The sequence below is a fragment of the Mixophyes fleayi genome, chromosome 1 (assembly GCF_038048845.1).
Source record: "Mixophyes fleayi isolate aMixFle1 chromosome 1, aMixFle1.hap1, whole genome shotgun sequence".
NCBI classification, from domain to species: domain Eukaryota; kingdom Metazoa; phylum Chordata; class Amphibia; order Anura; family Limnodynastidae; genus Mixophyes; species Mixophyes fleayi.
The window spans coordinates 35773411-35898947 of NC_134402.1; the positions used below are offsets into that span (position 1 = coordinate 35773411).

General features: G+C 40.6%; 1 protein-coding gene across 1 annotated transcript; it reads right to left on the bottom strand.

The window, feature by feature from the left end:
- Positions 1-17839: 17839 nt before the first annotated feature.
- CPZ (carboxypeptidase Z) lies at positions 17840-99465 on the bottom strand. Its single transcript, XM_075194366.1, has 11 exons — positions 98914-99465; positions 87969-87998; positions 80800-81174; positions 76992-77207; positions 74003-74199; positions 70024-70185; positions 41411-41569; positions 38058-38193; positions 32176-32315; positions 22676-22775; positions 17840-18978 (listed from the first exon to the last, which is right to left on the bottom strand). Exons 1-11 carry the CDS (start codon positions 99023-99025, stop codon positions 18626-18628), a joined length of 1980 nt encoding a protein of 659 aa, XP_075050467.1. The 5' UTR covers positions 99026-99465; the 3' UTR covers positions 17840-18625.
- Positions 99466-125537: the final 26072 nt, after the last annotated feature.

Consider the following 125537-nt stretch of genomic DNA (forward strand, 5'->3'; position numbering starts at 1 on the left):
ATCGAGGATAAGGTCACCTCTAAAAAAGAGATGGGTTTTCAAAGAGCATCTAAAGATTTGAAGGCCATGGGAAAGTTTGATTGAGCATGGTAGGGAATTCCATAAGTGGGGATCAGCACAGGAGATGTCTTGAAGGCGGGAGAGGCGGTTATCAGAGACGAGACAAGGTGCAGGTCAGAGGTAATACCGCTGACAACCTGTTTGAAACACTAAGTGATGTCATTGCAACATGGCTTATTCTGCTTGGACTCTCCTGAGGATATGTGATTTCTGATAACGCCACCAATATTGTTAGAGCATTATAGCACATTTCCTGTGTTGCTCACACAATCAACTTGGTGGTACAGAACTTTTAAAAAAAATGACAATGACATGCAGGAGATGCTGTCTGTGTACCGAAATATTTAGAGTCATTTTCGGGATTCTGCAACAGCATGTAGGAGAATGCAGCAGCTGCAAGAAGAATAGACTTTAGGGCGGATGTACTTTAGTCCAGTGGAGATTACTTTTCGTGTTGTGCAAGGTGCTGAAACCACTCGAAGTAGTCACCTGTGAAGAGAGTGCAGACACTGTTAGCTTGAGTCAAGGGTTTCTCCTAATTAGAATTTTTGAAAAGTAGCAAGAGAAATTGAAGGAGGAAATGAAACAAAGCAATTCCGCTAATTATGTTGGTCTTGTAGATTAAGTACTTTAGTCGGTTCGCCAGGATCCAAGAGTTATCAACATCTTGAAATCGGATCATTACATTTTGGCAACTGTGATCCTAGCTTTAAGAGCTGTCTTTTATTTCTTTCCAACTGACCCAGATCTCAAGAGATGCAATGAGTTCCTGATCAGCAAGTTGACAGTTCAAGTGGCACACGACACAATGAAGTCTCCTTCTTCAGTTTCTTTGTAAATTGCTGCTAGGAAAAAACTTAGCCCAGTGGTGATGCAGATAAGTCTGTTCTAAAAGAATTGCCCAAAAATTGTGACAGCTCTTTCGCAAAATTAACTACAAATTCCATGAGGAAGGCCATTACCGGCACAAACTTCGGTGATGGTGGATTCCTGCGGGGATGAATTAATATTGTTTGAGTATGATGTAAACGCTGATTAGGGTGAAAATGATGACAGTGTAGATTGCAGTTGCTGAGATCTAGCTGAGAGAAGCAAGCTAGCTGATGCTGGTATGCTTGGTAATATTTTGGGTAGAATGGCATGTTGGCAATTTTATGGTTTTTTTTTTCTTTACAAAGGTACAAGCTTTTATTTACATTTTTGTTTCCCTGACTTAAAACCACTATGTTCTTGAACATAGACTTTAGCACATGAGGTAGAGGGATTAGTATCATCAGGACTGAGACTGGAGAGTGACAAGAACAATGCCTTCCCTCCTGTTTCTGTATGCACAGTAGAATTGCACTGGAGACTTTTAAGAACACTTACAGCCCTATTATTACAATTTCTGTTTCAGCACTGAACCCTGCCACCTCTCCTGTTGCTGAGTGAGCTATGGTACAGTAAAAAGTAACTGCAGATTTAGACCAAGACTGCCAGCCCTATTATTTCTATTTCAGCAATGACAATAAGCAATGGAGCAATGGAGCAATGGAGCGCTCCTCTTTGTGTGTAACCTATATAACACCACACAATTTGACTGCAAATTCAGAAGACCAAGCCTGCCAGCCCTAGTATTTCTATTTCAGCAATGACAATTAGCGATGGAACTTTCCTCTTTGTGTGTTACCTATATAATACCGTAAATTTTGACTGCAAATTCAGAAGACCAAGCCTGCCAGCTCTAGTATTTCTATTTCAGCAATGACAATTAGCAATGGAGCAAAGGAGCTATCCTTTTTGTGTGTAACCTATATAACACCATACAATTTGACTGCAAATTAAGAAGACCAAGCCTGCCAGCACTAGTTTTTCTATTTCAGCAATGACAATTAGCAATGGAGCTCTCCTCTTTGTGTGTTACCTATATAACACAGTACAATGTGACTGCAGATTTAAACCAAGACTGCCAACCCAATTATTTGTATTTCAGCAATGACAATTAGCAATGGAGCTCTCCTCTTTGTGTGTTATCTATATAACACAGTACAATGTGACTGCAGATTTAGAAGACCACGCCTGCCAGACCTATTAATTCTATTTCAGCAATGTCAATTAGTAATGGAGTAATGGAGCTCTCCTGAATGTAACTGGAGACTTTGAAGAACACCGCTATCCCTCCTCTTTCTTTCCTACCTATGAAACTGCCCAACTGCTCTAGAGACTGCCAAGAACTGTGCTACCCTTTCTGTGTCCCTCTGTGAAATGGAGGGTGGTACTTATAGAATCCAAAACTCGCGAGATCCGATGACGTAACGATGAAGTTTTGCCTCATTTTCAAATTAGAGGGCGGCTCGTTACTCGGATCTGCCAAATTTGGCTGTGTTCGGTTCCCGCGGAACTGAGCCTGAGCATCTCTAGTACAGATAGATGTATTGATAGCTGTGAGATAGAAAGAAAGATGTATAGATAGATACATAGAAATGAGATAGATAGATAGATAGATAGATAGATAGATAGATATGACATAGAAATATAGATGTATAGATAGATAGATAGGAGATACATAGATAGAAGTACAGATAGGTGTATTGATAGATATGAGATGGAAAGATAGATGTGTAAATAGATACATAGAAATGAGATAGATAGATAGATAGATAAATATGACAAAGATAGATAGATAGATATGAGATAGATAGATAGATAAATATGACATAGATAGATAGATAGATAGATAGGAGGTGGTAATCGTAAAAATTATTACCACAACCCCGACAATTCCAACAAAGAAACACTGATTAGCCAAAAAAACTACATCATTATACACAGACTTCCCTACAAAGCAACGCTGCAGATTTCCGAGGGGTGGATGATGCTGACCGCAACTAATTCCGACAAGAGACCTCTCCGGCACTTGACTTCCGTGTTACTGAACACTGCAACCTAGGTGTCGTAACCCTGCAGGTCACTTAACCTGCGGGGTCCTGACACTGCCGCTTTAAATGAACTGTTACCTAGGTCGCAGTGTTCAGTGACACGGAAATCAAGTGCCGGAGAGGTCTCTCATCGGAATTAGTTGCGGTCAACATCATCCACCCTCGGAAATCTGCAGCGTTGCTTTGTAGGTAAGTCTGTGTATATTGATGTAGTTTTTTGGGGTAATCTGTTTTTCTTGGTAAATATCGTTGTTGTCGGGGTTGTGGTACTCGAAAAATCATACCTAACCCATAGATAGATAGATATTATATAGATAGATAGATAGATAGACAGATCATTTTGATTTAGAGAGCATTAAATAATATAAATTATTCTAGATAGTAATGCTGATTTTACATATATATTTTTCAACTTGCACAGTTGAAGAGACTGTGAAATGTGGTCCATTTAAACAAAGTCATTTTGATGAATTATTAACAAAGCATTAAAGGTACTATTTATATAGCCAATGTAAGACGTTTTAAATATAGCACACAAGCTGTTTGAAAGTCTTTAGCCTTAATTTAAAAAGGAAAGCATTTAGAGATAAGGTGACTATCCAAGCATGCATAACTCTCAAATTGCCATGGCTGAGCCATAAGAGTGCGGATGGTGTCTCACTTATAGCAAACGTTATAATTACCTGTAACCTAGTTTGTAAAACGACATATATCAGAGTTTCAACACTCACTTAATCTAGTCAAATTCTTTTGCAGTTTAGAGAGCATGCTGTCTTGCAGTGACAGTCAGTTTTATAGTACGAATCAATTTGTCTCCACTGACGGAAAATAATTGCAAAGCAAACAAATTATCTATGCTACGTTGAATTCTATTCACTCCAGGGATTTCGAGCGTAAAGCTTTAAAAGATTTTTTATTCCTTCCACAAATCATGACCTCTTTTGCAAACAGTAAAAGAGTGAGGACGCCAAGAAATGTTTTGGAGGGTTGACGAATCTATTTTTGGAGAGAAAAAAAACAAAAACAAACACAAATGACGATGTGAGTTTATTCCAAAATTGGAAAATTTATTGAATTGATTATGTTATTTAATATTCAGCCTTTTAAATTTGGCTTTATAAATGTAATAAATATTTGTTGTTGTTTTTTTTTTCTTTTTGTGCTGTGCCACTAAATAAATAAAAACTAAAATGACCAGAATTATTTTTCAAGAAATGATAAATATTCAACATTCACTAAAATTCAGATTGACAACTAGTTGGGTTATACCATTTTTTTTTTTGCTGTTTTGTCAAATTAGCCCAAATTCTCATATGTCCATATGTAATGTATTATTTAGATGTTTCATGTAGAAATTAGAGCCTTTGCTTCAGATTCTCTCGTCAGACTGGATGGCTCAGTGGACTAGCTATTAGCATTGCGACTTAGAACTGACTTACCTGAGGAAAGCATGGACCTCTCATCGGCAAAATGTTTCATGCTGAAAAATGGGGTCACTTATGTTAAGCAGGAATTAGTAGACAAACTTTTGTATTTCTCAGGACTTAATTCCATTGGAATGGATAAACCTCTATATTGAACTGCAATGTCTACCAGTCACTTTAACAATATGGGTGCAGATCAGGCCTTCGAGAAGTTTCCATATAAAGAGTAAGTTAGAAATAGGATGTCACGTTAAAGAAGAAGATGGATTGTGACAGGATGGACCGCCTATGCCACCCTGTCTGTTGTTGCTGGGAACCGGCTGGGCTTACTTTGCCACTGTTCCTTTCGTTATTTCGAATACGCCTGCTGCAGTGGGAGGGGCCTGCTGCCACCACTGAGCTCCTTCTATGGCACTCAGAACCACGTTCCTTCTGGGTCACTGACACTGCTAGCGTGTCTCCTTGCTCGGGTACCTGGCTGGTAACTCCGGACCTCTTACTATGGATCCGGGTTGCTGTGAATGGATCCCCCATGGCCTATCACACTAACCAGGGCTGCTGGGTAGCGCAGAGCGTTGGCACTGGAATAGCCTGGGTCCAAACCGCAGAGACAGCCGGAGAACGGATTAGATTTTAGGGTCTAATCTGTAGTTCACAGGAAAACAGCAATATTGAAGATGATTCCAAGCAGGTCTTTGGAGCAAGATGTTTATTGCTCACACACACTGGTGGAAGGTTCCAGTGTGATCAGGTCAGATGACAGTTCAGAAGAACACTTACATGCTCACAGAGCTCATCTTTTATACAGTTCAGAAATAGTCTATTTTTAGAAACAGGATATACTCTATTCACACAGAAACAGAAATTTACATGCATTTCAAGGCTAACAAACTTTACACTTAGCTATGAAATTCACTCTAGCAAAGGCCACAGTAACGACCCCCTGATGAGGTCTTTGGCCAGAGCAGGCATGACACTTCATCACAAAACTTCGTTAGCACTTTCTGCTATCAGACTTCCTTGCACATGTCCTAATTGCAGGTTTCCACAAGCAACCTTACAAATCCTAAACAAGGTCACTTCCATACTAAATACATCCCAATACACACCAGACCTCCATCCACAAAGGCCTATTGTATCAGTTATATGCATCATAAATAGGCATATCCTTTAGCAAGGTTAAACATAGACAAATTTTTCTACCCTGGTCTCAGAGATAACGCCTTCCTATCTTACACTAAACAAGAATAAGTGCAAATGCAATTACATAAATAAGTGCCGTGCGCTATTCGCTTTAAATACATTTTTTACCCAAAGTTATTTAATAGTGATCCAGTCACATGGATCAATAGATTTTTTTCTAGAGTAGAACAAATCAAAGGAAAAAAAGAAGATTTCTGAAGTAAACTGGATGAAATTGGATCAAGATAGATAGAGGGGAAAATAAGCAACATGTTATGAACTTAGAATAGCCCTTATCCAAGATGGCTGGAACCGTCTCATGAAGATTCTGTGGTACCCCAAAGCCCTGTTGAACAGCACAGAGGAGTGCATAAACGCTTTTAAAATGCAGGGCTACAAGGGCTTAATTGTGCTCCTGAAAACTTGTGCCCTGGAGTGATTAACAGGAGGAGGATGAAGGCCCTGATTGGCTGGGGGAGCAACAGGAAGAGGTTGTGCAGGAAGAAGGAGAGAGAGAGAGCAGCATGGTAGAAGGAACAAGGGGGCGGATGTGCAGCCGAGCAGAGAGAAAATAAGCTGCTGCCAGAACTGTGACATTGCCAGCAAAGCGGACGGAGAACAGCTGGGAACACGCAGCGGGGCGCCAAAGACAATCTCCACTAACTGCAGAACCGTCTCCAGGTAAAACCCTAGCCTGCAGTGTATTGCACACACCCCAGTGTCAGAGGGAAGAGTGATGAGAGAATCTATCCAAAACTGACATTGCATTCTTGTACAAGGAAGGATTCTGAGAGCTTTTCCCCCAGATCATACCTATACACAGGCTGCAGGGAACAATTAAGACGGTCGTTTCAGCTATATCCTGTGTGTGTGTGTGTGTGTGTGTGTGTGCTGATATCTGGACATTATACCCTGCTGCAGAGCAGATGTGCTGATATTCATTGACTGTTGAGAGAACAGCGCCATCTTGTGGCTGAATGAGCAACAGCCCTGCTTTCTACCCTTGATGGAAACCTCTGCAGGACATTGGAACACTACCCATATTCCTGTGCACAGGTCAGCCCAGGACTGAGTGGAAAATATGGTAACGTTACCGGGGATAATATTGGTGCACCAAATGTTTTAGATGATGTTAATGTTATGTGATTTACCTAAGAATTGATTTATTATTATTGAAGGTGTGACATTCAGTGTTAGTGGTACCGCTGCAATTCAAGTTAACTCAGCAGTAGATGCTAAAAGTGGGGTGCCTGACCCATAGGGAATAGCACGGTACCCCAAACACCTGAATAAGAAGTAGTCCTAGTAGTGACCGTAAGAGTCTTGATGGGTTATTATTGATGGTTATTGCATCATCACCAGTCAGATATTGTTAACGTGAAAGTAGTAACTGTGATTACCAGTGTGCCTTATTAGACAATGTGTATTGAAGATGTTATCGTTATTCTGCCTTATACTCACCAGGTGTATGTTATATGTTAAATGCTATTGTGCTCTATGCTGATCAGATGCATTATTTTGTTATTACTATTGAGCTGAAGGGGTCAGTGGCGCGGTGGCTTACCAAAACTATCCTTACTGCATTCTCAATAAAATCAAGTTGTTTGACCAATCTTTGTCCCTTTCATCAAAGTATTTATCTCCTGACCACCGGATATCCAAAAGAGAAAAGAACCTGACTCGTATCTGGGAGACAAGGTAAGGGAAGGATTTCCCATCAGTACTCGACCACCACAATTTCATCTCGGATCTCATTTCCTGTTTGGGCCTATAAAAGTCACTTCCTGTTTTGAAGCCTTTGCTTGAGTATTGTGGTTGAATCTGAACCAGATTCTTCCACAGAACCTTGCTCCCTCTTGTGATTTGGATTGCAAGTGTTATATACTTCTGTCAGACCTTTATCTGCCTTGGGACTACTGACTTCACTTGTTGGAAACTTTAGATTTGTATATCAAAATTAATCCTGTTTACTTTAAAATTACCTGGCTATTGGATTCCATCTGTGATACCAGAGATGTGACACAACCACTGTATCCTTTGCCACATGGTCAAATGGGGAGAGGTGGTACAGAAGAGTAGAAATTGTGATAAAATGTCCTGATGATAGTATTGGTCTTGTCCTTTAACATCACAAGCTGTGACATCAAAATTTCATGGACAGAGTAAGTGTCATGGACAGAGGGATCAGTGGATAGTGTCTGAACTCGTCACATTTGTAGTACTGATGTAGTCACTAACTGGTATTGAAATAACTAGACTGAGAGGCGCAGAGTCTAACGCACCCCCGGTATTCACCAGCGACCCCCCAAGACAGTATGGACTTGGCTGTGTGAGGTGCACAGGTCGCGGTTCTCCCAGCTAGTCACCAGTGTAATGGAGTGTACACAGGATGGCAGAACTACCGAGTATAAGACAGCAGAGGAGAGGTATGAGAGGGAATCCCAGAAGAATGGTCAGAGTAAGCAGAGGATCAGGAACTGGTGGGCAGAGAGGTGCCGTATCACAAAGCCAAATGGGTGGTCAAGAAACAAGCCAGAGGTCAGAATTGCATAGCAGCAAACAAGAACAATGAGTAGGACACTGGAACGCTGGAGACTGGTGAACCAATACTCTGGCAAGGTGCCAGTGAAAGTAAGGTCACTAAATAGGAGGAAGAGTGCCCTGATAGGAGGTGATGATTTAGGCGATCAGAGCACAGCTGACCATCGACAGAGCCATGGAGAAAGCGTTCCACTGCCTAGCAACAGGACATGGCTGAAATGCGCTTGCGCGCATTAGGGAGGCCGGTATCCAGAAGAGAGACAAGCAGGGGGCCGTTCCCCTGCACCTAGGAGCAGTGTGGGTACAGTGCCTGACAGAACTAAGGAGCACTGCAAGATGCTAAAAAGACATTTAGGATTAGAGGACAATGAGGAGATTAGAAATGCTTTTGCAAATGATGTAGGTGTAAAATAATATTAAATACGGAATCTACTAACAATTTTGGAGACAGCAGGGCATGCCACAAAGTGGGACGTGCTCCGGTTTGCGTAATGTGCCATGGGTGAAATCACACATATCCAAACTTGCATGATTCTGGTACTTCTGACTGCCTGTACCTGGAGAGGGAATGGAGGAGGGAAGCGACATACAGTAAAGGTTTGTTTTATGCAAATGTGGCTCATGCAGACTTGCAGAAACAAGCATACTACAGGGCAGGTGCAAATACTCGCTGATGTTGACATCATGTCTTAAGCCAGGAGCAACCTGATCTAGTGCAATTGTAAGTGCTGGAGTATATAGTGTTGAAGTCAGGTTAGTACACGCTATAAGAAGAAAGGAATATGGAGTGCTTTAGTGGTTTCTAACAGTAAAGTTACTGTGTACATGAAACTCCCCTCCTGGTCATGTGATTTTTGCGGTCATTTACTTGGGAACTATGTTATGATGTGGCACCCGTTCACTGTTGCCCTCCTTTTCTGCTCCGGCTATGGCGCAGGTGTGGCATCAAGTGTTTAAACACAATATACATGGAGTGGTCACTAGAGAACTAAGTCAACTAAATGTTGGACACCAGACCATTTCATAGCAAAAATAAACCGTTTTAATTTACAAATGCCATTTCCTCCTGCACATATCATAACAACTGCAATGTATAGGTCACAAATGCCAAACTCCTCTTGCACAGATCATAGTGGTTAAATACACAACTTCTCCAAATGCCTCCAGCACGTAAACTTCAGCAGATGTTATATTCTCTAATTCTCCATTACTCCAGCAGCACACATCTTGCTTACGTCCATTAAATATAATTACACAGAATACCCTGGATTGCTGGACACAGTAGTAACATCACTCTCTAGCAATGCTGGGCTCCCAGGTGTCAGCACACATTGGGCATACTTCAGATGTTCATGCTCATGCTCCAACATGGATTAACTGATATCCCACTATCCAGGGATTCTCCTTTCCTTGGTGTAACCCATCGCTCACAGGTGCTACTGGCCAACCTGCACTTGCAATTGTCATCACAATATCCAGGGACCCTTCCATGGTTAGGAACCATGCTACAGTACTGTTCAGTTCAGGGACATTACATACTCAGGCAGACATCTTAAACATCACAATAGCCAGGGACTCTGCCTCACCTGAGTTACAGTTTGAAAGCAGAGGACTCCATCTACTTCTCCCTGTGGAGACTCCTTTCATCCAGAGTAACCGGCTGCCTAGTTGCACTGACCTCACTTCCAGGCACAGTCATCCAAAGCCTCTCTAACCCTTTGCTGCTGGGACTCTCCCCCCTATTGTTCACTCTCGGGCCAGGTGCACCTCTCATGCAATTCTACATAATCTCATGCTATTCCTTGCACTGGCACCCGTCTGGGTCACCCCTGAAGCTAGGGACACCACTACTGCTTCTGAACCCATGGGGCTTTTATTCACTTGGGGCTCCTTTTGCACTTTCCCTCTCTGGGGACTATTAAACGGTGCCCTTGCAGAACCCTCTGCGCCAACCCCCCCTTCCCCCGAAATGGACCCAAGAACAACCTCTGCCTCCCGGGGTCCCAGCTTTAAAAATGGCTGCTCATTCTTGTGACCTCCTTATCTCTGGTGTGCCATTGGCTGTGCCCCCACCGATGGCGCGCTCGACTCTCTGTCCTTGGACATCCCTCCGGAGACCATGCCTACTGTCACCATGGCCAGGGTGTCACATACACCTAGTTTAGAAAATTGACCATTTCATGTCAGAGGGGATGCATTTCTTCCAAGAACTACATAGATTTCTGAAGATGTGACTTTTACACACTAGTGTTCAATAGATTTGTGGGTTGCTTTAAGCAATGCCAAATGCAACTTAAAGCATTATCTTCTTTTTTCAGGATACATTATACGTAATGTGCCCTGAACAAATTCACGGATTTTGCCCCAACAATTAAAAATATTGTCTTAATGTAAAATATTTAATTACTGCCTGACAGCAGAATGTTATATATTAATAATGTAGCTTTAAGTATCACTTACATTAGAATATTTGTATTTGCAATTTTCTATTTGTGAAGGGCAGATGATAATTACCCCAGTCAATAGGCAATTTGATGATCTTGGACTTACATCTGGATATGAGGAAAACCTGAATAATCAAGGATTGTTTCATCATAGTAGCTTACCATCTGAAACATAATAGGAAAGTATAATATTTGGCATTAGTTGGGAGAACTGAAATATTTGCCATGAGTAGAAGTTGCTTATTTGAATATAAGCCCTGCCAACTGTCTGAAGATCTCTCCTTGTTGATTTAGTGAGGCTGTCTCTATAGCGCTATACATGCTGAAAATCCTATCCTGCACTGATGAGAACTAACAAGGGTGAAACTGTCATCAAGTAATTCTGTGTCAACACAAGCCAGAGTAATGCTGTAAGAATCCATTTGTTAAAGCATTGAATCAAAGCGCTAGCATGTAAATGGCATTTCCCAGAAGTCCATTTTCCTGAATAGGAATGTCTTGTTTGAACATTGTCCCAATGGAGCAGCTTGCAGATCTCTCTCTCTCTCTTCTGATTGTTAGAGCGATGCTAAATGGGATAAATACTCTAATTGCTGTATGGCAGCAGAAATAAATAATTACCTCTTAATGGAAAAATAAAATACTTTTCCAACCGGACTGAATAAATTAAGCCTTTTAGGAAAAATAGCACCTATTTAAAAATATATTTAATTATCTTTAGTATTATTAACAAGGTACATCTGAACGATTATTTGATTAACATGTCTTTATATATCTACTTATTGTACATAGTTTTTATTTTAGAAACTAAAAATGCTGCATTTATATAAACAAAAAGGTGCTGTATTCTCTTCCAGCATAAACAGTAATCTGGCAGATGTACAATAACCCAAATGTATGTACCCTAAAAGAGGGAGCAGGATTATTATTGAAGGATAAGTTCACCTTTGTCTCTTTAATTTTTACAGTCATTTTTGCAAACATAACTAGAGACGGGTGAATCAGTTCAGCTCAGATTCATAGATTTGTAAAATAACTGGCAAATCAGGACAAATTCATCCGAAATGTCCCCCCTGGAAAGTCAACTCAATTACAGAGAATGGAAAAAAAAGTCACATGTCTATAGACTTTAAATGGAGCTCACAGCCCCTCTGAAACATATTCTTCCTGAATTATTCTAGGGGAGCAGTCAGAGAATGTATTTGTGATATGTTATACGTGTATTTGATAATCAATGATTAACAGTGTCTGGCACAAGACTATTCTATCTCCATCTTTAATTCTGTTCTGTGCATACTTGATACATCGCAGCATTTTGTATTTTACGTCCTACTTAGTTAGCCCTACCGTGACTCACATTGTTTTAGAGTGCAGCATATTTATGAAGGTTTTTTTGCCATTATAAAAAAAATGGCCATATCTTCATCCCCACCTTTATTCATTGAGTACTGAAAAATCTAAAATCCACTGTTTTTGTACTTGTCACTATCCATATATATGTGTGCAAATACAGAGGAAATATATTGTAACGCACCAACTGGCCACACATTGTGATAAGCCACAAAATTAAGATCAATGAATTGACTGTATTGACTTCTATTTTAAAAAAAATCCCTAAAGTAAATGTGATAAAGCAGTGGTTTTTTAGGTGTGAGTAAAACATATGAAATTGCTAGTCAGAGCCTAAAGCTAGTATATGCACATAGAGCTAGATATAGTCAGATGCATCTTACACTGATATGGTAAGTGTGAATTGCATCCCGTAATTTAACCAGGATTCCAAGTTGCACGGATGTTTAGATCTGTGTGACTTAGAATACTATGCAAACTGCACAAACACACCTGATCTGCCTTATGGGCCGGTGTGCATGATACACTTAATTGTATCAGCCAGAGCGGCCCTGAAAAGCAGATGTATGAATAAATATATTAATGTAAAAAAAAATTGTGCTTCTCCCCCAAATAACACAAGGCTTGGCAAAGCTGTTTGGGAAGGGGGTGCACACGTTTGTACTCTCAAAGGCTTCAAGCGTGCCTTTAAGACTCATTTCTTTATTCATGTCTATCAGTCCTCCTCCTAACTCCCTTGTCCCAGCTCTCTCCCCCAGTTAGTACCACCCTATTCGTGTCTCCTCCTTTCTTTTAGGATGTAACCTCTCAGGAGCAGGGTTCTCTTTCCTTGAGTACTCCTTCTACTATTCCATCACCCCCTGTATCTCTTGGCCTGCTTCCCTAGCCCTGTTTTCTTAAGCTTCGGCCTACTTCTCGCTGATTTCTACCATCACTTTCACTCATTGTCCCAGAAATAATTTGATTTGCATTACCATGTTATCTGTGTGTGTGTATATATATTTTTGTTCTTAAATTTTTGTTCTTTCTGTATCATGTTGTGTCATGGGTCACTGTTTTCTGTATATGTCATGTACGACGCTGCGGACCCTTTGTGGAGCCTTATAAATTAAAGATAATAATAATAATAATAATAATAATAATAATAAATGCAATGCAGATACAGCACCACATAGATGATAGGGTACCCAACTCCCTCCAGTGTCGTGATGTCACAACCCTCTCAGTGGAGAAACCAGTTAGGCAAAGAAGAAAAGAAAAATCGGTGGACAAGTGGGAAAGAAAAATAAAGAAGAACAGAAAGTAATTACTTATAAAATGTGTCTAGAGAAAAGGTGGGTGTTAGAGGGAGCTGGAGAGAACAAGGAGGAGGGAATCAGGGAGCTGCAGGTTGGATAGAAGAGGGGGATTTTCTTTGTCGGCCATAAACATATGCCTACTGAAAAACATAATAATGAAATATAACTATAAAAAATAAATCAGTAATATATTCAAAAGTAGATGATGACTTTATTACCAATAATAGTCTATTAAACTTCGGGGAAATTTGTAAGCTATTTAATTTTGGGGCTTGTGGGGAAATTAGCCTCTACAAGCCGTGTTATTAAATGTCAGGGCGGGTGGGAGTTTGGGTGGGATATGTCTATTTATTAAATCGATATGTTATTAATTTGCTGCTGGTACTGCTGCAGGCAGGGGGAATATGTTGGTTTATTAAATGAGAATGACATTAATATAATGTTAAGGGGGTGGGTGGAAATAGGTCTGCATAGTGAATGAGAATGCTATTTAATGTTGGGGTTGGTTGGGCATATTTTTTTTAAACAATAACAACACTAAGTTAATGTTGTGCTGATTAGGGAAAGGAGGCCTAATTATCAAATATGGGTGGTATTAATTTAATGTTAGGGCTGTATGGGGCGGAAAATTGGCATCTTTATTAAATGTGAGAGCTATCAATTAAATTGCTGATTGGATGGAAGGAGGCCTGGATATTAAATTAAAAAGCTACTAATTTAATTTCTGGCTGGTTGAGGGTAATGGAGACCTAGATTGTTGACTCATTGCTCAACATTCCAGAGGTGAATAGTAACTATCTCTTTTCCAAAGAGAACACCTGCATTCTTGGATCCAGACAAGCAACAAGAGAGCTTAAGACACCAGCAGCAGCACCAGGCAGTCAAAACTACAATAGTAGGTAGGAGATTACAGCACAGGGTTAAAGAATGGTCCATACCATAGGGTGGCTATGCCTCCCTGGCGGTGTCCCACCCCTGAGAGGCAGCATTTACTTCCACCAAGATGGGTCAAATATCAAGTTACAGCTCTGGCTCAGACAACTCCAAATTATGAAGTACACTATATAGGAAAGAAGCAATGCTAGTGCCAAGGGGAATGAAGCAAAAGTAATGATTGTGTATACTCATATAACTTATTTATAACTAAAATAAATAATTGGTGGCAAGATTGTTTTCAGTTGAGTGTCATGCAAACCAATCTGTGCTTTCAGTCTGATCACATAACTTCACCAAGTAAAATTATATTTATATATATCCACCTATACATAACATATTTTAATTTTCACTTGTCAATGTAGGTTGAAAATATGTGTTGCATTGCAAGATACAGTAATGATTACACCTAGATCAGTGGTCAGGGAACAGGGGTAAATTACCCCAAATGGGGTAAAAATGAAATTCCTGGGGGTAATGCTGCCGATTCACATGCTGTCAGTTGGATTGCAGACCCCTTTAAATGTGAAATTGCTGTTGTACCAGAAGAGCCTCAAGGGTTGGCAGAGGCACTTCTTGAGCTTCGATGCAATAATGAAGCACGTATTGCATTTGAAAACAAAGCAGATCTGTCATATTTTTGGATGTCAACAGCTGCAAAGGCATCAAAACTGCACATGAGGAGGCAGTCAAAAAGTTGCTGCCTTTTGCAACAACCTACCTTTGCGAACAAGGATTTTCCACTCTAACGAACATAAAAACAAAGCAGAGAAATCGATTGGATGCTGAAGACTGTATCCAAATTGCTCTGACATCAAAGTGCCCCAATATTGATGCTCTCGTATCAAAAACAAAGCAACATCATTTCTCCAAAACCTGAAGTTTTGAAGTTGAAGCTTTCAAAGAAATTTTGAATATATTCAATAAAATTTGGAATTCCAATCATTAATAATATATGATTTCTTAACTTAACTTGCCTCCTCTCTGCTCCGTCTGTTCCCCTCCACTCACTGACACTGTCGGGCCGTGATGATGATGTCACGGCCCGACAGTCAGTGACTGGAGGGGAGGAGACGGAGCAGAGAGGCGGCGGTGGTGATGATCAATAGTCCCTCCCCCCCTCCCTGTGGATGTATCTGAAGCTGTGCGGCGGCCGTGAAAGGTATGGTCAGCGGTCGCCGCACAGTTTTAAAGAAATTTTTAATCTGTGGCGCCCTCCAGAGCCCGGCGCCCTAGGCAAGTGCCTAACCTTGCCTAATGGGAGCGCCGGGCCTGGATCTGCAGACACTTATTGATACTTTAGTCGGCCATAGATTATTAATTTGTAAGCGTGTTTTAACAATATATAGATTTTTTTTCAAACTTATGATGAATTTTGTTACTGCATTAGCTTTATTAGATTATAGGTGTATAATCGAATAAAGCAGTAACATCTTATAACTTATATGTAAAGGTTATTAAAGATTAAATGAGGCTTCTTAGCATTTGCATTTGTAACATGTAAAATTAAATGTTTATTACATGATGGAAAGTGAAACGTAATTGAGGTGTGCCTGTGGTAATGTGGACGGCTCTGCTACTCATTCAGATCCGACTCTAAATAGGGATGGAAATACACATTTATTTTCAAGCGCAAGGTTTGCTTTTTTGCATTCCAATCTGAATCAGGCTCTGTATTTCTTAATTATTCACAATATTTCCCTGTCTGTGGTTATTCCTTCCTCTGATTTTAGAGAGTCCAACAAAAGTCCATCCACAGGTTCTTTTCCATCCCCAACACCATTCTATCATGGTCAGCATCTGCGTCAATGCTTTCATAAAAGGACAAGTGAAGTATTGCCATGCAACCTTTAAATAAATAGACCTACCCCCAGCCCACCAACATGCATTGCCATTAAATAGTATTCACATTTAATAAATACACCTACTATCCCCACCCCAATACCCATGACATTAAATAATTAGTGTTTACATTTAATAACTAGACAACCCCAATAGCCCAACATCAAATTGAGGGCATCCACATTTACTAAATAAACATATTTCTTTCCTAAACAGCCCTGACATTAAATTAATAACATTCATGCTTAATAATTATACCTATTTCTCCCGATACTGCTCCGGCTTTAAATAATTAGTATTCACATTTGCTAAATATCCCTCCTCCTCCCCAAACTCAGCCCACATTCAATTCATAACCCCAAAACCATGTGGTCAATAAATACATATTGCCATCACCCCACTTTAAATAGTCACTACTATGACCCCACTATTAAATTAATAACAGCCTCCATTTCCTTTACAGTAAGAGCCTTACCAGGGTTGTTTAAACTGCAGTTGACTTTTGCAATACAAGTCCCACCAACTACACTGTCCGTCTTATGAAGAGAGAGCCTAAGGCAATTTATCCATGTTCCAACTTTGTGTAAAACTGGCCACGCTTGAATCATTATTGTCTGTGAATAACATTTTGATCACAGAACTAATAGTCCAACAACTTATTTCAGTACACGCAAGATGATCACCTAAATTACTAATCCGATAGCGGATAACAAACATTTCAAACTGACCTATCACTTTTCTACATCATTTAGTTACATACACCCACATAATTAACAAAATCCCAAACCATTAGGATAGATACAAAAAGCATCTGCTACCCACTTGCTTTACCTAAGTAGGGTATAAGGCAGTGCCTGTGCTGTGATAGAGGCAGACTCTTCTGTCTGCCTCTCTTGTTTCCTGGTAGTGGGAGGACAGGCAGTTCATGTGGGATAGGAAGTCAGCATAGGAGGGGCAAAAATATGCTTTAGAGAAGTAATGTAATGGAGTAGGAATGGATCTACATAACCGTCCCTCTGCAGATACCGCCGTATCTGTGCAGTGGCTTTTCCTAAGTGGTGTGACTGCGAGCCACCGTATCTCTGGATAAATGTTAAAAAATATGAAAGGATCGGGGCAGACAAATCACGACAGGCCCCCTGCTCTGTCCGGGCCCCTTATACCTGCACCCCCCTGTACCACCCCTAATAATGGCCCTGATGCCACCCCACAGGTTAGTATCGGTGTTCCCACTTCACCAGCAGCACCTTGGCTAGCACTAGGTTGGACTCAAGTGGGATCAGGATAGGGTGCCCACATTAAGGAATAAATCAAATTATTATTTAGCATTTTTGCTTCCTGCTTTAGAATATCTCTTAATAGTAAGTTTGACTGTTTTTTCTTACATACACCACTGACTTATGAGCCATTAGTAGATGCTGCATTTGATTTTTACCACCTCTGTTTATAAAATATTACCCTACATGCAGCAGTGAGGTGTGATAGCAGTTCTTACTACTTGTTAGTAAGCGCATAAACTCCTCCTATGGAGCAAATGGCTAGAATGACAAATAGGTTTTTTTAATCCACTGTCTGAAATATTAATGAATAAAGGTCCATGAACATTTGCATTAAAATAGGTTTCACTGATTACAAAATTTTCAGTGTACCATATATGTTTTATCTCAATCTGGATTTGCTCAATTGCAGTTTTTCAGCAAAGAGTTGGTTCACTTTATTTCAAATATGTTGTTATTTGGTCTCACTCATAACTGTACCAACCACCCATTGACTAGTTACTTAGATTTGTTGCTTCAATTCTGTTCATGTTAGACCACCTACAGAAAAAACACCAACTGCAGTGAACATTTCAAAAGCAACACAGTCAAAATGTATTTTTAATTTAATCTACATTTGGACAGTAATAAGACACGATACAATATATTTAAAAAGTGGGGGAAAAATGTATAAATGTTAAAATTTATTTGAAGTTTAAGGAGTAGATTTATCGGATCCTCTAAAAAGAAAATATAGAGGTATTGTTCACAACAACCAATCAGATTCTAGCTATAATTTATCTAGTACATTCTAAATAAATGATAGCTAGAATCTGATTGGGTGACATGGGCAACACCTCTACTTTTCCTTTTTAGAAGGCTTGATAAATCTCCCCCTAAGTATTTTGAGCTACTAAAATAGCTACTATAAATAGCTAATACATTTCAATTTTTATGAGCCTATAAAAGAATTTATTAAGAACTGTAGCCTTAATCGGAAACAAAATCTGATCAAACACTCTAATTTTTTTATATAGTATAAATAGTCACAAAATATGTTATAAACGTGTGCTCACAAATTCTACATTCGATTAATTTATTTACTCTTTTGTATTATGTGTATTTTGAATGTATTGTATTTTGTGTTCATTACCATAAAAATATACACATTTTTTTTTACAAAGATTTTGAAAAACCCCAAAAAACTGCACACAGGCAAAAAAAACATATTATTGTTAATGAAAACATGATAGCAATTAAGATTCGCTAAAAGTTGTGTAATGTTATACTATGAAAACTAAACAGACACTAATATTAAGGAAAGATAATGATTGTGCCCGTGTTACAGTTCAATAACACAATAATTCATTATTACATTCAGTTGTTTTTAAGTAACCATGATGGTCTATTATGACCTAGAATACTGAAATATGACCACCACCAAGGCTTTGCTCTATCTTGAGAGTCTTCACCCAGGTCGCTTTGCCCGTGCTGGGCATGAGGGTTGAAAGAGTCCAGTGGGTCAAACCGTTCGTAAATGTCTTCTGGAATAACTTTATCAAACTTGCGGCCTTTCATGTCAACACGGTGCAAGACGAAGTCAACCCGTCCCGCCTTAGTCATTTTAGCTGGTAGAGTAATTTTTTTGGTAACCTTAGAGTAGCCGAAAGCCTCCGCAGAGACCACGTAGACACCTGGTATCAACAGTCGCCAGTAATCGCCATCTTCACCTTTAAAGGAAAAAAAAAAAAAAACACAAAAGAAAAATTCGTTGACAAAGAAGAAATAATCAATAACTTGACAATATTGCTATAAATAAATGATGAAATGGCATCTAGAAAAGCACTCCCGGAGGAGGTTAGGTAACAATTGTAGGGCAGAAAATTCACAGCTCATACAAAATGCACGCATGAAGACAAATTGGGGATGTTTATGAAAACAGCATTACGGTAATAACAAAGACGTTTTAGCAATTAAATAAATAAATAACAATAATAATAAGAGCCTGCACATGTAATATTTATTCGACACGAGGGATCGCCTACTTATTCTCCAAGGGACCCTGTTGGTAGATACTTTACCTCTCAACTGCACTTATTTTTTATAATGTCACACTTTTTATGTCAGTAACCCTTTCAGTGCGTATCAGCCATGTCTATCCCACACTTAGTGCGCCATCACTATAGATAATAATTTGGACTTGCTCTCATAGCGTTCATAAGGACAAATGATTTTTCAACCACTCCTCCGTCCCAGTTTAAAATCGTCAGTAATCAGTCTATGGGAGATTTGAAAAGGTTTGGATGACATCACATTTTAGGAGAAGGTGATATGCGCTATATTAAACTGTAGTTTGCAAACTGCCAACCAAATTCCCCCTTCCCTGTAAGACAGCACAGGGCTTTTAAAAGCTTTTATGGCTCAATTACAGTCAAATATCAGCTTTATCCTAGGCAGGTAGGGAATCAAAGAAACACAACTGAATTTGAGCAATATCAGTTTATTTTAATCACAAGTTGTAAATATATAATTGTCTTAAAAGGTCTCTGGGCCTGATTCATTAAGGATCTTAAATGAAGAGGATTCTTATTTCAGTCTCCTGGACAAAAACCATGTTACGTTGCAAGGTGTGCAAATGAGTGTTCTGTTTTGCACATAAGTTAAATACTGACTGTTTTTTCATGTAGCACACAAAATATCAACTTTAAATTTCAGTGTACAAATAAGCTATCAAGTATTTGTGTGTACTACATGAAAAAACAGTCAGTATTTAACTTATGTGCAAAACAAAACACTCATTTGCACCCCTTGCATTGTAACATGGCTTTGTCCAGGAGACTGAAATAAGAATCCTCTTCATTTAAGATCCTTAATGAATCAGGCCCCGAGTTTGTTTGCTATCGAATGGATTATTATTTCCATGCAACACATTTGCTATATTCTTAGTAAATTATTATTTATGCTCCTCATTGTGTAGTCAGCTCTTTAATAATGATCAGTATAAAATCCCAGTACAGAAGCAATAGAAATTTGGTTTGCAGAGTTCATAGGCAACAAGTGAGTTTGGATTAGTTTTGTCACAGGACATAATGTGAAGCGTACAACAAAATAGTTGTCATATAACAATGTTAATGACACAAGTGAAAAGAGGACCTGCCCGGTGCAATCTATGGAAATTGTCAGGACAAAATATCAAGAATGGTAAGGAGACAAATATCAGTAGAGAAGAATAGGCATTCTTTCAAATGTGTCCAACGCTCAGAAAAAATCACTATGATCTGTAAACGTTTCAAATGAATTAATTTGAGTTACAGAGACGTAAGATCAGAACGTGTGTCAATAAATTAACTCTGAAATATTTATTTGCAAGATTGGTTAAAAAAACATCAAAACAAATACTTTAAAGTATTGCAGAAGCCACTTTAGTGGTATTTTGCTAAAGGCAAGAAGCAACACGTGGACTCACTTGACTTTGACTATTTGTACTAAAAAAAAAATCCCCCACACAGGTGTCACATGATAAATCATGACAAATCATTTGACACGAGTGTCAATTGATTTATTTGGAACAAATAGCTGTGAGTGAAGGACAACACGTCGAGAAATAAGCAAATAGGTGTGAAAACACACCTGGAAACAAGTGTGCCTTTTGTACTGAAAATATGAAAACATTTCTGAAAGTGGAAAGAAGATCGCGGTGTTTCCCTAAAGAACCAATTAGATATTTGCTTTAATGTTCTAAAGTGCTCCAGGAAAATTACTGCGAGCAACAAACCATTTGTTGTATCAAATGTCATAAAAGTTCCGCACCCTGTTGTTATAAAAACACACAGGACCTAATTTACGAAGCGCACTGGATCCGCAGCTCACGGCGCCTTGGTTTTGCACCATTGTGCGGAGATAATCTGCCGGAATACATTGAGGTGCTCCCTTACTCTCTGTGTGAAGGTCACATCATAGTATAATCTCCTACCAACACCTTTCATTCAATTAAACTTTTCAGTTTCTCCTAAAATACTTCTTGGATCAGCCTTATTTATGTGTTAAACGAATCATAAAGGAACATCAGGAAATCATGATTACGTGCCACATTTATAAGTTTTAAGCTTCTTTTTTTATACATTGACCAAAGAACATCTAGAAATCCACTTTCCTGCAGGATGTAACTGGAAGGTGCAAAAATGTCCACAAAATTAAGTCTCATTCTCAACCTCTTATGCATATCATGCATATGCCATGCAAGCTCTTATTCATTTCACGGCATGCAGCTCCACAGTAAACTATTTTAATGTACTAAAATAACCTCTTCCGCTGGTGACACACCACACATTAAACTATTTCCTGAAAACGTAGCCAGTTACCCCAAAAGCGTACTGATGTGATACACCTAAGGAGCAAAAAAGCACAAAACACTATACAACTGATCACAACTGACTGTTTATTTTTAAGGAAGAATGACACTCAAAATTAAAATTTCACTGGAGCTGAAGGAGTTAACATAGAAAAAAAAGCATAGCTGAAATGTGCCGTTAAAATGATCTGCTGCTACATTGGTGCTGTCCATCGGTTCCATGTCGCACACCTCTTAAAGCCAGACCATTCATCAGGCAACCGAAGTTAATGCCTAGAGCCATTTGGCCTCCGAGAGGCCCAGAGTGCCCTAACCCATGGTTTTTTTTTGTTTTTTTTTTATAAATGTGGGTGCTCAGCCTTTCCTATTGATGTTGATGATGCGCCTCCCTGTAAACTTTCCATTTATGTGATTGGGCACTGACACCTATTTATTGGAGTGGTAAAAGGAGAGAGCTGTGCAATGAGGGGCTATGGGAGCTGTCGGGAACCCTAGTAGGTCTGGTGAAGGTTGAACACAAGGTAATCATGTGGTTAATTTTCATATTAATTCCTTCAACTCCACCTAAAACAGAATGCTTGATGGTAGTCAGGGGTAGGCTGGGCAGGGGGGCATCTGCACCCCAGGCCGGTCCAAAATGTGGACTACCTTGGGGTGGGTCATCTCAGGCTTCTGAGTCGAGTCTTGCCCCCCAAGCTAAAATTTGCCAGCCCTCCCCTGATTGTAGCAATATGTAATTAACCCTTAATGACTGGAATCCTTTGTAGTTTTGTGACAAAGGCAGATTTTAGCATTTTTGCTATGAGTCGGTTAATTGACATTAAATTGTTTTAAGTTTGTAATTAAAATAAATTTTATATTGTTCCTTTTGTGAGAGATTTGGATTTCTTTTGGTAGTTGTTTCTAAATACAAAAAAAAATTATTTTATATGTTAGACATATAAAAGCCAAACCGAATAAATAAATCAACTTTTTCATCATTATTTTCAAACAAATATTATTTACATCCTTATTATTCATTACCATGTATTTGATCAACATGAAATTGATAACCTATAGATAATGGACCATATTACCTGTAGTTATGTCATGGCGAATTCCTTTCACTACGATACGAGCATTTTTTATTGGATTGTCATATTCATCCTTTACAATGCCCTTAATGCCACGATGCACCTAGGAGTAGAAATGAAAAAGTTGTTTTTTAAGCAACATATAATTTATCAGTTTATAATTTGTTACATAATGGTCATCATTTCATTAAAATTTCTATTCACACTTTGTAAGACAGATTATAGAATTCATGTATCTTTAACTAAACCCTCATCTTGGTTATGTGACTTAAGCCTCAAGCAATCCTATTATATTAAATAGACACTAATTTATACAGCATTAAAGCGCAAGAAAATTATGAGAATTGCACCCACCATACAGAACAAGATAGTGGCACTGGGCCAATATTTAAAGAGGGGAACAATCAAAAACATTTCCAAGGACAAAAACTATAGAGGAAAACCTTGAAAATTTGAGTTGATTAGTTTTTTGTTTTTTTTGCAGCATTGCACGTAATAAAAATGTGCATATTTTTTATTTTTTTATTTGAAAGCAAACAGAATTTGATCAGTGTTATACCGCTTTCATACTGCCGCCCCAGCAATATCCCGGGTTTTTCAAGCCGGGTTTTTGCCGGGGCTCGGAGCGTCCCAGCTCAGAAACACCATTCATACTGCACCTCGGACCCGGGAATTTCCCGGGTTGACCCCATTCATACTGCACAAGTCTGTGCCCTGGCAATTTGTGGGAGTCATCACCAGAGCAGTTTTCATTGGCTGAAAAATGGTGATGTCATTGAAAGGTGACTGGTTTTTTTTCTTCCACGGGCTCCCACCGATGACATCATCCTCCAGAGACAGGCAGACAGCCAATCAGCTTGTTTTCTGTGCAACCCGGGTTGAAAAACCCGGGTTGCACCATTCATAGTGCAGGCAACCCGGGTTGAAGACCCGGGTTTTTAGACCCGGGATTTTTGACTTGTACCATTCATACTGCACCAAGACCCGGGTCGTTTGAGCTCGCCCCGGCAAAAACCCGGGATTTTGGTGCAGTATGAATGGGGTATTATTAAGTATAGGAACCAGCTGAGGATTCCACGGTAATCAAGAAACTGCCCACCACTCCCTCCACTAAACCATTTATTTCAATGCTTGTTTGTCAAGCTCGTTGGCTTACTAAATTTACCCCTCACATTTAAAATTACACACTCAAATACAAAGCAATTAAATTACTATAAATGTATAATACTTTTTCCCCAACTGATTAAAAAATGATTACCCACCATAAGTTCAATAGATACTCCTGTCCTCAGTAATTACTTAGTCTAAAACAGCCTCTCCCTCCTACATAATTTTAAAACCGTTGGTCAATGCCAATCTTAACTTCTATCATGTAGAGATGTTTGAATTTAGAAAATTAGAAAATTGGACAGAATATCTCACACTTTAGATTGACCAAAAAACTTGAGGTAAATTCAAGCAATGCAAACTGGTTCGACAATGTTTCACGCCTGTTCACATGTAATTGAGCTGCTTCCCAAATGATCGTGCCAGTTCACACATGATTGGCAAAACTTGAACGTGAACTTCACACAGCAATGTTCACTCTTCAGATTTTTTTTTTAAATGAAGCCATCACCATCATCATCAGCTATTTATATAGCGCCGCTGATTCCGCAGCGCTGTACAGAGAACTCACTCGCATCAGTCCCTGCTCAATCGGAGCTTACAGTCTAAATTTTCTATCATACACACAGAAAGAGAGAGACTAGAGTCAATTTTGATAGCAGCCAAATAACCTACCAGTATGTTTTTTGAATGTGGGAGGAAACTGGAGCACACGGAGGAAACCCACACAAACACAGGGAGAACATACAAACCCCACACAGATAAGGCCATGGTTGGGAATCAAACTGATGACACCAGTGCTGCAAATGGTGAACTGCAAATTGCAAAATTGAATTGGCATATATTGAAGATTGTACCACAAACTTATTCAAAACCCTTGAACTAGTGAAACTATAATCAAATTTCAAACAGGTTCTACATTTTTAATCATCTCTACAACCATGCAGAATTTGCAACCTAGGGATGCCGTGAAAAATAAAATATAAAATAGCATATATCTAATGAAAATCTGAGTATTGTAACTTTTAGTAACATGTGAACATCAAAATGTTTTCTTTCTTTTTCAATTTACACAGACTATATTCTCATGGGGCCTGATCAGGGCCGGATTAACCATAGGGCTAACTGGGCTACAGCCCAGGGGCCTCGGGCATCCAGGGGGCCCTTGAAAGTGCTCAGCAGCAGTATTGATCAGTCGGGGGTGGGGGCGCCCCCAGCCCGATCAGTGCTGCTGAGCACATTCACTGCAGTACTTCCCCGGCGCGCTGTAGTCTCCTTACTGAGGAGATCTCGTGAGTCTCACTCTCACCAAATCTCCTCAGTAAAGAGCGAACAGCGCGCCGGGGAAGGAGGTAAGTGCCGGGGGGTGGGGGGGGAGTTGGACGGCTCGGCTCACCGAGGGGGGCCTCACGGGGGAATGGAGGGCTCCTTAGCCCAGGGGCCTCCATTCCCTTAATCCGGCCCTGGGCCTGATTCATTAAGGATCTTAAATGAAGAGGATCCTTATTTCAGTCTCCTGGACAAAACCATGTTACATTGCAAGGGGTGCAAATTAGTATTCTGTTTTGCACATAAGTTAAATACTGACTGTTTTTTCATGTAGCACACAAATACTTGATAGCTTATTTGTACACTGAAATTTAAAGTTGATATTTGTGTGCTACATGAAAAAACAGTCAGTATTTAACTTATGTGCAAAACAGAACACTCATTTGCACCCCTTGCAATGTAACATGGTTTTGTCCAGGAGACTGAAATAAGGATCCTCTTCATTTAAGATCCTTAATGAACCAGGCCCATTGTCCCTTGCCATTTGTGGGGCTAGTCTAAGAATAGCAGCATGTTAGTTTAGTATAGAGGTTTTTTTGAGACTTTTTTTTAGTCGTGGGGGCAATGTTTTTATTATCTGCAGACAGGGAGGGGCTAAATATTAAGATGTGTCATTAAAGTTTGTACATAGCCAAGTGTTCTCTTAGTATATAACAAAGAACCCTAAGGCAGGTTTTTATTCAGAGAACATCATTTTAAAATGAAAACTAATTTATTTCATTGAGACAATCTGTCTGGAAAATAAAATTTTAATTTCCACCAGCTCCTTCGTCTACCCGGATTGTATTGATTTCTGTCAAATCTCAAACACTTTATTTAAGTACTGCACTTTTCTAAACAACCTGTTATAAAGATGTAAAATAATTATATAAAAAACGTTTCATACAGCTTCAAGATAATTGATCCACCAGATATCTCCCATCTCTGTAAGAGGATCTGGTGTATATCCATGCACAATATTTCTCGATTGGCTTTGACAATTTTTACCAATAGCCGAAGTAATTCACTAAACATTATCACAATGTTTTATCAGAGTTCTGTGTTTGCTCTCTGCTTTATAAAGGCTAGACTGGGTCTGTGTCTCCATTTCTGAAATCTTCCATCTTGAAAGCTTTAATGTGTAATGTGTATGGATTTTATTCTGTTTTATTGTACTCACCAAGAACAATTTTCACCAGAGAGCTGTAAAGTGGAATGAGCTTGGTGGTCTGAACTGCAGTACTTAAGTTCTAATAAAAGTCACCACAAGAAACATTAATGTCCTGCACAGAAAGCCTTCAATACTCCAGCGAGGCCAAGAACAGCATCAATATATTCACTGTTAGTTAAAGAAACGTGAAAACATAAAAAGTAAACTCCAGTCTGTCACTATAAACTAATCTTTCCATTCTTGTCTGATAATCAGCTATAAAAGTTATGTTTCTTCATATTCAAATTGTATTATTTTTTTTTTCAAACTACATTTATTTAAAGGTTAACACTTTTTATTTTTAAAACTGCAGCTCGTTTGTAAATAAATGCAGTTCTTTATCTCTACTGTTTAAAATATTAAAATAAAATAATGGGGCTAATATGTTTCATGGTTTTAATCTCCAGAGGTTGTTTACTTTTCTGACTCATCATTTTATTTTGTGGTGTTATAGAAAGGATAATAAATAGACTTAACAACACCATTTTCTTGTTTCCAAAATGATATGGGCAGCACGGTGGCTCAGTGGTTAGCACTTCTGCTTGACAGCACTGGGGTCCTGAGTTCGATTCCCGACCATGGCCTTATCTGTGAGGAGTTTGTATGTTCTCGACGTGTTTGCGTGGGTTTCCTCCGGGTGCTCCAAAAACATACTGGTAGGTAATTGGCTGCTAACAAATTGACCCTAGTCTGTGTCTTTGTGTTTCTATATTAGGGAATTTAGACTGTAAGCTCCAACAGCACAGGGACTGATGTGAGTGAGCTCTCTGTACAGCGCTGCTGAATTAGTGGCGCTATATAAGTAAATAGTGATGATGATTCTCTCGTGTCCAAAATCACCATTCTGTGGTGCACCAAATTGTTTTGCATCTGTAATCCGCTAACATTTGTAATGCATCTGAAATTTACTAACACTTATCTTGATAGTTAGCTATGAACTTCTAAGATGGGTGAGAATGTAAGACAGACATAAGAATGTCTCTGAAAATAAAATATACGTGTTAAAAGAAATGGAACTTGGCAATGCGGAACCAACAATAATTCTAAGAGATTAAAACAAAACGTAAGTAAGATAAGTTGGATAACTGTATCTTCAGCAAATTCAAATAGAAACTTAATAATATGTATGAAAGGTAGTAATTAGCAACAGGTTTAACTGCATCTGGTCTTTCCCTTCCATACTTCATTTGCTGCATTCCTCTCTTCCCAATGAGTGCAGATCTGCAGGGTACCAACCACTTCCTACACTCATATGTGTAAAATAATTATGTATAACAGCTTCAGTTCCAGAATGTGAATGCACCAGGTCTATACATGCTCGCTGGACCCCAAATTTTAGGGAGGGGTGGGGCAAGATCCTATAGCCAGGTAGGATCTTCTCACCTGTCAGTGTATTAATTCCTTCCTTTGACTGGTAGATCGGATGAAGGGATTAAATAATACACAGCAGAGTTTACCTAGAGTACATTCAATACATGTCACTGTCAGAGACGGTTTAATGAAGATGCAAAAGGGGCATTTACCTTTTGACTTCCAACAGTCTTCATAACTACATAAAACAAAACTGCAGGTATATCATGACTACTCCTAAAGAATTATACTTCTTACCAGCAGGGGCGCCAAGAGAAATTTCTGGCCCCCGGTATAGCAACTTCTAAGGGTCTGTTTCATAGCCACCAAAGGTGGTGGGGACACACAAGGTGGTGGCTCCTCCCACTGCACAGGCCTGGCCCCCTCGGAACTTTGTACCTGCTCCTCCCCCCTCTATCAGGGCCCCTGCTTAGCAGCCTTCAGGATAGCAGCTATGACAAAGTTAAACACTATTTGCATACATGGTAAATTACAATCCAGTTGAATTTATTTATATATACCATTTCACAATGAAATATATACATGTGGGCACTGGGATTTTTTTTATTTTTAAGACAAATACCTAAATGTGAGTTATTAATATACTATATTATTTGCTACAGTTGTTGCCTATATTTCTTTATGTAAAAGCTATCAATTACACTTGCCTGCAGGTAAAAAGCTTTAAATCATATGCTGTCAATCTTGCTTCCTCAGTACATCCATCCTCCCTTCCTCTAATAAGGAAATATTAAGCTTTCTTTCGGATAACATATTTGTGCTAAACCTGATTCTGCACCAAATATGCACGTGAGGGGAAATGCAAATCCACCTAGCAACGCTGATATCTTACTTGTGACCAGCTATGATCTATTCCCCATGTGCTGTGCAGATTTTCAAAAACAGTTCCCCTAGAGTAACAACTCCAGTTACAATAATATGAAACATCACTTAACCTTTAACACCCTAACAAGAGATTTATAATAGATATAACATCCCTAGTAGCAGTTAATACTTACAGAATTAAATATGGTCGGTGGATCTGGGACAATAGTCCGTCATAATCATAAAACCTCAAACCATGTCTAGACTTAGTGGAGGCAGCAAGAGGAATTAATAAAGATGTAACCCAATCCAAGGACATCTCTGCTTACAATTACTTCATTGAGGTGTTTACATTAGTTTCACGCTAGTTATAAAAATGTAATAACTTGCTACATTAAAGGGGGGAAAAAAAAAAAACGTCTGCTTCAGGCCCCAAGCTCATCGTTCTCTATATAAGTGGAGGAAAGCTCAATGTTTTTATTGTCTATGGATTTGTGGATTACATGAAATATACATATAACATTCACGAATAATAGATTCAAATAGCTCAGGAAATTGGTAAAGCTTGTCTGTTTCTCTGCAACTGCAGGGAACCACATGAAACCTAAAATGTTGGATAACTATGAATAGAGATGAGTGAAACCGATTCGGGTTGCAGGAAGATTTGCAATTTTGGCAATATTTAAATTGTTTGGCAAATTCATCCATGCATGCTTTATTTCTGTTTTAAATAAAAAAAACATTGTTTTAAAAAAACAAATAATACATCTACCACGTAAACTACGTGTTTTTTTGGTTTAAGTAGAGATTCCAGCAAATCGACGATATTCGACGACTTTGCCGACATAATTTAAAACCGGCAATGTGTTTATATGACAGAATTCTTTTTCATAATCAACCACTACCAATGGGTAAATAAAAATGCACAAATAAAAAATATAATTATATCGATAAATTGTTTATTTTAAAAACTGTGGTGGTTATTTATTCTTTAAAATGCAAATGTGCAGCAAGTCTTATACAAGTCTTATACAGGGTTATTGCTAATACCACCCTTTTTGGGGCGGAGCCATGCTACAGGCTCCTCCCATAACACAGTAATAGAATAGACCTTTGCGTTATGCTAATGTGAAGTGGTGAGTGCGCTACAAACACAGCGTTCCTCCACCGAATAAAACTAGTCATTGTTGACGCTGGGTGGAATTTGGGGGGAGTCATCAAGGCCTACACTCCTGGGAGTCCTGGAGCGACCTCAGAAATTCAGGGCAATGCCGGACGTTTCGGGAGAGATGGCAAGTATTGGCTGTAGACTGGTTAATAAAAAAAAATAAAAAAATACAGTTCTCCTCGGTCCAGCCTCCAGAAACGAGGTGCTCAGAAACTCCCAATCTGACATTTGCTTTTATTAACTAACTTGTACTAGATCATTGAAAGCTAATAGCTGATTGATTGGCAAGAGTTACAGCTTGTTTACACCTTTGTTAGTATTGTGTTATTTGTTTCATAGAACTTTTCTTGCTAAATAAGAGCATTGTCATGTTTGAGATATTCCATGTTAACTTCCTAATAGTCATTTACAGAGCTGCAAAAATTAACCCCATGGCACAAATTACATTTTTTTTTCCAATTATGCAACTAATTTACACAATTGGGTTTATATATATTTAAGAAAAGAATATTTGGCTCAAAATCTGATAACTTTGGGTGAAAGCAAGAGTTTGCTCCCGATGGGAGGAAATGGATAAATTGGGGTATTCCTTGATAAACGCTAGAAAAAGGACAGTAATGTGCCTCATATTGCAGTTTTATCCAGCTAGAACATTACGTATTGTGGAATGAGATATTTAAAGGAACTTCAGGCTGTAGAGAGTTTCCTACTTTAGTGAGTGGTCATGGGGGCTTTTTCGCACACAAATTGACGTGATCATTATGTGACATATAAACTGAAGACAGCCTCGATGCCCCTAACTCTTTCTGACATTTTGCCCCTCTTGATAGCCACCATTTTTTATATTCTCACACTGTGTCAGTTTAAATCTTACTCCAGCCAATCAAATATGATTTTTATTATTTTGGGACTGACAGCACTTAATTTTTTAATAATATTAAGGTTTGTTAGTAATACAGTTGAGTAAATACCTTTTCTGGGCATGACCCAGACAGACAATAAGCTAAAAAGCTAAATTTTGTTAGGATTTTTGCTTTCACTAATATAATTCAAACCGCAAGCAAGTATACTACAGATTATAACTGATAAATATACCAGTAGGGGGGCTGTACACTGTGAATTTCCACCCAAATTGAGTTTTGAGTTTGTTTTTGAGAGCAGAGGGACAGCCTCAGGGGGAGAGGGGGTGGCAGGGGCCCTGGGGCCTGATTCATTAAGGATCTTAACTTAAGAAACTTCTTATTTCAGTCTCCTGGACAAAACCATTGTTACAATGCAAGGGGTGCAAATTGGTTTTCTGTTTTGCACATAAGTTAAATACTGACTGTTTTTTCATGTAGCACACAAATATCAGCTTTAAATTTCAGTGTACAAATAAGCTATTACGTATTTGTGTGCTACATGAAAAAACAGTCAGTATTTAACTTATGTGCAAAACAGAATACTAATTTGCACCCCTTGCATTGTAACATGTGTTTGTCCAGGAGACTGAAATAAGAAGTTTCTTAAGTTAAGATTCTTAATTAATCAAGCCCCTGGTGAGGATACAGAGACCTGACATTGACAAGCCACCCTCACCTCTGAGCCCCATGGACAGCACACCCATCTCTAGAAGCAAGGTAACTAATTCTCATGTTAATAAATGAACAAATGCAAGGTATAACTTCCGACTATTCCAATTTCAGCAGGACAATCCCGATTTTATGCCTCTCTCCCGCTGACATGTTTGTTCTGTGGGTGGGAATGTCGGGGAAAGGGATGTATATAATGGGCTGCCTGGTAATTTAAAGCACTAGACAGCTCTCTACATGCATGGCCATGTCCCCACCGCAAAGAGGACACGCCCCATTTCCCCATGACCACACCCCTGCCCCGCTGGTGAGGACACACCTGTTGGGAGGTATGACAAGGCAATGGGGTTATCTGTGAAGATTGACTTGTATCCATAAATTTTGCTAAACATTTCCAGAAAATAAAGAAAAACAGGTTACTGACAGGGTGAACGCTTCATTTACATTCTGTTATGTTATGGGAACCTTTATATACATATTTATAAATGATGCAAGATGTTCCCTTATGAGATCAGCTTGCCCGTTTAGGGGCCGTTTAATAAATTAGTATGTTAAAGAAACGAAAAAAGTGAAAATATGTGACGGCCCCTTCCTGACAAGTGATGGTTTTTTGGAAAAAGATGAAAAAGAATCCCCATCGGTGCAGAGGAATGTAAGATTGGCAGTATCCAAGCTGAGGAAAAGAATAATGACACAGGTTATATCTGGAATTTGTTTCCCTCAAACGTTTTTTTTTTCTCTTTTTTTTTTGCTCTGTACAGGTTTTAGTTACTTCGCCTGCCCTAAAACACCGCCTCATGACTCAGACATCAATGAGGAGCGCAGTCAAGTGAACGGAGCAAGCTGGGCCTACCACGGCATCTCTCCTCCTGCCCCCACCTATTCCTATTCACTAAGAGTGAGACTTGACATAGGAGTGAAATATCGTGTCATAGTTCTGCATTGCTAAATCTGTGCACTGTACCATTTCAATTAGGCTCAGCAGAGCTTCTTTATTGTCCTGCCAGGCAGAATACAGCTCGTCCTCAGTCGGGAACTTCTCACATCCCAGCTCCAGGGTAAGTTCAAGACAATTTGTGTGGAGATAACTGAAATCGGACATTCCTAAAAGAGAATGTTATGACATGAAACCAGTATTGACGTACAGACCGTTTGTATCCATGAAATATGCAATAAAACTTGACTAGGCAATTGTTATACAGTACTATGGTTTCACAAGCTTGGTCCCAATAAAACCAGAATTCAACATTATTCATTTTCTGAATATCCAGGTGGGTTAGTGTTTAGCCCCTTGATGCCCAGAGAGCTTTTGCCCCTACATTACCAGTTCTTTTTTCAAGTCATGGGGCCTGATTCATTAAGGATCTTAACTTGAGAAGCTTCTTATTTAAGTCTCCTGGACAAAACCATGTTACAATGCAAGGGGTGCAAATTAGTATTCTATTTTGCACATAAGTTAAATACTGACTGTTTTTTTCATGTATCACACAAATATCAACTTTAAATTTCAGTGTACAAATAAGCTATCAAGTATTTGTGTGCTACATGAAAAAACAGGCAGTATTCAACTTATGTGCAAAACAGAATGCAGAATTGCACCCCTTGCATTGTAATATGGTCCAGGAGACTGAAATAAGAAGTTTCTCAAGTTAAGATCCTTAATGAATCAGGCCCATGGTGATGTATTATATTCCTTTTGAATATTTTTTTCATTTATTCGTTGAAACATTTTATATTTATATAGACTTTAATTATATTTATTTATGGGGCTTGCTCTGCTCATGTAAGCCAACACTATCAGCTAACAAGAGACAAAACAGCTAACCCTAAGGCTTTGCAGTACACTGGAGAGCGAAAAGTCTATCACTGAGAGACAAAAAGCTACAGAGATGACAACTGCAGCGGTACAATGTAAGGGACATTTATTCTGATGCTAAAACTGAGTTTATGTCTAAAATTTACTGATAGAGAAAACAGCTCTGCTCTTCCTAAATATATTAATAAATACATATAGCTATATGTTTTATGCAAATTAGCAAACTACTAATTAACATGTATCTGCTCAAATGTAGATTCTTATTTTTAGAAAACTTGTATAGAGGGGGGGGGGGGGGGGGAGTGGCTCAATTTCCTCTAAATGCAAAATGTTGGCTCTGAGAGGCTTTCATAGGCTAAGCATCTAGGGCCTGATTCATTAAGGATCTTAAATGAAGAGGATTCTTATTTCAGTCTCCTGGACTAAACCATGTTACATTGCAAGGGGTGCAAATTAGTTTTCTGTTTTGCACATAAGTTAAATATTGGCTGATTTTTCATGTAGCACACAAATACTTGATAGCTTATTTGTACACTGAAATTTAAAGTTGATATTTGTGTGCTACATGAAAAAACAGTCAGTATTTAATTTATGTGCAAAACAGAGAACTAATTTGCACCCCTTGCAATGTAACATGGTTTTGTGAAATAAGAATCCTCTTCATTTAAGATCCTTAATGAATCAGGCCCCTAGCGTTCATATACCTAAGATACCATCATCATCATCAACATTTATTTATATAGCGCCAGCAGATTCCGTAGTGCTTCACAATTGGGAACAAACGGTAATAAAACAATACTGGGTAATACATACAGAGTGGTAAGAGGACCCTGGCAGCTAGCTTACAAAAATAGATCTGAAGGGTAAGCTAGATGGGTAGGAAGGTGCCTTAAAATGCCTGTGTACAATTATTATTGTTGTTAAATATTATTCTCACATCAAACTAGACAACAAACTAAATAAAAAAGCATATGACATACTACATGATATGGAGATGATGAAAATAAATCTGCAGTAAATGTATTAACACCAGTAGTAAGACTGTTTAAAAACACTTCAATATGAGAAGAGAATGCCCAATAGTACTAAACTGGAAATTGGAAGACAACAGATAATAATTGCTGTAAGAGGTCAATAGTGATATGAACTAACAGACTAATATAATATACAAAAGTGTAGCAAGAAATTAAGTTATACAAGTAAAGACCTACTAACCAGAGTTTATTAGTAAAGTGTACGGCTCTATAAAATAGTAAAAACAAGTAATTAAGGTATACAAGTACAGACCTAACAATGAGAGTTCAATTAGTGCACAGTGATAACAAATAAGCACATGTGGCGGGGAATTCAATTCCCCACAGAATAACGCCACACTAAGTGTATTACCGTTAATACGGTAATTTTAACAAAGATTAAAAAAACGGCGCTGAAATTACAGCATTAACAGTAATTATGCGCACTATTACCGTAATAACGGTAATAGTGCACAAGCCGTGTTATATTTTACAGTAATGCGTCCAATTAAATTACCACCCCCCCAACCAAAAAGTGTTTGTGTAATCACCTGAAAGGAATAACACTACCTGCAGCATGTCCTGGCATTCTACGCCGCGGCTAAAGCAGTTTGAAGCTGTCACAAATGGAATGCTGGAACACGGTAAGTTCAAGTTCTATCAGGCTATTATGCGGGTATTGCTAATCAGTGGTAAGAGTGGGCTGGTATATGTTTGTATGCCATACCGACACTTCACCTACTGCTTTGATTGCAAAACTATCAAATTTCATTTACTTACATTCCCATTACATTTTCCATACCACAATTTCTAAATTTCCACCTCAATCACGGATACTTACCACAACATTTTTTTATTCGCGACAGGTTCAATGCGATGAAGAGGAGCTAGATACAGGGTTGTGGGATTTAACTAGTTTTTATTTGGCTACATAGCTGCCCATAACTTGTTTATGGATATATGTAACAAAGATTACATTTCAGCATTAATTTATAGTTCATCACATGTACAGTCATGCTCAAAAGTTTTGAGAATAACACAAGTATTGGTTTTCACACAGTTTGCTGCTTCAATGTTTTTAGTCCTTTTTGTCAGATGTTGCTGTGGTATACTGAAGTAAAATTACAAGCATTTCATAAGTGTCAAAGAGTTTTATTGACAATTACATTTAGTTTATGCAAAGAGTCAATATTTGCAGTGTTGACCCTTCTTTTTGTAGACCTCTGCAATTCGCCCTGGAATGCTGTCAATCAAATTCTGGGCCACATGCTGACTGATGGCCGCCCATTCTTCCCTAATCAATGCTTGGAGTTTGTCAGAATTTGTGAGTTTTTGTTTGTCCACCCGCCTCTTGAGGATTCACCACAAGTTCTCAATGGGATTAAAGTCTGGGGAGTTTACTGGCCATGGACCCAAAATTTAGATGTTTTAATCCCAGAGCCACTTAGTTATCACTTTTGCCTTATGGCAAGGTGCTCCATCATGCTGAAAAGGGCATTGTTCGTAACCAAACTGTTCTTGGATGGTTGGGAGAAGTTGCTCTTGGAGGATGTTTTGTTACCATTCTTTATTCATGGCTGTGTTCTTAGGCAAAATTGTGAGTGAGCCCAGTCCCTTGGCTGAGAATGAACCCCACACATGAATGGTCTCAGGATGCTTTACTGTTGGCATGACACAGGACTGATGGTAGCGCTCACATTTCCTTCTCCAGACAAGCATTTTCCAGATGCCACAAACAATCTGAAAGGGGATTCATCAGAGAAAATGACTTTACCTCAGTCCTCAGCAGTCCAATCCCTGTACCTTTTGCAGAATATCAGTCTGTCCCTGATGGTTTTCCAGGAGAGAAGTGGCTTCTTTGCTGGCCTTCTGGACACCAGGCCATCCTCCAAAAGTCTTTGCCTCACTGTGCGTGCAGATGCACTCCCATCTGCCTGCTGCAATTCCTGAGCAAGATCTGCACTGGTGGTGCCCCGATCCCGCAGCTGAATCAACTATAGGAGACGGTCCTGGCACGGACGTTCTTGGGTGCCTTGAAGCCTTCTTCACAATTATTGAACCTCTCTCCTTGAAGTTCTTGATGATCTGATAAATGGTTGACTTACGTGCAATATTACTAACAGCAATATCCTTGCCTGTGAAGCCCTTTTGTGCAAAGCAATGATGACTGCACGTATTTCATTGCAGCTAACCATGGTTAACAGAGGAAGAACAATGATTTCAAGCACCACCCTCCTTTTAAAGCTTCCAGTTTGTTATTCTAACTCAATCAGCATGACAGAGTTATCTCCAGCCTTGTCCTCATCAACACTTTCACCTGTGTTAATGAGAGAATCACTGACCTAATATGGCAGGGCTGAAATGCAGTGGAAATGTTGTTTTTGGGATAAAGTTCATTGTCATGGCAATGAGGGACTTTGAAATGAATTGCAATTCATCTGATCACTCTTCATGACATTCTGGAGTATATGCAAATTGCCATCATAAAAACTGAGGCAGCAAACTTTGTGAAAAATAATTTTTGTGTCATTCTCAAAACTTTTGGCCATGAATGTAAAGAGCAAATGCATCTGTGATGTGTAACTTGAATAAAACAAACAAAAACTGATGGCAGTAATCAGAATGTTGTACTCATATCAATTGATAATCCAAATTAATTTTAGGGCTGGAGATACTAAACACATGGCAAAATTAAATACTCAGTGCAAGTACAGAATTAATCATTTAAAATATATATAAATAATATAAAACGATTCTTAATGCTAACTACACCTGTAATTTAAAATACTGACAAAACCGTAAGTGAAGCTCCTGTTTCTGTATCATAATTGACAACTTTAGGGTTGTTGAAAGATTGGAAGCATTTTGTCGCAGGGGACGAAACCAAAATGATGCGTTTCGCACTGGCACAAATGCACCTGCTGGTACGTGTAGTCCCACAAGAGCGTCCACTATATTTAGAGATTGCTATACTGGTACCCACCGGCCAGGGATACCAGAAGGGTCCAGTGCTATTCGGCACGGAGCTAGTACTGTCTACGTAGTGGGCTGAACCACGTGCGGATTAGGAGATTACAAACCACAACACTTCTGACGTTGTTTGAGTTTTCGGTCTTCAAACCACAGTAGTTTTGATCTGTAATCCGCATTCAAGGTGTGTCGTTTTGCAAAACGCATACAATGCCACACTTTCTCCCCCAAAGCCTCATATATCCAACTTCTTCATTCAACTAGGCAGTTGCTGGTGTCTGACTTTATAACAGACAACAGCAACTGCCTGGTCATAAATCTAAAGACAGGTATTGTTTAATTATAGGCGCTAACAGCAAACTATAATGTCAATTCTTTTTCATTTGTAATATTAAACCATGACCAATATAACAACAAAAAATATATTATTTTGCTGTAATAAGTATATTGTTAGTTTTCTGGTTTTGTCTTAATTTAAAGATAATTTCACTTGCAGAACTACTTACATTGCCGATGCACTTAGTGACGCTATTTCCATTCTACTAAGTTGAGAGGCTGCATTCTTACAAAGATTGATTCATTGATTCATAGAATGTCTGCCTCCAATGTATGGTGTGCACTTCAAGCAGTGGAAATGCATTTAAAGCATGTTTGTTTTTACTTTGTATTGATTTCACGGTTTAAAGAGAAAAAAATGCTAAATAAATAGGATAGTAATATTTATATAGTAAAATGTCACTATACTTTTGAATAAATGTTTATGGTGCTCCTCTCTTTATAGGACCTCAATTTATTTGCTAATATCACAGTTGCTGTAACTGTTCATGGAATGGTTTACTTTATAATTAAAGTTTTTCTGTAGACAACAAACTTAAGATTTATAACTTCATAAAAAGTAGCAACTATTGTTATGTAATAGTTGTGCCACATTGACACATTCTAAAAGTGTCGACTACATTTACTGTTACATAACATGTAAACAAGATGGGTAATAAAGGCATATTTCCTTTACACAGATGTGTATTATTGTAAAGCCAAGCATCTTACCTCCGCTGAAGCTGTACCATTCAGCACCATTTATTATTCCTCCTTTGCTAACAAAATTTCCACCACATCTTTCTGTTGATTGGTCTGACATTTTGGGATGTGAGGCTACAAAGGTTTTTGCCAGCATCTTAAATACCTGAAAAGAGATAGCAAATATTGATATCTATGAATATTTATATGGCAAAAGCCATGGCTTAGAACATTATCTTTAATAAAGTATTACTTACTAAACTGAAAACAACAATGCACCCACTCAACATGACCTGACCAATGTACATGATCATAATACAATTCTACTACACTCACACAGACATAGGACACTACACCCCCAACATGACCTGATCACTGGCCATGATCATAATACAATTCTACTACACTCTACACAGACATAGGACACTACACCCCAACATGACCTGATCACTGGCCATGATCATAATACAATTCTACTACACTCTACACAGACATAGGACACTACACCCCAACATGACCTGATCACTGGCCATGATCATAATACAATTCTATTATACTCTGTACAGACATAGGACACTACACCCCAACATGACCTGACCACTGGACATGATCATAATACAATTCTATAACAATCTACACAGACATAGGACACTATACCCCAACATGACCTGACCACTGGACATGATCATAATACAATTCTATTATACTCTGTACAGACATAGGACACTACACCCCAACATGACCTGACCACCGGACATGATCATAATACAATTCTATTACCCTCTATACAGACATAGGACACTACACCCCCAACATGACCTGACCACTGGACATGATCATAATACATTCTATTACCTTCTATACAGACATAGAACACTACACCTCCAACATGACCTGACCACTGAACATGATCATAATACATTCTATTACCTTCTATACAGACATAGAACACTACACCTCCAACATGACATGATCACTGGACAAGATCATAATACAATTCTATTACACCCCCAACATGACCTGACCACTGGACATGATCATAACACAATTCTATAACACTCTATACAGACATAGGACACTACACCCCCAACATGACCTGATCACTGGACATGATCAGAATACAGTTCTATGACACTCTATACAGACATAGGACACTACACCTCCAACATGACCTGACCACTGGACATGATCATAATACAATTCTATTACCTTCTATACAGACATAGAACACTACACCTCCAACATGACCTGATCACTGAACATGATCATAATACAATTCTATTACCCTTTACACAGACATAGGACACTACACCCCAACATGACCTGACCACTGGACATGATCATAATACAATTCTATAACACTATATACAGACATAGGACACTACACTCCCAACATGACCTGACCACTGAACATGATCATAATACAATTCTATAACACTATATACAGACATAGGACACTACACTCCCAACATGACCTGACCACTGGACATGATCATAATACAATTCTATTACCCTTTACACAGACATAGAACACTACACCTCCAACATGACCTGATCACTGAACATGATCATAATACAATTCTATTACCCTTTACACAGACATAGGACACTACACCCCAACATGACCTGACCACTGAACATGATCATAATACAATTCTATAACACTCTATACAGACATAGGACACTACACCCCCAACATAACCTGACCACTGGACATGATCATAATACAATTCTATAACACTCTATACAGACATAGGACACTACACCTCCAACATGACCTGACCACCAGACCTGAATATAATACAATTATAACCCGCTATACACAGGTATATCACACTACACAGACCTGACTAGAAGGCATTAGCATAGCACAATTCTAATGCTACATAGATATAGGACACCAGCCAAATTCCATTATGACATCAAATTACAATTTTATGAAACTGTTTATAGACAGAGGACACTGCATTTACCGAACATGACCTGGCCACAGCACATAATTATTATAAAACATATTTGCATTTTAAATATTCTTTTTTAATTTCTTATACATCAAAAGAGTAAGAAAGCACAGTGTGAATTGTACCCAACAAATCAAAACAAGTGAAGATGTAATGAACATTGGTCAAAACTGAAAACAAGTGACATTGTCAGTGACAAAAAAATTTCCAACCCCAAATATTCAAAACCTGGGACTGCCCCTGGATATAGTCCCAGCTGGCAGCTAGGGGAAATTGTTTAAGGAACTAGTTTGCTTTTTCAGTATATCTGCCTCATAAAACACATGAGTAATATGTGTCTGTCCATATACAGCCAGCTAAACGTCGAGAGCCACTTGTAGAAATAGTGGCCCTGGAACTAGAGATATTAGATATTTTAAATGACTGTTGTTTGGGAGGCCTTGCATTATTTTTGTATGTTTATTACAGATTTAGAGTGCCTTATGGATTTTGTTTACATATATTTCTGGGTTTTTTAACATTAGGGGGAGATTCATTTGCCAGCGATGTGGCACGTGGACATCGCCGTGATGTCCGGCTGCGGACATTGTCGGCAATTATGGTAGGAATCTCTGCTCTTTTATCATCGCACCTCTCTGGAATGTGAAGATAAATTAGTGTAGACTTTAGCTACAACATCGGCGCGAGGTGTCTCTGTGGACATTCCGGGGACACCTCGCGCAGAATGGAATCTCCTCCTAGATGTGGGGGGACAGCTATTTTATTACTCTTACTGATTAGATAAAATAAGGTAAACTGCTATGAGGACCTATCCCCATTAATCCTTTTGATTAATAGTTTGGGTGGGACAAACAGGATCCCCATCCATAGGAAACAACGCATTTCAACCATTTCCATTGCTCTGTGTAAAATGGAAATAATAGGAGCAATTTAGTGATATGGGGTCTGATTCATTAAGGATCTTAACTTGAGAAACTTCCTATTTCAGTCTCCTGGACAAAACCATGTTACAATGCAAGGGGTGCAAATTAGTATTCTGTTTTGCACATAAGTTAAATACTGACAGTTTTTTCCTGTAGCACACAAATACTTGATAGCTTATTTGTAGACTGACATTTAAATTTGATATTTGTTTGCTACAGGGTTTTGTCCAGGAGACTGAAATAAGAAGTTTCTCAAGTTAAGATCCTTAATGAATCAGGTCCATGATCTTCAGATCCTACAGCACCACTTCAAATATCTCACATTAAGTAGCAGAAAGCACTGCTGAAAAATATACTCAGTGTAATTATTACATTGCAAGGAGAATATGCTTGCTTTATTCAGTTTTCTAAAAAATTATGCTGCCTCTTTAAAATGATCAGTGTGCTAAAGTCTTTAATCTCCATATGACTAACGTGGTACTGAGTGTTGTCTTCTTACCTTGTCGTCTGGTGTGGGAGAATTCATTTTCTCTTCCAAAGGGTGTTTTGAGAAGTCATACGGATAACTAACAACTAAGTCGCCGCCATGAAGACTACCGGACAAAACAAATGGGATGTTTCTCATCCACTTCATGACAGCTTTTGTCTCTGGAGCTATCTAAAAGAGACATAGAACACAAACATTAAATAAACACTTGGTAAGATTACCCTCTCTTTGATTCATAAGGGCTGATTTGCTGGCGTTGTATTTAGGTTCAAACTTTTCCCTAAACCACAGCAACCAATCAGCTGGCTAGTGCAAAGTAGACATCTCTGCGATTGGTTGGTGTGGTCCAGTGCATATTTTTACCAATTGCAATGGTAGCAAATTAGCATTATAAGCAGAACAAGACTAGAGATATAAACAAGTGTGAAGCTCTAACAGGAACGGTGAACAAGAATGGCAAAACTCAGACACGAATGGCAGACTACAAGCTTTGAACCTCAAAATTGTATTGCCATAACATCAAGACTGTACCACGAACATGTATGAGATACTTGAAACAGTGAAAATAGATTTAATTTCAAATCTATTCAAACTTTTGAATCATCTCTAAATAAGACTGAGGGAGTGCAAGGTTGATGCAGTCAATGGCATTAGTTATTATTATTATATAGATATCAGAGGGCTGTATAATTTTGAAGCCATTTGAACGCCAAGGTGGTGCTAGGATTCCTGGCTGTGGGTGGACAAGGGTTAAATAAGCAATTAAAGTTGTGCTGCTGGGTTGATTACATGTAAGGAGCAATGGGTGCAAAGGGGACAGGGTTTAAGGGAGTAGAAGGTTATTTATTGGAGTGAGTCTGTGATCTCACATCTCGTCTTATGTTAACGATAGATTATATGCTTAGGTATTGTGCGCTAACATCCTTTCTTTACAGATGGGGAGCAGAGTGGCAGTAAAGCACAGCAACCATGGTTGGCACAAGGGGAGGTCATGGATCACTCCTCTTCAAGGAGCTGCTGTGGATGTGACAGTAATAGAGTTTGCAAAAGTAATACTACTACTGCAAGTACTAGTACTGAGATGTTCCTGATCTGTAGACTGATCCATGATTGACAGGAGTAACAATACTTGACGATAGAGCTACTTGTAGCTCTCATGACGCCAGGTGAAAGTCCAATGACATAGGGAAAGAAGGGAACGTTAACTTGCAATTTAGACACAGCTCCACAATATCATTCAAATTAATACAATTGGTTTAGTAAAAAAAAGAAGCTCTCAGCACCGTGCTTTTACTGGGCACTACTTACTAGTGCAGATGTGATACTGTCCTCACACAATTGCCTTCACATTCAAACACTTGGATTTTAAACTAAAGAAATAATTAGGTTTTTGGGGGGAATGCTTCTCACAGTCAAACAAAGCAGGTTTGGCTGGTTGCTAGTACAGATATGATACTGTCCCTCAGACAATTGCCTTCACAGTCCAACACTTGGATTTTAGCATAAATAAAATAGCATAAAACACATTTCACTATGTAGCATCATAAACTACAAACTAATAAAATGCACAAAAGTGAATACAATTAACAGAGCAAGAATACAATTAGTACAATGTCATGTATGAGCCAGATAATTATTTTTGGAGAACTGTAAATTGAAATCTATAAAGATTCCAATAAGTGAATTAACAAAAGTTGACAGAGCAAGGGAATTTATTTTTCCAAAAGGTCTTAAAGCACCTGAAAGAATTATTTGCTCATGATAATTTATTTTTACACAGCATGGCAATATTGACATATAGTAGAGAATTTGCAGCATCATTTTAGATTAATTAATAACTATTTTCAGATATCTAGAGCTATTGATACTATTGTTTTGTTCTTAGTTAACATCAATAGACGTCTATCTATCATCATCGCCGTTGTCCTGTTCACCGTGAGGGCATTTAAAGTTTGAGGATTGTGAATGTTTTATTATAAGGTTTGAAGCTCATTGCTCTCTTTCAAGTAGAACACGGTCACCATAAGAGATATGTATATTGCAGTTTTATGATTAAATAAGGAATTTGATAGAAAACTTTCTTGTGGTATAAGAATAACGTGTATATTCCAATTATCTGTAACCACACCTACTGTGTTTTTATTTCAGACAAATAACAGGTACTTTTCATGAGACAAGGCATTTTTTAATTCCTCAAGGATAAAGTGTATTCCAATAATCTGTAACCACACCTACTGCTGTAGTTAGTGCTGATAAAAAGCAATTAATTAAAAGTGTTAGTGAGCAGAAAGGCAAATCGAAACTACAAAAAATCCTTCCAAAATTTGCAATGTAACTACACCTAAAACTGTATTCACTGCAATATATTTATTTAATACAGATAGTTGTAATTGAGTGTATCAAGGAAAGAGTTTAATACGCAGACATGAATCAAGATTCACATAAGGAACAGCGATAAAATTTGTTCCTTTCATACAACTAGGGAGGAATGAGTGTAGAACTGGCTACATGCTACTTTTATAGAGTTATGGTCAAAGGGGTTGTTGCTTTGTGATTGGCTCCTTTGCATTTGCTTGACAGTGATTGGTCTATTGCTAATTGGGTTTTTCCTTCACTAAATCTCATTTGTAATCGCTCCTACCATACACACACACACACACACACACACACACACACACACACACACAGTATAAAAATAACAGTGACGCTAAGAGAAGACAACTCTATTTATTACAATTAAACTGATGTTGAAGTCATTTAACAGTTTCAATATATCAAATACTTGATCTAAATCAATGAAATAATTATTTAAAAAATGTTCCTTAAAATGACCCACAACATGATGCTTGAGGATCCTAGAACTGTCCCTAGCGAGGAAATGTTCAGCTTCTAAATGTAGCCCACAAATTCTGCTGCTTATGGGGGCTGCTCTAGACTGTCTTATCACAGAGATGACCTAATCATGATCCTATCACTGTTAAGATCACAATAACGTTGGAAATTAAGGGGTGAATAGACCACATTTAATTTATAACAATATTTTATTGAAAGCAGCAGCTTCCCAGGGAGAAGAGCAACAGAGAGCAGCTGTGTTGGATGTCAGGATACTCTTGCAAAGAGCGACATCTTGTGATCAGACATTTCATTCTCTTTTAAAGATCAATAGCGACATCTTGTGGGAAAATGCCATATTGCACCAGTGCACTGTTGAGTTTAAGTAGAATTAACCCATAATATGAAGTATGATTTGTTAAAAAACAAACTAAAATTGATGGATTTAATGCTCACTGCATCAGATAAGCAAATTATTCTGTATATCTACATATCTACATTTGGCTCACTATATATCCAGAATTGCTGGTTTATTAGCATAGCTGCAGCCAGATATGTGACTAGACAAACAAGTGTTCTGCCCACTGTCTGAATTGTTCTTGTTCAGTCAATTGAACTGAATCCTTTTCATGTTAGAAAAGAGAAAATTATGTACATGTATTGTCTTTATTAGGGATCAGTGATGCATTTCCTTAGAAGAGGCTTAAACTCCTCATTTGTTTTGTGAGTCAATGTTATTTCGTAATAGTTATGGAATAGGGTTCATATAAACACTTTTAATATAGTATTTTTTTTTTTTTACTGTGGATGGATCCTTGTAGTCAATCCTCACTCCTACTGGTCCATGCGCACATTTAAGCTGGGTGTCCAGTTGCCAAGAAACCCCTCCTGTGCTCAATCGCAAACTCCTGATGCCAGCCTCCAGGAGAGTTTATTTTATTGTTGAAAACAATGAAGGTGGGCAGCCCCTTTAATCCTTCAACTGTATAACACTATAGGGACCGTACAGCATATTACTGCAGTGCTAGGCTATGCGTTCTAACAGCTCCCTGCCTCCATGTGACATGCTCTGTCTACTGACAAAGAGAAAGCAGAGTGCGGCCACTTAAGTTTACAAAGAGAGGATCCCATATCTCTTTGAGCGAGGGCAGGGGCGTAGGAACGATGATATCCATGGGTGGGCAAAAAGCCAAAGGGGTATAATTACTAAACTGCGGGTTTGATAAAGTGGAGATGTTGCCTATAGCAACCAATCAGATTCTAGCTGTCATTTTGTAGAATGTATTAAATAAATGACAGCTAGAATCTGATTGGTTGCTATAGGCAACATCTCCACTTTTTCAAATCCACAGTTTAGTAAATATACCCTGCGTTTGGTATCTCGTTTTACGACAGTTCTAACAGTGACTGTAGATATACAAAGACTCCCAATCATATGTTAATACAAATTTATACTATAAAAATGTATTTATACACCCTGGTTTCGGTCTATGCCCCTAACCAGAAACAGAAGCCTTTTTTTTACCAGACTCTTTAAATGCATTGAGCGGCTGGCACGGGGTCATGTGATAGTGGATGGCGATTTTAATATGAATCTTGATCCTGTCCTGAACAGGTCTTCCCCTTCTTCTTCCCGGCGGGGCTCTCTCATTTCAGCAGAATCTACTTCACTAGCCACACTGCTCTCTCATCATTGCATGTATGACTCCTGGCGACTCTGTAATTCAGACGCTAGGGATTACACCCATTACTCTGCCCCCCACCAATTGTACTCCCGTATAGACATGATACATGTATCCCACGCACTCACTCCCTACGTGACTCAGGCGGGCATCACCCCACTCTCATGGACTACCCACTCAGGGGTGTTCATTATTCTAGACCTCCTCAAAACATCACCACCCCAGGGAAAGTGGCGCCTAGATGACACTCTCCTGCTCAATCAGACGACCCTCTTAGACCTTAAAAACTCAATCGCCAATTATTTCCAAGATAACTCTGCTATAGATGTCCCCCCAGGCATTATTTGGGAAGCACACAAAGCCACTATACGTGGTCATTTGATTAGCCTGTCTGCGGCTTCTAGGAAAAAAGCTGCAGAAGAGATATCTTGTTTAGAGCGCACATTGGCCTCTCTTCTTTCCCAACACCAGTCTCTTCATGACCCTGCTCTGCTCACCCAGATCACCTCGTTAAAAGGTCAACTTAACACTCTTCTCTCCCGTAGGGCTGCTATTACTATGCAGAAATTACAGCAACGGTACTACGATAAATCTGACAAAGCAGATTCTGTGCTAGCCAGAAAGCTTTGTAAGAAGATGGCTCTAAGTCACATCGATAAAATGTACAACTCACAAGCGAGCAGAGTTACATATGACCCTAAGGAGATAGTCCAGACATTTCAGGAATTTTATTCCTCCCTTTATAACTTAGCCCCACTACCCCCCCTTCTAAGAGCTCATACGGTGCCGTCTCTAGACGAATATCTAGCCGCCACCCCCCTCCCTAGGCTCACTCCACCTCACATAGAGTCCCTGAATGAAGACATTACCCTGACCGAGGTTTTGGTGGCTATTAAATCCCTGAAACCCTCTTCAGCTCCAGGCCCTGACGGTTTCACCCCACAATATTATAAGAATTTCGCTGCAGTACTAGGCCCACATCTGACATCTTTTTTTAACGAGATCTTGGATGGTGCCACGTTTGATGCAGCCACAAACAGGGCTAACATCATTGTCATTCCAAAGCCAGGGAAGGACCCAACTCTCTGCTCTAGCTATAGACCAATATCCCTCCTCAATGTGGACCTTAAAATTTATGCAAAAATTTTGGCCTCTAGATTGAATCCCCTCCTCCCTTCCCTCATCCATCCCGACCAGGTGGGATTTATCCCGGGGCGTCAAGCCCCGGACAACATTAGGAGAACAATCGACCTGATCCATACAATTCACAGGGGTAAGCTCCCCTCCCTCCTTATGTCATTAGATGCTGAGAAGGCGTTCGGCCGCATCTCCTGGTCGTTTATGGTTGGGGTGCTGGGAGCGATGGGTTTCTCTGGGAAATTTATGACTGCCATCTCAGCCTTGTCCCGCTCCCCATCGGCCACAGTCTCTGCAAATGGTCTGACCTCGGTCCCCTTCACTATTTCCAATGGCACACGGCAGGGCTGCCCCCTCTCCCCGCTCATTTTTGCCCTTATCATAGAGCCATTAGCAGTTAGAATCCAGGCTAACCTGCAGATACTAGGCATCCCGATGGGTAGTTCTTCTCATAAGATAGCATTATATGCGGATGACGTCCTGTTAACTATTGCTAACCCAAATCTTTCCGTTCCTCCTCTTGTAGACGAATTAAATCTCTACGGCCACTTCTCGGGATATAAAGTTAACACTGACAAGACAGAAGTCTTAGACTTTTATGTTTCCTCAGCAGACAAGGTGTCTTTAGAAAGTTCCTTCCCATTTAACTGGCGTCTTCAAAAACTCAAGTACCTTGGGGTATACTTGACTAAGCAACTTCACCAGCTTTTTCAGGCCAACTTCCCTCGCATCCTTGCTCAAATTAAGTCGGATCTTGTTTCGTGGTCGCAATTATACATCTCCTGGATAGGTCGTATTAATGCGGTCAAGATGAACATACTCCCTAGACTCCTTTACCTTTTTCAAACCCTCTGCATCCGGGTCCCCCCCCCCTACATTTTCAAGTTTCTCCATTTCCATATATCTAAATTCATCTGGGCTGGTAAGCGTCCCCGAGTCCGTTTACAGAGAGCCCCGCGGGGAGGGCGACTGGAAATTCCTGATTTTCGACGCTATTACCTCTCCGCTCAGCTTGCTCAATGCGTTCTGTGGTATAGTTTAACTCCCTCCAGGGTCTGGGTCGAGATTAAGGCTGAAAGTCTGGGTATGCTTTCCCTATCTACTCTCCTATGGCTCCCACGGGCTCGTCGACCAAAATGTGTCTCCCTTTATCCGGTCATTACACATTCCCTGGCAGTCTGGGACTCATGCTCTCAGAAATTTGGCCTCTCCCCCTATCCCTCTCCCCTAATTCCTTTGTTTAACTCCTCAGACTTCGCTCCAGGCCTTACTCCTAAAGCATTCTCCTCGTGGACCTCACAAGGGATCCGTTTCTTAAACGATCTCACCTCTACGGTTGTGTTCCCCTCGTTTTCTGACATCCAATCGCAAATAAATATTCCCACTAAATTATTCAATCCCTGAGGAAGCTCATTGACCCTTTGGCTATGAGCGAAACGCGTTGGTTAATACATTACCACCCACTGATCCAGCACTGTGCATTGACCTACATTCCTTTTCTAGCATGCTAGATTGTCACCTTCAGCATATTGACTACATAACTGCCATCCGCGAGAGATACTACATACGCTATCCCCGCCACACACAGGTTGTGTGTTTTCGTTCTGAATCATCACTGACTCCACAACCGCTGTTTACCAAGAGCGTGTATACGCTATCCTCGTCACACACAGGCTGTGTGTTTTCGATTTGAACCTCCACTTACTACGCGATCGCTGTCCGCGAGGGGTTTTTAGAGCGAGCATACGCTACCTCCGCCACACATAGGCTGTGTGTCTCCGTCCCGAACCATCATACAAACAAGGGGAAAGGTACACTACCGCACTAAAGGAGGAATTACCGCTCTGCAGACATTCACTATGAAGCGATGCCAAGTAAGTCACCCTGGATTCTTTTACAGATTTTAACAGACTTTTGAGACATTATCTCTACATTGGTCCAATGGATAATATCTAACTGTTGCTACATTGCATATGACCTATGGGTTTACCAAGACGTTAGCACTCATATGGGATACCCTATTTGATTTGATTTGATTCTGCCATTCACCAACAAATTTGAAGGGCAGTTGTTTATATTGCCTGATTGGACCGTCCACAACACGGGTTACATAACCTAGTGGATCACCGTTGTATATGGACTTATATGGTCCACCTTGATTATTGGTCTTTAGTTGTTTTGTTTGTTTTGTTTGTTTGTTTTATACTGTTTTTTAGTGCACATGTTAGTTCAATTGTTTTCCGACCGGAATCCTTTCTTGTAACATTGTAATAAATTCAACGATAACCCCCCTTTTGGTCACACATGTTATATTTTCCAGCGCCCAGAACCTGCATTACAACACCACTAAATTATTCTACCAATTCCTCCAGCTCCGCCATTTTCACCATACTGCCAAAACTCGCCTCTCCTCCCGTCCCCTTACCACATTTGAACATCTTTGTCTCCGTCAGTCCTCCACAAAAGGCCTTATTTCAACATTATATTATGAACTCGCCCCACCTTCCTCAGACCTTAGAGTTTCGCATGAACTCGCCTGGGAACGTGACCTTTGTGAAGTTCTTTTGAGCGAGGAATGGTCGGAGATATATGAGAATGCTGCCTCCAGCTCAATCTGCGTTAAAATAAAAGAGAATGTCTATAAGGTATTGTACCGCTGGTACTACGTTCCCTCCCGGATCCATAAAATTCTTCCAGACTCTTCTGATCACTGTTGGCGCGGGTGCTCCCATGAGGGTAACTTTATCCATATATGGTGGACTTGTCCCAAATTATCAAACTTTTGGGCCGAGATTAAACACCTGATCCAATCGATTCTCCAGGTAGCGATACCATTAGAGCCTAAATTTTTTCTCTTGCCCTTGGGAGCGCCAGCGGCGACTCGATACCAGAGTAAGTTAGCTAGGCACATCCTGACGGCAGCTACCTGCCAAATTGCAGCAGACTGGAGGCAGCAATCTCCACCTTCGCTTACAATACAATCAAAGTGGTCGGGCAGCACAAAGTGTGCAGCCGAAGGCAGCCATAGCTTTCAAAAAGGGGACGGGGGCTAAATCCCCCCTTTAAATCCAGCCCTCGTAAAAAAAAATTATATTCTAGATCCGCCCCTGATTGACGCCTGCTAGACGCACTGAAATAGAACAAGTAGCATAAATAATACGATCTGCAGCAATACAATTTAAACAGGTAAAACACAAGTATGAATGGCTTCATTTCCTACAGTGATTTTTATTTTCATTACATTCTTTTAACTTGTGTTAGAAATGCATCTTAAACACTGAAATGTAACGTGTGTATGTAGCCTAATTCGGCAGGTCTGAATAAATATGTGATAGATCCAAAAAAAAAAAATGTATTTATACATTAAATAATTATTATTAATATTCACTACCAATTAGTACAATAGCTGTTAGAAAGATAGATAAATTAAATTGTACGGTGGCTAAGTGGTTAGCACTTCTGTCTTACAGCACTGGGGTCATGAGTTCAATTCCCGACCATGGCCTTATCTGTGAGGAATTTGTATGTTCTCATTGTGTTTGCGTGGGTTTCCTCCGGGTCCTCTGGTTTCCACCCACATTCTAAAAACATACTAGTAGGTTAATTGGCTGCTTACAAATTGACCCTAGTCTGTTTGTTTGTCTCGGTGTGTATATTAGGGAATTTAAACTGTAAGCCCCAATGGGGCAGGGACTGATGTGAGTTCTCTGTACAGCGCTGCGAAATTAGTGGTGCTATATAAATAAATGGTTATGATGAATTGTTTGTCTTAAATTTTTCATAGTCATTAGGCTAGTTTTTATTCAGATTTCTTTAACAGCCTAATCTCATTTGATTGAGAGCATTTTTAAATCTTTAGTCGCTGCCTCCCTCATTGGTTATGGTATGTGATATAAATTTGAATTGCTATATCTAATGTTTGTTACTAGACGCAGAGCACGAAATTCTGGGTAACAGTAAAGTGAATAGTTGTTAAACAGAAATACAGGTTATTTATTTATTTATTTAATGTTTATGAACATTAAAAGAGTTTTAAGAGTTATTTAAATAAACAAATCAATAAATCTGTATTAAATCTATACTAATGCAATCTATATTAAAGAACATTTGGTAGTTATAATAAGACAATCTATCATTTAAAAAAGTTTCACAAGTTTAGAACAGATAATATGACTTCAGAAAGTAGCATGAAGGCTTTTATGTAGAAGTTCATGGAGAAAGGGGGGCACTGTCTTTGTCCACACAGCAGAAACTGCCCCCTCTAGGTCGCAAACTTAAGGCAAGGACATCCAAGGTAGTATTTTCGGAAATACTACCTGTGCCACGCGCTAGTCCAGGGAGGCAGCGGGAGATTAGGGAGGTTAATGCGTGGCTAAAAGATTGGTGTAGGAAGGAGGGTTTTGGATTCTTAGAGCACTGGGCTGATTTCTCGGTCAGTTGCCATCTTTATTGTCGTGATGGATTGCACCTGAATGAGGAGGGGGCTGCAGTGCTAGGGGAGAGGATGGTTAGAAGGTTGGAGGAGATTTTAAACTAGGCTCCGGGGGGGAGGGGCAAGCAAGTATTTATGGGATAGACATTGAGAGTAGTAAGGAGGAATTTAACAAGAGTAAAGGGGGTGGAGAGGGGGGAAAGGGAAGCATAGCCGATAAGGAGCGGCCCTTTTTAAAGCAAAAAGAAATACCTAAGGGAGGCAATAGACTTAAGTGTATGCTTGCAAATGCAAGAATCCTGACAGGTAAAATGGGGGAGTTAGAACTAGTAGCAATGAATGAGCAGTATGATATTATAGGTATTACTGAGACCTGGTGGGATGATACACATGACTGGGCAGTCAACTTGGAAGGCTATTCTCTCTTCAGGAGGGATAGGGTAAATAAAAGGGGAGGAGGAGTATGTCTTTATATTAAGCCAGAATTAAAACCAAGTATTCAGGAAGTTATATACGAGAATATTGGTGATAATATAGAGGCATTGTGGGTGGAAATATCCAGCGGAGGAAAAAGTTCAGAGAAGTTTCTGATAGGGATATGCTATAAACCGCCAGATATTAGTACGATTGAGGAAGCCCAACTTCTACAGCAAATTGAAAAGGCTACACAACTAGGTCAAATTTTAATTATGGGGGATTTTAATTATCCGGACATTGATTGGAGTACTGAGACCTGCGGTACAGCTAGAGGAAATAGGTTTCTGAGCACGCTAAAAGACCATTACATGTCCCAATTAGTTGAGGAACCAACTAGGAACCGGACTATACTGGACCTAGTAATAACAAACAATGTAGACGTAATATCAAATATTCAAGTAAAGGAGCACTTGGGAAACAGTGATCATAATATGGTCTCATTTGAAATTAGTTTCCAGAAACAACAGTATAAGGGATCAACTAGGACTTTAAACTTTAAAAAGGCAAATTTTAATATGCTAAAGGAGTCTATAAAGAGCATAGACTGGGACAAAGCCTTTGAAGGAAAAAATACGGAAGAAATGTGGGCTGTCTTTAAAATGTTGTTGGAAACATACACGTATAAGTTCATTCCTATGGGAAATAAATGTAAAAGAATTAAGTCTAAACCAATGTGGCTAAATAAAAAGGTAAGGGAAGAAATGCAAAGGAAGAAGCGTGCATTTAAATTGTTTAAGTCTGAAGGGTCAGAGGAGTCCTTCCATAGGTACAAGGAATGTAATAAAACATGCAAAAAGGAAATTAGATTGGCTAAATTAGAAAATGAAAGGCACGTTGCAAAAGAAAGTAAGACAAACCCCAAAAAGTTTTTTAAATATATAAATGGCAAAAGGATTAAAAAAGATAATATAGGACCACTAAGAAGTGAGATGGGTGAATTGATAAATGATACTAAGGAAAAAGCAGAGATATTAAACACGTTCTTTTCTTCAGTATTTACCAGAGAGGAACAAATGGCAGGAGTAATACATAAAAATGGAAATGAAACCATGCCATTAATTAATACTTGGTTGTCAGAGGAAGAAGTCCAAAGGAGACTGAAGAATATTAAGATAAATAAAGCTCCAGGTCCAGATGGCATACACCCAAGGGTCCTTATGGAATTAAACTCGGAAATAGCTAGACCGCTATTCTTAATTTTCAGAGATTCAATCTCATCAGGCTCAGTACCAAGGGATTGGCGAATAGCAGATGTGGTGCCGTTGTTTAAAAAGGGGACGAGATCACAACCAGAGAATTATAGACCTGTAAGCCTGACATCAATAGTGGGGAAACTACTGGAAGGTATTTTAAGGGACAGTATTCAGGATTACTTGGTACGCAATAAAATTATTAGTGGGAATCAACATGGATTTGTGAGTGATAGGTCATGTCAAACTAATCTAATTAGTTTCTACGAGGAAGTTAGTGGGAACTTAGACCAGGGCAGGACAGTAGATGTGGTCTACTTAGATTCTGCAAAGGCCTTTGATACAGTGCCACACAAGAGGTTGGTTTACAAAATAAGGGAACTGGGTCTAGAAATCAAAATTTGTACTTGGATCGAAAACTGGTTAGAGAATAGGGAACAGAGAGTTGTGATAAATGGAACATTTTCTAATTGGTCAAAGGTCTTAAGTGGAGTTCATCAAGGTTCCGTGCTGGGACCACTCCTTTTTAATATATTTATTAATGACCTTGGTGATGGTTTAGGGAGTAAAGTTTCTATTTTTGGAGATGACACGAAACTCTGTAAGGTAATAAAATCAGAGCAAGATGTAGCTTCTCTACAGAGGGACTTAAATAAACTGGAGGATTGGGCGGCTAAATGGAATATGAGGTTTAACACAGATAAATGTAAGGTTATGCACTCAGGGATCAAAAACAAGAACGCAATCTATAAATTAAATGGAATTAATTTGGGAGAATCTATAATGGAAAAGGATTTGGGAGTGCTCGTAGACAGTAGACTTAGCAATAGTGCTCAATGTCAAGCAGCAGCTGCAAGAGCAAACAAAGTATTGGCATGAATAAAAAGGGGCATAGATGCAAGGGAAGACAGTGTAATTTTGCCACTGTATAAATCATTGGTAAGACCTCATCTTGAATATGCAGTACAGTTCTGGGCACCACTCTATAAAAAAGATAATTTGGAACTAGAAAGGGTTCAGAGAAGGGCGACAAAATTGATAAAGGGTATGGAGTCATTAAGTTATGAGGAAAGGTTAGCCAGTTTAGGCATGTTTACTTTAGAAAAGAGGCGCCTAAGGGGAGATATGATTACTATGTACAAATACATTAGGGGTCAATACAGAGAGCTTTCATGGGAACTTTTTACCCCAAGGACCATACACAGGACACGTGGTCATCCCCTAAGGTTAGAGGAGAGGAAATTTCACAACCAGCAAAGGAAGGGGTTCTTTACAGTAAGGGCAGTCAAGATATGGAATTCATTGCCAGGGAAGGTTGTGATGGCAGATTCAATAGATATGTTTAAGAAAGGGTTAGACAAATTTTTAGCGGAAAGGTGTATCCAGGGATACGACCGTTAATTTAAAATAAAGGATAGTAGTGGATATAGGGTAAAAATTGGATTGCAATATTGAGTCTGGGGGGATTTTCAAAATTGAAACAGATGGGCGGTTGCCTACTCTGGATTAATTTCAAATATAAGTGCAGGATCGCACGAGATCCAAAATAGGTTGAACTTGATGGACTGGTGTCTTTTTTCAACCTCATCAACTATGTTACTATGTTACTATGTTACCAAGGACACTTGAGCGCTTCTTCTCCTTCCAAAAGATGTAGGTTTGTTGTATATATGTACCTCTCTCCCTATGTCGTCCCATATATGCCTCTTACCCCCTTGTGTGGAGTTGTGTATATCTCTCCCTTTTTTGTGTTTCCGTCCTTATCTCATTTTGCCTTTGTGTGTCTGCCCCTCTCTCTCTTTCCCCCTCTGCCTCCCCTCTGTTTGTTTTGCTCTCACACTTCCTAATCATCATCAACATTTATATAGCGCCAGCAGATTCCATAGCGCCTTACAATTGGGAACAAACAGTAATAAAACAATACTGGGTAATACAGATATACAGAGAGGTAAGAGGGCCCTGCTCACAAGCTTACGTTCTATGGGACAATGGTTTGATACACAAGGGTAAGTGCTACATCATATTGAATATTTGTCGAGCTAGAATGCAAAGGTTACAAAGTATTTAGTGGACTGTATGCTCAGTAACACAACTATTTTGGTCAGAGGGTTGTTGTCTTGTGTTAGCTGTGTAGAGGGTGGTAATAGGGTAACCTAGGGAGTTTAAGATGCTGGTTGAGGAATATTATAAGCTTGTCTGAAGAGGTGGGTTTTCAGAGAACGCTTGAAGGTTGGAAGACTAGAGGAAAGTCTTGTAGTGCGAGGGAGTGAATTCCATAAAACGGGTGCAGCCCATTCTCGGTTACAGTCTCCTGTAACCTTGAAGGAAGTGATGACAGTGGAAGAGAGACGCAGATCTTGTGCAGAACGGAGGTGTCGACTTGGGAGATATTTTAAGACAAGTCAGGAGATTTTGCTGATGGCCTTGTATGTTAGTAGAAGAATTTTATAATGGATTCTTTGAGAAACAGGCAACAAATGTAGAGGCTACACACTTGTGTTTGTCTCTCTATATTATGGGTGTATGTCTCTTTCATTCTCCCCTTTGTGTGTATATCGGTTTCTTTATGTCCTCTCAAATGTGCCCCAGGCACACATTTCATCATCGTCATCAGCTATTTATATAGCGCCACTAATTCCGCAGCGCTGTACAGAGAACTCACTCACATCAGTCCCTGGCCCATTGGAGCTTACAGTCTAACTTTCCTAACATACACACACAGAATAGGGTCAATTTGATAGCAGCCAATTAATCTATAAGTATGTTTTTGGAGTGTGGGAGGAAGTCGGACCACCCAGAGGAAACCCACGCAAACACAGGGAGAACATACAAACATATGTGGCGTGTCACATATTGCACCAGCTAACCTGCATTTTGGTCACTGTTGTTATCAGAGCCGGACTGGGACTAAAAATCAGCCCTGGTATTTAAAGTACACAGGTCCACCTTAGTTTCAGCAGGAAAGAAACTGTGCACCAATTAAATAATTATCCCCACCTAAACTCCAGCATTAAATTAATAGCCTACCTCTCACATTATATTAAAACTCTCCCCCTTCCCTTATGCCTGAGTACGTGCCCCCAATTGATATTAAGCCACCATAGAGCACACATATCATATTAGGCCAGTTCTCTTCTACTTTTTATGGAAAAGTTGAATCTATTAACAGGTAAATGTAGGTAAAACATGTCTTGAGTAGCATTTAAAAAAAAAAAAAGGCTCTTATGCTGAGGGAAAAATGTTGGCCTACTGTGAAAATGCCTGCACCTCACATTTGTTACAATTTGCCTATGCCAGATCCTGTCTGAAAGGGGTTAAGATCTCATCCTAATAATAACCTGTCTCTGACTTTTAAAAGACTGCCTTTTCCATCAGACTGGTGCAAGTTCTATTGTTTGTTGCTCCTGGTCTCTCTCAGAACTCCTGTCATCTGGTTCTGGATATGTTTCCTGGAATCTGTCTCCTGTTTGTCACATGTATTGCACCTTTTCCAGTGACCCTGACTGTGACGAAATGAGTGGGATAACCCTGTGAGCATTCGGTGTCTCATTTCTCACATAATGTGGATTATAGCACTTTTTATAGCCCATGCTTTGTTCCCTAGCTCACCAGACTACAACTGCATTGTCCAATAACATGGGATAAAAGGAACAACTCCAAGGGGGAGGGGTGTTCATGCTGGGATTTCATTCATGAAGGTGCATCTAGTTTTGCATTATCGTTTTCTAACTAGTGTCTATATATGCAGCTGAGAGAGATCCATGGGTCGTGAAGTCTGGACAGCAGGTGACTATATCTCCTTAAGTTATTGGGGTAAGGGACAGATAATGCTGTAAACCTGCCTGGCATTTATTTACTGTGTGTACATAAGATTCTAGTGTTGTTTGTATGACAATAAATATACTGTTGTATTTTTATAACTGCATTTTGCCTGAGTGACTATATGAATCCTAGAAGGTACTTGGTAGACTTCCCTGGCATAGGAAGGCACCCGTGGGTGGCCAGCCAGCGTGAAGTGGGTAGCATTGGGCCAGATACACCCGGTATCTTCACATTTTTGGTGGCAAGCAGTGGGGTCACTCAGTCCCAGGTCCTCTCTGGGTAGAGCTGCAGGGGAACTGTATCGTGATACATTCCAGGGCTCTGCAAAGCAGTTAGCACTAGAAACCAGTTACCACATTATCCTGAACTTACTCCTAAAGGCTTTAAGGTAGAAAGTGTCACGAAAAGCGCTGTGGGCTTTAGGCGAGGGAAGATGCCGCCTAAGTGCCAATTTGATAAGGGGAGGCGCACCCCGCCAGAGGAGAGCGGAAGATGGAACCGCGTCTCAAAGAGGGGAAATCACAGTGAGGTGATCCCTGGAAGTAAAATGGGTGTGAGCTCTAGGAACAAGAGAGCAGATCACAGCCCAGTGTTGAAAAAGTTCCCAAAGGAAGGGATGAAGCAGTCCAGTACAACCAGGAGAAAGGTGTACTGGGATGAAGGACTGTGGCAGAGTCTGCAGGATGGGGATATGGATGTGTTGCACCACCCCACCACAATGCAGAACATTTTGGATTATTGGGATGAGAAGTGCCCAAAGATTGTTATGTGGGAAGGAGCCAGTCTACAGGAGAAATTGGAGAACCTGTTGGATGTGTTCCTAATGTTGAAAGAGGAAGCAAGTGCCTGTAATTTTCGGGATGAACCAGAATGCGATGATTTTACAAATGAAGTTATTTGTACTATGCAGAATCTGGCCAAGGGAGAATCCAGATACAACAATAATCAGCAGTACAAACAAGACGTAAATGGACTATTACAGTACAGGGACATGCCTGATGAATCCCCTGCAAATGTACTAATAGAATCTGCCCCATTAGCAGATTCTGCAGATCCACTAGAGACAATGAGTATGGAGGAGCTGATAGTGGAATGCCAGATCCGGGGTGTACCTTACCTGTACTGCACGCACAGGGATATCCTCAAACGTCTTTTAAAAGATCAGGAAAATCCCATCAATGCCTTCAGTGTCTATAGGAAATGGATGCTCACTTTAGGTCCCCACATACCTCTCTGGGAACAAATGCAATGTCTGCAACAGAGTTTTGAAGAAGCAGAGGATGAGGTCTAGCGACAAGGATTTACGGACACTGAAATGTGGCAGGATCAGTGTTATCGAGTGAATACTGAAAAATGCCAATTGGAATATCTTTTGTCACACTCTAAAAAGATGGCTACTCAGTCTGTTAATCAGGGGGGGGTCCATCCCAGTGGATTATACACAGTTGCCCAAGCTACTATCTTGGGGAAGACTGGAGAAGAACTGCTTGGTGAGGATGTTGTACCTCTGACTACTCAGAAAGGATTAGGAGAAATCCTCCCATTTGGTGACTTGGATGGAAAAGAGCTACCAAGTAAGTGCCATATAGTAGCATCTTCTGATAATTTGCCAGTGTTATTGGACCCTGAGACTGTGTCTGAGTTAGAACAGAATTACAGAAAATACCAGTTACCCATCCCTGTTGTGCCTGAAAATGTTTTGGTTAATGAAGTAACGCAGGATACCGTATGTGTGCTCTCCGGGGCAAGTGATGTACAGCTGTACCCAATTGTGGCAGAAGAGAATCAAAAACTTGCTCAACATATGATCTCTGCAGAAATCATGATTACAGACTGTAGGACAGAATTAATGGGAGAGGCTAAAGGAATTGTCATGTCAGAGGCCACTACCATGGGGCCCTGGGAAAACTACTCTTATACCTTTCCCTACGCAGAATTGGCAGATGAGGAGATGTTGACTGAGTGGGTGTCTGAGGGGGCACCAGTGCAGCAAGATTCACCAGCCCCACAAGCTTTGATACATCATACTCAAGCTCCAAATCTGGGAATCCAGGACCCAATACAAGAGGTCTGCACTGGACCATCCACTTTGTTTTGCTGCCAGGAGGACAAGTCTGTATCCAATGAGGATTCACACTACCCCGATGCACCAGAGGCGAGGGAAGTAGTGCAACAGTTGGATGTGGTAGCAGGGGAGGGGAGATGCACACCAACATACTTACAGGGGCACCCACATGTGGTTTGGGAGGGGGACAGAGGATTCCCCATAAGCAAAGAATTAATGGAGCCCCTACGCTTGCCTGCCACTGGGCAGTTGTCCCATGAGTGTTTGGGGGAGGGGGGATTGGATCTTTGCCAGAAACAAACGGACAAGGAGCCAGAAAGTTTGCCTGCCACTTGGCAGTTTTCACTCAAATATGTGGGGAAGGGGAGCATGGTCTCCAGAAACAGAGGACAGGCCAAGGGACTATTTGCAGTTGGGCAATTAAGGGTGGATAAGGTACACAAGGGATGTTGGACTACAACTCTCCTACCATGGAGGTGTGCACAGGAGTGGCCCAGTTTTATTGTTGTCTCATCTTATGACACAGGGCAGCATAAACCCCCACTCCAGCTGGGTGGGAAAATATTCCTGCAGCCATGGGACCCGGGTGGGAGATTGAGGAACTGTGTACTGCTGTCTACCTTGCCATCAGACCCAGGAGAAACCACAGGAGGCCAGAAACTTTGGACTTGGGAGAAAGGTTTACTTGGGGCAAGGGAGCCACTGGGGAACAAGGGCTAAAAAAGTAGGGGAGGTATATGTGACGAAATGAGTGGGATAACCCTGTGAGCATTCGGTGTCTCATTTCTCACATAATGTGGATTATAGTACATGCTTTGTTCCCTAGCTCACCAGACTACAACTGCATTGTCCAATAACATGTGGCTAAGGGGACATTGTAGTTCAGTGTACATATGTATATTGTGTATTGTATATTGATGACTTGCAGTAAGGTTGCTATTCATTGTCTTTAAAGTGAAGCCAGGGGGATTGTGGGTAGGGATCAGGTGGCCATGTGCTAGAGTAGAAAAACTAACTAGTGTGCATTGTTCTCACCAGTCTAGTCCAGACAGGCCATCTAACAGGGGAGGTTCTCTGGAAGGACAGCTCATCTTCACTCCCCTGTCCAACCCCCCTAGTCTAGCACTGACCAATGGTTAAGTAGAATAGACCCAGGGGTTTGCCCAGGGAGGGGAAAGACTGTGGAAATTAGACCTGGGATAGAAGGAACAACTCCAAGGGGGAGGGGTGTTCATGCTGGGATTTCATTCATGAAGCTGCATCTAGTTTTGAATTATCGTTTTCTAACTAGTCTCTATATATGAAGCTGAGAGAGATCCATGGGTCGTGAAGTCTGGACAGCAGGTGACTATATCTCCTTAAGTTATTGGGGTAAGGGACAGATAATGTGGTAAACCTGCCTGGTATTTATTTACTGTGTGTACATAAGATTCTAGTGTTGTTTGTATGACAATAAATATACTGTTGTATTTTTATAACTGCATTTTGCCTGAGTGACCATATGAATCCTAGAAGGTACTGGGTAGACTTCCCTGGCATAGGAAGGCACCCGTGGGTGGCCAGCCAGCGTGAAGTGGGTACCATTGGGCCAGATACACCCGGTATCTTCACACTGACCTTGTCTTCTTTTGACTTCACTCCTGTCTATTCCCTGGTACTGTTGTGGATCTAATTAGAAACAAGAGGCACTGTCGCACTAAATCATATTTTTAGAAGCTTGCTGCCCAATAAATTCCATATATCAAAATTGTGTCAATATGGGGTGCCACCTTAACTTGTTATACATAGATCAAGAGAAAGAAAAGAAGTTAATTGATAGGTGCACTGAGGCTTCTAATTTGTAAATTGGTATTTAAATAAAATATAACTTTTATTTTTTTATGATTAAAATAAGCGAAATATATTAAAATCAACTTAAAAACAAATGCTATCTGCATATATAACCTCCAAAATGTATGGACTTATGCTTGGGTAGATTAATGGTATCACTACTGGCTATAATCATATATTGTTCGGTGATACTAAGATATCTCAGAACACAGTGAAACCTCCCCACATTAAGCTTGTTCTCTAATAGGATCAGCTGAGTGTTGCTCAAAGTTTCACTGCGATGAAGACACTATCTCATTTGCCCAAAGCCTTGGATAAAGCAGACTTAAGCGAAACGCGCGTCTGCGTCCTCGCTGTCTGCAGAAAATATACCTCCTAGATTGGCAGTCTGTATAAAACTCCGATAAAACCAGAATTAGTTCGGAGTTATTATCTAGGTAGCTAGCAATACATTCCCCGTTTTTGCTAGGAGACACTACAACCCTAATATATGGGCAAATGAGATAGTGTCTTCATCGCAGTGAAACTTTGAGCAACACTCAGCTGATCCTATTAGAGAACAAGCTTAATGTGGGGAGGTTTCACTGTGTTCTGAGATATCTTAGTATCACCGAACAATATATGATTATAGCCAGTGGTGATACTATTAATCTACCCAAGCATAAGTCCATACATTTTGGATGTAATATATGCAGACAGCATTTGTTTTTTAGTTGATTTTAATATATTTCGCTTATGTTAATCATAAAAAAATTAAAGTTATATTTTATTTAAATACCAATTTACAAATTAGAAGCCTCAGTGCACCTATCAATTATCTTCTTTTCTTTCTCTTGATCTACTGTTGTGGATCTCTCAGATTCTGAGCCTGGCTTGCCTGACCTTCCACCTGTCTGAATCTTCTGTGGTATCCAGTAACTCCAGCTCCTCAGCTAAACCTAGAGATTACAGTATCCTGTACCTGCAGCAATCCTATTGTACCTGGTCTCCAGCAACTCATGCTTCACAGCTAAACCTGGAGATCCTGGAATCCTGTACCTTCAGTTCTCTAACCATGTCTGGAAACCAGTAACTCCAGCTTATCAGCTAAACCTGGTAATATTGGTATCCTGTACATGCAGTTCTCTAATCGTGCCAACCATCACTAAAGTTGCTGACAATCAGTTAAAAAAATGTTACATATTTACCCAACAATAAGAAAACATAGAAATCAGGAAAAGATCTGACAACTTCTCATAGTGCTAAATTTCACATAGTATTCACTACAATAATCTTTTTTGGTCTGAATTGGGTTCTAAGCCCCCTATTCTCAGCCCCTGCACTCCTTATCCTCTAGATGCTAGTGTGTATCTGTTTCATACATTTTAGAATCATATAAATAATGTGTCAATAAAAAATGGTTTTACATCAGAAATGAATAGTGTTTAGGATTGACTGATAGTGGGATAAGATATAAATGAGCTTTAGGGGATGAAGAATGTGCAGTTTGGAGGGTCGTCCTTGATGAAGCGCAAACCAACTGGACTTTTATACATTAACAGTGGTGGCTGTAACTGTACCTGTACTTCCAATGTTTTTCACCAGCAAAATTGTAGATGCAAATCTAGAAATAAATTAATTTAAAAATAAAACAAATTTGAACCTAAAATTATAACATCTCTGATCACTAATGACTTATTTAAGACGTAAAGGACGTCCAAACAAACAAAATGTTTGGAGAAAAATGTAAAAGTTGAAATAATATAAGGTGGTCCCAAAGTTTGGACCTTGAAGTAAAGTTTATTGAGTCTAACTGGTTTATTTATTGACCCAAGTCAGTAATTGAATGATAGCATGCGGTAAGCATTCTCAAAATGATTTTCTGAATAAACAGATGTATTATGACATTTGGGTAAAGGTTAATATCCGAGTTCACACTTCTCTACATTATTAAAAATAAATAAATGGTGATTAAAAAAAAATATACAAGTTATGCAGTAGCAGGACAAATAATTCTTCCAGTGCTTATTTTTTAGCACCTGTATCACATCTCCTAACTGTTCTAACTTAAGCAAGACGGTCAATTTGAGAGGATTGCCCCACTTCCCCGATAGTTGGAACATTTGTCCCAACTCCCCGGATGCTGGGAGGTATGTCATCACCATGTTGAGTAAGAGCCACCTGCCTTTGGTGTAATTCAAGGGGGTTTTAAGGGAGGGAGGAGGAGAGGAAACGGAACACCCACACACCTCACTGCCCTGATTCCCAGGAGACTAAGTCTGGGAGGTATGGTATAGTGAATTGTAGACTACTTTAGAGGAAATATGAATATATATATATATGTTACCGTGAAAGACCGAAATTGGAGAATGTCGACTTTCACCAGTGAATGTCAACAAACACCAAATACGTCGGTGAAAGATCGAATATTTCATTACATTCTTGTACATTCGGACCCTCACTGGTGTATGTCGACAATCACAGACATGCTCTGGTGAAGGACGAAAAGCAATATTTCATTACATTCTTGTACATTCGGACCCTCACTGGTGTCAAGAAATTTCGCTGAGAGAAGCAGCTGTTGCTAATTCGAAAAGCGGTGGGCAAGGTTATACACGCTGCCATTGCAAAAGAAAGTGTTCGACAAATAAATGCAGTTGCAAGGGCCTCTTATGCAATTCAAAGTGTCATAATAGTTTAACCTGCTGCAATAAATAGGATCTGAAGTTTTTTACTACTATTATTTACCTTTCTCATTTTGAATGTACTGTATAATTGAGTAAGTTTTTACCTTCTATTATTTTCGTATCTTATTTTAAATGTACTGTGAATTAAAGTTCCTAATCATTCCTCTCAAAAAGAGAGGCGAAAATTTATCGCGACTGAACTACGGAGAAAGAAATATGAATCTCGAACATGTTCAACATTCACCATTAGTGCATGGTGAATGTCGACATTCACCGCTGTAAGTCAGAAATAAGGATATTTAACAAATATTTCGGACATACACCAAGCGACTATGTGAATGTTGACATTCACTGGTGAAAGTCGACATTCTCCAATTTCGGTGTTTCACCGTAACATATATATATATATATATATATATATAGAAACAATTGGCCTGATGTCATTTAGGAGAGCAAATCATAATAAAGGAATAACTTTGCACCTGGCCAAAACAATTTTGCATTGGAGGGAGAGATAAAATTAAAATGTGGGGATAGGGCATGTCCTAGATCAACTTTATATTTCAGTGCAAAAATAAATCTATTATTTGTGTGCTACATGAAAAAACAGCCAGTATTTAACTTATGTGCAAAATAATAAACTAATTTGTACCCCTTGCATTGTAACATGGTTTGTCCAGGTTCAAACTTGCTCCTTTTTTTGCTTTGCTCTCCTTAATGACTCAGGCCCAATGGTTTCAATGTTGAAGCTTTACGGTAGTTCTGGCTCTGTCACGGAATATATTGCCTGTTGGATTGGTGTAACCAGCAGGTAAGTTTCGCTCTCAATTTGTAATTATGTAGCTAAACCAATTGGTATTTACATTGATTTGAGTTTGGACACTTTGATATAGGGTGATGTCTTCACAAATATACTTGCAACTAAGACCTTTACTTTTTAATATTTTCTTAACTGCAGGTTAATTATTTTTATTTTTTCAGATGAAAGAAGATAAAATATGTCAACTTTACACCTGTATGTGTTCAGGGGCAGGCTGGGCTGGGGGGCATTTGCCCCCTGGGCCAGTCCCATAGTGGGCTAGCTTGGGCTGGGTCACTGGGTCATGTCCATTTTTTGACCTTTAAAATTTTCCTAATAGACTGCTGAGTCAAGTCTTTCCCCTAAAATTTGCAAGCCCTCCCCTGTATGTTCTTATAGTACATGTATCCGTTTCACAGGCGGACACACAGGGGGTGCAGGGATTGCAGGGAGTGCGGCCGCTATGTCGACCAGAAGTAATGCCGGGTTGCCCCCACATCCGAAATCCCTGCTTTCCCCAAGGAGATCGCTCTGCACTCAAAATAGTAGAGCGGAAGCCTCTTCCTAGCCTGCATATTTGCAGTGGGTACATGCCCTGAATGTTCAGAAGAACTATTTTTGTGTAGGACACGCATTGTGCATCTTTGGGTGTTTTATACTGCGGAAGCAATATTAACAGCGTATGTGTCTGTGGGGGCAATTACTGTCAGCATCCCATAGGGATGCAATCATAGGACAACACTTTTACTGGTTTTTCTGCTTAGCTGTTGTTCAACAAAAGTGTCATACATCACAATGTATTTGAAATGCACTTCCACCACCTATGCTCATTGATTACACCTACTCCTTGTCACATTGGCCAGAAGGGAGATGGGGAAGGTAGGTGTTTTCCAGTATTTAGCGCAACTGAACTAAGAGGCGCAGAGTCTAACACGTCCATGGGGACCCCACAAGGGAGTATGGGCTTCGCTGTGTCAGACGTGCAGGTTGCGTTTCTCAAGGACAGTCACTGGTGAAACAGGTAGGTGAATATAACGAGTCCAGACAGTACGAGGTCAATAGTCAGACCGGAACGTGGTACCAGAGCAGAATGTGAAGAGAGGTCACGGAGGCCAAGGGTCAAAGCCAAACAGGTATTTGCAGGCAAAAATCAGGATCCAAATGGAAGTCAGAAGTCAAGCCGAAGTCACATCTAGTCAAATAGGAGTCAGAAGAGGGGAACTGGACACTGGAACAGGTAAGTATTCAATAAGTATAAATTGCTGGTTCTGTGAGGACCCAATACTCTAGTACCCTAACAGTGTCAGAGTCTTCCTTATATGGGGCTTAATTAGGCTGCCCCGGCTGCCAGTGAACACCACCTCACACAAAAGAATTGCATCCCGTTGCTTAGTGTCGGGACCCGCATGCGCAGAAGCGCCAGGACGCACCTGGCTGGGAGGAAGGGGCGTCCGTCCCTGCACAGTGGGTAAGGTGCAGGGATGGCGCCTGACACTCCTAATGCTTTTCCAAATGCTTCTTGTTGCCTCATTCCCCATAATAACTAGACACAAAGACACAACACATCACTAGCATAGTTCATTGCAGATCCCTACTGAGTCCAGTCCAGTATGGTTTTCTTGTCTGATTGGAACTTGGTAGTTATTCAATGCCACTTGAAGCACTTTACAGCTGTACATTATACAACACTGTAACCAGACCATTTTTGCTTTTGTGGTCAATAAATTCCTCGTCCGTCTTACTAATTAACAGCCACTCCGGGCACTTTAACACTGTAACCTTGAACACTAACCCACTGACCCGACCATAGTGCATGTCCCTGATCCCATTATAGAGCCCCAGCTCACCCACTCACCAGTGTTCCTTGTGTTAGCAGTCCAGGGAGTAAATGTATTAAGGTTCGATTTCTGCAAATTGCCGTTAATCTGTGACTTTGCAGGCAAAACTTAAAACGGCAATGTGTTTGAAGGCAAGTTTTTGCAAGCTTCTTACCCACAGAAGCTTAATAGTAGCGTTACGGCACAACGCTGCCTTCCAGACCCCCAATACTCCAGAAGTAGAGCTCCAGCATCAACAGAGGAGTCATTGCTTGATCCCATGTTATGTGTAATGTGATCGACAAATCAGCTTCTTGAGAAGTTGGGGAGAGCAGCACACCCAAACTACTGCGCATTATTGATACCCACCAGTCTCACAATATACCATCTCCGATGAGCCTTTGAAATACATGTCATCTTTGAGGTCTTTTATTACTGAATATCCTGACCTTTTCTTATTAATAAACCAACATATATTATTTACCATAACTAAAAGCATGTCCATCTTAAATGACGTTACTGCTTGTACTTCCAGTATATAGTAATCATAATGGATACTTAGCAATTTTGGTAGTTTGTTAAATTAAAATACTTTGATATATATTGTGCAGAAGTAATGGTCCAGGCTGAGTTATTTGTAATAGAATATTAATGTATGAATAAACTTAACTAATACGTTTAGCATAAATGTGGCTCATACAACAATCCGTTAATAGGTTTTGCTGCTCACAAAAGGAAGCAATATAACACAGAATATTCTATTACTAAAATGACAGCAAGCAATGCATTCAAAATTACTTCAATTTTACAAGATATGAATACTATTGAGAAAAAACGTAGATGACATATTAGTGATGAGCGGCCACAGTAATTGTTTCCACTTCTTTGAATAATCTCCATAATTGCTTTTAATGATCACTTGCCAAGGCTTATTAAGGCTAAAACTCATTACACACAAATGTGAACTTATTATAAGTTCCCTATAACTTGAGATGAAGTTTAATGAGATCAAGAACATGAGTGTGATGCTCAGTCTTAGGCCAACGTCGGTGTCTGAATACAAATAAAAGCACTCTATCAAACACACTAGTGTAATACATTATAAAACTCATAACACTAATCACACCGATGCATGTTACATAAAACTGTGTGTGAGCACATTACACAAATGCATATGTGGTGCCCCAAAGCCCTATTGGACAGCACAGAGGAAGTGCATGGACGCTTTTGAAATGCAGGGCTACAAGGGGTTACTAGAGGCTGAGAGAGACACAGTGGGAATGACAGTTGACAGTTGAACTGAAGAGAGGTGCCCAGGATGATGTGCAGGAAGGAGGAGTTTGTGTCATAGCAACAAGTCCACTGAGTTTGGTAATAACTGTGAACTCCCAGAAGGCAGTGGGGAGAGGAAAGTTCTAGACTTCTGAGGGAGAGAGATGAGGTTTATGAGTGACAAGAAGACAGACCGAGAGATAAGAAATCTGAGTTGAATCTTTCCATGTAGCTGCTCACTACCTCAGGAACAGGCTGAGAGAGATAAGAGGTATTACTGCTGGAAGTCCATCATATGAAGGAACTCTAGTTGAAAGTACAGTAGGTCTGCAAATCACCTTTGTCACAGATTCCTCCACTTGCTTTCCTCCATGCTGACAGATCTAATGTACTACAAAATTCCTGTGCACAGGTCAGCCCAGGACTGAGTGTAAAATATGGTAACGTTACCAGGGATAATATTGGTGCACCAAATGTTTTAGTTGAATGTTAATGTTAAGTGATTTACCTAAAATTGATTTATTGTTATTGAAGATTTTATCGCAATTGTGCCTTATACTCACCAGGTGTATGTTATATGTTAAATGCTATTGTGCTCTATGTTGATCAAATGAATATTTTGTTATTACCATTGAGTTGAAGGGGTCTGTGGCGCGGTGGCCAAAATGATCTTTACCGCATTATTAATAAACCAAAGTTATTTGACCAATCCTTGTCCCTTTCATTGAAGAATTTATCTCCTGACCACCGGATGTCCGACCAAAAAAGAACCTGACTCGTGTCTGGAGGACAAGGTAAGGGAAGGAAATCCCATCAGTACTCGACCACCACACATATACAGATATAGTATATGCTAACCACTGTGAGGCAGAGGTGCTAACCACTGTCCTACCGCTGGGAGGCAGAGGTGCTAACCACCGTGCTACTGCTAGGAGGCAGAGGTGCTAACCACCGTGCTACCGCTAGGAGGCAGAGGTGCTAACCACCGTGCTACCGCTGGGAGGCAGAGGTGCTAACCACTGAGCTACCGCTGGGAGGCAGAGGTACTAACCACCGTGCTACCGCTGGGAGGCAGAGGTACTAACCACCGTGCTACCGCTGGGAGGCAGAGGTGCTAACCACCGTGCTACCGCTGGGAGGCAGAGGTGCTAACCACTGAGCTACCGCTGGGAGGCAGAGGTGCTAACCACTGAGCTACCGCTGGGAGGCAGAGGTGCTAACCACCGTGCTACCGCTAGGAGGCAGAGGTGCTAACCACCGTGCTACCACTGGGAGGCAGAGGTGCTAACCACCGTGCTACCGCTGGGAGGCAGAGGTGCTAACCACTGAGCTACCGCTGGGAGGCAGAGGTACTAACCACCGTGCTACCGCTGGGAGGCAGAGGTACTAACCACCGTGCTACCGCTGGGAGGCAGAGATACTAACCACGGTGGTACAGCTGGGAGGCAGAGGTACTAACCACTGTGGTACCGCTGGGAGGCAGAGGTACTAACCACTGTGCTACCGCTGAGAGGCAGAGGTACTAACCACTGTGCTACCGCTGGGAGACAGAGGTACTAACCACTGTCTTACCTCTGGGAGGCAGAGGTACTAACCACTGTGCGACCATGCTGTGTCTTTTAGAAATACCAAGAATATTTGTATGAATATGCACGTTAAGTGCTTCAATAAGTCAATTATAATTATGTAGCACTATATAATTAACTGCATTTTCCAAATTTGTGTTTTTTATAATCCCCCCACACTAGCATATGGATGGGTCGTCCGTCCTTTGCAGTTAGATCCTGTACTATTAGTGGGGACTATGTCTACAAAGCTTCAGTAGTGATGATGGAAAGAAGGATTTGACGCATGGGTAGAAATTTCAACCAGCTATTGACTGGTTGGATGCGGTACTTGTCCAATCAGGAGGAGGTTTGGGCCTTTCTAGCATGACCTCCAGCAACTAATGTCACAGTTATATTTGACTAGGTTAACTATACAATGCTGCAATGTAGTTGTATACGTGTTAATTAAATATATATTACATAATCATATGGCTTTCACTCTTAGTGATTGTGATGACTTAAAACCTGCCCCTACACATTGCGATGTGATTGTCTGGCACATACACCAAATAACCAGATCAGTAAGCAATATGGCAAAACTGATGTATTTATGCATACACCACAATGAGCAACTGGATCAGTTCACAGCATAATGTCCTGCACTTCTGGGTCAGACGATAACCCCAAACATGGGGATAATCATTTTCCACAATTTCCGGTTAAACTTGTTTAAACTTGGCACACCTTGGCCTGGAATGGATCAGGAACGATCCGCCCACACATGGTACAATGGTTGTCTAATTTTAATTAACTGATATCACCAACCAAAACCATCATTACCATCTGTCAAAAATGCAGAACAAATAAAAATAACAAGTTCTTTCCTCATCCTGATTAAAAAAAAACTCCACACCACCAATAATATTATTTTATTTATCATTCATATTAAAGTGTACTCGTTAATAATGTATTCAGTGGGAGAATCTGCATATGTTGTCTAGTCAATTTGTCTTTTATGATTTCTGAACCTTAAATGAAAGATAAAAACTCTTCATACCTTACCGTCCCAATACGATTCAGGGATGGACATGTGATCCACGCGCGCCGAGCGCATTCTCATAATTTTATGAACTTCGGAAGTCAAATCAGGAAAATTCCTATTGAGATCAATGTTCTGAGCGGTCATTCGCCCATTTGTCCATCCATTATAGCCAGCACCCTGTAAGAGAAACGCGTCGAGAGGAGTCAGTTTCATTAATAGGCAACTATCATATATTTACGGTTCTGTCATTAATCTGTAAATGTTCTCTCGATTACTAAAATAAGATGAGCGACGGATTATGAGTGAAATCCTATATAAAATATTAACTCCATCATCTATAAAAATATACCATGGTACCATTTATTTTACCACCAGTTTACCAGGTTCTTCCTCTAAACTTGCAGTATGTAGTATAAAGTGGTTATATTGTATTGATAACACATGGGGCTAGATTTACTAAACTGCAGGTTTGAAAAGTAGAGATGTTGCCTATAGCAACCAATCAGATTGTAGGTGTCATTTTGTAGAAGGTACTAAATAAATGACAGCTAGAAAGCTGATTGGTTGCCATAGGCAACATCTCCATTTTTTTAAACCCGCAGTTTAGTAAATATACCCCCTGGAGTTAATTTACCATCATTTAAAGAAAACTTTCTTCACATTTGTGAGCGTCCCCACATGACTTTCACTTATCGAACAGACATCTAATGGTTATAAATTTTGTAGTATCACAGAATATAAAACAGTTGACTAAGGAAAGCACATTGTTCCAGTAAAGAATGACACAGTATACATTTGCCAACTGGTAAGTTAGGACATGATATTATAGTAATGTTATTTTACACAACTAGCTAACACAACACAACACAACATAATCAATGGCTGATTACACAGGGGTCAGCTGGAGATTTTGTCCAGAATACAGAGGTGTAGACATTTGCTCTGCAAGATTCTTACTGTCCAGCAATTCGTATTCTTGTACACTGATATTACCAATGTCAGCAGATTGCTGGAGCATTCCTGAATCCTTTCTACGTATTCCTGAGAGGATGGGTAACATTTCTTCCACCTGCTGCCCTCCCATTGCCAGTCAGCAAAAAAGGAAAGCATATTGAAGCCCAGCACTTCTTGGTTTATGTGCCATAGTATCCCCATAGTTTATTGACCTCATCTGTTCCTCGATCCGTTCTGAATGCCTGTACACTGTTCCTGTCCCCATTTCTGTACGGAAGTATCCACATGCTTTGTTTCTTAATTTAGTGACCTGATTGAAGTCCTGTTCCTCAACCCACTTTGTATTCTGGAACACTATTCCTGTTCCCCTTTTCTGTTCCCATGTACCTGCTCGTACCTACACTAACATTTGCCTATGACCATGACTTGCGATCGCCTTAACTTTGTGATGTGCCCGCCAATTGTGTGTAAGATACTAATGCGATATGTCAAACCTTGTCCTAGTCCTTCTTGCTGTCTCCTTAAATGCCTGTCTGGCAGACTTACTTGCCATGTTTGAGTTCCAGGGACATAGTATAATAAGAACCGGTAGCAGTCATTCAGCGCTTATGCTAAAGGGAAAGGAGCCTCTTACAGGCAATGGAGCACATGAGACATCAGACAATAGTTTGCATTTCCAGTAATATAAATTTAGATTTAAATAAGGATTTTGCTATTTATTCTAATAAACATATATTTAGGGATTGCCAAGCATCACTGCATTGTGCAAGTCTGCACCTTAGTGGTAGTAAATAATAAACCAGTGTTTGTGATTGTATTTTCTTAACATAAGCAATTAACATTTATAATGTGTATGAATACATAAAAAAGATTGTGAAGACAGAGGTTATTACAAAATTAAAATTACGTGGTGGTAAAATGTATAAGGTGGTAATGAGGAGTGATAGCACACCAAGGACACAGTTGCTTTGAAGCACTGCTGGAATAACATCTCAGATCAGCTGCTGGACCCAGCGAGTCCAACAATCACAGCTGTTACCAGCTCTGATCCTACATTGGAGGTCTATGTCACCTCCTTGGTGACAGCAGCTGAAAACACAACTTCTGTGTCCTGACTCTGTGTCCAGCAGAAAGCATGATGTAAAAAAGAAAAAAAAAGAAAAAAAAACAAACAGCCACACAGCTGATCCAAGCTGAAGGATGACCACAAAATGACCCAAGTGGCACAAGAGTACAAGCCTTTTCTAGAACCAGAAAATTAAGCTGGCTGTCCTGACATTTATACAGTGAATGCTTCATCTTTCACCTTCCACTGTCTTCATTCCAACCGTACCACACCACTAGCTGTACATAAATGCCATATATAATATATATAATATTAGAGGCGGATAATGCTTCTGCTAAACAGCCACTGAAGAAAGACAGAGACACTGATTACAATGGTAACTTTTCTATGTATTATTAGGGGCAGCATGGCAGCTAAGTGGTTAGCACTTCTGCCTCACAGCGCTGGGGTTGTGAGTTCAATTCCCGACCCTGGCCTTATCTGTGAGGAGTTTGTATGTTCTCCCTGTGTTTGCGTGGGTTTCCTCCGGGTGCTCCGGTTTCCTCCCACACTCCAAAAACATACTAGTAGGTTAATTGGCTGCTATCAAAAATGACCCTAGTGTCTCTCTCTGTCTGTCTGTGTGTGTGTGTGTGTATGTTAGGGAATTTAGACTGTAAGCTCCAATGGGGCAGGGACTGATGTGAGTGAGTTCTCTGTACAGCGCTGCAGAATCAGTGGCGTTATATAAATAAATGGCGATGATGATGATTATTGATCAACCCAGCCAATAATGGCAAGTGTCAGTCATATGTCGAAGTCAGCAAATTGGATAAAGTCATTTCAATTAAAGTCGAGCAAACTTGGTTGTCTTTGTCTGAAAAGATGCGTACGGTACGCTACGACGTACATGGGCACGCTACGGTGTGAAAGGGCGTACGCATCCACTACACGTGGCAGCAACTATAATTGGTCTTTTACCATACATTCGCACAAACACACATACTAATAAAATAGTACACATTAATGGTAGTTGCAACACATAGTCAGTTATGTCGAAATATAGTAGTATTTATATGTTATACTAGAGTTACATGCATATTAGTGAAATACACGGAACAGGTTGAAGGAATCATATCATGAGTGGTATCATAATAAACCTCTTTACATATCCTACTGTTTGGTTCACTCTGCGAGGGAACCGCAGAGTGCATACACAAGTTATGAATGATAGGGAATTATGAACTACTTAAGATTAAGGAATCCTGGCGGGAAGAGCAGAGCATACCCCCTGCAGAGATGACCCCCTCCTTTGGATTCCTTAGGATGAACTTGCCAATGATTGACAACCCCTTGGACCTTCCTGAGACCTGGACCAATAGATGCAAGCTATACCATCTTCATTGTATTACTGTATTTGATTGTGTATATAAGCAGCAGCTTCACATCTAGTGTTCAGACATCTTGTCCCCAGACTTCAGGATTTAATGACTGCACACTGGATCCAGAGCGCCTGCGATAAGTAGCGGCTGTATTTATTATTACTTCGCTTGAGCATATTATTCTACTTATTGCGAATAAATCTTTTTGCGTTGGAAACACAAATCGAGGTTCGACAATCGTTATTGGTTAGCGACAATACGCACATAATACATACTTATTAATCTAAAACCCTCTTCCCTTCTATAATCTCCCTCAAGCATAATAAGGCTGCATTAATCACTATATGCATCATTAATTCTACCAATTATGTGTCATTGTCGCAAAGAATGAAGTCGAAGCCCAAATACAGCAACAGATAGCCAAAGCGTGAAAACTGGTCCGGTCATAAAAGGAAGAAAATCCTATAGTCTTGAAATCTATAAATGATCTATTGTAGCCTAATAAATACAATTACTGTAATGCATGTTCCATAACATATAATATAATTTTCTATCTGACTCAGTTTAGACTCACATTCTACAAACAATAATGACATAATCACAAAGTAATTACCTCTTCTGACGCAAGATCATAGCCATCTGGGTTCATTGAAGGCAGAAGGTGAATCCTGGTAGTATTGATCAGTGCCTGGATCCTGGGATTTCCCAGAAGGTATTCTGAGCACAAATACTGTGCAAGATAGATCAGCAATTCTCGTCCAACAACTTCATTCCCGTGCATGTTGGCGATGTACCTGAATTCAGGCTTAACTAGATAAAGAAGAAATAAAAAGACAGTTGTCAGCGCTTATCCTTTACACTGCATATCTGTGTGTGTCTAGCAAAAGGAAAACATGAGGTATTAGTTCATATTTTGATCAAAAGACTTAAGCCTGCATCCCAACGTCAAGGACACCTCATTATAAGCAGGTCCTACACTGACCTATATGCTTTAAACACCATTAAAATGTAGTTAAAATCAGATGCACTCACCTCCCAGGTATAGGGGTTTACATCTAGCAAGGGCTGGCTTGTGAGCCACACCCAAATGTGCCTTAAATAGGCTTAATGGACAGCTGCTATGACAATAAGGCAATATTTTGAAACAAAAGCGCTGACAACTGTCTTTTTGTTTTGTATACATATATGGGCATTTATATTGCCACACAGCTGGTACCACATACAATATGGGATATACCGAGCGCGGGCTTATTTTATCTCTGGTTAACGAGATAAAGAGACAATTTAAAGCTACAAAGACTCGTTTAGAGTTGGACGTGCATCAATATTTTTTGCACAATATAAGTGTTTCCATAACGAATCTTCACCTACATACGTCCCTATATAGTTTTATGCTTATCATTGACTTGCATCTCTTTATACCGGGGAAAGAGGAACAAGGCCGAGTGAGTACAGTAAGGGCACGTTCACGTAACTGCAGCACAATCAGACTTGGACAGATCAGCAATTACACCTTTAAGGAGGATATCTTTTGCAGATGCTGAAGGGTTGGTGCAATGACCCACGATTCTTACTTGTGTCTTTTCCTATGTACGTTCGAATAATTACAAACTGTAATGACTATGACGAAGGGAGCAAGTGGATAATTTTTAATGGTGGTTATTCTTTAATTTAGACTTACGGTCTGATAAATCTGCATGGGGGTGCTTGAATCTTGCACTTTTCCAACTAGAAAAGCTCAGTGTTCACAGGAGTTCAACAGGTCGAAGTGAAAGGAGAATACTTCTCGCCATAACGCGAGAGCGATTTAACTCAGGAAACATTATATGCTGCGTCTTCAGAACTTAATCGCTCTCATCTGACGTGACGGCACGTTTCCCCCTTCACTTCAATCTGTCACCTGAGCGCTTATAAACAGTGAGTTTTTTAGCTGAACAAATGGAGCATTCGATTGCTCCCTGGTCACAACACTCTTACACCGTGATTGTGAAGTGATTAGCGTATGACAACAAGATCAGAGTACATGTATGAGTTAGCCATTGTCTTTATTAAAGAAAAGAATCCTCCTTCCTCATAAGACCACTTACACCCTTTAAGATTGGAGGAGTTTGCATCTTGATTACCAAAACAAGTTTCCCTTTTTTGTTTTTGCAGTGTTGGGTGCACCAGGAAAAATTTTTACTTTTTAAGTCCAATAACATTAATTTTATATTGTTTTTTTGGGCTTTTTTTTCAGATTAACTCCACTTTTTAGGTACATTTGAGGAGAAGTCTGCATGCAACACAGGTGTAACACACTGCAACATCTGCACCTGCAGTGGATATATGACTATACTCTTGTGAAAATACCCGTTTTTATCAGTGCTCAGATTTGTGGGCCAAGGTGTCAAATGTATCCTCTATCGATGGGCAGATATGAGGCGTTCATTGAGAAGTGCAAACTAGACACATGAAAGCACCTTGTATTACTCCACCTACAGATATTTCATAAGAGGGACGAGATCTTAAATGCAATTAAATTGCTGGAAAACGTGCATTAGGTGGGGGCAGGGGGCACAGAGCATTTTTGCTTTTTACACGTCTTCAGAGATAATAAAAATCAGGCATTGCTCTATACTTATACTTACCAACTTTTTACAGTGTCATTCTGGGAGTTCCCGGAGAGGCATGGGTGGAGGTAGCGGGGCTTAGAAAAATCGCGTCATTTGCAGCCCCTTTAGTCCCTAAGAATCGTATCACTGTGGCACTAATTCTGCCCACTTGCGGGAGGGTGCCCTACTCTCCGGGGCGTTCAGGAGACCTACCCGGAATTCGGGAGTCTCCGGAGAGTTGGTAAGTATGCCTATACTTTCAATGGGACCTAATTCCTAGTTAACTTTCAGCCAGTGTAATAGAAACCTTAAAACACATAAAATAACACACAGTAAAGGAAGTAACAAAGCGCCTTCACTCTCATGATTATCTTAACAAAATAAACGATTATAAACCGAGCAGTGTTTTAGGAGAAAATGTTAGATTTAGGAAGAGGATGGTCCTAAATGATAGTTTTATTTCATTTTCACTCTGCGCGTTTGCAGTCTGACTCAAAATGCCTAAGCGGTTGGTGCAGATTGTCGATTGTTTCTATAGGACGTGGACATCCATTAAGTTGACTTTTAGTGACATGAGATTTAGTGACGGGGAATAGGCACATGCAGGCACCATGGCTTATTTTAACAGGAGGTGGGGATCATTATGAGAGGAGACAGATTTTCATAACACATTGACTTGATGTACTAAGACTCAGCCCGACTAGAGCTGAACATTCTGAGGATTTGTCATCTTGTTCGACTGTCAGAGCCACCGTTACCTCCCCGAGCGCCACAGCTCAGCCATTGTTCACCCCCAATTGTCAAAGCCCAGCTACCACTATTCCCTTCAAAAGGGAGCTCCCTTCTAGCTCCTGCAAGAAAGGGACGGGAAGACGGAGACACCAAACACAACTCTATAGGAAAAGTTTATATGTCAACTTGTTGTTCCAGTTTTAGTTTATTCCACTTTCATAAATGTCCCTCTTTGTAAATAATGAAGAGAAGATGAACGTAAGTACAGTTGATACTCACGCTGCTCATGCTGTCCTGGTTTGCTTGAAAACTCAAGAGCAAAAAGATCTTTTCCTTCAAAACTCCTCCCAATGCTGTAGGTCTTAGCGATGTGCGAGCATTTGCCTGCAGTTTTCTTCAATACGCCGACCATCTGTGTGTAGCTGTGGTGACTGAAGTGGATGAAGGTAGATGGCATTGGAGGAAGGTTGTCTTCTGGGGTTATTTCTATGTTGGCTGTAAAATAAAGTAAAAAACATGTCCGGACGGTGGATAACACATCCTCCATTTTTTAAATATCATAAGTAGCCTGGGACATCTATCTCTTGCATAAAACCAGTTATCCTGCTGCCTTTATATGGTCATGGAACTTCTCTTTACGTCTGATTGTAGGTGGTGCCCTATCCCATATATTATAAATTATATATTATAAACAGACCTCTCATATGATGTTTGGCCATTGCAAGTGGTAATCACAGCAATGCTATCACTTGGGTGAAGGTGGACTTTGCAGCAGAATATCACACAGTATTCACCAACTTTCTGCTCCCACATGTAAATAAAACACTATGCATTAATAATCTAGTTATTCAACCCCCCCCCCCCCCCCCCGCCCCCGCATTGATGACTTTGACAACCCACCAATAATTTTATAAAATGCATTCAATAGCAGCACTCAATATTGTCTTCCTTGCTGCTGTAACATAAGCATCAAAGTGCCGAGAGCATGGCTGGATCTGCTAGTGTTTGTATCCCGAGAGCTAACATCTGCAGAGAAGGTAATACAAAATGGAGTTCATTGTGAGAGGGAGTGGTCCAGACAGCCTAAAAGCTGAATTTTACTTTTAAGCAACATGCAAGAAGATGAACAACAACATGAAAATGTATTTAATCTCACTATGTATTGGACTCTTATGGATATCACAAGATCCATTGATAATTGGCCATGGGGAAACCAGCTAGCAGGGAACCGAAAATAAAAATTTTGAGGTGCAAAATGTTGACTAACAAGCAGCAGCTGGCAATATATTACTAGACGCACACCCCGTGTGGCCTAATCCTTAGATAGAATGCTGACACAGCTGTATGAACAGTCCTGTGTGAGAGACATGGTACTCTTTACTACAATGCACTTCAGACTAACCTTAACTTTATTTACATTGAGAAGATCTACTATCACTAGAGATATGATCACTGACCCCCGTGTTTTGGTTTTGGTTGTGGATCTGGATTAACTTGGTTTTGGCAAAACTGCCCTCATGTGTTTTAGTTTTGGATCCCTATTTTTTTTTTTCAAAAATCCCTATTTTATGCTAAATCACATAATTTTGCTCTTTTTTTATTCCTACATTATTATTAACCTCAATAACATAAATTTCCAGTCAATTTTTGTCAAGTGACAAGAACACTGCTACCCCTCCTGTTTCTGTATGAGCAATGGCACTGAGCAATGTCACTGGAGACTGGAGAGTGACAAGAACACTGCTACCCCTGTTTCTGTGTGAGCAATGTCACTGGAGACTGGAGAGTGACAAGAACACTGCTACTCCTCCGGTTTCTGTATGAGCAAGGGCACTGAGCAATATTACTGGAGAATGGAGAGTGACAAGAACACTGCTACCCCTGTTTCTGTGTGAGCAATGGCACTGAGCAATGTCACTAGAGACTGGAGAGTGACAAGAACACTGCTACCCCTGTTTCTGTGTGAGCAATGACACTGAGCAATGTCACTGGAGAATGGAGAGTGACAAGAACACTGCTACCCCTGTTTCTGTGTGAGCAATGGCCCTGGATCTCCTGGGGAGGGAGGTACTTATGGAATCCAAAACTCGCGAGATCCGACAACGCAACAATGACGTTTTGCCTCGATTCATATCCATGGACGCGCGAAAGCACTGAGCCGGCTCGCGAGCCTACTCGGATCCCCTTAGTTCGGGTGGGCTCAGTTTTTAGAAAACCGAGCCCGAGCATCTCTAATTATCACCTTTACTAACTAAACAGACTGAGGGTACATTCACATATGCAGTTGTACAAGAGACTGGGGTTTTTGCCCTGTGCTGCATTGAACAGAAGGTTAATCATGCATGATCCTTAAAATATTGATCGACTGATTGCTATGAGGACCAAACTGTAAATACTTAAAGTACTGACTACAAATGCTGAACCAACAGAAAAAAATGCAGCATTCTGCATTCAGAGTTCAGTACAGGGAGAACTGGTAATGAGGTCCTGTGAGTACAAGCCGTAATAAATACCGTTAGGTACCACAGCTGTGATTTTATTAGGGAGCGGAATAACTACAGCTCTTATAGGCAATATAGGTCTGTCCAGGAAACAGATCAAAAACAACACTTGTTTACACTTTAAAGTTGTGCAACATTAGAATGTCACGAGAATCCCTAGAACTCAACAATAAAGATTCCATAATAAATTCTCTTTATGCAGCCGTCTAGACACTGCTGTATATACACTGGGTGTAGTCCAAAAAAAAGGGTGTAATAAGCTGTTTCACAGAAACATTTCCCCATTTTCACTCTGGCTGATACATTAAACTGTCCAGGAAAAAATATGTTAACATGGAAATTCTTTGGGGGGAGCAAAAAGATCACCATGTGCTGAAGTATTTTATGCTCTTTTTTCACTAGTTCCCTAAAGATGCAGGGAATAAGTCTTCATTGCTCAGTTTTTTACAGTTTGCCATAAAGACTGTGTTTATTTTGATGTTGTGCATGTTTGCACAGTCAAGATGCTGAATTAATCTGTTTTCTGCAGTTTATTGAAAAAAGAGCATCACAGGCTTATCTGAAAACTCTTCACAGAAGGATCACTGGGTACTCAATCCACCAAAATGCTTGTTATACACATATGTGACAAAGTCCTGTTTCATAACCATCGTCATGTACTTCTAATGCAACGTACAACTTTGAAGTTTATTATATATATTCACTGCACACTTCTCTTCTCTCCAAGGAGGATCACAAATTTCAGGGAGTCTTCACAGCCAATTAGGCCAACCTCCAGAATCCCGCCCAATCTTCTTGCAAAGCAAAATTTGCTGCAAATCCCGTCATCATGGTCAACATCCCTGACAGTGCAGCGACTGAGAAAAAACTGGAGCAACCAAACGAAAACCCATGAAAACACGGGGAGAAGAAACAAACTCCACAGAGAGGGACTTGGCTGGAATCGAACCCATGACCCCAGCGCTGTGAGGCAGCAATGCTGACCACTGCGCCCAGTGTTGCTTTAAACATTTTTCCAGCATATAAACTGAATCTGTTCATTTGTCGCAGCACCTGTACAACTCACGTTCATTTCAATAGGAGCGCAATTTAAACGCCATGCTTCCACCTGAGTTTGGCTTAACAAATCTATGTTATGTCCCACATGCTTGTTGAAAAAAAGAGCGATTGAACACAATTGTGAACGCATGTGAAACCTATATTATGCGTAAGCAAATTAGTTTATATGCATGTTAAGGGACGTGAAAATATCCGTTGGAAATTCCAGTTGGGATGTACAGTCAGGGTTTACAGATTTGCAGAGAGACATAAAGTCAGAAATAAATATATTTGGCCAGATTGATATTTTTTACTGTGAAGGAATGGAGAAACTACTAATTTTGACACCAACTCGAGATATGTCAGCTGACATCCCCAACTCACAAGTAGCTATGTTAGAAACATATATGCTTATAACATATATGCTTAATTTCCACCAGATGGCAGTAGAAAAGACAATTGCAGATTTTGTTACCATGAATTGGTAGATAGTTTTTGAGAGGAGCTCCCTTGTAAACTATAAATATATAGATTAGTGTATATTTTACCTCTTAGTTTCTCCAAGGGATCGTGGCAGCCTTCTTCTTCTCCGACGAAGAATCGGTCACAGTCCAAAAAATAAGGCCACGCCATGTCAATGGCATCAAAGGCAGGAAGACAAGTTTTCTTTAACGTTTCACACACCTTTCGGCACGGTTTTACAATCTTGTTTTTCTCACACCGTGGGGCGAGGATCGAGCATCCCACAAGCCTCAGATCAGGATTGCATTCTCCTTGGAGCAAGTTGTCAATGACGCTCAAGAGAATGTACTCAGCACTAAACTCCGTGTCCCCTCTGGATTGATGGTTTAATACATTTGGAAAAAATATTTTGCTGTAGGGTAAATCATCACAATATCCCAGGAAATTATCAGTACAGGTTCCTTAGAAAAAGAAAGATAGACAAACTGTTAGAATATTTTTTTGAATCCACATAAAACAGATTTGAAAATGTTATTGAGCTTAAATAAAAGTACAACGTCTACTTACAACTGTCGTCAGAATATAACATTTTATAAATTGGTTGGGCATGGTTAAATACTGTCTGTAAATAAATACAAGTAAATGCCAATATTTTATTGTTTTCTTACAGTTTTTATCCAACTTTGTAGCAGAATTCATTTTTGTCTTTCTTATTCTGTTTATTAAAGACATACTTGCCAACTTTTCCTCCTCCCGGGTGAGGTGGGCGTGCAGGGGCGGGGCTTGACGAATCACATCATTCTGGCCCTGCCCCTAAACGATTGTCACAATTTGGCCAATTACAGCAGGGGCCTGGCTAAGATGACACAATATTTACGTCATTAAGCCCTGCCACTTATCTATTGTGGGGGCGAGAACCGGGAGGTTGCCCTGCTCCTCCGGAAGAGTAGGCAACTATGTGTTAAAGAAAAACAGCTAATGAATCTCTAGAGACTGAAGTGTCTTTTACATTTCTGTCTCCATTACTGAAGTCATGTTGTCTTACCTGTCAATCTTTGATTACATTTTGGTCTACATGAAAATGGCCACCTGCATAGGCATCAATACATGGACATAGGACGCAATTTCTGAACTGTGTCATCATGCCACAGATGGTGAAGCCAACCACGTCTTGTACTGGCTCAGCATCAGGGAGAATGCCAGACTCTTCAGGGAGGGAGGGAGATCACCCTATTTCATGGAGTCTCCCGGACATTCAGGTAGAGTTGGCAAGTATGATTAAAGATGGTAGAAAATCTGGAACCAGTTCGAAATCATATTGAATTTCAATGGTCCGATGGCCACAGACATGTATGTGACACGGTCACCAATTGACCCAGATTCAAATTTGTGGTTAAAAATTTGCGACTTGCATTCACAGCTTCCGTCCATCTTCATCGTTCATGTTGAAAGAAGTGTTTTAAAATATTTTTATTTTCAAACACTAACAATAATAAAAAAGTATTTTGACATTTTTTAAATTCGAACTGCTTTCGCAGTTTTCGTTTCCCAATTGAAAACGATTAACGTGCATCAATTTAACCTCAATCATATGTGAACCAGCTCATACATGGTGATGCCTATTTGAGATTTTCGAATGTCGCTCGATTTTAATCAATCAAAAAAATCGAGAAACCTGACCAATTCTTTGGCAAATATCTAACTAACCGTAAAGAACACTCAAATTCATCCATTGCCATAAGCTAAAATTTGCACTTCTGGAAAAAATAAACTTACGCTACTGGAAACAATACATATTGGCATAAAAACAAAAAACAATGTAAACATCGCTATGGCTTCTGCAGGCACTGTGCCATCCATTCATCCATGATTTCAGATATTCCTTTAATTGTGCCACTGTTGATCCCAGAATTAACAGACAAAAATGTCACTGAAGTTGGACACAGAAAGAAGGAAAAAAAAAAAACTTTGCAGGTCTAAAATTGCAATCAGAGCTCTCTCTGGATCCACTTTTAAAACCTGCGGTGACATGACACCCCCAGTCTCTAAAATACAAGTACATGCTGCATTGTTGTGTGGTCCATTGGGAGGAATCGGACATACTCAGTTTACAGCTTAACAGTCACTAATTGTGAGATTTTAACAAAATGAAACAGACTGTCCTGTGTGTGTGTGTTGCTGTGAAACCACCAGCAGTAATTGTATCCCTGTAACTGTAAAAGTGTTTCAGTCCTTCACAATACAGTAAAGAGATACAACAGTAGCTCTATGCAACTGTCTGTTTTGCAATTTTTTCTGCTGGATAGAAACATGTGCTGACTGAGATAAACCAATGTGAGTTACCATGGAAACACGTCAACTTCTGCCAGGAACTAAAATGTATATATATATATCTATATATATATATAAGGAATAAGCACATGGCTAAAATTGGACACGGCTAACGATGCAGTAGATGGTATTTGGCTGGAAACACTAAAATTCAGTTTGTCAACGTATTGTATTCTTATCACGTATACTGTAATTAGATACAGAAAACAAATAATGTACGTAACGCTAATTGAAAATAAGCGTGAATGTGCAGAATTATATTTATGGCTGCAGCAAAAAAACATTGCTCCATCCGATGTCTCGGTGTAGTGGTATCATTACATATGCTGCTTTGAATGTTTTTTACTTATCTGTACTAACCTGATGCTACTATTGCTACAGTCAAGCTTGGTCCCTTACAGATAAGTGCAAAACAGAGTAGAATAATTGTTACGCGTTTCACCATCAGACTTTGGCCCTGTTTCTCAGCCCTACCCCAACTACACCACAGAGCAGAGTGATTTAACCACTGACTTTAATATTCCGTGCAATGCAATGATTGTTTCTCCAGAACTTTGCAACTCTACAGAATTCAATTCACCTGAATCTACGATTTCACTTATATTTACAGCAAGCTTTCTCTTCTGTTCCAGGCAGATGCTGCTAATACACACAGGACAGAGATTCAACTATTATGTTCAAGAAGGGATCTTGGAGGTCACGTGTGTAGATCTTGTTAACACCTCTGAGACTATGTACCTGTCAATATTATCCATACTTGCCAACTCTCCCTGAATGTCAGGGAGACTCCCTGAAATAGGGGTGATCTCCCTCACTCCCTGAAGAGTCTGGCATTCTCCCTGATGCTGAGCCAGTACAGGACGTGGTTGGCTTTGCCCTCTGTGGGATGATGACACAGTTCAGAAATTGTGTCCTATGTCTATGTACTGATGCCTATGCAGGTGGCCATTTTCATGTAGACCAAGATTTAATCAAAGACTGACAGGTAAGACAACATGACTTCAGTAATGGAGACAGAAAAGTAAAACACACTTCAGTCTCTAGAGATTCATTAGCTGCTTTTCTTTAACGCATAGTTGCCTACTCTCCCGGAATGTCCAGGAGACTCCCGCATCTTGGAAGACCTCCCGGGAGCAGGGCAACCTCCCGATTCTCGCCACCGCAATAGATAAGTGGTGGGGCTGGGTTTAAGGACGCAAATATCGCAACATCTTAGCCCACCCCTCCTGCAATTGGCCAACATTGTGACAATCATTCAGGAAGCGAGACTCCCGCACAACCACCTTCCATGGGACCTCCCTGAAGCCAACGAGGAAAAGTTGGCAAGTATGATATTATCAGACACTGCATCAGCATTTACAAAGAGCCTTGTTAGACATTTATTTACGGCCTCAAAAGTTAGTAATCCTGAGGCATTGGAGGTCAGCATCTCTGTGTAGGTATCATGGGTAATATCCTGCATCTGAAAGAGTGAATAAAGGTTGCACAGATCTGTTACATTAGGATGATATAGACTACCAGGCCTGGATATGTTGAAAGGCCACATACTGATAAGTTATAGTGGGACCACGGGAAATGGAGTAAGGACATGGGCTGGCAAGAAATAAGTGGCTGACTGATGGAAACAATTTAAATAGGGATACGTGGACTATATGGACTCTGCAGAATGTTGCTATAATTATATTTATTTAACATATCTTCCTCTCCTCTTTTGAACATGAATTCCTGTTTCTATGGTCTGCCAGATGTAAATTGAACTTGTAAACATTGCAAATGCTACACTTCTATTTTGCTTAGTCGTAGCTATGCCTGGTATGTAACATACTGATAAGCTTAGCACTGGTAGTACCCCATCATACTGATAACCCTCTCCACATTCCCTGGCTCAGATATTGGATTATAATATGTGTACAAACAATAAATCTGTAGTTCAGAGTATACAAAGATGTTCAGGAAGGGCAGTTTGTGAGCTCGTTCTAGGGCAGCAGTCTGATGTTATTTAATCTTTCTGGTGGGAAGTGGGGACAGCGAATCTCTACGTTCGCTTTAGAAAAGGAGTCATGGTGACATCATGCTGGTTTTGTGGTTTAATTTTTATTGGTTATTCCAATTACCCCTAGGTCGTGCCGAGGGTCACCCTTTAACCCCCATAGACAGGCTCACCTAAATCAGTAAAATTGGGAGGTATGACTTTCCATACACGCATAGAATGGGCGTAACGTGTGCCAATCTATCATATTGACTGACTTCAAGCTGCATTATTTTGGGTACTTTTTACTGGCCTGCCTGTATGGGCAAGTGACACTGAGGGTAGTTATGTTGTGGTAAATCTCTCATGTGTTCTAGTTTTTCCAGGGCAATCCTATTTATTCCCCAGATTTAAGATTTTTGATGCACCCAGATTAATATAGTTAGAGGAAAAAAAGGTTCGATCTAACCGAGCAAAATGTGGCCAAAATATGCATTTTATTCAAATGTGCAAATGCATGTAATCAAACTTGCTGGAAAAGCACTAGTGTTCAAAGTAGCCGTGTGTCACTTCCCTATGACACTACTACAACTGGGATCCTCCTTAGACACACGAGTCCTGTAAATGATATAGACCTTGCCTGCGTGGATGTGTGGTGATCACATCTGGGAGTATATTTACTAAACTGCGGGTTTGAAAAAGTGGAGATGTTGCCTATAGCAACCAATCAGATTCTAGCCTTCATTTATTTATTGCATTCTACAGAATGACAGCTAGAATCTGATTGGTTGCTATAGGCAACATCTCCACTTTTTCAAACCTGCAGTTTAGTAAATATACCCCCTGGTCTGTGTAGGTGCAGTTTGGAGCTAATGCATGTGTATATGTCCAAGACTTCTGGTCTGTGATAAGCAGTGGCGGATCCAGGAAGGGGGGGGGGGGCAATCGGGGCGATCGCCCCCCCTAGCAGGGGCTTGCTGCCGGCGGCTGCACAATATGTGCAGGTCCGCTCGGCAGTGACAGTGTGCTGCCCGGCTGCTCTGATTGTGTTTAAAACACAATAACAGCAGCCAGGCAGCACATTGTCACTGCCGAGCGGACCTGCACATATTGTGCTGCCGCCGGCAGCCTTGAAGGCAAAAAGGGAGTGGGGCCTAAATCGCCCCCCCTAAATCGCCCGGGGTAGAATCGTTTTCGTTTTCTAGATCCGCCCCTGGTGATAAGTTCTGTTCTGTTGTTACAGTATGTGAGTTACAACGTCACTGATCATTTACATCCCAACTATCCTGGTTGACAACTTCCAGTTTTAGACATTTGAAGCCTCACTTAGTGTTAGGAGCAATGCAAAGAAAAGGAGCAATCTTGCACCATGGCAAAAAAACATGTTGCATCGCTGGAGGGGTGGGGGGGGGGGGGGGAGGCAAATTTAAAATATGTAGACCGATTTAAAGTTGGAGGTGGCGTGTTTTCTCTAAGTTCAACTCTAAATTTCAGGGTAAAAATAAAGCTGTCCAGTATTTGTGTGCTACATACAGAAGAAGACAGTATTTTCCCTGCATGAACAAAAAAAAAAAACATTTGCACCCCTTGCATCTAACATGGTTTGTCCAGGAGAAAATGTTCTCTTTTTTTTTGCTTAGCTCTTAACTTTATGAGGCCTTTGGTTTGCACCTCACTTTCCCAATTGCCACATACTGGTAAGGCTAGGTACACATTACAGGTTTTTCAGCCAATTATCTGGCCAATCACCCGTTAAACAACCATTCGGATAGATATCGCATTAGTGTGTATACTTAAGCTGGGTACACACTACAGAATTTTGCACCAACTTTTTATGCCGATCGATTTTACATGCGATTGATGGTCCAATCGCTCGGTCCATGGACTGCATACACACTAGCCTTGTTTAGGACGATAAAGGGAAGAGCAGACGTCCCTTTAGGGACTTTTTACAGCCATGTTGTCGTGAGCAATGATTGCAATTTCGGAAGTATATGAGGAAGTATTGGAGGATTGTCGTGGATCGGTAGGAAGTTTATACACACTACACAACGGAAACGAGATTGGAACGAAAATATTTAAAGGTACGACCAACCAAATGAGGCGACAATCGTCCATTTGGGCAGACTTTCGACCATCGTGTCACTACACGCACTGACCCGACTTTTGAACGAGCGGTCGTATGTCGGCTGGTTGAGCCGATTATTGGACATAAACCCTGTTGTGTGTACCTAGCTTAACACGATGAATGAGAGTCGTTTCACAGTACTGATCACCGTTTCTTTTGAATGCACGTCATGCTTAAAAATCTCGTTCCAACCTCCTTCCAATCCTGTAGTGTGCATGTACTCACGCTCATGATCTCCATAGAGTTTACAGAGTCGTGCTCTTTTCAGCCGATGCCGGCAATGAACATGTCCCGGTGAATAAATGTAGACAGTGCCTTATTTGTAATAATTTGTCCGTTCGCTCTGAGACTGAATATTTTGTTTCAGAGTCACGAAAACTAAAAGAAGCTAACAAAATTTATAATGACATTGTGGATAGCTATAACAAGGCGATTAATCAGTGTGACAGGAATGAATGAGTGAGTGAATATTGTGCTGCCATTCTCTAAACGACTACAGGACCAGATGAAAAGCACAGATCTGAAGGTAAATCGTGTCCGCATGAATCGTCAGACTGATTGGAACTTCAGTCGTTTGTAAAATAGTTAGCGATAACAAACTGGTAGTAAGTTTTTGTAGTGTGCACCTAGCCTCAGCCTGCTTGCTTTCTGGACATACTGTAAATATAAGTACTTTACTTTCTTATCAGACATTTGTTAAGAGCTATGGAGGAAGGAACAAAGTGGAAGGGGATCAGGTTTTAGGGACCTCTGAGGACCACTCATGGATGCCAACTGTGTGTAAACAAACTTAAGGTTAGTGTCCCTTTAATAAATAAAAGACTTACCTTTCATTGTTGCTGGATCCATGCATTTTCCTGCAAGCATAAAAAAGAAAAAGGGTTACTTGACATGCATTTGCCTAAACCATAGACCATATTTAGTACATTTCTAATAATCAAGACTGACTTTATTAATTACATTAATAGATTATAATTATACAAGCTATCAGATGTTATCTTTGTCAGTACAAAAGCTGTTAGGGCCTGAGTCATTAAGGGGAGCAAAGCATTAATAAAGGAGTAACTTTGCACCTGGGCAAAACCATGTTGCGTTGGAGGGGGAGGTAAATTTAAAATCTGGGGACAGATTTATATTTGGGGTAGGGCATGTCCTAGCTCAACTTTAAATTTTAGTGTAAAAATAAAGCTATCAAACATTTGTGTGCTACATGAAAAAATAGCCAGTATTTAACTTATGTGCAAAACAATAAACTAATTTGTACCCCTTGCATTTTAACATGGTTTGTCCAGGAGCAAACTTACTCTTTTTTTTTTGCTTTGCTCTGCTTAATGACTCAGGCCCATAAGTCAGTAGCTTCATGTCTTCCATGGCTGAGCATCCACACACACTCAGATCATCATGCACAATGCCAAACATACACTGGAGTGGAGTAAAGCACCTCACCATTGAACTCTAGAGCTGTGAAAACACGTTCTCTGGAGTGACAAATCGCACTTCACGATCTGGTAGTCTGATGAGAAATCTGGTTTGGTGGATGCCAGGAGAATGCTTCCTAACCAAATGCTTATTGCTATCTGTAAACTTTGGGGTTGGAGGAATAATGGTCTTGGGCAACTTTCCATGGCTTGGCCTAGACCCCTCAGTTCCAGTGAAGAGAAATGTTCATGCTACAGCATACAATGACATTCTAGAGAATTGTGTGTTTCCAACTTGTGGAAAAATTATGGGGAAGGCCCTTTTCTGTGTCAGCTTGACAATGGCCCTGTGCACAAGTGAGGTCCACCAAAAAATGGTTTCCAAAGTTTGGTGTGGAAGAACTTCACTGACCTGTACAAAGCCCTGACCTCAACCCCATTGAATATCTTTAGAACGAATTTGAACGCCAATTGCAAGCCAAGCCTTAGCGTCCAATATCAGTATCTGACCTCACTAATGCTCTTGTGACAGAATGGATGCGAATCTCCACAAACATGTTCAAAAATCTAGTGGAAATACTTCCTAGAAGAGAGGTGGCTGTTATAGCAGAAAAGGGGGAATTAACTCTATATTAATGTCCATGGCTTTGAAATGAGATGTTCAATAAGCACATATGGATGTGATGTTCAGGTCTCCACATACTTTTAGCCATGTAATGTATCTCCCGAAACATGCCCATTAGTACATTGCTTATGAAAATGACTAACCCATACATTGGTACGGCCTCATCTAGAATACTGTGTTAAGTTCTGGAGGCCATATCTCCAGTAGGATATAAATACATTAGAGACTGTACAAAGAAGGACATCTAAAACGGTACATGGTCTACAGCACAAAACTTACCCAGAAAGACTAAAAGATCTTAATATGTATAGTTTGGAGCAGAGAAGGAAAAGGCGGGACGAGATAGAAATGTTTAAATATATCAAGGGTTTAAACAAGGTATAGGATGGAAACATTCTTCAAAGAAAGAGAAGAATTAGAACACGAGGACATACACTGACACTAGAGGGAAGTAGGTTTAGAGAAAACTTGAGGAAAAACTAATTCACAGAGAGGGTAGTGGATAAGTGGAATAGCCTCCCATCAGAGGTGGTAGAGGCTAATACAGTAGAGCAATACTAACATGCTTGGGATAGACATAAGGATATCCCTACAAAGAATAAAGAATCAAATAGGGTTTGAGGTTACCGTAGGTTAATAAAAAAAAAATTGGTAGACTAGATGGGCCAAGCGGTTCTTATCTGCCATCAAATTCTATGTTTCTATGTTTCTATTCACGAACACACATTTCCTGAGACATGTCCACTTACCCATAGCACCTGAGACATGCTCACTAGCATATACTTCTTAAGACATGACCACTAAGATATACTTTCTAAATCATTTTCACTAATATGTAACCAGATCAGCCGAAAGCAACCTTAAGGCCCCCAGTGCAGTGGCGTACGCAGGGGGATTTCTGGGTCTCCAGAACCCCCCCCCCCTCCCACTAACTAAGTGCCCACAATAGCGGCACTGTACTATACAGCAGCCGCGGCGCTGTCAAAGACGCGTCCGCGGCTGCTGTATAGTACAGTGCTGCCGAAACGGAGCTGCTGCGCATGCTCTCTCGCGTGTGGTTTTTGGTTTTTTTTGGGGTCAGGGGGGGGACAATAATGACAATCCTGCATGCGCCCCTGCAGAGCATCTTGGTGTTTTACAGGCTATGCGTGCAACTTCGTCAAAAGCCAATGCTTCACAAGTAGCCTAGGAAGGGTGTAGCCACGTGGCCACAAGGAAGTTTCTGTTACGCACAGTCACTTACCCCACCCACAATTTGACTTTGATGTGTGGATGGGGTTGGTGCCCCATCTGCCCCCAACAATCATCGCAGGGCCCCCACATAGGTCCTGGTACTTTGTACGACCCCTTCTCCCTCTCGGCGTATCTTATTTAACCTCAAAACCGTTTACCAAGGTTATAAGGCTACACCTAGTGGGTAAGACCGGCATAGTCCTACACAATTAATTTGACCTCTGTAGAGCAAAAAAAGTCATCATCTCACTTAGTGCACCTTCATTTATGAGTCTTCAATAATGGATTATTAATTATATTACAAATTTTAATGATAGTTTTTCCCCCAAATTAGTCACCTGAAGGAGTTAAAAAAAACTGAATTGAAGGTTACTGATTCCTAAAACATTCTCTCTCATTAAAACAGTTGACTCATCCTGAAGGACAACAACAGAGTTGCAGCACAACAGAGAATTGAGCAATAATTGGGGAAAAAAGATCCAGAGAAACGGTAATAAACAAAATAACTTTTCAAAACAGTTTAATAAATGACTTCCCTAAAGTCCTCAGACTGAACGGTGCTTTAAGGGAGAAAAGGAGAAATTAGGTCACAGCAATGGAGCTTATCTACACAGTCGTGGACTGTGCCTTGTGCACCACAGGACACAGGACACATATCAGTTTGTTTTGGAAGACAACTTGAACATGACTTATAGTGCAGTCAAATGTAGGACTGCAAATCTACAAAACATAACTACTCTCTATCAATCTCATTCTTAGGCTGTTGTCACATGAGTATTGACCAATATTGTATTTCACCAGCGTTATCCATGCAGTGTCCTGAACCACTCAAACTATCATCATCATCATCATCACCATTTATTTATATAGCGCCACTAATTCCGTAGCGCTGTACAGAGAACTCACTCACTTCAGCCCCTACCCCATTGGGGCTTACAGTCTAAATTCCCTAACACACACACACACACACACACACACAGACTAGGGTCAATTTGTTAGCAGCCAATTAACCTACCAGCATGTCTTTGGAGTGTGGGAGGAAACCGGAGCACCCGGAGGAAACCCACGCAAACACGGGGAGAACATACAAACTCCACACAGATAAGGCCATGGTCGGGAATTGAACTCATGACCCCAGTGCTGTAAGGCAGAAGTTCTAACCACTTAGCCACCGTATGGCAGCAAACTGTACTACCATGCTCCAGGATCTTTACAGAGCACACTCCTATTTAGACCACAGGCTAAGATGTATTATTTGTTATAAACCCAAACTTCATTTTTGTTATATTACCAAATCAACCCTCCCCCTCGCCCCATTAATGCAGAGCTCCATAGCAACAGATGTACGAAATGATCAGAACCGATTGACAGAAAACTCACCACAAAATCTGCCAGACATTTCACTGGCAGTATTTGGCCTTGTACTTCCAGTCCTACCCCATCCAAACCATACAGCAAAAATAATTGACCATCATTATGCCAGCGCAAATTTACAATTATAGGGCAGAGTTGCATTCGGCTAAAAAAAATGCAAATATCACTTTTTTTCTTTCTTGTTTTCAGAACTTCTTAGATTATGGGCATACTTGCCAACCGGAGATCTCCAAAGTTGTCCGTGTCTTGGTAGCATGACCAAGCTAATTGAATCATTAGGCTTTTTGCCCTGCTATATAATACCAATTTGGCCTATTATAGCAGGGGGCGGGGCCAGGATGATGCAATTAGCTCCACCCCCCGCCCACTTCGGCAACGAAGCGGCCAGGATTTAGGAGGTTGCCCTGCTCTCCCTGGAGTCCGGGAGAGCTCCCAAAAATTCGGGAGTCTCCCGGACATTCCGGGAGAGTAGGCAAATATGATTATGGGTTTACATAACTGTACCTATAAATGTCTGTTCAAGGCAACTTTATAATCAGTGTGTTGTAATGTCAGAATTCACCAATTATAAACTTATTTTGCACTTGAACATCTTCATACCTGACACATCTAAACCCCACCCAGATGCACCCAGTCACAATCAAATTCGCATGAAACCGACCTATGCTATGTTAAACAGACCACACCCATTTCAGGGTCTAAGAACCAGGGCTATTTGGAGGTGTATAAATAAATAAAAAAATTATCATAATTTGATTTGTTTACATTGTTATCTTTGTAGGGTCAGCTATTTGTCTATTTCTGATCTAGCAGGTGGTGTTTTGTTTGTTTTACATGTCATTAGACACTAGGGGGTAAATGTATGAATGTCCGGATTCTTCAACTCCGGCGTGTTCAGCGTCTTAGGCGATTAAATTTAAAGCGGCGCTGCATTGTAAAGGGAAGTTTCCCTTTACAATGCAGCGCCGCTTTAAATTTAATCGCCGAAGACGCTGAACACGCCGGAGTTGAAGAATCCGGACATCAATACATTTACCCCTAGCGGGCAGATCTTTGCCTTTATGCCATTCAAAAATGATGTTGCCTAAAAAAAATCAATATGTTGGGTACTACAACTTCCTGATACTTGCGATACTTGGGATACTTAACACAGGACATTTTCCCCAAATCATCATTGATATCATGGTGGCTGCCTTGTGGAAGCATTGTGTATCTCTGACGTTCCTTAGCATCATCTGTTCCCATGGAAACAAGACTTCAGTGTTTACAAATGCTGGTAAGGTGCGTCAGACAACATGTCTGCCGATGGCAGCAACATCCATGTCTGAGTCTCCACATGCCAATTGTGGGCAGAAATCCTATGTCAAGTGCTTTTAATTAGACAAAAGTATTTGTTCCCATCTATGACTGCAGTTACCCTTTTAACTACTGTGGATGCTTAAACAATCATTTCTCACATTTCATCTTCAGAATTATTTTTAAATAACTTTAACACCATAACTATACTTGTGCAGACCATTAACTTTTGCTAAAAGTTTTGTTTCAGACAATGGGGCGATTCAATAAGTCACAAAGTTCCGTAATAACCTTGCAGCTATGTTTCTGTGTGCAAAACAGCAATTACCATAATCAAAACATTGGTTATTTTTGCTCACATTACCACGAGTGGCAAGCAATAACTGAGCGAAGATCATTACCTACAACATCACGCAGTAATATAGCGGAAAGTTACTATGGAACCTCGCACCTAATTGAATTGGCCCCAATGCATCAGGTACTGTTTAGATTACAAAGAAATCAGATCTCACCTCAAAGTTCCATAACCTGTATATTATCATATGACTTCTTGGTGACTTCCAATATCCTTGCAATCTACAGTAGAGAATATGTTACTTCCCATATAAAAGTTCTCTTCACCTCTAAGGGGGGGAAATTCAATCACGAACAACGCGGCCCGTGCACTACTACCATTAGTACGGTAATTTGACGTATTTTTGCTCGCAAAAATCAGCGTTGAAATTACCGTACTAACTGTAATAATGCGCACTGCTACTGTAGTAACGGTAATAGAGCACGAGCCGCGTTGTTCTCACAGACAAGGTGAATTGAATTCCCCCTTAAATGTCTTTTCAATTACTTTTTCTTTTTTAACAGAAAAAAATAAATTGTGATTTAACTAAAGAAAATCTATTATACATAGTGCTCAACTTTCCACTGTTGCCCTCTGGGAGATCCCGGAGGGTGGAAGGGGGCGGGGCGCGGCGAATCGCATCATTGTGGTTCTGCCCCGTTACAAAACTTGACATTTTGCTGCAGGGGTGGGGCTAAAATGACGCAATTCACTGCACATTGCGCTATTTAAGAGCCCTATGGGCAGGTTGCGGGAGAATTGCCTGCTCTCCAGGGTGTCCGGGAGACATTCCCAGAATTCGGGAGAGTGGGCATGTGTGCTATTATATTGCAAACAATTCGGCAAACCAAATGCAGGTCATAGGCTGGGTGATTTTCTTGTGTGACAGTAAGTGGGAGATATATCCTCAGTCTTCCCTTGGCCTATCAGGTAATATAACTAAGGACTAGTAATATCACTGTAATAATTCCCCCTCTCTGACAGAGGATTATAATGATTATAGAGATTATAATGTGCACTGTACTCATCACAAGTCAGAGAGTTAGTACATAAGTGGGTGGTGGTAATTTCTCTAGAACCCATAGGTTAAGCCGGCGGTTCCCAAAGTTGCGCCGCGGCTCCCAGGGGTGCCGCGGCGCTGTCACAAGGGTGCCAGCGGCAGAGGGGGACAGCGTGACAGAGAAGGAGGACAGCGTGACAGGGGCAGAAGAGGGGGACACAGCATGACAGGGGCAGTGGAGGGGGACACAGCGTGAGAGGGGCAGTGGAGGGGGACACAGCATGACAGGGGCAGTGGAGGGGGACACAGCGTGAGAGGGGCAGTGGAGGGGGACACAGCGTGAGAGGAGGGGGACAGCGTGACAGAGAAGGAGGACAGCGTGAGAGGGGCAGTGGAGGGGGATACAGCGTGAGAGAGGAGGGGGACAGCGTGAGAGAGGGCAGAGGAGGGGGACAGCTTGACAGAGGCTTGTGCTCTGATTTTATATTGGATACAAACCTGGACAATTGCATAGTAGCTGCAATCAAAAGTTCATGAACTTATTATCTGCTGCAAAGGTTACACGACTCAATTACAACAGTAATGTAATCCCACAGTGAAAATGCTCTCTTGCAATGTCAAGTGCAAATCCACCTTATTGTATGCTAAAGTATGTGGATTTGCTGGCCAATAGGGTGGCTGTGGGGGTGTACCATCTAATATGGCTGTCCAATGGGAGGAGTTTGACAGACTGGGGTGTTTCTTGCCGAGTACAAATTAGACACATTAGTGCACCTAAAATTGAACTAACATGCAAAGAGAGAATATTTGCAGAGGAGCTCTCTGCTTGGCTGAAGGACCCACAGACCTGAAAAAGGACTTAATTTTTGTGACACAATCGGTTTATCTTTCACTTTAATGGGACATATTTTTCACCTTTCAGATGCATGTTTGCAGAAAAGCACATTTCTAGGTCATACTTGCCAACTTTTGGCAAGTGTATTCCGGGAGAGGGGCGCGGCAAACGCGTAATTTTGATCACGTACCCGCGACGGAAATGTAGTTTTGTCGTGGGGGGCGGGGCCAAAATGATGCGATTCACCGCTAATTGCGCCATTTAGACTAGGCAGTTGCTGGATGCGGGAGAATTGCCTGTTCTCCCGAGAGTCCGTGAGACCGACCAGAATTTCGGGAGTCTCCCGGACATTCCGGGAGAGTTGGCAAGTATGTTCTTGGTGCACTTAGAGCAACATAATAACAACCTAAAAATACACAAAAGTGTCACGTATTTAAATCATTAATAAAGCTAAACCGAGCATACATTTTAGAAAATAAAACTGACCAGTTTAAATTAGGGATGTGCACAGGCCACTTTTGGTGTCTCGTGTTTTGTGTTTTGGATTCGGATTTGCTTGAGGTTTTGGGTTCGGATTTGTTTCGCAAAACACCTGACGAAAGGTTTTGGTTCGGATTTAAGTTGGATTTATTTTGAAAAATAAAGCACAGCACAGCAAAGCACAGCACAGCACAGCACGAGATATACCAGGACAGAGGACCACCTAACACAACCTCCCTCTACCCTGATCAATGCCCGAGTGAAGATGGCGGCGGCTAGCGGGGAATTTATAGGATCCGAGTATCGCGAGATCCGACAGTGGGATTATGACTCAGAGCCTCGGTTTCAGTTTTGCAATTGGCGGGAATACCCGGATCTGTCTTGGATCCGGCTCCGATCGGCAACGTTCGGGTGGGCTCGGATTTCAGATATCCGAGCCCGCTCATCTCTAGTTTAAATGACTAAAAGAGGGTGGTGCCATATATAATACGCTAGGTTTCCAGGTAGGTGCTCTTGAGCACATAAAGAGGTAACTTTGGGTTCACACTTTGTGCTGCTTTTTAATTACTTTCAACTCTCAATATCACAAATTTTACCTTGCACCCCATAGAGGACCACAGGAAAATCCACAATGTTGGGCACTCTAGTGGCCGGAAATGAGCGCAGCCGAACATCGAGGTGATGTTTGGCAGCACATCGCATTGAAATGTATTGAATGCTTTTGGGATCAAAGACTAATGTGAAGCCCATGTAAACCATCATCTTGCCCAGGGCCATCTTAACAACATTATGGGCCCCCGGGCAAAGCAGTGCACCGGGGCCCCTAGATATAGATATATAGATATATACAGATATAGATATAGATATATAGAGATAGAGATAGATAGATGTACTTGCTCAGTGACCCTTGTAGGTTTTTTTGCAGGTTTTTTTCTTTTGCAGGATTATTTATTCTCATTAAGAGCCGTGCCTATGGGGCCCCCTTGCCCGTGGGGCCCCCGGGCACCTGCCCATCGTGCCCAATGGAAAAGATGGCTCTGATCTTGCCCACCACTAATCAGTTCCTATTAAATTTATAAGCTGTATTCTTATGAACACTTGTTCAGACCCAAAATGACTGCCCCACTGTGTCTAGGAGACAGGTTCCCTTTAACACTAAAGGTATTTTATTAACATACTGCACTAATGGCAATATTAACACATTCTCAAGTTAACAGGTGAAGACTAGCGCAGCATAATGCTTAATTGATCTATGCGCCATACTACCCATAAATCAATGGGGGAAGCACAGTGGTCAGCATTGCTGCTCCAGAGCACTGGAACCATCGACTCCACACTATCCAATATGGGGCAGCACGGTGGCTAAGTGGTTAGCACTTCTGCCTCACAGCGCTGGGGTCATGAGTTCAATTCCCAACCATGTGGAGTTTGTATGTTCTCACCGTATTTGCATGGGTTTCCTCCGGGTGCTCCGGTTTCCTCTCCCACTCCAAAAAAACATATTAGTAGGTTAATTGGCTGCTATCAAAATTGACCCTATCTCTCTGTCTGTGTCTGTCTGTGTGTGTGTGTTAGGGAATTTAGACTGTGGGCTCCAATGGGGCAGGGACTGATGTGAGTGAGTTCTCTGTACAGCGCTGCAGAATCAATGGCGCTATATAAATAAATGGTGATGATGATGATATGTTCTCCCTATGTTTTGTGCAAGTTTCTTCCGGGTGTTCCAAATTGGTCCCACATTGCCAAAAACATAACAATATGTTAATTCCCTGCTGACATGTGCATCTGTGTGGCAGACAATTTAGACTGCAAGCTACACTGCGGTAGGGACTGCTATGAATAATTACACATTTCTCTGTAAAGTGCTGAATAATATAATAATAAAGGAAAATAATAATAATAATAATATAGGCAGCTTTCCAGACGATGATTTTACAACGTCTTCTCGTGGAAACCTCTGACATGCGTATTTTATCCATAAGGACAGTATAAGTATCATGGCACAGAGATCAATGGATATTTATGCTTCCTTGATTTCCTGGTGGTTTCCTTAAGTTGCCTTTGAAACACAACTGAAGAAACCCCTTGTGTGCACCAGCCCCATGTAAACACCATCCAGACCTATCAATGAACAATTACAATACAACACAGCTTAATATAAATTGGAGCAAACGAAGATACACCTCAAATTGAAACATTGTTCGGCACAGGAAAAAACATTTAAACCACTCTTTCTTTTTCCTCAATAAATATCCTTTAACAAGTTGGAGACATGCTGAGCGGTAATTACTTGAGGTTAAAGATTTCATGGTATAGACAGATCCTTCACATTCCAGGTAACGGACAGTAAAGCAGGTCTGAACCAGTAATCTGCACACTAATAATTAATTAAATTGGTCAACTCCTCTAGCACAATTTAGGATTATCACATGTTGCATATGTCCTGTTCTATTATAGTTGTTTAATGTAGAATTTCTTCACAAGATAATCCTGCACCTGAAGACATTTCACTGTACTCTTTGTTTGAATGTATTTAGTTAGGATAAAAATACCTACTAAGAGGAGAGGATCATTAAACTGTTATACCCCCTCTGGCTATGTTTGGGGGAAAATAATGAGCTCTGGAATAATCAATCCAACACAGAGAAAAGGAAAAATGTATCTCTAGAGAAATCATGAATTTGGGTCAAAAGACACATTTCAAAGTCTTCGGAGTAGCAAGTGTGAAATTTAGTGTTTTTAAAGATATATCCGACACAGTTGAAGACACGTGTTGCATTTTGTGTTGACATATGGATTTCAAAAGTGTGTTGTAAATATTTGCAAAAATTGTCTTGAAGTACATTGTTGTGTTTACTGTGATCTGTGTTATTTCCTATTTGGTGCAGATGATTTAATATGTGGAAATATGGGCTAAATAAAACATGTCAGAAATATATTTGTGTAACTAGATAGAAAGATAGATAAATAGAGCTATATCACAAAATCAAGGAGAAAAAATAGACAGTGTATTGATTTACAGAAAGTTTCTATGCAGAATACAACAACAGATAACTAAACACGTGTTTATCATGTTCTATTTTCCATACCACACTTCTAACTACAGCTACTTAAATAGTATAAAACAATGACTTAGACAACACATGGATGGAATCCAAGAGTTTATTGAGTTCTTACCCAAGGCTCGATCTCCAGGGGGGCAGTTTGGGGAGCAGTGCACGACCCCAGCAGCGAGGGCAAGTAAACACCCAATCAGGGGATGTCTGTGTCCTCCTGCCATTGTTAGCATGGAGCAGACTGATGTGGCAGAGGCAGCAGGAGAGAACTGTGTAATGGCAGGGAGAGCCTGGGCTCTATCAAGACACTTTTTTTTTTTTCTTCCAGGCAGCCAAATTGCTCACGTATTACAATGAATACGTCCCTGGGGTCATGTTACAGATGAGGTTATACCAGCAGACTGCAGATCCTTTGCATTTCCCCCCTGGTAGATGATAATCGTTCTATCTGCACGTAGGGGAATCATTAATTCCGGTGATTTGTAGGTATTTAGGAGCTGTTTGCTGAAAGCGCAGGGCTGGCTGGACTGTAAAGAAAGCAGATTTGTTTCACTTAGTAAAGTTCTGACTTCCAGGGATTGCATATACGTCTCTAAAGTGTTCCCATTCCTAAGGTTACAGCAGTACAGAAATGCTCAGTGTACTCTATAACAACTAACCACACTACCACAAAAATGCTCACAAATTCTTGCTATACTGTTCACTGTAACCCGTGCAGTGTCAGGGTCCATGTGTCTGTAATGTGTTCTGCACAACTCATTCATTATATGGATACTTTGTTGCATAGCCAAAATGTTTAACCCTTTAGCTGGGAGAGTTGAGTGTATTTTTTGCACAGCGTCATTCATAGGAGGGAAACTTTTAATGTGTACTCCAGCCAAGAAAATGTATGGTAAGTAACATCCTCTTTTGGTACCATAATAAAATAAATTAATTTATTCCTTTAATGGGCAAAATAGGAAAAAAAAATACTTTAACGTGGCTCTTTCTTTGTTTTTTTGCCGCAATCAATTAAACCTATTAGGTATACCCCAAAATGCATTCTGCTACTTTTAACTGTATAAAGGGGTAACAAATTTGTGTCATTTATTATGGGTTTAGCGGCTGAATTAGACTTTGAGTTTACATACATATAAAGTACGGGCCATAAAATTGGGCTGGGTAGCAGAGAAGCATCTGCCCCCGGGGCCGGTCCCATCGTGGGCTACCTTGGGCTGGGTCACTGGGCCATCTGCATTTTTTTTTCCTTTTAAATGTTCCTAATAGGCTGCTGAGTCGAGTTGCCCCCCGAAGCTAAAATTTGCCAGCCCTCCCTTGGCACCCGGTCTGGTTACAGCTAATACTGGGGGACAAATAGCATAGGGCAGTGGATCACAATCTTTCTCAGTTCGAGGCACCCTGAAGGTCTCCATAATTTTTTCAAGGCACCCCTAAGCCAAAATAATTACCATGTAGTCACCCCCCCTGCTTACCCAGCTTACCAACGGCCCTGGCCACGGCACTCCTGTGATATCGCCACGGCACCCCAGGGAGCACAGTTTGGGAACCACTGGCATAGGATCTTACCACAAAAGACACAACCAGCACTAGGCAATGAGAGACTAGATTGATCCCCCTATAAAAGAGAAAACCTCAGCAGTCCCCCTGTCATAGTGGGACTGAATTCCCTAGGGGACTATAAAAAATGTTTGGCTCCTCCCCCTAGGAATTCTTCATCCAAACACCACTGGGTGGGTGGAAATAGCGACTCACCTAATCCCTCATTGTCTTTGATCTTGATTGCTTACCTAATTGCAATGGTATCTTCATCATCCTTCTTTTCCTTCTTTTCTTCATTATTTTCATCTTCTCTTTCCTCTGCTAAAACTATAGCTAAAAATAAAAACCCTGCTAGATGACCCTCTTCATACTCCCTACAGGTGCTGCAACGCGAATGTCCACAAGTAACCAATCAGAACAGCTTTGAAGAATCTCCGCTCATTTTTCTGCCCACCTGTATGGGAGGCCAGGAAAAATGAGCAGAGGTTCCATCCTGAACATCGCATCAATGTATCTCCACGTACAAACATAAATGAGGAGCTTAATCTACATGTGTAGGACACTTTACCGGCAATTATGGTAGGAATCTCCGCTCAATTTCCTTTCATGGATGTTCCGGAGACACCTCTTATCTAATTGAATCTCCCCATCAGCCTGCTTAATTGAATAAAAAAAATCTTCTATCCTCAAAGCTAGCTATAGATGTTATGCAGTGATGTAAAAAGGGCTCCAGGGTACCTATTGGGAAAAGAAATAAAAACTAATATTAACTTTATTACAGAAAAAAAAAAAAAAAAATTTGCAATTATTTGATATCTCAAATAGGAAAAAAAACAATAAACAGATTTGGATATAAAGTTCTGTAATGGATGAAAACCTGTGTTCAGTAGTCAGCAAGTGGTGTCTAATTTTCTAAAATCAGATAACTTCAAGTTGACTATTGGAGATTCTAAATTCAAATATGCTGCGTGTTTAGGTGTTCACAGCATAGTCTGATTTTTAGACTATTTTATCCATCTAGGATATAAAATAATTACCACATTCAAAAGTCTTTTAATTTTTGCTATATTTTTCCTTTAGTTGAACAATGTTAATCCCAGTCTATACTACTGTTGTGCTCTGTACTTTTTGTCCCTACAACGTCTATAGACTTTTTTTTCGGTGACATATGTTTAAGGTGCATCTCACATGATTCAAATGACATATTTATCAGTTTTCAACTCATACTTGTCAGTGTGCAGAATTGGATTATCCAATCGCCTGACAAGGCTACAGCCTGGGGTGCAAGGCTTTTGGGGTGGGGGTAATTTTTGGGGTGCAAAATTGTGACAGGAGGAGGAATAAACTGAAATTAATTTTAAAATGTCAGAGGATAGTTTGTTCCCCAAAGTAAAAATCAAACATGAAAGGAAACTGGAGGTTATAATCGTGATGTATTCCCGTGGTAAAGGCTGAAGACAATAAGTCATCCTTGGGCGGGTGCTTGAGGATAGGCGAGTAGGAGAGACAAGGATGGCGACGGGCACATGTGTAACATTCCCCTCACATCTTAACCCTCAGTAGCGCTCGTTCATGCCTCCGTCCTGCTATACAGTTCGTATTTTAATGGGGGGCTACAGGAAGGACAAAGATTGCCGTGACCCATTTAAAAGGCAGACGGAGCTGAGTTTCAAGAACACATTAACTTAAACATTGGTGGGGGGTGGCTAAACAATCCGAATTTTAATTTAAGGATGAGTCCAAACATGGGTGACGCTGATCCCTTAATCCGGCTCTGTGAATGTGAATCCAGTTAAACTGTTGTAGGAAGATTGTGGTATCAAACACACCTCTATTAGAAATAGACTTCATACATTTTCCAATAATGTTCTTTCTACCTATATATTGCTGCCCCTTTTCATGTAAATACTTAGCAGCTCTGATCTAGGCCAATTCACAAAGGATGCCCTGAAACTGGAGAGTATGCAGAGGAGGGTAAGTAAATTAATAAGGGGGTTGGCAGATCTCAGTTATAGGGAGTGACTGCGTGGGCTATATTGACTTACACTTAATGGGGGGGGGGGCATAAATCCCTGTATATAAAAATATTGATGGCCCCTATGGCCCAACCTGTTCAGTGTAAGATTCCAGCAGAGGACTCAAGGTCGGTCCTTACATTTGCAAGAATCTAATTTAATCTCCCTCTGCAAAAAGTGTTTTAACAAGAAGTATAATGAAACGATGGAAATCTCTCTGGATCACCATACTATTGTGCGTTTTGTGTTTTTTAATGCCAGTAGACCCTCATGTTCTGTTTTGATAAAATAATGGGCAATACCAATTCTTTTATCAAAACAGATCATGCCGGTCTACCGGCATTAAAAGAAAACACGAAAACCCACAATAGTATAATGATCAAGAGAGGTATAAATTCGCCCCTACGGAGTCAGGGAGGATTTGTTTTATCAAGGCAAGTTAGGCTATATTTTATTGTTTTTTTGTGTTGTTATGGGTTGTTTTTTGTTGTTGTATTCTTCTGGGTTAGTTAGGGTGTTTTGGGGGGATGATGGGTTGAACTTAAAGCTGGAAGATGGTAATGCAGACCCCTCACATGATTCTTCACAGGGCTCTACTTGTTCCTTCTGTAAGAAGGAAATTAAAATTGTTAACCAACTTAAGATGGTGGAGGAGGTAGAATGATCAAGAGGACCAATCAGAAGCTGCGATCCCTACAGTAGCTCCTTTTACTAGGTGACAGTGCAGGATTAATGATCATACACGTGCGTCTATATATTAAACTACTATGTAACTGTCAAGTTATTTTCTCTTGTGGAACTTTAGCTGAAATGCCAACACTGGATAGATTCCACACAATTCTATTTGGTAAATGTCTCTCTCTCTCTCTCTGGGACAGATTCAATTAGCCGAGATGTGCTGCCAGGCATCACCTCTATGTCCGGCTGCGCACATTGCCGGCTAATGAGGAACAGAAATCTGCGCTCATAGGATGCAAAGGGAAAATGAGCAGAGACTTTAGTAAAATTCTGATGCAATGTGTCTCAGAGGACTGTTTCAATTGGTTTCCTCCCTAGCCATAAAAATGGTTTATATATACATATATATTATTAATGGTATTGCTTGTATTATATATGTAATATATAACATAAATAAAGAGGGACTACAAATGGGACCAAGAACCAAAGAGAATGTTTTTTGTAGCCTTATATCAGTCCCATGTGCAAAGATTGTTTTGATGCAGGTGAAGATCACACATTTCTCTACAATAAATATACAAAATCTAGAACTTCAATGTTTCTCTTCTCTTTTATCCCTGGTTTTCTAAGGGAGTAAAATTATACTAAATGGTACAGAGTTTTGGAGAACATTCCAATTAGCAATGTATGCAAATCATCCTATACTCAGTGGTAAAAGTGGGCTGATATACTGCAGTACATCATACCGTCACTATTAAATTTCCATCCCCCCACACCTAAATTTCCATCCCCCCACTTCTAATTTTCCATCCCAGCACTTCTAAATTTCCATCCCCCCACTTCTAATTTTCCATACCGCCACTTCTAATTTTTCATACCGCCACTTCTAAAATTTCCTCTTTGACGATTGCCTATAGTTATATAAAAGTCTGTAAACCATCAGGTTGGCTTATTCAGAAAACTTAATGGAAACCTTCACCTATTTTTTTTTTATTATTGAAATCAACCCCATACTACCAACTGGTATAACCATGAGGTCTCCATATTTAGGGCCCCACAGCTCCTGATGAAAGTGCACACGCACAGAAACATGACAAGAATTTAGTTATCTTCAAGCCTGACATCAAAGAATTTTCCATAAAATACAGCAGTGGACCTAAATTCAAAGATTTTAGGAAAATTTCACATCAAACAAGATTTTTATTGTTTCACCTGGAGATAATTCTAATTGGAGAATAATAAGATGAATGGTGAGGTACACCAAAGCTGGAATACTGGTAATTTGGAGAAATAATATATTAATTTTGCTCACTTTATAGGAGCTGCCTTTTCTTCTTAAGATACTGAAATATACTTGGTGACTGTTCATGCTGTTAAATATTAAAGAGGAGCTGTAATGAGCATTGTCTGCTCCTGATGCAATAAGATGAGATCTTTTGCAGACTGTTGAAATCACTTCAATTGCACATTAATTCTGCTCAAATCAAAGGTGGAGCTTTTAAACTTGTCCATTTATATGGTTACACCCGGTGGTCGAAGTGGAAATATAAAAGTTGCGGTATGAAATATGTAATGGGAATACAAGTGAATAGAGTTTTATAGTTTTACAATGAAGGCCGTGGGAGAAGTGGCTGTGTGGCATACCTCTGTATATCCCCACTTCTACCACTGTATATACTGTATATATAATGTAAGTGACTGGAATGTGATAGTGTAACAATGAAGGCAGTAGGAGAAGTGACGGTATGACATACCACTGTATACACCCCCACTTCTACCACTGTATATACTGTATATATAATGTAAGTGACTGGAATGTGATAGTGTAACAATGAAGGCAGTAGGAGAAGTGACGGTATGACATACCACTGTATACACCCCCACTTCTACCACTGTATATACTGTATATATAATGTAAGTGACTGGAATGTGATAGTGTAACAATGAAGGCAGTAGGAGAAGTGACGGTATGACATACCACCGTATACACCCCCACTTCTACCACTGTATATACTGTATATATAATGTAAGTGACTGGAATGTGATAGTGTTACAATGAAGGCAGTAGGAGAAGTGACGGTATGACATACCACCGTATACACCCCCACTTCTACCACTGTATATACTGTATATATAATGTAAGTGACTGGAATGTGATAGTGTTACAATGAAGGCAGTAGGAGAAGTGGCGGTATGACATACCACTGTATACACCCCACTTCTACCACTGTATATACTGTATATATAATGTAAGTGACTGGAATGTGATAGTGTTACAATGAAGGCAGTAGTAGAAGTGACGGTATGACATACCACCATATACACCCCCACTTCTACCACTGTATATACTGTATATATAATGTAAGTGACTGGAATGTGATAGTGTTACAATGAAGGCAGTAGGAGAAGTGGTGGTATGACATACCACCGTATACACCTCACTTCTACCACTGTATATACTGTATATATAATGTAAGTGACTGGAATGTGATAGTGTTACAATGAAGGCAGTAGGAGAAGTGGCTGTGTGGCATACCACCGTATACATCCCACTTCCACCACTGGTTATAACAGAAGTCTGGATGTACTAATAAAATCTCATTTTCTATAAGATTCCGCGATAGTACTTCATTCATTTTTAGGGTAGGCTAAGGCAAACACCCCCTTTTTTTAAACCCTATCCATAACCTACAAAACATGTGAAGCTCTCTAGAGAAATTTATTCTTGTACCTAATTTCTGACTAGATCTCTTCATTCCCACCAGTTTTACTTAGGTGAAAGATTAAGCCATTAAACATGCTAAGAGACAGTTGGAAACACTATAGGTTAAAGGAAATTGAAATGTCCGGTTTTAAGGAGATTTGAAATAGAATTATGCCTAATATACTCAAATGCACTCAAAGTATATTTTTGTATAAATTATATTCTTCTCCATCAACTTGATTTCGCAAGATACACACATCTGGCACTTAAGCAACTGCATTCTATCTCAACAAAAGTTTACAGTTAAGATTACCTATAAAAATGTGTTTTCAAGAACTGGATAGTTCTGCTAGTGCTCAAAAATAATGATATAAAACTGAAGTCAGCTTTTACTAATTACAATTACGAGTCATCTGACTAAGGGGGCGATATTTATCATAAGATAATTTTACAGGTACAATGCATTCTTCACTCTTATTTATAGTTTGTCACAGAGAAGACCCTAAATGGGATTGTTTTATTCTATTTTCCATTACCTGAAATTGTATATATTTTCCATATACAATTGCAATAGATGTTTCAGATTCTTATTGAACTGACATTTGTTTTAAAGATGCCATGATCAAACAGATGCTCTAAGCTTGTATACAACTGATATAGCAAACTGATGTAATAATGCTAATAGTTGCAGCTATACATATTAATGGGTAAAATACACTGGATGTACTGCATGACAAACAGCAGACCATTGTAAAAACTGGTGCACGGAATGAAGGTGCTGTAAACCATAGTGATCACATACTCTACAGTGCTCCAGTGTCTAAGATCTTAACAATTCTACCAAATTCAAAAGGTCTAAGGGGCATATTTAATAAAGCACGATAGTACTTTTAACGGGTCATTAAGGTGTCCTCCTTTATTAAGGGTGCATCGCAGCAGATATCATGGATATCTGCTGCTTTGCATTCCTCTTCGTTTTTGGGAGCAGTCACCATTCAACAGAATGGTTACTGCTCCTGGCCGCAATCTAACAAGTCCCGAAAAAACATTTTTCGGGAACCTGGCGTACATCATCGGAATTGAAGAAATCTAATGCTGTCAGCTCTGCTCCGAAGAGCAGAGCTGGACAGCGCATGTGTGGAAGGATCACATGATCCCTCCCTGTCACTCAGCGCTCTCTCTCTGCAACTATCGTTGCAGAGACAGAGAGGGGATCTGTGTGCGCATGTCCAGTTCTTGGAACTGGACATGCGCAATTGAAGAGTGAAGAGAAGACCCGGAGACAGCGCTTCCGAAGAGGGGGGTAAGTATGATTTTTTTTTATCACTGAAACAGCAGTTTTTCGGAACTGCTGTTTCTGTGCAGGGCTGTACATAAATGTGAGAAGTAGTTCAATCCTTATCATTTGTCACGACTGATAATGTGTACCTGCTGTTGTTGGCGCAACTCAGAGGAAGGCGCGGAGTCTAACGTGCCCCTGGTATTCACCAGGAACCCCCGCAAGGAAGTATGGACTCCGCTGCAGGGACACGCAGGTCGCGGTCCTTCCTAGAGTACACAGCGAGATACAAGGAGGTGTCAGACAGGCTGGGTCGGCAACGTTCAGGTAGAAGAGGTACAAAGGGAAATCCAAAAGAATGGTGAGGCAAGCCGGGTCGGTAACTTTCAGGAAGAACAGTACAAAGGCAGAATCCAAATAGAGGTGGTCAAACGGTCCAGGTCAGAAGGTCACAAGCAGCACGAGGATGGTCAGGAAGAAATACAGCAGCTGGTATACACAAACGCTGGAGGCAGGAAGACCTGATACTCTGGCACTGGTGAGAGGGCTGGGAGAGGTTTAAATACTGTGGTAACCCAATCAGAATCCGCGCTGCAGCGCTGTCATACCTGCCGCCGGGAATCCTGCTCATAGCGTCCCATTGCCTAGCAAAGGGGCGCGTCATCACACCCAGAGGTCGGACGGCAGGGGGATCCGATAATGATGCGTCTGGTTGCTAGGCAACCAGACGCGCTGTCAGCAGACAGGCGGCCGTGCGGAACGGCGCCTGACATCATTGCGATAAGGATTGAAAACTACTTTTCACTTTATGTGAATATTGATAAATGTGCCCCTTAGTACTTAAGAGTTTTAAGGTCAGAGCTCTAGATTCCATTGGTAATGTGTCCTTACATCACCACTGGAGGTTACAGCTGCATTGCTGGTCCCCTATCAGGGCCCAACGATTCAGAGTTGTGCACCAGATACTGAGTCAATAGCTGTACTAATCACATATAGACTATACACTAAACTTAGTTTAGTTCCAGCAGGTTAGCCTGACGGTTCCAGGGCAGATAGTGTACCGTGGGGGAGGGCGTGGTTCACCTGAGTTTCGGCAGTGCTTCTGACGGTTCCAGGTAGGAACCGCCAGACCCAGCGATGCATTGCTGGCAAGTTTAGCCCTGTCACTTAAACTGCTGGGTGGCCCTCACTACTGGTGAGTAGAGAGTTTGGACGAGAATGTTCGCTGTCCCAAATACTCGCAGCCCCCGTGTCCAGGCGGGTAAAACGGCGTGACGACAGGCGGAATTGAGCAAGTGTCTCTGTTTCTGGTCGTAGCCCCAGACAGCCCCTTCCCCCTCTCCTCTCCCTTGGTGGGCACGTCTCTTGCTTTTGTCTTTGTCTGTAGTAAGAAGGGGAGCGATCAGACCGAAGTACTGTGGTGGGCTTACTGTAGCCTGGGAGAGCAACACCTTCCATAGCAGTACCTCGGGATCAGATGAGTACCTTCAGTGTAGACCAGGGGGACTGCCCTGGTGGGTACACGGACTCCAAACCGTAGTATAGTAAATCTGATCTGGCAGTTTGCTAACCACATACCTAGGCGCAGCTTAGGAAATCTGCCCAAACAGTCTTTTTTATTTGCATCAAAGTAAAGTCACTGTTTTACTCCTATATTCTACATGGTCTTGTGGCACTACTAGTGCCAGCATGCACATGGCTACCCTGCATATTTGCACATGTTGTGCTACAAGAGCGTGCAGTACAAGTGTTGCCCCCTAATGAAATAAATAATAGAGTCCCTGCGCCTAACTTAAATAAACATTGTGCCCCCATTCCTTTTGAAATAAATTATTGTGCCCCCAGTAGTATTAAAATAATTAGTCCTTAATAAATATTTACCTAAAATGTTCTTGTTTTCTTCTTCGGACATAATCCAATGGGAAATCCTATGTGAAATAACAAAAAAACAAAAAAAACCTAGAGGCGTACCAATTACGAAATCAATTAACCTCCAGTGATCCTGGTTACTTACCAGTCAATCAGGAGTGGTCTCTTACACCGCTCAGTCAATCACAGATAAGCGTACCATACTCACCCTTCTGCCTCTTACAACTCCCCCATCTTGACACCTGGCAACCTGCCTTCTAACCCAGGCTTCCATCCTATCCCAACGGTCTCCACCTTACCTGGTTCCAAACCAGTCTCATTCCTTCGCCGACACTGTCAATCTCATCCTCATCCCTCCACTTCCTGCCTCTCTCTATTGCTTTTTTTGGAATACCAAGTCTGTTTGTATCAAATTGGCTTCCTCCCACAACTTCTTCTTTTCCAACTCCCTAAAGTTCCTTGTAATTACTGAAGCATGGCCCTTTTCCTGCCCCACCCTCCACCACCCACCTGGAACCTATCCCTTCCCACCTCCACCTCTACCTCTCTGATAATGCCTGCTCCTTTGTTACCTACCTCTTCAACCTGCCTCTCTCATCAAACAAGTTCCCCTATTCATTCAAGCATGTCCAAGTCTCTCCCAACCTCAAAAAATCCACCGTAGACCCTGACCACCCTATCTCTTCCCTCCTCTTCACCACCAAGCTCGTATACTCCACTCCACCGAAACTGTCCACACCAAGATCACTAATGATTTTCTTGCTGTCAAGCACAAATGACATTTTTTTTTAATCATCCTCCTCAATCTCACCAAAGTCTTTGACATTGTGGATCACCATCTCCTTCTACAAATTCTACACACCTTTGGTCTGCATGATACTGTGCTCACCTTGCTGTTCACCTATATATTTAACTGCTCCTTCTCTGTCTCCAACTGTGACACAACCTTACCCACTTCTTCTACATGTTGGCATCCCCGAAGACCCACTTCTCTTCCTGTACACTTCGTACCTTGGTTGTATCATCAGCTCTTTTAGCTTCCAATATCATCTCTCTGCTGATGACACCCAGATATACCTCTCCTCCCTGACCTATCCTTCTCTCTCCTTTCTCACATCTCCAGCTTCCTCTTGGATGTCCCAGATCTTCCTTAAACTTAATATGTCTAAAACTGTACTCATCGCTTTCCCACCCTCCCGAAACCCCACTCCTCCCCACATCTATTTATCCATTCATAATATTACCCTTTCATCTGTCGTGCCTAGGAGTTACCCTCGACTCCTCCATCTCTTTCACTACTCACACTCAATCCCTTACCCAATAATGCCACTTCCACACCTTAACACCTCAATGATCAGGCCCTTGACACAACCAAGACCATTATCCAGGGTCTTGTCATCTCTCAAACAGACTACTGCAGCCTCCTTCATTCTGGCCCCTATCCCCCCCACCTCCCACCTGTCCCCACTAAAATCTATTCTTATCATTGCTTAGCATCTGCCTCACTTCTCTGACACTGGCTCCCTTTCCCCAAGAGTACACTTCAAACTCCTCACCCATGATGCCCTCATCCAATCCTCTCTTCCCTGCATCTCTAATATCATCCACACTCCCTCCCACACTCTCCACCAAAGACCATCCGCTCATTATCTCCTCTCACTCCCGCCTCCAATACTTCTGTCTTGCTGTCCCCTCTTCTATAACTCCCTCCCTATCGGGCAATCCCCTTTCTCCAATGCTTCAATCGGGCTATCAAAACCCACTTCTTCACCAAAGGCTACCAGCGGTCACCCCATTTTTCAGCACCTCCCCTCTATATTGTAAGGCCTCAAGGGCAGGGCCCTCTTCCCTTGTTTCCTCATTTCATTAAATATGTTCTTATGGGAAATAAATGTAAAAGAATTAAGTCTAAACCAATGTGGCTAAATAAAAAGGTAAGGGAAGAAATGCAAAGGAAGAAGCGTGCATTTAAATTGTTTAAGTCTGAAGGGTCAGAGGAGTCCTTCCGTAGGTACAAGGAATGTAATAAAACATGCAAAAAGGAAATTAGATTGGCTAAATTAGAAAATGAAAGGCACGTTGCAAAAGAAAGTAAGACAAACCCCAAAAAGTTTTTTAAGTATATAAATGGCAAAAGGATTAAAAAAGATAATATAGGACCCCTAAGAAGTGAGATGGGTGAATTGATAAATGATACTAAGGAAAAAGCAGAGATATTAAACACGTTCTTTACTTCAGTATTTACCAGAGAGGAACAAATGGCAGGAGTAATACATAAAGATGGAAATTAAACCATGCCATTAATTAATACTTGGTTGTCAGAGGAAGAAGTCCAAAGGCGACTGAAGAATATTAAGATAAATAAAGCTCCAGGTCCAGATGGCATACACCCAAGGGTCCTTATGGAGTTAAACTCGGAAATAGCTAGACCGCTATTCTTAATTTTCAGAGATTCAATCTCATCAGGCTCAGTACCAAGGGATTGGCGAATAGCAGATGTGGTGCCGTTGTTTAAAAAGGGGACGAGATCACAACCAGAGAATTATAGACCTGTATGCCTGACATCAATAGTGGGGAAACTACTGGAAGGTATTTTAAGGGACAGTATTCAGGATTACTTGGTACGCAATAAAATTATTAGTGGGAATCAACATGGATTTGTGAGGGATAGGTCATGTCAAACTAATCTAATTAGTTTCTACGAGGAAGTTAGTGGGAACTTAGACCAGGGCAGGACAGTAGATGTGGTCTACTTAGATTTTGCAAAGGCCTTTGATACAGTGCCACACAAGAGGTTGGTTTACAAAATAAGGGAACTGGGTCTAGAAATCAAAATTTGTACTTGGATCGAAAACTGGTTAGAGAATAGGGAACAGAGTGTTGTGATAAATGGAACATTTTCTAATTGGTCAAAGGTCTTAAGTGGAGTACCTCAAGGTTCCGTGCTGGGACCACTCCTTTTTAATATATTTATTAATGACCTTGGTGATGGTTTAGAGAGTAAAGTTTCTATTTTTGCAGATGACACTAAACTCTGTAAGGTAATAAAATCAGAGCAAGATGTAGCTTCTCTACAGAGGGACTTAAATAAACTGGAGGATTGGGCGGCTAAATGGAATATGAGGTTTAACACAGATAAATGTAAGGTTATGCATTCAGGGATCAAAAACAAGAACGCAATCTATAAATTAAATGGAATTAATTTGGGAGAATCTATAATGGAAAAGGATTTGGGAGTGCTCGTAGACAGTAGACTTAGCAATAGTGCTCAATGTCAAGCAGCAGCTGCAAGGGCAGACAAAGTATTGGCATGCATAAAAAGGGGCATAGATGCAAGGGAAGACAGTGTAATTTTGCCACTGTATAAATCATTGGTAAGACCTCATCTTGAATATGCAGTACAGTTCTGGGCACCATTCTATAAAAAAGATAATTTGGAACTAGAAAGGGTTCAGAGAAGGGCGACAAAATTGATAAAGGGTATGGAGTCATTAAGTTATGAGGAAAGGTTAGCCAGTTTAGGCATGTTTACTTTAGAAAGAAGGCGTCTAAGGGGAGATATGATTACTATGTACAAATACATTAAGGGTCAATACAGAGAGCTTTCATGGGAACTTTTTACCCCAAGGACCACACACAGGACACGTGGTCATCCCCTAAGGTTAGAGGAGAAGAAATTTCACAACCAGCAAAGGAAGGGGTTCTTTACAGTAAGGGCAGTCAAGATATGGAATTCATTGCCAGGGAAGGTTGTGATGGCAGATTCAATAGATATGTTTAAGAAAGGGTTAGACAAATTTTTAGCGGAAAGGTGTATCCAGGGATACGACCGTTAATTTAAAATAAAGGATAGTAGTGGATATAGGGTAAACATTGGATTGCAATATTGAGTCTGGGGGGATTTCCAAAATTGAAACAGATTGGCGGTTGCTTACTCTGGATTAATTTCAAATATAAGTGCAGGATCGCAGGAGATCCAAAATAGGTTGAACTTGATGGACTGGTGTCTTTTTTCAACCTCATCAACTATGTTACTATGTTACCAGCACACTTGTGTCTTCTCCCCTTTCCTCAGTTAGTGGCTCTGTTCCTGGTTGTTGCACCCATGCTCCTGGGTACATGCTTAGCTAGCACTGATTTGCTCCATATTCTGCCCCCATTCCCCCAACACTCATATCTCTTTCCTCAAGTTATAGTGAGAGGTTATACCAAGCCTAGCACCTCATTGCTACTTGCTCAACTTCTTAGTGTTGTGTATTGTAATGTTTTGCTTATATTATTATTATTATTATTATTCTTTATTTATAGGGTGCAACAAAGGGTCTGCAGCACCATACACAGAGCAGAGAACAAAACAGTACATAGCATTACAGGACAATACAGTAAACAAATTGGAGTTCAAATCACAACACACCTATGTATAGCCACACACGGCAATAAGATACAAGAGTATTCTAAAACACTATAAAACTACAAAAGGGAGATAAAAAGGTGGAGAATGAACCAGAGCAAACTGAACCTGTGCCCAGGAGCATGGGTGCAAGTAACAGGATCAGAGCCGGTGACTGAGGTGGGATGACAAGGTAGATTGGAAGACATATGGCATAGAGCCCAGGGAGGGGAGGTGCAAAATAATGCTGGTGTGCAGACGGCAAAGGTAACAAGAGGAAGAGGACATGAGGAAGAAGGACCTGCTTACAATTTAAAGGGAAGGGACAGACAAGCAGGGTGACACATAGGGGTGAGTAAGTGTAAAGGGAACTATAAATCTGAGAGTAGGGATAGAAACAATAGTGGGTGACACGAAGAGGGGTGGATGAGTGAGAGTGAGTAATACTTTGCGTTTGTTAAACAGCACAGGAAGAGGCAGGATACGGCCGACACGGGAGTGTTTAAACAGTTGAATGGTTGGCTTTATTGAACAGGTGGGTTTTAAGGGGGTGTTTGAACCTTTGCAGACTACGAAATAGCCTGATACAATGAGGGAGATCGCTCCAGAAAAGGGGTGCAGCACGGGGGAATTCTTGGATGCAGGAGTGAGACGTGGTTAACAGAGAGGAGGGGAGACGAACATTGTTGGCCAATCAGAGAGGGAGAGAGGAATTCTTTATGGAGATGAGGTTGGAGATGTAAGAAGCATAGTTGGACAGGGTTTTTTAGGTGAGGAGTTTGAAGAGAATTATGTGGGGAAAGGGAGCCAGTGTAAGGCTGTCATAGAGGGAAGGCAGAGGTTGTCCACAAGTGTTTAGACACGCCGGGCCAGTTGCCAAGTAACAGCAGCTGGCATCCTTATTCTGTCAGGCAGCAGTAGGCGGTGCATTGATTTAAACTGTTTGCCATGTAAACTGCAACCTGCATCCTCTCTTATATACTTTTTCCTGTTTTACACCAATGCTGGTGATAGTTCCTGCTTGACCTAGTGTGTTTTTGTATCCTGACCTGATTCTGTCTCCTTGTTTTTGACTTGGATTGTTATTGTAATTTCTGTCTTCTCCTGCTCCTGACCTTGGCTTGTTAAAAGGATCTGCTCTTATCTCTGCATGTCCTGACTATGGCCCATGTAAATGGAATTGCATTAACCCCTGTCTGTCCTGATCTCAGTTTGTTTTGGGCTATTCTTATACAATCACGTTTGCTCACTACCTCCTTCCGTGTTCTGTCCACACCTGTCAATATTATGATCAACAGCTATTACTACTACGAGCCTGTGGGCAACCGAGTACTGTGGAACACATCAAGTTTCTTGGAAAGGGGGATGATATAGGTGAACACCTCACAAAGCTGTCCTGGTATTTGAGGATGACATGCCATACTGTCATTAACAGGGGGAGAGAAAGGTTAGTCTTGCCTCAGCCTTTATTACAGATTGAAGAGTAGCGAGACAGGTGCTGGGGAGGACAGTCAGGAAAATTAATTAAGCAGAATATATTCAGAAAATGGATGCAAGTTTTGGTGGCATTATGGGAGAAGAAGGGTCCTATATGAGCAATGTTGCGAAGATGTAAGCGAGAGGATTTGGGGGATGAAGGAAATGGAGGAGTCAAAGATGACACCTGGGCATTGAACTTGTGAAAGAGAGGAGATGATGGTGTATTGTCCTGGTAGGTCATGTACAAGACAATAATAACTATAAAGTACGGGTCAGATTCCTCAAAGTGTTACATTATATTATTTTGGTAAGATAGTCAAGAATAATTGATGTAAAAGAGATTAAGTTTAAGGTGGGTTATTTTATATACAGCTTACTTTATGCCTCTTTTTTATTTAACATACGTTATTACATTTATATAAACTGTACTTTTCTATTTTTATTATTATTGCAGGGTTTTTTGAGGTTTTTTTTCTGCTTTCTTTTCCTGAAACCAAACACATCGAAATACCACTCTAGAAATCCCGTGTTTGCCCCTGTGAGCAGAACAACTGCTTGAACCACTGCTCCTGTTGGTACAGCATGATGATATGTCTAGTCTCAAAACTGCCAAAAAGCCTGCTGTAGTATCTCCCTTTTACAAATATGTTATAGTTTAACTGCATGTTTCACTGTCACATTTGCTTTCTCAGCAGATTGGAAACTTGGCAACTGTATAATTATCCAAGGGTGGAGCACCAGTAAATTGTCCACATGTTGTAATAAGCCTAAAAACAATAGTTTTAGCATCATTTCTGTGGACTTTGATGAAATGTAACAGTATGTAGTTAGCACTTAACCAAATTCTGAAAACAATACACACGTTTTGCTACTTTTTTTTATGGTTGAGCCCTTTTTCCACATAGTTTAGAATTTTTACATAAAATGTTTTTTTTCCTGCAAACCCCCATTCATAATGACATAGCTTATAGGATATTATTACCTGAAATCTATTTCTAAATTTCCCTTTACTGTTTCTTAAAAATGTAATTATAATAAATTTAATAACTGTTTTTGTTAATTTCATTATTTTTATTACTATTTATTTTTTAGCTATAGATATACTTCATCATTTATTTATATATCGCCACAAATTCTGCTGCGCTGTACAGAGAATATTTGTCATTCACATCAGTCCCTGCCCCATTACAAACTCCACACAGATAAGGCCACGGGCAGGAATCAAACTCATGACCCCCAGGCTGAAGTGCTAATCACTAAGTCACCTCGCTGTACATTACAGTTGGGGGGAGAGGGGGGGGGCTACACATATAATATTTATCAACTGGTTTTATAGGCAAAAAATCCAACGATCATGGTCTGAACAATCAGATTGAAATGCCAAATTGCCGAGAGCTAATTGTTCCAGCATTAGACAAACAAATATGAATAGATGCAATTCTCCCTCAGCTAGCGACCACAGAAACTGACAATTTTCCACCTCGATGAATTAAGGAATGGATTTCTACCAGGTAGGACACGGACACAAACTGAGCTGCAATTATCAAACTGGACAACCAAATCTTCATGAGAGTGTCCGAAGTACTCACAGGTGTTTACAATATAAAAGGATATGTAACATAATAATTTGATCATGCATGTTATGCTGTGGTCATTCAGTGAGCAGGCCACACACATGAATCAGTTGATGACACTCAGGGGCCGATTCAATTAGTGGCGAATTTCTATAGTAGCATCAAATGTCATGTTTCTGTGTCATGTTTGGGCAATGATTTTCTCTCTTTTTGTGCTCGCCACCCTTTGAGTTGATGAGTGATGTTATCATTACCGTAATTGCCATTTTGGTGTGTTTAAACATACACACAAATGATGAGTTGATGTGGCGCTCCACTAAGTATGGACTATTTGTATACGTGTTTAAAACATATTGCACTATTATTTCTCCTCCATTTGTGTTTCCATGAGTTTGTTTTAGATTATCCGAACCCACCTATAGAGAAGGATTAAGATTGATAGTCCAGTGGGAGGAGTTTACTAATATATTGAACATCATCTCATTGTATTAGAAGGTTTGCGCCAAGTGTACGTGTGTTTTATATATTTTGAATATTTTGGTGTGTTTAAACTTAACATGTGAGGCTGCTACGGAACCTCACAGCTAACTGACCTTCACCAATGTGTTTTTGCACAAATAATAAAACTAAAATTCCATTTAGATCAGTCTTGGATCACATGCTATTTTTACAATATGCTGAGTTAATACACAAAAGAGTAGTGTGAGTATAATGTGTAGAGATGGGGAGATAGGCAGATGTGAAATGTGAATGTGAAATGTTTCCTTGAAGAGGAAAGTTGGACACTGCAGCATTGCTAGATGCTTTGAAGACAAGGACCAGAATTTAAAATTGAACCCTGACAGAGAAAAGACAACCAGTGCATTGGCTCACAGTGGATTGCAGCATTGGTAAAATAGTGAGGAAAGTTAATCTAGCGAATATACAGTAGGGGCGTGGCAAACGCAAGCGCAAGCAGCCATGTCCTAATCCAGTTCTGTGCTTCTGAAAGTTACTTGATTTTCTGCCGTATCTCCTGCTCCAGCTACAGGGCTAGTCTAAGTCCTGATCAGTAGTGATGACAGTCTCGTATGCATGCTATAACATGTGTTTGCAATCACGTTCCTTACTTTTGAGAAAGTATCATCTATATAGGTATTGGACACTTCCTGCTGCTTCCGGTGTAGTAGAGCACAACAGACCTGTCCCCAATTTCAAAAGCTCACGCATCTTCAGATCCACGCCTTGCAGAATTTGGGCAGACACAAAGACTAAATACATGCGTAAAATACTGAACGCTGGTTGTGCTCAGGATAAGTGCCTTGATGAAACAGGCCTGTCACGTGGGTGAATGTTTGTAGGAGTTGAGAACACCAGTAGTCCAGGGAGGAGAGACGCAGTGCAAAAGCTTTTTTTTTTTTCTTTTGTCATATTATGCACCTATTTTTGCTGTTTTGCTCTGTTATCATTCTGCCTTTTGATGCGAGACAATGGCTGGAAATAGATTAATCAGACTATTCCCTATTGAGTGCTGCCTAGCTACAAGCACAAGATTCTGCAAAAAAATTTAGGTGTTTTAGGTTTAACAGGTCTTGGCAGATCCTTTCTTCAACTTACGAATCAACAGCAAAAGAATAAAACAAACCTCACATCCTCTGCGGTAGCAGTGATGCATGATCCATTACTTTCAATGGAACACGACGGATTTGACCATGCACATCTCAGAAAATACAATATCAGCAGCTTTATATGCATAACAGGGGAACAAACCCTGTAACACACCAAAGCATGTGCTCTTATTTCTTCTTTGTTTATAAAGGACCTCTGTGGAGTGGCTGGTCACATTTAGGATTGATGGAGCACATCATGGAAGAAACAGCAGCAAAAGAGTCTTTAGTGTTGGTTAGAAGAGATGATTTAAGTTCAGAAGAGGATGTGAAAAGTTGGTAGTCTACAGCTCATAAATGGCATTTAAATCCAAAACTACTGATCAAGTTGCCATTAGTAGAAGTATAAATTGGGAAAATATGTGCTTCTGGGTTATGCAAACCTAAAGCAGTGAATGTAATGTGGCCCCATAAACTTTAATGTTGATGGCTGCATAATTAGTGTGTATAGCTCTAAGTTTATAGTTACAAGTGTAAAAAATTTAAATAGCATAATTCGGAGTTATACTGGAGTTAAACAGGAAGAAACAGGAGAAGAACATTTTGCCTATTATCACAGCTACACAAGGACAACAGTCAGTATTCACCTGAAACTCCATATTCTACTCCTGATGTTTCCATCTCTCCCTGGCTACAAGCTTCACACCACAAGAAGATTGTTTTGGACTCTGCTCTTATTTTCTACTCAGCTCATGAAAGTTTGTTTTATCTGTCAGTTTATTTTCCCTGTAAAATCCCCTCTGTTTAATCAGCCTGCTGTACTACTTGCTCAGCCACTCCCTACCCATGCTACAGCTATTTCAGTTCTCTATCTCATCATTGTACATACAATTCTACTCAAGGCTTTGTCTGCCATCAGAAGTAAGAAGAAATGAAACTGACTTTGAACCACTCTTCTCTCTCATGACTCTGCAAGAACTCAGCTACTCCATCACCTGTTCTTTATTACTCTCCATTCAACACTTCTACCCACATCATTAGTCCATGCTGTCCAGACATACATGACTAAACTACATCTACTACAGCCTCACTCTGCACTACTCTGATTACACAGGACATTGCAACTAGGTAATTCTTTTAATTCCCTCATTTTTTTGTTATTTTACTCACAAATCCCAATGCTTGCCAAAATATTTTTCTTTCTTTCTTTTCATGGAATTATCTTTAGGACTATATCATCCCTCACCCATCCTGCAACACAAACCTCTGTCCACGTTGCCCCTTCATTACTTTACTCACCTCTAGTTAACAGCCTCGTCCTGTCGTAAGAAACCAAAAGGGCACACATCTTACAATCATCTTTCCTACCTTTCTTACTCCCTGCTTCTATTAGCTGGTGATATATCACCTAATCCAGGTCCCCCTCACTTCTCCCACACACATATATCTGAACGCTACAAAAATCCATCAAACCTCAAACGCATCACCTGTCTCCCTTCTCTTCCAAAGTCCTTTAAATGTGCCCTTTGGAATGCACGCTCTGTAACAAACTTACCTCTATACACGATCTCTTCCTCAAACAACCTGAACCTTCTAGCAATAACAGAATCATGGCTCACGCAATCAGACACTGCCTCACCTGCAGCCTTTTCACATGGTGGTCTCCATTTCACCCGCACCTCCAAACCAGGAGGCAGAGAAGGGGGTGGGGTTGGACTACTTCTCTCCCCACAGTGCACGTTCATAGTATTCCCAAATGTCCCATCACTCAAGTTCACATCTTTTGAAGTAAATGCTGTTAGGATTTTTAACCCGTTCTCTATGCGCATTGCTGTTATCTATCGCCCCACTGGACCACACTAACAATTTCTTGAACACTTCTCTGCATTGCTCCCTCACTTCTTATCCTCTGACATCCCCACCATCATCATGGGTGATTTCAACATCCCTATTGCTACTCCACGTTCCAATGCTGCTTCCAAACTACTCTCTCTAACATCCTCACTTGACCTCTCCCAGTGGATTGAATCCGCTACTCATCAGGATGGCCACTGTCTTGATCTTATTTTCCCTAGACTATGCTCAGTTTCTGATTTCCTTAACACTCCTTTCCCCCTCTCGGATCATCACCTTATTAGCCACTCGTTCGCCCCCAGTTCTTTACCCTCCCCAGTGTTAAACTCTTTCAAGTCTCCTCACAACCGCAGGAATATCAACTCTATTGATCTTCAATAGTTTTCCACCTCTCTCCAACACCTTTTCTCCCCAATTTCTTCATTTTCCTCCCCTGATCGGGCAGTACCCCATTTTCACCAAACCCTAGCAACTACCGTTGATCAAGTGGCTCCAGTGACACTACATACTCCGCGTAGACTTCGTTGCCAACCGTGACACACCAAAGTAACACGAACTGTACAAAAACTTTCTCGTAAAGCAGAACTTCACTGGTGTAAATCTTGTACCTCTAATGATTTCATCACAAATACTGGTATCTACCACTCCTATAGAAATTCTCTGGACACTGCAAAACAAACATACTTCCAATCTCTCATCTATGCTCAGGCTTCTAACCCCAAACGCCTTTTTAACACATTTAAATCTCTTCTCAATCCTCTCACCCCAAATCCTCTGACTACCATCAGTGCCCAGGATCTTGCTTCCTATTTCAAGGACAAAATAGATAAGATCAGACTATGAAATGGTATCATCTCCCTCGGCAAGCAATCAGCTCAATTCCTTTGTGGCACCTTCTGACACTCTTCATTTGTTCCCACAAATGAAGAGGAAGTTTCAACTCTCTTCTCATCTTCCTACTCTACCTCTTGTCCTCTTGATCTCATTCCCTCACAAATTGGTAGGTCCCTTTTGTTACGATCTCACCTGTCCCTGTTCCAGCGCCGCAATCCTCTCCTCTTCTGGGTCTCGGCAGCGCTGTCACATGACCTGCAGGGCAGGGAATTCAAAGCTGCAACTACTAAAACCCTGCTCTGACACCTGGGCAGCGTCAGAGCAACTTCTTCCTGTTCCTGACTTGGCGTTTCTGTGTGATTTCAGTGTACCAGACCTGCGTGCTGACTTTCCAGACTCTCTGCTCCAGTGTACCAGACCCAGGCTTGCTGACCACGTTATATCTCTGCTCCAGTGTACCAGACCCAGGCTTGCTGACCACTTTATATCTCTGCTCCAGTGTACCAGACCCAGGCTTGCTGACCACATTATATCTCTGCTCCAGTGTACCAGACCCAGGTTTGCCGACCACGTTATATCTCTGCTCCAGTGTACCAGACCCAGGCTTGCTGACCACGTTATATCTCTGCTCCAGTGTACCAGACCTTGGATATTCCTGACTACATCTCGCTCTGCGTATTCTGATCTGGCTATCCTGACCATGCTGTGGTTCATATTATCCTCCACTATCAGTGTGATCGTTAGCTACCTCCCACATCCTTACCTCTAGAGGCAGACCAGTGGACCGCGACCTGCGATCCTCTGCAGCGAAGCCCATCCCACCTTGCGGCGGTTCTTGGTGAACACCAGGGGGTTCGTTAGATTCCTGTAACAATCCTGACCAGGTTTTGTTACTTTCCCTGTCTGCTCTGTTTTTCTGTGCATCACATGACTCACCCTCAGGGTGGGTCACTCTAACCTGCTCTATTTAAACTCAGCACTGACATCTGCTCACTGTCAGTGCAACTTGTTGCTAGCCTGATTCTTTGGACTCCTGTGTATCCTGACCCTGTGTCTTTCCTGAGTCTGAGTTTCATTTCTCTGCCTATAACTGGAGCACTTCTACTGGGACTCCCCTGCTGCAAGTATCATCTTGTGCATATTACAAAGACTTTGTTTTCTCTCTATTGTGCCTCTACTGATTCACAGCCTGCTGCAAGTCTGTTCATGTGCATATAACAAGACTGTTATTGCATTTATCCTTGTCACGCTCCGCCGTGGCTATTTGACACCTGCATATTATCATCTGTGCTGTGAATAGACTGCTATTGTGTTTATTACCTTGTCACGCTCCGCCGTGGCTAATTGACATCTGCATATTATCATCTGCATATTTATATATATATATATATATATATATATATATGTTTTTAATTGAAGTATTGAAGAACTACATCGTGTCTTGCCTCCTTATTCTGAACCTAGTAGACTCCGCATCAGGTCGTGTACAGGCCTGCTCTGACTATCAGACCTGTAACTACCAGCACCGTAACAACTCCGCACCACTGGCCGGCCAGCGCTGATCTAGAGCAAGGCAGGTACTCCATATTTTATTACCTATATTACTGCATGGTTACAGATTGTTACACCTGTCTACTGTGCTCATTCCACCTCTAACTAAAATCTGTAATCTATCTTTTTCTACTGGTATTTTTCCATCACTATTCAAGCATGCAGCGATTACTCCTATTTTAAAAAAACTAAATTCTGACCCAAACTCTCTATCACATTAACGCCCCATCTCTCAGCTTCCATGCCCCTCCAAGCTTTTCAAGAGAATTGCCTACACTCGTCTCACACACTTTCTTACAGCAAACAACCTACTGGATTCTCTTCAGTCAGGCTTTCACTCTCAACACTCCACAGAGACTGCGCTGACCAAGGTTGTCAATGATTTGATCACAGCAAAAAGTGAGGGCCATTACTCTCTTCTAATTCTCCTGGATCTCTCTGCTGCATTTGAAACTGTTGACCACTCTCTCCTCATACAAACACTACAATCCCTAGGTCTTGAAGGCACTTTCCTATCATGGTTCTCATCCTACCTATCTAATCGCTCTTTCAGTGGTAATTTCTCTGGGTTCACCTCTGCTCCACTTCCTTTATCCGTTGGAGTACCACAAGTCTTAGTCCTAGGTCCTCTGCTATTCTCTATCTACACCACTTCTCTTGGAAAACTAATAAGCTCCTTTAGATTTCAGTATCATTTCTATGCGGATGATACACAAATTTATCTATCCTATTGTCTCGCGTTACTGACCGTCTTTCTACCATTTCATCAACTCAAACTCAATCTTTCAAAAACCGAATTAATAATATTCCCACCCAAAAACAGAGGCTTCCTGCCTGACATTTTTATTTCTGTTGATAACATGACCATAAATCTCACCCCACAAGCTCGCTGCCTAGGTGTAATCCTTGACTCACAACTATCATTTATTCCCCACATCGACTCTATATCTAAATCATGTTATATACATCTAAAGAACATTTCCAGAATATGCACATATCTCACACAAGACACTGCACAAACCTTAATTCTGTTAAGAACTTACCTGATCCCCGTTCCGCTGCGCTGTCAGCGTGGTCTGACAGCGGTATCTAATCTGTGCAGCGCTTCTCCTGATGGCGCTGCCGCACTTCCGGGTTCTTCCTGCTGACGATCATGTGACTCCTGGGCGGGGAATTCAAACTCCTATATCTTCTCTGCTCTGACACGCTGCCTGTGTCAGAGCAATGTGTTTCCTGTTCCTGGCTACAGTTCCTGTGTTCCTGACTCCTGTGAACCTGCTCCCTGTGTATCCCTCTATTCCTCCTACTCCTGTGTACCTACCTGGCTGTGACCTGACTATTCTTTGGCTTATCCCTCTCACCACGAACTGGACTATCTCCTGTGTACCGACCCGGCTGTGTTACCAACTATTCTCTGGATCTCCCTCTGGCACCGTATACCTGATATCTCCTGTGTACCGACTCGGCTGTGTTACCAACTATTCTCTGGATCTCCCTCTGGCACCGTATATCTGATATCACCTGTGTACCGACCCGGTCGTGTCTCTGGACCCATATCCTGCCACACACACATTGGCTCCGTGCATCTACCGGTTACTGTTCCAGACCTACAACGCCTGGAATTAATGGCTAATCTAGGGGCCGCGACCTGCGGTTCTTCGGCAGCAAAGTCCACACTACCTTGCGGTGGTTCTTGGTGAAGACCGGAAGGACGTTAGACTCCGCGCCCTAGGTAAGCCTGTGCTAATACTGACTAAGACATCATAATCGTAACAAATTCATGCACTCATCATCTCCCGAATTGACTATTGCAATTCCCTCCTTACTAGTCTTCCCAAAATCAGACTTGAACCCCTACAATCTATTTTGCACGCAGCAGCTAGATTGATAGATTTCCTTGCAAACCGTTCTTCATCTGCTGAGCCACTGTCAGTCTCTACATTGGGTGCCTGTATTTCAATGAATCCAATAGAAAATTCTTCTACTAACATACAAGGCCGTCAACAAAATTGTACCGACATACATCTCCTCACTTGTCTCAAAATATCTCCCGACTCGACACCGTTCTGCACAAGATCTGCGTCTCTCTTCCACTCTCATGACATCTTCCCATTCCCGGTTACAGGACTTTTTTTGGGCTGCTCCCACTTTGTGGAATTCCATCCCTCGCACAGTAAGACTTTCCTCTAATCTTCAAACTTTCAAGCATTCTCTGAAAACCCACCTTTTCAGACAAGCTTATAATATTCCTCAACCAGCATCTTAATGTCCCTAGGTTACCCTATTACCACCTTCTACACAGCTAACACAAGACAACAACCCTCTGACCAACATTGCTGTGTGACTGATCATACAGCCCACTGAATACTTTTTACCTTTGCATTCTAGCTGGTCCAATGTGCAATATGATGTAGCACATGCCCCTGTGTTTCAAACTACCATTGTCCCATAGATTGTAAGCCTGCAAGCAGGGTTCTCTTACCTCTCTGTCTATATGTATTACCCAGTATTGTCTTATAAATGTTTGTTCCCAATTGTTAAGCGCTACGTAATTTTCTGGCGCTATATAAATAAATGTTGTTGATGATGATGATTATGATGTTTTTTTAGATAATTTTTAATGCCCTCCCAGCATAGGTCGTAAGTCCTTGCACTGCTTTGCAAATTAAATACTTGAATGAAAAGGTGACAAAATGGGTTTCTTAGATAGTTTATCTCTATTGTGGTTTTCTAATTCTAATCACATAGTGACATGATTGCTTTAGGTCTGAAATAAAATAAATTGTCCTGTACTTGTTCCATGTTGCTCTTTCCTGTGGCCGAGGAATCCACCACAAATTAAGATATGTGAAATGAAATATTTGTTAAACACTTATTATTGCCACAGCTTCCATTGAGCAATACAGATTTGTGTATGTACAGAGAAAAGAATTGCTGGTAATGGATTTCTGGGATTAGGTTGATAAAATTCCATCTTCCAGAGACCGAAGATTGTCTCACAGTTGTTTAGCTAAGTACAATACATTTCCTTAGACAGGAGGTATGCACTCTCTATGTCTTTGCCAGTTATTCACCACATTTCACAATTACTAGCAGTCCAGTGATTACTTTTATAGAACTGAGGAAACAATCAATAAACAAAAACAAATAAGAACTAATTAAAAACACAATTATTGATTCATGCGCAATGCCACTTTCTAACACCTGGTGGCGTCACTGACACATTGCTTGGTATTGCTTGAAATGTTTTCCCAGCTCTAAGTGTAATTTTACAGATAGGTATAAAAGAAATACATATTTCAAGGTTGCAGTTGCCAGGTAGGGATTTTCTAGGTTCTCTGAACATGTCCTAAGATAATTGTGTCCTTGACACAAAAAACATGAAAACAAGCT

Coding starts and splice junctions, on each gene's coding strand:
- CPZ (XM_075194366.1), bottom strand. CDS start 99,025: ATGCTAACAATGGCAGGAGGACACAGACATCCCCTGATTGGGTGTTTA. Junction 81,175..87,968: donor GGATCCAGCAACAATGAAAG/GTAAGTCTTTTA, acceptor TCTTTTTCTAAG/GAACCTGTACTGATAATTTC. Junction 18,979..22,675: donor TCGCCATGACATAACTACAG/GTAATATGGTCC, acceptor TTTCCTTTAAAG/GTGAAGATGGCGATTACTGG.